This window comes from Acipenser ruthenus, chromosome 8, assembly GCF_902713425.1.
Source record: "Acipenser ruthenus chromosome 8, fAciRut3.2 maternal haplotype, whole genome shotgun sequence".
Taxonomy (NCBI): Eukaryota; Metazoa; Chordata; class Actinopteri; order Acipenseriformes; family Acipenseridae; genus Acipenser; species Acipenser ruthenus.
The window spans coordinates 32,346,155-32,464,980 of record NC_081196.1 but is presented as its reverse complement, the minus strand read 5'-3'; the positions used below and the strand labels follow the sequence as shown (position 1 = coordinate 32,464,980).

At 38.2% G+C, this 118,826-nt stretch overlaps 7 protein-coding genes and 1 long non-coding RNA gene across 11 annotated transcripts; 7 read left to right on the top strand and 1 right to left on the bottom strand.

Annotated features, from left to right (window-relative positions):
• The first annotated feature begins 7,002 nt into the window (after positions 1-7,002).
• On the top strand, positions 7,003-20,273 carry LOC117406741 (lectin-like). 2 transcript variants are annotated; one of them, XM_059028827.1, is made up of 10 exons: positions 7,003-7,134; positions 7,236-7,311; positions 14,480-14,661; positions 14,953-14,993; positions 15,232-15,342; positions 15,789-15,881; positions 16,315-16,367; positions 16,534-16,671; positions 17,260-17,371; positions 19,858-20,273. In XM_059028827.1, the coding sequence occupies exons 4-10, from the start codon at positions 14,957-14,959 to the stop codon at positions 19,923-19,925; spliced, it is 612 nt and encodes a 203-aa protein (XP_058884810.1). In that variant the 5' UTR covers positions 7,003-7,134; positions 7,236-7,311; positions 14,480-14,661; positions 14,953-14,956; the 3' UTR covers positions 19,926-20,273. The 2 variants fall into 2 exon arrangements, with proteins under 2 accessions (XP_058884810.1, XP_058884809.1); XM_059028826.1 differs by having other exon boundaries at positions 15,232-15,345.
• Positions 20,274-38,956: 18,683 nt separating this feature from the next.
• On the top strand, positions 38,957-51,374 carry plcxd1 (phosphatidylinositol-specific phospholipase C, X domain containing 1). The gene is made up of 7 exons (XM_034012537.3): positions 38,957-39,868; positions 41,346-41,479; positions 42,222-42,364; positions 45,664-45,792; positions 47,002-47,157; positions 48,718-48,898; positions 49,445-51,374. Exons 2-7 carry the CDS (start codon positions 41,356-41,358, stop codon positions 49,687-49,689), a joined length of 978 nt encoding a protein of 325 aa, XP_033868428.1. The 5' UTR covers positions 38,957-39,868; positions 41,346-41,355; the 3' UTR covers positions 49,690-51,374.
• A 4,525-nt stretch (positions 51,375-55,899) lies between these two features.
• Positions 55,900-65,432, top strand: si:dkey-66a8.7 (PI-PLC X domain-containing protein 1). 2 transcript variants are annotated; one of them, XM_034011042.3, is made up of 7 exons: positions 55,900-56,044; positions 59,954-60,076; positions 60,577-60,713; positions 61,131-61,259; positions 62,033-62,188; positions 64,154-64,334; positions 64,663-65,432. In XM_034011042.3, the coding sequence occupies exons 2-7, from the start codon at positions 59,965-59,967 to the stop codon at positions 64,914-64,916; spliced, it is 969 nt and encodes a 322-aa protein (XP_033866933.3). In that variant the 5' UTR covers positions 55,900-56,044; positions 59,954-59,964; the 3' UTR covers positions 64,917-65,432. The 2 variants fall into 2 exon arrangements, with proteins under 2 accessions (XP_033866933.3, XP_033866932.3); XM_034011041.3 differs by lacking the exon at positions 55,900-56,044 and adding an exon at positions 58,169-59,331.
• A 1,570-nt stretch (positions 65,433-67,002) lies between these two features.
• gtpbp6 (GTP binding protein 6 (putative)) lies at positions 67,003-74,214 on the bottom strand. Its single transcript, XM_034010567.3, has 10 exons — positions 73,473-74,214; positions 71,843-71,980; positions 71,621-71,691; positions 71,309-71,439; positions 70,923-70,993; positions 70,683-70,841; positions 69,993-70,201; positions 68,983-69,131; positions 68,357-68,509; positions 67,003-68,045 (listed from the first exon to the last, which is right to left on the bottom strand). Exons 1-10 carry the CDS (start codon positions 73,972-73,974, stop codon positions 67,922-67,924), a joined length of 1,707 nt encoding a protein of 568 aa, XP_033866458.3. The 5' UTR covers positions 73,975-74,214; the 3' UTR covers positions 67,003-67,921.
• Positions 74,215-74,222: 8 nt separating this feature from the next.
• Positions 74,223-84,495, top strand: LOC117406492 (uncharacterized). Of its 2 annotated transcripts, none has more exons than XM_059028824.1 (8): positions 74,223-74,505; positions 75,378-75,487; positions 75,771-75,831; positions 79,112-79,179; positions 79,585-79,687; positions 80,382-80,500; positions 80,993-81,138; positions 82,235-84,495. In XM_059028824.1, exons 1-8 carry the CDS (start codon positions 74,361-74,363, stop codon positions 82,338-82,340), a joined length of 858 nt encoding a protein of 285 aa, XP_058884807.1. In that variant the 5' UTR covers positions 74,223-74,360; the 3' UTR covers positions 82,341-84,495. The 2 variants fall into 2 exon arrangements, with proteins under 2 accessions (XP_058884807.1, XP_033866459.1); XM_034010568.3 differs by having other exon boundaries at positions 74,227-74,505; positions 75,378-75,496.
• Positions 84,496-86,045: 1,550 nt separating this feature from the next.
• On the top strand, positions 86,046-90,408 carry LOC131737757 (cohesin subunit SA-1-like). The gene is made up of 5 exons (XM_059028822.1): positions 86,046-86,102; positions 87,508-87,584; positions 87,674-87,745; positions 88,343-88,547; positions 89,124-90,408. Exons 2-5 carry the CDS (start codon positions 87,525-87,527, stop codon positions 89,357-89,359), a joined length of 573 nt encoding a protein of 190 aa, XP_058884805.1. The 5' UTR covers positions 86,046-86,102; positions 87,508-87,524; the 3' UTR covers positions 89,360-90,408.
• Positions 90,409-96,802: 6,394 nt separating this feature from the next.
• LOC131737759 (uncharacterized) lies at positions 96,803-98,848 on the top strand. Its single transcript, XR_009329358.1, has 3 exons — positions 96,803-96,900; positions 98,419-98,508; positions 98,612-98,848. It is a non-coding gene; the product is annotated as an uncharacterized LOC131737759 (long non-coding RNA).
• Positions 98,849-106,840: 7,992 nt separating this feature from the next.
• LOC131737758 (cohesin subunit SA-2-like) lies at positions 106,841-109,988 on the top strand. Its single transcript, XM_059028823.1, has 3 exons — positions 106,841-107,067; positions 108,905-109,006; positions 109,747-109,988. The coding sequence occupies exons 1-3, from the start codon at positions 106,969-106,971 to the stop codon at positions 109,900-109,902; spliced, it is 357 nt and encodes a 118-aa protein (XP_058884806.1). The 5' UTR covers positions 106,841-106,968; the 3' UTR covers positions 109,903-109,988.
• Positions 109,989-118,826: the final 8,838 nt, after the last annotated feature.

The window sequence follows — 118,826 nt, the reverse complement described above, 5'->3', positions numbered from 1 at the left end:
CCGGTCGGATTGTTCTTTCAGCTGTTGTGCTACCACGAGGGGGCGGGTAGCCGGAGGGGCCTAGCCTCCGGGTCTTCCTCCGGCAGCATTCTCTGCAGCTTCGGCTTGGGGACCGAACCTATGGGGAGTCCATCTACCCCTACCGCCGCTGGCGCTTCGCCAGGTTGGGGCAGCTGGGCCATCGTCTGGATGAGTGAAGTGTAGTGGGCGGCAAGCTCCTCCTGCCTCTTCACCTCCCGGGCTTCCTTCCTCCGCTCGGCATCCTCCCTCTGTTGGTCCAGCGTTGTCAATAGCGTCGCCAAGATAGTCGGATCTCTTCAAATCCCACTTCTGACACCAAATGTGACGGTGCGGTGGGTGTGGGGGTGAAACAGACGTCACAGAGTCACTTATACAGGTGCAAATACTCTACCATCAATGGCGTGTGATGTCCAAGGTGAAAAGTGCTGGCAGTAGTGCGGCAGCTCCTTGGCGTCAAGGATCACTCTGACCCCGGTCCTGATGATAAACAAATCAAAAACACGTAGAAAACAAACAACCAAACAAACACGCAGCTCAGCAACCCAGGTTTAGTATTACCTCAAAGGCCCTGCACTTACAAAATAACAGCCCTTATATACTAGGAGACTCCACCCCATGATCAGCGCGACTCGGCACACCTGCCAGTTGTCTAATGCAGCACAGCTGATCACAGTAATCTTGTCCCCTAATATGGTCATTCCGCCCTGCACCAAGATGTCCGACTTCCTTTTCCACCCCTCTCTCCAAGCCGGCCCGTCTCTGTACAGGCGTGCAAGTACCTCTGTTTAGCGCCCTCTTGGGTCGGGTGGGAGATTTGCAGCCCAGATCCTCACGCTCCCTGTCACTATATATATATATATATATATATATATATATATATATATATATATATATATATATATATATATATATATGGATGAAGGCTATATTTGCATCCTAAGCCATTCGAAAAAAAGGCATAATAGCACAGTAGTGGTGTCAAAATGTTATAATTCCTCTAGAGGAAAATTTACTTGAACTTTGACCCATTCAGCTCCTCAAGACCACTTTCAATTCAAACACAAAATTTCTCATTTTCAATCACTCAACAACACCCACAGTAGAGAAATGTTGATTTAATAAGCAACACAATGAGAATACGTTAATAAAAAAAAAAAATATATATGTAAAGCTGGTACATTCGTATCTCAGAGAAACTGGAGAGGAACAGGTAATTTAAGACATTCCTGTCAATGACTTTCAAAAATTAAATCACTCGACAACACCCAGAATTTGTGTTTTTAGACACTTTTAACAAATCTGTCTCTGTAAAGATCTGACAGCGACAGAGTTGAAAAAAAAAACACATTTTCCTTCAAAATACGTTATTGTTTGCAGTTCATTATCTACCAGTTTAATCTACCAGTTTAATTCACTGTTCCTGAATTATCATGACTTAATGTAAGTTATTATTGTTCATTAAATTCACTTGCAATTTGAACCTTAACACCCATTTAATGTCTTTTTTATTACAGATACTAATACTAATTGTGTGAGTTTATAAACAACTTGACCTAATGGTCCCGTAGTTTATGACGTCACATAAACCCTAGATGGAATTATTTGCCTTTAACTCACTGAAGACCATCAATTTTATATATATATATATATATATATATATATATATATATATATAAAACAGAAAAAAAACAAGCTAGCTGATGAAGGACCTATTGTCTGAAACATACTGATAATTGATTTTCTATTAATTATTCACATTTGTATGTACCTGTAGCAAAGCGGCTTGCCATATGCAGGTGTAGTTGGTGCAGTGCTCAGGAATAACACAGAAGACAGTGAAAGTTCAATAAAACAGCTCCTTTATTTGGCTGGGTTGCATGTCAACAACACTTAAATAATAAGCACAGGCTCTACACAGCCATGTGTATCGCTCCGTGCAAAACAAAGGTTTTAGTCCCAGAATAACGACTTTATAATTATACCCAACACAGACACGATCACTTCTCCAGACAGTGAGTGCTTGAGTGCAGGTGGGGTGAAAGACAACTGTTCATGAAATAGGGGTGCAGTGCAGTCAGGGTTTTGGTGCTGGCTAGTAGCGACAGTTCGCGGTTTGTGTTAGCCATCTAACAGTGACAAAAGACAAACAGTTAGCACAAGCAAATAAACAAAACACGAAACACTCACGATAATTAATTACGTCAGTTTTCTAAACGGGTCCATCAGAAACCACATCAAGGGAACAGATTACATCGCCACATCCCCACATCCCCATTATACCCTTAGTCACGCCTCCTGCGATAGCTAGTTCAGTCACGTCTCCTCCAATCCATGACTGACATATAGCGTACCGCTTTAGACGAAGACTTCGGGCATTTTGTCTCCGCCCCCTTCCTGGATGGCTAGCTTCCGACTGACCCTGGAATGAACTGCCAGACAAACCAGTACGAGGCACTCTGTTCTTGTTATACAGCGCTCTCTCAGATCGGGAGGGAGATTGTTGACTAGGATTCATTCGCTCTCTGTCACAGTACCTATATTACATTTTTCTTCTTTATTTTGATTCTTTTGGCACACAGCAGTTGTCCTTTTTAAAAAATAAATACATACATAAATAAATAAATAAATAAATAAATAACTTTGTTGAATATGATCTCTCCACCAGATGTCACAGTACGAGAGAGACCTTACCGGATCCCAGAAAGTCAACGGAGTGGCGTTCGCAAAGAGGTATGGGACATGCTCGAGCTTGGGGTGATTGAACCTTCGAGGAGTGAGTGGTGCAGTCCTATTGTAATAATGGCCAAGAAAGACGGCACCAATCGCTTCTATGTAGATTTCCGGAAGGTAAACGCTATTGCCAAGTTCGATGCGTACCCTATGCCTTGGTCAACAAACTGGGAAAGGCGAAGTTTATCTCAACTCTGGACCTAACAAAGGAATACTGGCAGATCCCCTTAACCCACAGTTCCAGAGAGAAAAATGCATTTTCAACACCAGAAGGGTTGTTTCACTTTAAAACCATGCCGTTTGGGCTTCATGGTGTGCCCGCTGCCTTTCAGAGACTGATGGACCAGGTTTTATGCCCACATCATGACCTTGTGGCATTCTCTGAAGATGTCTTCTCACCCCTATCCTTACCTGCATAATACAGTTCATTACCTAAAAGCTGAAGGTAGAAATATAATTTAAATAGCGAGATATTTGCATGACAGATAGCAGTACCACCGCAAGGCCACCGTTATCTGCAAACATTGCATATATACATTACATAGACTATTTACATTATTATTATTATTTTATTGTATATGTTTTTATAAATATTTCATAAATATCTGCAGATCCTGATATTTTTACATTAAGCAAAAATGTCTTATTGAGACTTGCTAGTTAACTGAGTATAGTGTAAGATATGAGCTTGAAAATAATTTAAATATAAAGGAGGGTGTTACCTTAAAAGGCCATGTTGAAAATATACTCTCTATAGGTGTAGCCTGTAAATGGTATCACTTTAGCTTTAATAAATTTACATGATAAATTTCACATTCATTACAGCGATCGGGCTGTCTAATTTCATAATTCACCTTTCCTATAGCCGGAATCACTTCATATGGCCCCTGCCATTTAGCACATAATTTCGATTCTGATAAGGGAAGCAGCAGCATTACCTTGTCCCCTGGTCGAAAGGTTTGAATTAATGCTTTTTTATTGTAATGTTGCTGTTGCCGGTGCTGAGCCGATTTGAGGTTGTCCTGGGCCAACCGACCGACCAAATCCAGGCTCTCTCAGTAGGAGCACGTGCTTCACTACATTTTTGGACGAGCCTTTGTGCTCCTCCCACCGCTCTATCAACAGATCAAGGATGCCGCTAGGCTGTCGGCCGTACAAGAGATTGAAGGGGGAGAACTCTGTTGAGCTCTGTGGCACCTCTCTCACTGCGAAAAGGAGGTAGGGAAGAAGCGATGCCCAATGTTTTTGCTCTTGCGTTACAAAACATCTCAGCATCTGCTTCAAGGTCTGATTAAATCATTCCATCAAACCGTCCGTCTGTGGATGATAAACAGATGTCCTGATGGGACGTATTTTTATATTTTATATACCTGCTGTAATGTGTTAGACAAGAACTTGGTTTCATGATCAGTCAAAATCTCCTTGGGGATCCCTACTCTATCCATAATCTGCACTAACTCTGTGGCTATTGCAGCGGCACTAGTGGACCTCAATGGAACTACCTCTGGGTATTGTGTTGCATAATCTACCACTACTAATATATGCGTATACCCAGAGTCAGAAGGTAGCAAAGGTCCCACTATGTCCATTGCAATGCATTCAAAATAATCGGCAGTGGAACCAAAGGGGCGGGGCACACTCGACCCAGCGCTACTTGTTGGCAGTCTGGGCATGTGGGACATATCTCGACACATCAGTATGAAGACCTACCCAATAAAATCGAGCAAATATCCACTCCCTTGTCTTGTCAGCTCCGAGGTGCCCCGCATGCGCCAGCCTCATGACCTCAGTCCGACAAGAGAGGGGAACCAATAATTGTGTTACAGGCTGTCCTGTGCCCGTGGCAAGGTTTACCCTATACAGTAATTGCCCCTTGATACTGAAGTGTGGATATACTGGTGCCCCAGCGCCATCAACATCCTTACCTTCAATAGACCAGACCTGCCCCCAAGAGTGCACTAGTGTCGAGTCATTATGTTGGCTCCACACTATGTCCGCGCTTGAGTACCTCATGTCCGGTATATTGAGAGGGGCTGGAGTAACATCTGCCCTAGATGGCCCAGTAACCTCACCCTCTCGGTCACACTGCGTTCCGACTCCTTTTGACTTGCATTTGTTACCATCCTAGCGCTCTCCCACCAGACCCCAGCCTTGTCTCAGTGATGCTCCCTTCCATTTTGCTGTCCTTCTCTCTTCTCTCCCGGCGCTGGTATGGCAACGGGGCAGGGGCAGCATCTCTAACCCAGCTGGGGGCCAACCTTGGTCTCCATGAAGAGGAGGCAAGGGGGCCCATTGGGGTCGGCAGTCTCGGAGGTCTGGGTCCCGGGACTGATGGTGGTGGTGGTGGAGGAGAGAAAGATAGGGGGCAGCTGTTCCGAAGGTCAGGAACCGACAGTATCCTGGTCCGGGCGGAGACTAGGGAGTCCTCAAAATCCTCAGCCAGTTTCATGGAGGCTTCCAGGGTGTCGGGGTTGTGGCACCGTATCCAGACCTGGGTATCGCGCCGACCACATGGCAGAACTGCTCCACAACCACTGCTTCCCCCATTTGTAGGTTGGTTTTCTTCTCGGGGGGTCAGCCAGTGTACCATGTGGTCACACAACCGCTCCGCATCCACCCTGGGGTGTGTCTCCAGGGATCTTCGGTACTCCCTGAACTGTACCCGGTGGGTCTCTGCCGTAATGTTGAGGCGGCGGAGAATGGCCAGCTTGACCAGGTCGTAACTGGCGGCGTTGAGGTTGCTCATTGCCTGGTAGGCTGCCTGAGCCTCCCCGATCAGGCAGGGTCCCAGCTGGCTTGCCCAGAACTCCCGCGGCCATGCAACAGTGATAGCCAGCCACTCAAACGCAACCAGGTACGCCTCTGGGTCATACTCCGTCGTCATCTTCATCGCCCGAGCGTTCGGTGCCGACATTGCTGGTGTTCCTGTAGGGGCTGCTGCCGTGGAATGTGCCAGCCCTACTTTTTCAATGAGCGCAGTGTAGCATTCCTCCCTCTTTCTCTCCTCTGCATCCCGTCTGCTGTCCAGCGCCTCCAGCAGTTCCGCCAGTGTGTTGCGATCCATGTCCCGTGTCTGACACCATGTGTGGCAAAGTGGCTGATTGTGTACAGGTGCAGGAGTGTTGCAGTGCGCATTGACTAAACAGAGAATTTTAATCCACTTGGAAACAGGTTTTAATGATTATAATCCAGGTCTGGTGACCAAACAATAACTCCAGGCAATACACAACAATGTGTAATGCACTGGAAGTAAATCAACCGGTTACAGTCCCAAATAATAAATACACGTATCTTTCCCACAATGTACAAAACACGGTCACCAGTCCTGGGTGCATGCTGTAGTGCTCGTGGTGGGTGATACAGTTTATTTCGTGACAGTGGTGAAGTGTTGTTCCGGCTTTGTGCTGGCCCAAGGCGACAGCTCCGGAATCGTGTTAGCTGTCTGGTGATTCACAAACAAGACAATTACTAACAGACAGAACAGTGCTTCTAGGGTTAAAAACACAAACCAAGCGAAAGGTTTAATACCTAAAATGAAAAACAGGGGTAAATCACACACACACGCACACATTTTTGTTAAGAAGATGCTTATAGACTGGATATATACTGGATAGACTGGATATAATCACTTATAAAGGATACCTAAACCCAAATATTTTACTATTTATTTTTATATTTTGCAATACTGTTCTCTTTTGTCATTTTCTTCATTGATGTTTCAGAAAATCGTAACCCTAACCTTAACCCTAATCTTGCTTTTAAAGTTACATTTGAATAATTAAGCACTCAATAAGACTATTTACTTTAATTTGAATTATTGTCTGCTATTTTATTACATTGTTTTGTTAAGTACTCAAGCCATGCATTGTTCATAACTGAATGCTTCCTTGTTCCTTTTATAGTTTACACACCAGAAATGAAGTGAAATCAGGATAAAACTATTAGAAAACCTTTTTTTAAAAAATGTTGTTTAACGTTTCTATATTACAATAACGTAGCGTTTCACGCAGTAGACAGAACAGAACAACACGCTGCTTCCAAGTTTAAAGCTTTATTCCGCAACCTACAATGCCCGCTGCTCTAACTACTTGCTCTGGACCGACAACAATGAGCGTGCAACGCCCCTTTTTATAACGTAGCCCCGCCCCTTTATGCTAATCGGGTGTCAGAGCGAACAGCTATCCAATTGGTTCCCAGCCGTACACTAGGACCAATGGGCACACACAACCAACAGCCAATGACAGGGGCAACGCTGAGGCAAGGCGTGTGAGGTGACCGCCTAGGGCCCCTACATTTAGGGGGCCCCACACTCAACCAGACTGCCGTGAGATTTAATGTGCTGCGAGATTTAGTTTGTTTGTTACGTGCTCGAAAAACGCTCAGGTGTGCAAATTTGGTTTACCTCATATAGCGCCAACAACATTAAAATCTGGCGCCAGTAGACATGTTTAATTTTTTTTATTTTTTTTATTTTAATTCCTTAGCAACCGTAGAGGATGATAGTTTCTCATTGGATCTGGACAACTCACATGACCCACCCACATTCATCCACATACAAAGGTTTGTGTCGTGTGGGAAAGTGGTAAAAAACATGTTTTGACTTAACAGGTAACAAACAATACATTGTAAAATAATGTTTTGAGTTTGCAAGCCTCTTCATTTTGCAGTGAAAGTTCAGCTTTGCTAGTTTATAAACACATGTTGATTAAAAACATACTCATGCTTTGGTTAGATGCATATAATCACGGATTTATGTTAAAACCAAATCAGTTGTTGCAGCTAATGTAAAGCTAATGCATTAATACAATTCAATGAATTCATGAACTATTATTTCGTTAATATGTCGAATGTTTGGGCTACTCAGATCTGCTGTCTTAGGCTTCTTAGTCATATAGCAATTTTGATGTTAAGCGATTATATAAAGCACGATTGTTTCTAATACCATTCATTATTTTGAATTTTACCTAGTAAAATACGCTATTTCCGAATGGAATAATAATATAATAGTGATGACAATTAAATCTACCACATCTAAAATACCCTCTTTTTAAGTACATGTTTGTTAACGAAATATTTTTTCTTCTATGTTTGAAGTAGACTGGAATTCTGAGTGCTTTAAAGTTGTGAATTATATAAAAGTCTAACAAATGAATGGAAACAACTATTCATTAACATTTTAATATTATTTACCATAACTTAACAATAGTGTAAGCTCAGTAGTTGGTTATAACTGTTGTTGGTTAAATACTTCCCACTAATGGGTTTCATCAGTAATTATTGTTGGGTATGTCACTTCCCGGGTTTGGAGAAAGAAAAGGGGTGAGACGCCATTTTTGACTAAAAGGTTAAGGTTTTGCAAGTGTTAACACGTCCTTTGTTTAGCCTACAGTATTGGCTCTGTTTAAGCTGTAATGTTCAAAAAACCCAGGATAATATAATTGTGCCTTTGACCCAACCACCTGCCTCCGAGTCTTACGTATTTTACGAGGGGAGAGATAAAGAGAACAAACAAACAGAAGAGACGAGAGTGGGAGAGTAGGACAATCATGTTAGCAGCACGTAAATAAAACATATTATACTAGTAACAGCGGTGCTTTTGGCTGCAACAAGGGACAATTATCTACACATTCTCGTTACTTGTAAGTACAGTTTTCCCACATATTCTGTACATTCTACTGCAAGTTAAGAGCATAATAAAACTGTAATGGCTGACGAAGACCAGCTAGATGGGGCTGCCGCTCAACAGCCAGCGGGGGCCGGCACAGTACAGCTGGGAATGCCGTTTCGTTTGGAGCTTCCACCGCCCTTCACGGGAGACGGCGCTGAATCATTCAGCTCTTGGATTATGCGTTTTGAAGTAGCTTTAAATGTTTCTGCGTCTAGCCTTGATAAAGCAAAGCTTTTACCGGTATGATTGTCAGGTCCTGCGTTTTCTTACTGGCAGAGCCTCACCCCTGCCATAAAGAATGATTATGTACAAATAAAAAATAGCCTGAGTGCCGTTTTCGGATGAATACAGTACTTGGCAACATTCCAAACCTATCTGAATGCTCGTCCTCGGAAACCAAACGAACCGCTAGAGGTTTATGCCGCAGAAATTGGAAGTTTGGTGGATGAGGCCTTTCCTACATACGGTCCTGAAGCAAAGAAATTTGAGGTTTTTAGGAGATTTGTGGCGGGTTTGGATTCTGCACTTCAGCTTAAAGTTCATGAGCATGGAGCTACTACAGTACATGCAGCCTTAAAAGTTGCTGCACAATGTGAGCGTGCTCAACTAGCCATGAATATTAATTACAGCTCCTAATTCATTCATGCCATTGTCTGCAGCAGCCTCCCAGTGGCAGCACCCTACACAAGCCCCAACTCACATTTCTGAATTATCAGCTGCCATTTCAGAAATAAAATCAGAGTTGCGGGACATTAAACAATTTCTTGCAAAGAGCACTGAAGATAAAATTGATCAACTCTCCCAGCAGTTTGCCCAGCTTCAGCGTGATGTTAATGTGATTGCGCAACACCCACCTCATGTGCAGCACAGCTCAGACAGCCATGCCTACAGCAGGGGGCGCAGTCCTACACGTTATGACCACCCACCTCCTAGACAATCGTAAGCAATGTATTTGCTTACGATTGTAAGTCGCCCTGGATAAGGGCGTCTGCTAAGAAATAAATAATAATAATAATAATAATAATAATAATAATAATAATAATAATAATAGACATCATGGTTACTATTCACCATCGCCTCGCCACTCACTCTCACATGAACACAGGACACATCTTGCCCGTCGCTCCTATAGTCCACATGCTGTTGACAGAGATCGTTGCCACTGTCCCTCGCACAGGGCTGAGTCAGCACACAGATCACATTCCCCACATTCATCTTATTTGCCTCACCAAAGTCCCCTCGTCCACGTATATGGCATGAATCCCTCTCACGCAGAGTGCGCTTCAATACCCCCAAAAGAGACCAGGCGTTTGATGACAGGGAACATCAGGGAAACTAGTAGTAGCTGACATTGTGGACCAAATGCCAGCTCAGCTAATCCAACAGGTCCATACACCCTCCTCTGAGTTGCAAGTGGATGCAGTCCCAAAGTCTTTCATTCACTTGATTTTAGAAGGAACAGAGGTCAATGCTCTTGTTGATACAGGATCATGAATTTCACTCATTTCAGAAAAATGTCATCAGTCCATTCCATCACTACAATCACAATCCTTAGTGAAATCCTTTGTTTTTGCTTCCTCTGTCACAGGACACTTTCTGGACATGCTGGGCTCTCTTAATGTGCAGCTGCGTGTTGGAAACCAAACTTTATACCATGTGTTTCATGTTGTGCGTACTGCAAGTCACCCTGTCATCCTAGGCTGGGACTTCCTTTCACAGCACCATGTTACCATTGACCTGCCACATGGACACTTAACATTCTATGGCAACAATTTGCCTCTTTTACTGACACACCATCTCACCCCACTGCAGAGCAATGCTGTTATTTTCTCTTCTGTAACTGTGCCACCATTGTCTGAGATGACTGTGACAGCCAGCCTGAGTGGCCTTGTGAACAGTGAGTATGTGGGCCTCCTTGAACCATGCCAGAGTGATAATTAAGGATTAGCTGTGGCCAGAACGCTAACCACAGCACATAACAGCGTAGCAGTAGTACGTGTTGTAAATCCATCAACCCAGCCTGTGCATCTATCCGCCGGACATAATCTTGGACAGTTCCATTCCATAACTGGCCGCCCGCACGAAGAATTTCAAATTGTGACTGCCATCACAGCCTCCATGCAGCAGCAGGCTAAACCTTTGGTGAATGTTGACAGTTCCTTCTTGACCTCCCAACAAAAGTCTCAACTTGAGAGTCTCCTGCTCAAATTCTCTGACATCTTTAGTACTCATTTACATGACTATGGTCAGACAGACTTGACTGAACACAACATCAGGACGGGTGACACCACTCCAATCAAGTTACGTCCATACCGCATATCACCTGCAAAACAAGCTGTAATGCAGAGTGAAATAGCAAAACTGCTTGAACAGGGCGTTACTGAAGCATCTCACAGCCCGTGGTCTTCCCCCGTGGTCCTCGTCCGGAAAAAGGACGGTACATATCGGTTCTGCGTAGATTACAGGAGATTGAACGCGATTACCATCAAAGACTCGCATCCCCTGCCACGTGTTGACGATACCCTGGACAGACTCGCGGGTGAGCGTATTTTCAGTACCATAGATCTTACGTCAGGCTACTGGCAAATTCCCCTCAATCCATCAGACAAGGAGAAAATAGCCTTCTCCACAGGGTCTGGATTGTACCATTTTCATATGATGCTAATGGCAATTTGTAATGCACCTCCAAGCTTCCAGCGCCTGATGGAGTTGGTAAGGGTGTGCAGTCTGACCCAGCTAACACAGAGAAGTTACAGACATGGCCAACACCACAATCTCCTACACAGGTCAGAGCTTTCTTAGGTCTCTGCTCTTATTATAAATGTTTCATCAAAGACTTTGCCCATCTTGCTGAGCCGCTCCACCACCTCGCCCACAAGAACGTGCCTTTTGTTTGGACTGATGACTGTGAAGACGCTTTCCAGACTCTCAAAAAGGTACTCTCCACACCTCCTGTCATGGCATTTCCCAATTTGGAGGTTCCCTTCTTGTTATACAGTGATGCTTCACAGCATGCTATAGGGTCAGTCCTTGCACAAAAATTGGATTCAAAGGTACATGTGATTTCCTATGCTAGCCATGTGCTTACAGCTTCAGAGAGGAAGTGGTCCACCTTTGACAGAACTGTTTGCTATTGTTTGGTCAGTGCGACACTTCCGTCACTATCTTGCGTGTCATGCATTTACTATTGTCACGGATCACAAACCCTTAGTGTGTCTGAAAAAGATGCCCCTCAACAATGACCCGAGTGGAAGACGGGCTTGGTGGTCTGTTGAACTGGATGTCTATGACTGGTGTATCATTCACAGGTAGGGTTCCAAGCACCTCAGTGCAGATGCCATGTCTCGACGCCCGGAAGACACTTTTCCAACAGTCGATTCACAGCTGGTTGCTCCACCCCTCACTAACGACAGAGCAACACAAACAACTCTCTCACCTGCATCAAGCGTGACCCAAGCACCGGTCACAAGAGCGGTCGCCAGCACTGAACTGCTGCAGTCAATGTCCCCATTATGCCTTTCAAGTCAATCCGGCACACAAATCAGTGAGCCTGTGCACCTTCCAGTACTTAACCTGGTGAACATTCAGTCAAACGCCTGGGACCTCCCTAATCAACAACGTTCTGACCCTGATCTAAAAATTGTTTTTCAGTGGATGGAGCATGGGAGGAAACCCCCATTTTGGAGACTTCGCCATCTTTCACCCTTCCTCAGGAAAATGTGGATTCAGTTTGGTCGCCTCACAATAAAGGATAATATGTTGTGTCGGCAGATTCGCCACTCTCCCACTAAGAGTGAGTTGTTCCAAGTGGTGATCCCAAAATCTTTAATTCCTCAGGTGTTGCAGTACATTCATGGCCACCCCATCTCTGGACATTATGCTTTCCTCAAAACACTGGATAGAGCCACACGTCTCTTTTATTGGCCCTATATGTCAGCTGACATTTCAAACCACTGCCAACAGTGTCCAGCCTGTCAGTCACGGAGGTCTCCTGTACCTCGATACCAAGCCCCCTTGGTGCCTATTACTCCAATGAGGCCATTCCAAATAATTGCTGCTGATTTAACAGAACTTCCAACATCCATGAAAGGAAACCGCTATGTATTAGTTGTTATGGATCTCTACACCAAGTTTGTTAATCTCTACCCATTACGAGATCAAACTGCTGGATCCGTAGCTCGCTGTATTTTCAGACACTACATACCTCAGCATGGGGTGCCTGAAGATTTACATTCGGATCAGGGCAGACAGTGAATCCGACTTGATCAAGGACCTCTGCAGATTCTTGGCAATCCTCAAGCTCCGCACTTCATCATACCACCCTCAGTGTGACGGAGCTGTGGAACGCTACAATCGCACCCTGAAAACTGAACTGGCTAAGTCCTTATTTGGCAGAGGTCTGAAGTGGGATGAACATCTTCATCAAGTTGAAATTGCCTTCAATACCACAATTCATATTAGCACCGGCTTTACCCCCTTCTGCTTGGCACATGGTTGTGAAGCACGGCTACCCCTTCATGTTCTTTTCCAGGACCCCCAGCCCGTGAGTTCATCTACCCATGGGACACCAGCAGCATATGCAGCTTCCCTCAAACGCCGGTTACAGCAAGCTTTTCAGGAGGTTGCCAGATCCAGTGACCGTGCGACATCTCAGCAAAAGCACTATTATGACAGATGCCTTAAGTACACTCCTTACCACGTGAGGGACTTCGTGCTTGTGGATGACCCAGCTCATCGTCGTCATAAGCTCGCTCCACGGTGTATCGGCCCCTATAAAGTGCTTCATCCTATTTCTGTGTCACAGGAGCACCCGCTAGTGATCTTTGAAATTCAAGAGCTTTCCAACCCTCAGGCTAAGACAAGAATTCTTCACTACAACCGCCTGAAACCTTACGTCACGCCTACTACACCTCCGTCAACCCGGGATCCTGGGCCTCAGTCCTCAGTGGCCACACCACCTCCATTGACTGCTTTAGCTGGTTTCTTACCTCCTCCTCTGCTATATCCGCCACTTCAGCTGCCACAACAGGGACAACGTGTCTCGCCACATCGGCCTCCCAGCCCTATGGGGAACCTTGGACACCAGCAGGAACGCCCTGCTCCTTTACCTGTGGAGCAACCGCAACCTCGTCAGTCCACCTCACAGCAGGGTCCATCGGGTGCCCCACCTGCTCCACTGAGTGCACCAACGCCACTTGCCTCAACATTTAAGAGACTTTCAGTTGGACTGATTTAGTTATTTTTTTTTCTTTTATTGCTGAGTAGTTTATTACACATGCAACAGGGAAAAAGTTATCACTGATGGTTAGGTTTTTTTTGTTTTTTTTTAGTGATAGAAATGAGGACATTTCTTCAGGGGATGGGGGAGTAATATGTAAGCTCAGTAGTTGGTTATAACTGTTGTTGGTTAAATACTGCCCACTAGTGGGTTTCATCAGTAATTATTGTTGGGTATGTCACTTCCCGGGTTCGTAGAAAGAAAAGGGGAAATGCCATTTTTGACTAAAAGGTTAAGGTTTTGCAAGTGTTAACGCGTCCTTTGTTTAGCCTACAGTATTGGCTCTGTTTAAGCTGTAATGTTCAAAAAACTCAGGAGAATATAATTGTGCCTTTGACCCAACCACCTGCCTCCGAGTCTTATGTATTTTACGAGGGGGAGAGATAAAGAGAACAGACAAACAGAAGAGACGAGAGAGGGAGAGTAGGACAACCACGTAAGCAGCACGTAAATAAAACATATTATATTAGTATATGTAGGTGCATACTGTAGCATTTATTTAATGCTCTGGACCCTGCACTTAATCATCACCGCATAGGGCCCCGCACAGTCTAAGGCTGGCCCTCAGGACTGTGGTTAATTCACCTCACCATGCCACAGCAAAACCTACTTGAGAGATGCCAGGTGACCAGTTATAACTATTTTGTAGATATCACACCATTTTATGACTGATACCTTTATTTGTCCAGCTACACAATGTGCAACAATTTGTCATTTATTTTGCATATTATCATTTTTTTTTTATTGTAGTCCTATTGATCTGTTCATTTATTTTCTTCCAGGGACCATATAATCATCAGTAATAATCAGCACCTGGATGCCACCTGTCCACTGAAGAGATAAGAGTTTATGAGCCTTCCCAGATGTGCAGTGGACAGGTTACTGTTCCACAGCTCTATAAAAGCACTCCGAAATGATGCACACTTAATACACCACGAGCTTCTGAAGGCAGATCTGTAATCAGGTATGGTCTTTTTTATTTTTTAAAATCTTATTTTTAACACTTTTATTATTTTTATAAGAATACATTTTCTTTGATTTGTATTTTAACTAGTGTTTATTCTGCTTCACCCAGTTAATTCATTCTCTTACAGTAAAACATGATGTTTAGTTAGTTCCATAAATCGTAACAATCTCATATATTCATTACAAAATAATTTAAGCATATGAAGAAAATGTATCAATCAGCGCAGTATCGACAGTATGTATGCTCGTAATTCTTAATGCCTAGTCCTGTGGATGCTCTTTGTTTCAGAAGGATGAAGATAACTGTCCTACTGATGCTGGCTGTGGCAGGTAAGGTTTCTTGGTGTATACACCACCCTTATACTGACTGGAGGGTAGTGTGGGTGGATTGGACTCTATTGTACATTGACAGATATATTAGTGGAAACGTTTGTCAACTTGGCTTAGATACTTGTGCTTTTATGATTAGCATCTTACTGTGTCTTTTGAAACAGCACCAAATAACAAAACAGAATATCTGTGATATAGATAATTGATAATTGATAATGATGATGATGATGTTGTTCAGGTTTTACTGCCACACCAGTGTTAGCTCAGATCCAAATGGAGAAGGATGCTGGACTCGATGTAAGTGCTCTGGATACTGCTTTAGGGGACTTGGAGGACTCTGATTCCACAAGTGGTGAGACTTATTTAATGATTTAATATCCACTCCTAATGCGGGTGTTGACTCCATGTGTGTTTACAGAAATGAATAACAAAGGTGCACATCAGCCTACAGCAGGGATACTTACTGTACATTAAGTAAGAAACATGAGTCATTGCCTACCTTAAGAAGAGTGTCCAAGGGTTCAGTCTCTAATGTCCACAAACATTAAGTTGTCATGTAGGAGGCTTTACATTGGGGTGCAAAATCGGTGTCCTCCCCTGAGACCCCCTGCCAGCCTGCAGCCCTGCTAATTAACCTCAAAGGGGGTGGCACACATGAGATCCCTGCTTCGGGATTATCAACTCCAAGTCAATCATATCAATACAACTACTATTACGACTACTGCTAGTACTATTACTGCTGCTGCTACTACTATTACTACTAACCATTTTGTTTTGGTGATACTGCATGATAAGACATCGCTGAGACTGATACTGAAGATCAGGATGGAATAGAGCTGGATATCACTGAAGATGCAGTGGATGAGGACAGATCCAACATGGCCAAAGGTGTGAAAAGAGGGGGAATAGGGAATGCTTACAAAATGTATTTACTTTAAAAACACAGCTGCTAACTGATGGCACTATCAGATACTAATACATGGGCAACTTCTAATATTTTGAAATAGTGAAACAAATCATGTTTGTTCAGCGTAGAGAGTTTACCCTTTTTCTCTAATTGGAAAGATTCTGGCTTCTGATAAAGATTTAATTCCAAGCAAATATTAAACTAGTACCAAATGTGTTTTTACAACACTTAGTAATAAATAAACAAATAATAATAAAGTCTGTCGATTTCTTTGGTTTGTTCAGCTCAGAGATTGTCCTTGTGTGGTATTGTGGCATTACAGTATGGGCAGCATCAGGTGGGTGCCTGATACTGTATTTGGGCAAATGTTAAGTCCCTCTGGAAACCCTGAGCATGTCCTGTCTCTTTCTACAGATTCAATCAAGTATAGCTTCTTCTCCATGAAAAAAACTTTCCGGGATGCTGAGGTAAGTTGAGATCATTTTAGCCAGAGGCAAATTCATTAAATAAACAGAATGAATGTAGATCCATCGAGTTTAGTGTCTTTGAGAGTCCAAATGTATGCATATCTCATTACATATACATTTCCACATATATCTAGATAATACAGGTATAAATCTATTTTCTCCCAAGCTTTACTGCATGAATAGATTCAACCGTGGACACCTTGCTGCAGTGACCAGTGCCTCCATAAATAGCCAGCTTGCTGCCCTGGTGTGCCGTCCAAATGGTCAATGCCCTCGTACCTTTGTGGGTGGGGTAAGAGTCAAGGTAAGCCTTTTTCAATTTATTTTATTCATCTGTCGGTCTATGTATCATGAGCTCCTGTAACCTCATTTCAAACCCTTGTTAGAATTAAACTGCAGCATTTACAAACTAAACAAGCAAAGACAAGTAGGGAATGAAATCTGCAACTGGGTAGCACTTTGTTCTGAAATATACGGGGCACTATGGTATTGTTCAGAAATAGGAAATATTAAGAGAAACTTAAAAAATTTAATGAAAAACATTTTGACAAAGTATTTATCAATGACTTCATTAAATGAAATTAGCTGCATAAAAGATGCAAACCCTTCAAGATCTGTTGGAATTTGTCTTGGCTTCACAGCCTGATTGGCTTCTGATAAATGTGTCGGAAAAAGAGAGCCAGGGTGAGTTTTTGGGTGACCAGGCCTCTATTTAATTAAAAACAAAATCACGTTAGCATCAGTTATCTTTATACACCACTTAGTTTGATAACTAAGTCTTTCAATTTCTTCTGCAACATTCAGTTTGTCTTTCTAAGGGCTTTTCCCAGTGTGGCATGTGTGTGGACTGTTTTTCTGTATGGGTCTCAGACTGTTACTCTGTCTCTTGTAGGGTACTCACTTTAAGTGGATGGACGGATCAGTGTGGAAATACACAAACTGGAAACCGATGGAGCCTAATAATATGTTTTTAAATGAAAACTGCATAGAGATATTCCGCAATGGTGAGCCCTGGAAGATGTTTTAAACTGTCAATGAATGCAGCTTTGATACACAGAGGTGGAACAAGGCACTTGGAAACACCTAAAAGAAACGTTATTTTGTGTTAAAACAGCAAATAACTACAATAAGTACAGTCAAAACCGCTTAATGTCACATTGAAGGGACTAAGCAAAAAAAACGGTGTCAGTAAGTGGAGTTGACATTATCAGAAGTTAGCTAATAACTTAGTAAAAATAAATGCATTATGCTTTCGTAATAGAAGAAAACCCCAAACAGCTTTAATAATACTTTCTTTCAGTTTACAGTGTGAAAAACTCCAGGAACTACCACATGTGCCACATAGGCCTACTGTACATTTAATTTTATTTTTATTTAGTTACAATATACTTTATTAAACCAAACTCATGAAATGTTGTTGATATATAAATGCGTCGGCATATTGCTATAAACGAGAACATGTTTAAACATGCATAAAAGTTGTAGTTATTTTATCACTGCACTGTTCAATGCATTTAATACATTTAAAAAACAAAATAAAAAACACTGACGTGTCAGTAGGCCTACTTACAAACAGCATGGACAATCCAAAACACTCTAACCTTTATATCGCCATACAGTATTTAAATTAAACAAACAAAAAAGCACACTTTTAACAGTATGTCCTTGAAGTTACAGAAACAAACTGGTTCTGGTGGCGAAAGCTCAGAGTTGAAACAGTTATTTGAACAGTTGTCATACAGAATCCTATGTCATGCCCAGCAAATCCACTGAAAGAACTTTTTTTTTTTTTTTTTAAACAAACTCACAGCATCTTACTTCCTAAAGAAATCTGTGATTTTGGCTTGTCGACTTTTTAGAAAAGAAGTATCCATAACAAAGTCTTTAACAAATGACAAGCAGTTGAAAACATTGTCAGGTATATTTGATTCTGATTCCAGATACTCAGTAATGTACTGAAGGCTTGTATTGCATCACCAATACTCGGTGGATCTAAAGGTTGTTGTGCTGCGTTGTCGTCTTCATCGTCCAGTTCAGGCTCCATATCCTTGTCTGTCACTACTGACATATCTAAGATTTCAGTGACAGTTGGCATTGCTGCTACCTCCACGTCATCATCAAAGTGAGTGTAGTCATCAAAAGTCAGAGAGGCACCTCCAGTTACACGTGCCCATTGTTCAGGTGCTACTGGGAGATCAGGATTTTTCTCGCTTATCTCAGAATCCTCCGAAATGTTCTCATCTTCCCCATGAATGCACAAACAGGTTGTCCACACTGCAACGGTGATCTGATCCTTTGCTCGTTTACCTCCATGGCACTGCTCATTTCCAAAGCAAAATGTCTTGTCAGGAAGCGCTCTGTAAAACAGGCTCGTCTCATCCAGGTTATACACATTGTCTGCAGAATATCCATCAAGCAGTAATGGCAACTTTATCTTAAATTCGGAAACAGTATTTTCAGAAACTGATGCAGACTCACCAGCTGCCACTTTGAACTTGATGCCGTGTCTCTTTTTAAAGTGTTCTAAAAAACCCCTCGAACAGGAGAAGTCCGAGAGGAAGTTCTTTGGCAAAATCTTCAGCCTTTTCAGCAAGCAGCCCACTAATAGGTATGTTTCGACCATGTACAAATTTCAACAGCGTGTCTACTAAATCCTCATACTTCCCTGTACGCATTCTTTTAGTATTGGAGGCCACGTGAGAATTATGACAGGCACTTAAAATTGCATCCTTTTTTTTAACTATCTTTGAAATTGTTGATGGATGCATGGAAAACTTTTCAGACAGAGTTGTTTTTTCCTCCTTTTTTGGATAGAGCAATTATTTCAGCTAAAGTTACATCTGATCATTTACGAGCCTTTTCCATTTTCATTCGAGATTAGTAACGTTTTGTATCCATATGCTTACTGAGGCCTTAACTGTTACAAACAGTTACGGAATGTAGCTGTATTGATCACGTGACCGCAAGACTAAGGTAGCCCGAATGTGCCAAAATTGGTTGGTCATAGATTGGTGTTTGTTTCCATTGACTTACATTATATTCGGGCCGGGACATTTCAATTTGATGATAATAAGCGGAGTGTGACATTAACAGAAGTGACATTAAGTGGATTTGACTGTATTGTTATTTTTAAAGCAAGTAGCCTTCTCATCTAATTACTAATTTAGTAACCATCCCAAACATTTCTGTATGAAACAGTGCAGGTCACTTCTCTGATTTTAAGCAGTGGTGCATTTGTACAGAAACTAGTTCTGCCTGCTGTTATTTGAAGATAATTTGCACAATAAAAATGCTTTTTTTTATTGATTAGCTGGTACTGCAGTTATTGTTTATAACCTGTTATGTAAGTTGATACCTCACGGTTGCCCTGATCTCAGCTATTGTCAGAAAAAGAGCCAGACTACTCTATCTGAATCTGTGAAGACATTAGCATGTCCTACTACTGCAGTGATGAACAAAATTAATCTATCTAATTTTTGTTTTCTTGCAGGTGATAGCCGATGGAGTGATGTCTTTTGTTATGTTAAAAGGTCCTTCATCTGTTCATATAGGGCATGATGTTAGACTAAGGAAGCTGGTCCATTTTGTTTGTTTTTTTTGCTTCATTTTCCTGAACACACCAATGCTACTTTCATCAATGGCCTTAAATCAAGATGATGGAGAGACTGATTCGATGATGTTTCTCTGGCTTGTTATCTTAGTTGTCTTGATTTGGTACAAGTTACCCCACGTACCGGCCCCATTCACAAGCTTTAAATGAAGTTCAATTAACATTTGATTTAAGTTTTTTGATTATTCATTCTTTAATTATTTGCAGCAATCACATATGTGTATGTGGACTCAATTATGTACCGCTATTAAACATCTTATCTAATGTCTTTCTCTATTTAATAAAGCTAAATTGATGCAACATCACAAACATTTTGTAAGAGTTGTTTATCTTATGGTTTTTTCAACAAACAGAAAAGGACATTTTTTTTTTTTTTCAAAATTGCTAACTACTATTTTAAAGACTGACGATATATGTATTTCATTATCATTACAATCATTTATTTTGAAAGAAGAAACACTGAAGTTACAATACTAGAAAAAAACAACTGGTCGAATGAATTCAGGGTGCTTAACTATTTTTAAGATTTTTAGATTGGGTTTTGTGACATTAACAGGTATTTGGAAAAATAAATGATGCTAATGACACACTGGAGTATTTGTGAATTTCCCTCAATGTATCGTAACCCAAGAGATGATGTTTTAATTAATTAAAATTCCTATACTGTACCAGCATAGCCTCTATGACCCTGAGTGTATGAGACATTGCAAAATCACCAATGTAATCAATTCAATATTGATTTTCTATAAGCACAATAACAATAAGTAGGTGTTATTAATTGTTACTTTAACTTTACCATTGCTCTAGCTCAGGGGTGCACAACCTTATTTAAGTGAGGGCCAGATCACAAAAAAGACAACTGGCCAAAGGCCAAAATGCAAGTTGTAAAATGCAATATATATATATATATATATATATATATATATATATATATATATATATATATATATATATATATATATATATATATATATATATATTATTAGATATAATTATTTAACACCAGTTTTAAGCTATGATAATTTTTCACAATGAATATTCACTCTGGGGTGCAGTCCAATTAATCATCAGTGGGAGATGTTGCAGTTCTTCTCAGTTGCCAGCTGAGGGATATTGGGCTCCAGTGAAGCGGTGGCTACTCTAAGCACTGCATGCAGGTTATCATCTGTCAGCCTTGTTCTGAGGTGTGACTTGTTTAGCTTTATAAGGGAAAACACCTGTTCACAGATATAAGTGCTTCCAAACAAAGACAGCAATTTCCAAACATCTCTGCTAAGATTAGAAAACTGATTGTGGTCCAGTGATGGGTACAATTCTAGGAGAGGCAGGTCCCTGTGTTTGCTCTTCAGCGCAGTGGAACACTGCAGTTCAATAACTTCAAGCTGGAGATCGTCAGGTACACTTTTTGCATCAACAGAGAAGGGACCCGCGAAGAGTTTAAAACAGGCTTGCTCCTGAATTGCTCAAATCTGCTGGCAAACACCCCATGTAGTTCTCTCAGGACACTTGCATGGCGTTTCCAGTTGTATGTCTCTTCACGTGGAAAGGCTTGTTGACATGTTTCAAAGTGTTGAGCTGCCCTTTCTCGAGCTGGTTTGTTAACAGCTTTAATTTCATTTCAAACGCACACATTGCCTCAAACAAATCACAAATGAGATGCTGACTTCCTTGTAACTTTAGATTTAAATCATTTAAATGTCCTGTGATATCAGTCAAAAAAGCGAGATCAGCAATCCAGTCGCTTCCTTCTCTTGCAGAAAATGTTTTATTTCTTTTCGCAGTGAAAAGAACCTCTTTAGGACGTTGCCCCGGCTAAACCATCTCACTTCAGTGTGATAAATCAGGTCACCATAAGTGGCGCTGATATTCTCCAAAAAAGAGAATATCAATTCACGGTGATTCAAAGATTGCAAACAAATAAAGTTAACTGTATTCTGAGGATGGAAGGTGCCCACTTGAAAAACCCCAGAGATGTACCCTACTTAGCTCAATCCAGACGGTTGTCATGCTGATGCGCTGGGGAGGCCGCACTTTGGTTGATCCCCGGAGCCAGCATCGCAGCCGTTGTGTGTGCTGATGCGCCAGGGAGGCAAAATAAGCTGATCCCTGGAGCCAGCATTACACTTCAGCCATTAACACCAGACAGAAGGATATCTACATCATCATATGGAAGGAAACGTAAATGGATGGAGACGCATATGGATCACATTAGTTTACTGTAAAGCTACGTCTTAGTTGGTGCTTATCTTGGCGAGAGCCGAGTTCAAATCAGCATGAAGTTTTAACATCTACTCTCGTGTAATGGAAATCATGGTATTTTGCACACAAGGCCTCCTTTTGTATTATACAGTGATACTGCTTCAGCAGCGCAGCTCGATCCCTGATGTGCTTTTTTTAAACATCCTATAAAACCATTAGTCTTGTCAACCATAGCCGGAGTACTGTTGGTTGTCCCCCCCACCAATTTATCCCAATGCAAATTTAATTCTTCTACAGCTTTCTTAAAAGCATTAAAGATATCAGATCCAGTGGTTCTGCCATTCAGAGAAAATAGAGATGCCAGCTCCTGGTGTACTTCAAATGTTTCTGTCACTCCATGAACGAAAATTAAAAGTTGGGCTGTATCAGTGGCATCGTTGTTTTCGTCTATTTTATTACAAATTCCCCATCGTTAAAGGTACGTGATGATTTTGCAATTTGCTGTGCAACATTGAAACTTGCTATTGTAGCAGCTTCAGATTCCTTCTTTTTCCGTTCAAAAACACCTTGCTGCCCCAGTAGTTGTGTTTTGAGAGACTCCAATTTTTTTGTTTGTGCTTCTCCCAGCAATTCTTTATATTTGGGATGTTTTGTCTCATAATGGCGCCGTATATTGTATTCTTTGGCAACTGTGACGCATTCAAGGCAAATGAGGCACGTATGGACACCGGGTTTGGATTTTCTGTGTTCAAGATCAATTATTCTTTTTTTTATTTGTACATGGCTTTGACAGAGACATGTTTTCAGATGTTACGGAGGCAGCCTACCATAATTTTGTGAGCAACAACCATAAACGTGAATCGTTGTCTTCCGTTTAGCATCTAGCTGGCGCCTGTTTCCGAACCTTACGTCATGCTTTCCAAGGTCTACTGTACTGTATTACTATTGGCTAACATGACAGAATCCCACCCAAATGGGCTGGGCTTGTGTATATTCCAAGAAATTCTAAACTTTAATCACCGCTGTCTGTCAAGTTATACTGTAATTATATTGGCTAACATGATACAAGGCATTTTGAGGCATCTACCACTCACACTCACTGTTAGTAGACTGTTTGTGAGTCACGTGTGGTTTCTCTCTTTCGAACGCTACTTGTTTTTAGTGTGTGGTGGCTGACGTAGAACTTATGATTTATTTTTTTTTTGACAGTGTGTATTTTCTTAAAAGCGCGGGCCGTTTTTCATTTATAATATAAAAGCGACGGTGGCGATTTGGGGGGATACAGATCTGCAGCTGGGCTCTGTAGTACACCACGGTGGTGGTGTGGGGGGAGAAGAGGAGAGAGGCGAGAGTGTGCTGCGGTCAATTGGACTGGGATCCAGAGATCCCGGCAGAGAGGCTTAGACTGTGGAGTTAGGACCAAGAGCTTATCTGCTGTGGCGGCGCTGTCTCAGGGGCCGACCTGAAAGGGTGGGGCAGGAAAGCAGAAGAGCGTCTGGAACGGCTGGTTGTGGCTTGGTTGCCTTGATAGGGAGTAAGGCAATCTCTGTGTAATACTACCTTGTTTCCGCGAGGTGGCAGCAGTACTCTATACACGACTTCTCCAAGGCGCTCCAGCACATTGCAGGGACTTGTCCAGGGGCTATCTAGCTTTAGGCAGCACTTCGGCTCATAGACCCAGGGAAACTCACCTGCAGCAAAATTCCCTCATTCCCGTACGTCATAGTTTCTTTTCTGCTTCAGGCCAGCAGTCTGGTTGACGGTATAAATAGGGGACGTAGTGATGTGATCTGGTCCTTATAATGGTTACGCTATAACCGAAAGGACATGAGCTTTGTTGTTAGAGGTCCGGGAATGTTTTGTTTGTTTTGTATGTCTGTCTAAATCGCTGTTCATTGTTATTTGTTCACGTAGACTAGACGGCTAACACGATCCGGAGCTGTCACCCACGGCCAGCACTAAAACCCGGAAAACATTTCACCACTTGTTCACCATTTGTAGCACGTATTGTATTGTACTTCACCACATGCAATACGAGTACTCACTTTGGACCTGTGATCCTGTGTGTGTCTAATTGTGTGTGTTAGTACTGTGCTTATTATTTGCGGGACTGCAACCCTTTTTCATTACGGTGCAATACACATGAACTGAACACAATATTCTAGATGCAGTCCTACTAATGCATTGTAAAGTTATATCTTTACTTCCCTTGATTTAAATTCAACACTTTTCACTATATATCCGAGCATTTTGTTGGCCTTTTTTATATAGCTTCCCCACATTGCCTAGATGAAGACATTTCTGTGTCAACATAAACTTCTATATCTTTTTCATAGATTCCTTCTTCAATTTCAGTATCTCCCATATGGTATTTATAATTGACATTTTTATTGCCTGCATGCAGTACCTTACACTTTTCTCTATTAAATGTCATTTGCCATGTGTCTGCTCAGTTCTGAATGCTGTCTAGATCATTTTGAATGACCTTTGCTGCTGCAACAGTGTTTGCCACTCCTCCTGTTTTTGTGTCGCCTGCAAATTTTACAAGTTTGCTTACTATATCAGAATCTAAATCATTAATGTAGATTAGGAATAGCAGAGGACCTAATACTGATCCCTGTGGTACACCACTGGTTACCTCGCTCCATTTTGAGGTTTCTCCTCTAATCAGAACTTTCTGTTTTCTACATGTTAACCACTCCCTAATCCATGTGCATGCATTTCCTTGAATCCCTACTGCGTTCAGTTTGAGAATTAATCTTTTGTGCGGGACTTTGTCAAAAGCTTTCTGGAAATCTAAATAAACCATGTCATATGCTTTGCAATTATCCATTGTCGATGTTGCATCCTCAAAAAAATCAAGCAGGTTAGCTAGACACAATCTCCCTTTCCTAAAGCCATGCTGACTGTCTCCCAGGATATTGTTACCATATAGGTAATTTTCCATTTTGGATCTCATTATAGTTTCCATAGGTTTACATATAATAGGTCAGGCTTATTGGTCTGTGGTTACCTGGCTCGGTTTTGTCTCCCTTTTTGTGGATCGGTATTACGTTTGCAATTCTCCAGTCTGTCGGTACAACCCCTGTCTCAAGAGACAGTTGCATGACCTTAGTTAGCGGTTTGTAAATAACTTCTTTCATTTCTTTGAGTACTACTGGGAGGATCTCATCCGGCCCAGGGGATTTGTTTATTTTAAGAGCTCCTAGTCCCTTTAACACTTCTGCCTCTGTTATGCTAAAGTTTAAATTTAAAACTGGATAGGAACAGGTTGACCTGTGGGGCATTTTGTTTGTATCCTCCTTTGTAAAAACTTGTGAAAAGTAATCATTTAATATATTTGCTATTTGTGATGTTGCCATTTGTATCTCTTAGACATTTTATTTCCTCCTTGAATGTTCTTTTGCTGTTATAATATTGGAAACACTTTTTAGGAATTGGTTTTAGCCCTCTTGGCAATGTTCATTTCTATCTCTCTCTTGGCCTTTCTAATTTCCTTTTTGACTTGCGCTTGCAGTTTCAAGTACTTTTTCTGTGTACTTTGTTCTTGATCCCTTTTAAATGTTCTGTAAAGTGTCTTTTTTCTCTGAATATTTTTTTTTTAAATTGATCGATTAAACCATTTTGGCCATCTGTCTACTTTTGGGATGTATTTGTTTTGCGCCTCGAGTACTACATTTTTTAAAAATAGCCATCTCTGTGAATGTTTTCTCTATTTTACTACAATCTACAATCTACTCTCATTGTTTCATAGTTGGCTTTTTTAAAACTGTAAACCTTAGCTTTAGTCGTTACTTTTTGGGATTTAAAAAGCACTTCAAATGAGACCATGTGATCTGAGTTTGCCATTGGTTCTCTGACCTCTGTTTTAGTTATTCTGCTTTCGTTATTTGAAAAGACTAAATCACTCGTTCTTTCAGCACGCTGACTCTTGTGCTGGCCAGGATTCTGATTGGGTAAAGTAGAGCCGCATGCGCAGTGTCTGCTTGCTTTGATGAAGACATAGAATGTTGATGCCCAACCAGAGACCTGTTTGATTTTTTAATCGACAAACACACGTTTAGCTGCGAAGGATGCATTAGTAGTTTAGAAGATTAACAGGATTTCACATTTTTAACATTTGATCCTAGAATTGTTTCATGAATTGTGTTTTATTTATGGATAAAGGTTGTGACTAAAATTAAAATTCCTGATTTGAGATTTAAATTAAGCATTTGAGCCTGAAGGAGTAGGTTTAATCGTGTAGTAATGTCTGCTTTGTGCATTTACATGCCCGATCCGAAGACGAGAAGGCTCCTGAGGGCTCAAATGCTAAAAAATACATTTTTCTAATAGTTTTATCCTGATTTTATGAAGAACTAGTTTTTGTTGCAAAGCGTTTACCTCAGTATTCCATGAGTAATGCAGTTTTCTCAAAAAACATCTGTGGTCTGTTCAGGCTCTTTGGTTTAATCCAAGCAGTGGACCCTGGCTACTTCCAGTTGCGGCGAATAATAATTTAATATAGTAGCGTATTTAATTAAAATATTCTACTTACATACAGCTGTTCGTACCCTGTTTTGTGAAGTGTTTGTTATCAATAACTTTTTTATGTCAGTTTGCATCCATTTGTTTTACAACTTGTGAATGAAACCTTAGAGTAGTTGCTATAGCCGCTGATTAACACTATTTTCGATTGAGTTTAAAACAAACAACAAAAAACAACTTCATTTGCTATTCCAAATTTAAATAGATACAGTAAGGACAGCTAGGAAGTAGACACTGACAGACTGCGTTCAGAGTGTGTGTACAATAAGAACGGAGATTGTCTTCCATCAAGCAGGAAAAGGTAAATAATATCAGAAGCGAATACATACTGGAGGTCTGCAGGACGCTTTTTGTTTTTGTTTTTCAGGTGGATTTCCATGGGTAGAAGGGCGGTTACTTTTTACTTCTGATACTTGAGTACTTTTAAGATATGATATTTTTGTACTTTTAGTTTTACTCAAGTAGTTTTCTTTGACTTTTAGTTAATTACATTTTTTTCCAAGTAACAGTACTTTTACTCAAGTAACACGTTTGAATACTTTTTCCACACCTGCTTCCAAGCCTAATTTCATGGAAGTTTCCAGTTTGGATTGACATAGCTACTTTTGAAGTGGTTGAGGATGAGCTAACTACTGCCCCTGGTGTTCACCTATTGGAATAGCTTCCATATTTGGTTTATACGGTGTGCTCGGTAACCTAATTGTTCATCTACGTTTATTTACTTTTGTGCTACCAAGCGCATAACTCTTTGCTTTACTGTGAATTGTATACTGTTTAACATGCATTGACAATAATGGTAAAAGAAGTTCAGGCAGGACAAATTCAGATTAATAAAACAACCCAGACAACTTAAACTAGTCAGTGATGCCCCTGCAATGTATTAGAATTTCATTTAATAACAAACTTACAGAGTGCAGTTAAATACCTCTTCAAGTCATATTTCTTGAAATGACAGACCTACTCACTTTTATGTCTGAGTGATCAGCAGTAATATTCACTGCAAGATGTCTTGTTTAGACTTTGTAGTTTTCAATGTTTATTGTTTAAAATACCATTTGCCTTTGAACGTTCCGACTGAAATATATATTTTAAAAATAACTTGTTTAATAAAGATGGTCTCAATCAGACTTTTCACTTCTAGAATGATCTGGCTTGCTGACTGACTGAGCAGTTGACTAACAGGTTCATTGCTCTGTATTGCTCTATACTAACTTGCTCTAGTTTAAACAGTGCATTTTTAATGAAAAGGCATTATTAATAAAAGGTGATTTGTCATCAGATAATAAACAAAGGTTATAGGAACTAGACAACCATTTTGTGGGATTTTCTGTCATAGCTCATAACATGTTCAAATGCTTATTTCCGTAAAATATTTAATTAAACTTTTGAAAGTGTGTTGTGTAGAGTACAATGGAAATATACTGAAATGTGCCATTTTGTTGAATATGTAATGAACGTATTCTGCAAGCAAATCCTATTTTCCATTATTATTGCTTTTACAGCACCAGGAAACAGTGATGAGCAAGATAATTGGTACAAGGACAAGAATGACCGTGTAATTTTGTCCAATGAAGAACACTCACTCACAAAATTGATGTAACACACACACACACACACACACACCTGAAGAAGATAAAACACTGGATTGAGGACTCGGATCATGAAAATTATCATCTACCCTCAACCTCCAGTTCCCAAACAGGAAAAAAAACCCAAAAGAAGACAACATGCAACTGCAGAACTACAGGAAGAACCAGCCACAAAGAAGAATACAGTCTGGATATACTGATAACAAGATAACAAAATAACAAGACTTTTGCAATGTTTTCAAAGTGTTTTCTTACAATTTTCAAAGACACAGTAAACACATTAAAATAAAATAAATCAAACAAGCAATGGTGTAGCATAAAGTAGTTTGTAAGGAAAGCCAAACTGAGCCATTGCCATGCACTGAAAAAGAGGAGAATTAAGTAAGGCTTCGAAAATGTAAGAGTACAAAAAAATCTGTAAAGAGTAAAATATTAAAAAGATGGAAGTAATGTAATGAAAAAAATAAATGACAAATGAATGTGGCTTGTTTGTGTGATTTATTTGTACACATTTTTATGCAAACATATTTTCAATTAATCACTGCCTGATTTGTGTGGCTTGCATGGCTGGCTGATCTCCATAAACCTCATTATCTGGGTCCTCCAAAGCTGGTATTTGTCGTCTGTTCCTTCTCAGAACCTGTGGTACATATCTATTTATTGCTATATTGTGCAACATAGCACACACCGGAATTATTTTGCAACATTTTTCTGGTGCGTATTGTAGGCTTCTGTTGTCTGTGTAGACAACCAAAGCGGTTCTTAAGCATTCCAAAGGTATGTTCTATTTTGATTCGTGTTTTTCTGTGTGCGTTGTTATATGTTTCCTCAGCTCTTGTTGTGGGGCTGGTCACTGGAGTCAGAAGCCACTTGCAACAGATGACACAACCCTTTGCAGAATGTTTTTACGTAAGTAATTTAAATATGCTAATAAATGCACTTACCACATGGAAAGCAATCTTTGATTTCTCCACTCTCAGACAATCTCCAAATTGTGACAAGATCCGGGGAAATTAGCAAATACATTTGTGATTCGGCAACGGGCATCACAGACAAACTGGACATTTAAGGAATGGAATTTTTTTCTGTTTCTATAAACAACTTCAGTCTCTGCAGGAGGTCGTATTGCTACATGTGTACAATCAATTATCTGATGCATACCTGCACCTTGAAAAAACAACAGTTTATGTTGTTGCTGCTCAGCCACTGATCGTGGGAAAACTTTATATGCTGGAGCTCATCAGGGCTTCAGTTACATCAGCAATTATTTTGCACACTGAAGACTGGGATACTCCCTGACTTGCAGCATTGGACATCTGTGCTAGTCCATAGCCATAAAAATATAAGGCCAAAGTCACTTTGGTCAAAACTGGAATTTTATGTTTCCTGTTGGCGGAAGCTTCCAAATCTGCCTGAAGTAAAGAACATAAATGGTTTGCTTATCAAATCTATAGTGCCTTAAAAGTAACATTCAGTGCCATTCAGGAAAGTGACCCTAGGAAGAAATATTCATTCAGCAGGGTATGGTCTGCTCCTCTGTTCTCTTCACCTCTGCAACAAAAGCAACAGGTCCATCTTGGTTTTCTCCCATCAAATATCCCAGTTTCAGCAGGTTTATATGCTCTGTGTAAATTTACACCATTAAGTTAAAAGGTGTATATTTACACATTGTAATTACATGGAAATTGACTTTAACAAGATTGAAAAATCACTTGGTAAGTTTGAAAAAAGTAAATATACTCAAGAACGTAAATTTACTTATTATTTATTTCTTAGCAGACACCCTTATCCAGGGCGACATACAGTTGTTACAAGATATCACATTATTTTTACATACAATTACCCATTTATACAGTTGGGTTTTTATTGGAGCAATTTAGGTAAAATACCTTGCTTAAGGGTACAGCAACAGTGTCCCCCACCTGGGATTGAACCCACGACCCTCCGGTCAAGAGTCCAGAGCCCTAACCACTACTCCACACTGCTGCCCTCCACACTGCTGCTCACTTAGGGTAAGTAGGCAGTTAGTAACTCAAAAAAATGAACGTAAAGTATAACTACTTACCTGGAAAAAATGGTAAATTTACTCAAAAATGCCCTTACTCGTGAGGAAACAGCTTTACTAACGTAGTCCCTATAACTCACGCACAGGGTTAAATCATGCACACACACTTTTTTAAGTACATGTTTATAGACTGTATATAATCACTTATAAAGGATAGCTAAGCCCACATTTTTTTATCATTTATTTATTTATTTTTATATTTTGAACAGTGTTCTCTCTTGTCATCAGTAAGCCTATTTACTTTAATTTGCATGTTATCATGCCTCCTTTTATTGTCTGCTATTTTATTACATTGTTTTGCAGGGACTCAAGCCATGCATTGTTCATAACCGAATGCTTCATTGTTCCGTTAATAGTTTACACACCAGACCCTTCCCCACAGTACACAGCTGCCGCTCCTTTTCAAAACATACATTAAAATATATTTTCATAGGACATCCAGTGGCTTACCTAGTAAAGGCACTGAAGTGTGGGATGAGTCATGCGATCGGGATCTTTCAGGTTGCAATGCTGGACAGGCTAGAGAAGGACTGGTTGATTGACCTCACCATGCCACAGCAAACCCTACTTGAGAGATGCCAGGCGACCAGTTAAAACTTTGCCTATTTTGTAGATATCACATCATTCTGTGACTGATATCTTTATTTGTCCAGATACAATGTGCAATAAGTTGTAATTTATTTAGCATATTATAATTTTTTATTGTAGGCCTATTGATCTGTTAATTTATTTTCTTCCAGGGTCCATATAATCATCAGTAATAATCAGCACCTGGATGCCACCTGTCCACTGAAGAGATAAGAGTTTATGAGCCTTCCCAGATGTGCAGTGGACAGGTTACTGTTCCACAGCTCTATAAAAGCGCTCCGAAATAATGCACACTTAATACACCACAAGCTTCTGAAGGCAGATCTGTAATCAGGTATGGTCTTTTTTTTATTTTTCAAAATCTTATTTTCAACACTTTTATTATTTTTATAAGAATACATTTTCTTTGATTTGTATTTTAACTAGTGTTTATTCTGCTTCACCCAGTTAATTCATGCTCTTAAAGTAAAACATGATGTTTAGTTAGTTCCATAAATCTTAACAATCACATACATTTGTTACAAAATAATTTAAGCATATGAAGAAAATGTATCAATCAGCGGAGTTTCGACAGTATGTATTCTCGTAATTCTTAATGCCTAGTCCTGTGGATGCTCTTTGTTTCAGAATGATGAAGATAACTGTCCTACTGATGCTGGCTGTGGCAGGTAAGGTTTCTTGGTGTATACACCACCCTTATACTGACTGGAGGGTAGTGCGGGTGGATTGGACTCTATTGTACATTGACAGAAATATTAGTGGAAACGTTGGTCTACTTGGCTTAGATACTTGTGCTTTTATGATTAGCATCTTATTGTGTCTTTTGAAACAGCACCAAATAACAAAACAGAATATCTGTGATATAGATCATTGATAATTGATAATGGTGATGATGATGTTGTTCAGGTTTTACTGCCACACCAGTGTTAGCTCAGATCCAAATGGAGAAGGATGCTGGACTTGATGTAAGTGCTCTGGATACTGCTTTAGGGGACTTGGAGGACTCTAATTCCACAAGTGGTGAGACTTATTTAATGATTTAATATCCACTCCTAATGCAGGTGCTGACTCCATGTGTGTTTACAGAAATGAATAACAAAGGTTCACATGAACCTACAGCAGGGATACTTACTGTACATTAAGTAAGAAACATGAGTCATTGCCTGCCTAAAGAAGAGTGTCCAAGAGTTCAGTCTCTAATGTCCACAAACAGTAAGTTGTCATGTAGGAGGCTTTACATTGGAGTGCAAAATCATTGTCCTCCCCTGAGACCCCCTGCCAGCCCGCAGCCCTGCTAATGAACCTCAAAGGGGGCGGCACACATGAGATCCCTGCTTCGGGATTATCAACTCCAAGTCAATCATATCACTACAACTACTATTACGACTACTGCTAGTACTATTACTGCTGCTGCTACTACTATTACTACTAACCATTTTGTTTTGGTGATACTGTATGATAAGACATCGCTGAGACTGATACTGAAGATCAGGATGGAATAGAGCTGGATATCACTGAAGATGCAGTGGATGAGGACAGATCCAACATGGCCAAAGGTGTGAAAAGAGGGGGAATAGGGAATGCTTACAAAATGTGCACTTACTTTACAAACACAACTGATGGCACTATCAGATACTAATACACAGGCAACTTCTAATATTTTTAAATAGAGAACCAAACCATGTTTGTTCAGTGTAGAGTGTTTTCCCTTTTTTGTCTAATCGAAAAGATTCTGGCTACTGATAAAATGTAATTCCAAGCAAATATTAATCTAGTTGTGTTTTTACAACACTTAGTAAGTCTGTCGATTTCTTTTCGTTTGTTCAGCTCAGAGATTGTCCTTGTGTGGTATTGTGGCATTACAGTATGGGCAGCATCAGGTGGGTGCCTGATACTGTATTTGGGCAAATGTTAAGTCCCTCTGGAAACCCTGAGCATGTCTTGTCTCTTTCTACAGCTTCAATCAAGTATCACTTCTTCCCCATGAAAAAAACATTCCAGGATGCTGAGGTAAGTTGAGATCATTTTAGCCAGAGGAGAGATTGTTTTAGAAAAAGGCAAATTCATTAAATAAACAGATCACATGTGGATCCATTTTTGTGAGTTTAGTCTCTTTGAGAGTCCAAATGTATGCATATCTCATTACATATATAATACAGGTACAAATCTATTTTTCCCAAGATTTACTGCCAGAATAGATTCAAGAATGGACACCTTGCTGCACTGACCAGTGCCTCCATTAATAATCAGCTTGCTACCCTGGTGTGTCGTCAATATGGACAATGCACTCGTACCTTTGTAGGTGGGCAAAGACTCAAGGTCAGCCTTTTTTAATTTATTTTTTTCATCTTTCTGCCTATGTATCATGAACTCCTGTAACCTCCTTGCAGAACCTTGTCCTACTCTTAATTAAACTGCAACATTAATAAACTAAACAAGCAGAGATAAGTAGTGAATTAAATATGCAACAGGGTAGTTCTCTGTCCCGCAATATATATGGGGCACTGCGGTATTGTTCAGAAATAAGAAATAATAAGAGATACTTAATAAATTCATTGACAAACATTTTGACGAAGTATTTATCAATTTCTTCATTACATTAAATGAGTTGCATAAAAAGACACAAACCCTTCAAGATATGTTGGAATCTGTCCTGGTTTTACAGCCTGATTGGCTTCTGTAAATGAGCAGAAAAAAGAGTCAGGGTGAGTTTTTGGGTGACCAGGCCTCTTTATAATTAAAAGCCAAATCACGTTAGCATCAATTATCATAATACACTGTAGCAGAGCAGTGAGGGGGTTGAAATCCTCCCTGCCAAACACATGTGCAAACATGTGTTAACTGTTTGTTTAATTGTTTTGTTAATTTGTTTAATTGTTAATTTAATTGTTTTGGCAGTTGGCGATTATTGTAAATCAGCACCAACCTATACTTTTGTGAGGGATAAAAACCCCACAGATCATTCATTTGTTCATTCAGGGCTGCTGCTGAAGGAAGAAGCCCAGTTGTAGAGAGGATACAGCTGTAGTTCAGGGCGAGTAGGGCCTAAGTTTGTGTGAGGACTGTTGTGTGTTTTACAGCGCTGGACTGCAAGGTTTACTGGTGTTACTGTTTTGACAGGGAAACAGCTTAGCTGTCCTGTATGTAGTAAGGTTCCTGTGTGTATTAGCTAGCGCTCCAGTGTGAGCTAGGCTTTTGTTTGGTTTTTGTATGGTTTATTTTTTATTGAATAAAAGTATGCATGAAAGCCCTTAACTGTCTATATGTGAGAGAAAGGGAAGTCTTTCAATTTCTTCTGTAACATTTAGTTTGTCTTTCTAAGGCTTTTTCCAGTGTGGCATTGTTACACTGTCAGTGGACTGTTTTTCTGTATGGTGTCAGACTGTTCCTGTGTCTCTTGTAGGGTACTCGCTTTAAGTGGACAGATGGATCCGCGTGGAAATACACAAACTGGAGACCGAAGGAGCCAAATAATACTTTATTTCTTGAAAACTGCATTGAAATATTCTACAAAGGTGAGTCCTGGAAGATGTTTTAAACTGTCAATGAATGCATCTAAAACAGTGTTTCCTTTGTGATGGAACAGAAAATAACTCCAAGTACTGTTCTTCTTAAAGCTAGTAGCCTTCTCATCTATTTACTAACTTAGTAATACCCCCCAAATTCTTTTTACAAAACTGTAAATTTCTGTATAAAACAATGCAGGTCATTTCTCTGTTTTTAAGCAGTGGTACACTTGTAGAAGACAAGCCTGCTGTTATTTGGAGTTAACAGGCACAATAAAAATTCAAACCTTTTTTTTTTCATTGATTATCTAATGTTGTTGTTTATAACCTGTTATGATACCTCATGATTGCCGTGATCTCAACTACTGTCAAAAAAAGAGCCAGACTACTCTATCTGAATCTGTGAAGACATTAGCATGTCCTACTACTGCAGTGATGAACAAAATTTAATCTAATTTTTTACAATTGTTTTCTTGCAGGTGATAGTCGATGGAATGATGTCTATTGTTATTTTAAAAAGTCCTTCATCTGTTCATATAGGGCATGATGTTAGACTAAGGAAGCTTGTCCTTTTTTGTTTCTATTTTCTTCATTTTCCTAAACACACCAATGCTCCTTCTGTTCAATGGCCTTAAATCAAGATGATGGAGAGGCTGATTCAGTGATGTTTCTCTGGTTTGTTATCTTAGTTGTCTTGATTTGGTGTAAGTTACCCCACTTACAGGCCCCATTCACAAAGCTTAATTAAAGAGCAAGTAGCAGGGTTCTGCAAAATATAGCGTCCCACGTCCCCAGGTGTTGCTACAACTATTTAAATAACGTACCTGTCATTTATTTTAATGAACATACTTTGAATTTATAAGTGTAAAAAAAAAAGTTGTCAGGATGTTAACAATGAAAAGAGAAGTTACAAGAACGTTATTTTAAATAGTTGTATCAACACGTGGGGATGTATAACGCTATATTTTTCAGAACCCTGCTACTTACTCTAAGTTAAATTAACATTTGATTTCAGTTTTTTGATTTATTCATTCTTTTAATGATTTTTAGCAACCATATGTGTAATGTGAATTCAATTATGTACCACTATTAAACATTTTACCAAATGTATTTCTCTATGAAATAAAGCTATATTAATGCAACATCATAAGAATTGTGTAAGAGTCGTTTATCATGATTTTATGATTGAGGGCCTTCATTTTTTAACAAAAGGAAAATGCATGTGTTTATATGTTGCGTGTGCTGTATTAATGTTGGTGTATATGTATTGGTGCACAGGATATAATGTGGGGTTATGTAGCACAAGTGTTATAAAATGTATGTTTGTATTTAGACACGAGGATAGCACAATCACTTCACAGTAAAAGGAGTATTTGTATGGAAGTGCACAAAGCAGTTAATGTGCAGATGTACCGAGATTCCAATTGAATGATTGATTAGCAATGCAATCTTGGTACAGCTGCATAAAAGGGTTATTGAGTCTAAGGGGGCGATTACTTTTTCACATGGGGGCATTGGGTGTTGCATAACTTTCTTTAATAATTAAATGAAATATGTATCAAGTTATTTGTTCACTCAGGGTCCCTTTTATCTAATATTAGGTTTTGGTTGAAGATCTGATAACATTCAGTGTCAAAAATATGCAGAAAATCAGACGCGGCAAATACTTTTTCACGGCACTGTGTATTTTTTATATATATATATACTGTGTGTGTGTCTATATATATATATATATATATATACACACATTTTATATTGTGACCGAGTGGTTTGTGGGATGTATGGTATAGTGTGTAACAATGCATATGTAAGTAACAGAATGAAAACAATCCTGTTTCCACAATAACTAACTGTCTGTGTAGTGGGGTAAAATGGCTGCCGACAAAGACTACATTTCCCAGAAGGCCATAGTCAAAATGGCTGAAATTAATATGTGCCTCAAATCCAGTTCAGAGGAGAGACTATCAGGGAGAAGGTTGTAGAGCGAGATATGTGTTTCTGAAATATTTCTGTACGTATTCAAGAAGAACTGTTACTGTGTGGAATAGTTGTGCTGTTGGTAAAATTACCAATTGTTTTCTGTACAGGGGAACTGCTTGGCTGTCCTGTCCTAGATAGGGACTGGTGTTTAGTTAGCACTCCTTGTTTTTGTACTGTACTTTTATTTGTTTTGCCAACCACTGTACATTAATAAACATACGCTACAGCGTTTCACTGCAACTCCTGTGTTTTTTGCGTATTTCCTACTGTGGGTTGCCTTTAACACAATTTGAGCTAACAGAACTGTGTGAGATGACTATAGCATACACACAATGTATTAACCTACTAATATTAATGATGTGCTCCTTGTCGATATGCTGAGATAGCTTTGCTTGGGTGCTGGTTTTTAATTTAAAAATGTGCACAAAAGCACTGAACTGCAGTCTTCCGCCTATGTGTCCACTATTTCTGGGGATAGTGCCCCTAGTGACAAAGATGGAAACTACAGAAAAAATGGAGAGTGACTGGTGCCACTGCAGGTTCCCTGCAACCTTAGATGTTGGGATGCTGTCGGACTTTTGTAGCCTGCCCCTTAATAAGCAGGCCAAGATGAGGCAACAGTGCCCTAATAACAACTTTGTAGGCCTGAGAGGTCTGGTTCTCCCAGCACCCTGAACTACCCCCAGAGCACACTGTGACTTGTGGGGAACAGGGTCACCAGTGGAGATACTGCCCTGATATCCCATTGCTGCCATCTCTAGAGCCAGAAGAGGAGTCATCACTGCTGACTAGAGCCAGAACGGGAGAAGCTGTTACCATCTCCAGAGGTGGAGGGGCAGCCGTTGCCATCTCTACAGCCAGAAGGGGAGATTAAATAAATATGGGGCTAGGGAAACAAATAATCCTTCTCATGGTGCTATCATACTGATTATAAAAGGAAACATAGTGGACACAACCATGCTCCAGCAGCAAGAGTTTACAGCATGCTGATTTAAGTTAGCTGCCTGTTAATGTGTGTGTGTGTGTGTGTGTGTGTGTGTGTGTGTGTGCACGTGCAACGGTATACTGTTCATAGGCAACTGTTAAAGGGGAACATGAATGCTTGTGGACACATCTATAAATGATCAATCTACTTCCAGAATCTGATGGTCAAGATACTACTACTAATAACTAATGATCTTTATATATCTTTCGTGCATGCAATTAATGTTCTCCTTTTACTTTTACACTGTGGCCACTAGCTATTTTAATTCACCTTGCTGAACTTACCAGTGCCTCCATAAATCACCAGCTTGCTGCTTGTGCCTTCACTATGGTTGGCACACCCGTACCTGCAGAGGTGGAGAAAGACTCAAGGTCAGCTTTTTTAAATTAATTTCTCATATGTCAATCTATGTATCATAAACTCTTAGTTGTAACACCCTTGCAAAACTTTGCCTTACTTTACAAACAGAAAACTATGTATCCTTCTTAGTTGAAAAATACAACTCCTACAATAACCAGTATATACGTAGTCAGACCCAACTAGACATGCATACTGAACAGCCTAAACAAGTAGAGAAAAGTAGGTGGGAAAATTGGAACTAGGTACCTGTCTGTGCTAACATGCTATACATGGTTTGGAGTAACCTTTCTAGTCATTTCATGCTCCTAATTAAATTAAAAGCATAACAAGACACACATCGTTAAAGATCTCTTATGTGTCCTGCTTTCACAGCCTCTTATTTAAAGGCAGAAAGACGATAATTTCGGCTTCTGATAAATGAGCAGGGAATAGTTGTTCAGGAGCCAGGATGGGTTTTCTGGTCTCTTATTACAAGCTAAGATTAAGTTAAGCACTCATTTTTATTTATACACCACGGACATGTGATATCCCCTTTAGGTCTAACCTCAGACTCCCTTACCTAAGGTAACATTAGATAGTCCAAAAATAGTGCTGATCAAGGTTTGTGAAACCAAACGTGTGTAATAGGGTCGCATTCATTTTTAAATGACTAAATAAATCATGGAAAATCTATTTACATTTGATATCTATATGCATTTACTGAAATTGTTTCAGCATGTGAAATGTAATTTTTAGAGAGAAAGGAGATCATTGTTTTTCTGGGTCATAAACTAGGGGCTCACTCTTGCTGCCAGTATAGTTGAGTGGTAAAAGGTTAAAAATACAGAGAGGCAGAGCAAACTGTACAATCAGGGAGGTCTGGTTTGTGATCAGTGCAACTGAAGAATGTACTAAGGGGCTATCCAAGAATCCCGTTTTAAAGTGTAAAAACTGCGTCTGATTTGTGGGTAAACCAAATGCTGTTGATGTGGTGTCATTATTATTATTATTATTATTATTATTATTATTATTATTATTGTTATTATTATTATTATTATTATTAGTTGCGCTATAGCTGAGAACTGTTTGTATCCGTTTTGAACAGAAGGTGGTGCTATTGTATAGCAAATCATGCAGTCAGAAATAACATTGTTGCCCTGCAGGATTTTCTGGCTGGAGAAAGAAAACCTCAAACTGATTCACTGTAACATCTACTGATGTACATGCGAGATATGTTTTAATTGACAGCAGCTGCAAAGAGATTCTAACATTACATTAGCAGGGGCATGGCATCACCAACACAGGTGAGCAGACACTTCAAAGATGATACAAAACACGGGGTAACTGATGACGGCGTCTGCAACTAAAGTAACGTAACTAAAAACGCACAGAAATGCTTGAACAAGGACATGACAACAAATACAGTAGAAACGCTATCCGCATTTACTGTAGAATGTATGAGCTCGATGGAATTCATAATGGCATCATACACGCAGTATTTTAAATATAATTATATGTAAATGCATATGTTGACTTTTTTTCTCAAATACAGTAGTTATTTATTGCGCCAAAATGGGATCCTGCAGGCTTGCCCATGGATTCATATTGCAGTCACGCGAAGAACTGCCTTGCTCGCAGATGATTGGCTACAAGTAATAGTGCAGTCCAATTTGTCTGAGTTTATGGTAATTTTGTGGTGGTCCTGCAGGTGTAGTTTAATAATAAATAATAATAGTTTAACAATAAAACAACGTAATGCTGCACATGAGTACCAATACATTTTGTTTATACTGTATCCTTATAGCAAGGTGGAAACGGCACGTTTCAAGTTAGGTCTCCTGTTTCACTTTTGTCTCCATGGAGGTGACGCTCCCGACCTAACACAAAGAAAAGACCAGGCGTTTCCAATTCATGACATACAATAATATAACTTGCCAGCTGCCAGCAACACCGGCATACATTGCACCTAGTTACAAATACGTTTGATTTCAAGAACGGGTGTGTCACACACTTCATGTCCAATTAGAACCAGTAAAACAGGTTATTAACGCCATCAATTGGGAAATCCAGGAAGCAACTAGACTGCTGGAGTGGTGACGTCACTTAAACATATGTAAGTATATTTTGAAAACAATTTACAATTAGAGCGCATTGTTACAGGTAAAGATCACACAACGGTATAACAAACTCAGAAGATTTAATACAAGATTCATACTTGTACAGGTGTTGATTGCCTTTTATAAAAGTAGTCTAGACTCGTCACAAAGCAATACTGTATGTGAATATGAACACATTTCACGCCACTGTCACCTAGAGATAAATGTTACGTACAAACTTTTTCATTGGTAAAAATAGGTTGTTTTATCACGTGTGTCTTCAATCTACAATTATGTATTTTAGTCAGTATTGAATGTGTGCCTAATCGGTTCAGTCCTCTTCGTGTAAAACAATGTTAAACAGGAAATGGGTTTAAATTTATATAGAATATATTTACCAACGTGGTTATTTGTGTTTATACTTTAAATACTGTATAGATGAGAACAAAGCCTATTCATTATTACCGGCGATTCTTTACATCTGCAGTTCACTGTATTGTAATGTGGAGGTAAAAAACGAATCAGGACATGGGTATTCAGTAAAACAGGAGGGTCTTTATTTGCAGTACACACAACGAACATGTTCAGACCATTGTCAGTGCATCACCAACCAGAGGCACTGCTTAAATAGTCCCACGGGCATACACAGATGAAACATTGTAAATGCTGTATCACCTCCCTGCCTCTGACCGGTGGACCCCTCAGTCTCTTGTCAACCTTTCCTGCACTGGTGAGGAGAGGTCACCGCTGGTGCAAGGTTGCATCCAATAGTTTAAGTAGGGCGAGCTCTTTTGCAAAGTCCCCGTGCATTGCCTTCACTAAGTCCTGTGTGCCAGCAATTACTAGTGCCAAACTGTCTTGAGCAGGTGTCTGTAAGTTGCATGATCTGATATCCGGCTTGCAGAGCATGGTCCGACACGCATAAAAAGTCCCAAACAATCCGGCTACAGACACAAGGTTCTGCCCACGCTTGTTGTTACAATATTATTCTAACTTAATCTTCTAGGAACTGTACTTTGATACAAAATAAACCAAATTGACAGTTCAGTTTGTTTACATTCCCCAGATATAGTTTTAGGAGGGACAAGCTTCCAGCCTCCTTGAACTTGTCACTGAGTTAAATAAGTATGCGCTTGCTATTGCTTGCAACAGTTGGAGTTAATAAAGGACATTTAAAACTCTGTTATGGCTCTATTTTAATAGTTGTTTTTCCTTTTGAAACAAATGAATCATCAATAATTTGTTTAATCTTGACTATGGAAACACCTGCCAGAAAAGCCCCTACTATTATCTCACCATTAAAGTCTGTCAGGTCTGCTGCCTTGCACATTGTGACTGAAATTGCAACAAGGAGATACAGCTTATATACAACACATGTTAATTATTTGAACAATAATCAATAAGATAATTTAACAGTTTTCATATTGGTACATATATGTTCATTTAAAACAGTGACACAATCGAATATTTGTGCATATTTGTTCCTGGTTATAGTTAAGAAAAGATGAGTTCAGTGTCGTCAGAGTCTGCCAGTGGTGGATTACTGAAAAGTTTGCAGACAGACAGATGGATGTCACAATTACCCGACCAACTGCTGGATGTGCCCCTGTACAATCTTGCTATTCCAGGTACCATTATAATTCTTGTCAATTAATTTTTTTGAACATGTTCTTTAATGTATGTTACTACAGAATAAATATCTGCTTCTTAGCATTTTTAATTTGCAGCAACTTGCACTGTAGTATTTTCATGTGAAACATATCCAGTGTTGACACAGACTGTTATCCAGTAAAAGTAACATGGAAAGCACGTTCTTCCTACGCCTTTTTAATTAAGATTTGTGTTTAATAAGGCTTATTCAAATTATTTAAATATGATTATGTAATGCTGTTACCAAGCATATTTTATTAACACATGGAATAAGAACACCTAAAGAAACACAGCTCAACCACAGCTAAACCACATACCGGTATCTATCAACTAACTGGTTCACCCTAATTCCACCCCCCCCCCCCCCCCCGCCCCGCACCCCCCCATTAAAAGTCCCTTTATTTGTACTCCATACAATTTTCACTGCTTCTCTTATGAATGTGCAGGTACTGTAGGTAAGTGAGCAGTTCCTCACAATCATTTTACATTTTATAGCCTTCTGTGCACTCAATTTCATCAGAAAGAATGCTGCGTTTATATTCCATTTTGCAGTCAAGTTCAGCAATGTTTTAGCACTCCTAAAACATTGACTTGATGGTTTTATTTGTAACGCTAGTAACATCTAATTAACTTAAGGTCACTTAAATGTACTCATGTTGTTTATTTCTAGTGCAACAGATGTGTTTTAAACTAATGCCTGTTGCTATTTTTTTTATCAAGGAAGCCACAACAGCATAACATATTGCCTGGATAAGAACAACAGATCCCCAGTTGATCATACTCAGCCAGATTTCTTAAAGAAATTGGATAAATACATGAAACCCATCATCCGACCATTTGTATACAAATGGTCCATAACACAGGTATGAAAATTTAATTATTTTTTTAAAGAACTGGTGTAGCACTCCTATACTGTGTCCAAAGAGAACATTTGTGTTTTGTTTTTGGCAAACATCAAATACAAATTTTAAAAGTGCACTTCACAATAATTTCTAATTATTTTAGTTAATTCAAAACCACACATTACTGCTGTGTGTGTGTGTGTAAATCAGGAAGGAAATATTCCAAGAATGTTATTGAGTTTAAAAGCTGTTGTAACAAAATCACTTGTTTTTACTTCCAAAACAGCAACAACGTTTCAAAACAGGGATTATTCATTTTTGTTCCCACAGTTTCAAGGTAATAATTATAGTAAAAAGAGGTCAAGGGAATGTCAGCTTTTCAATTTGCGGCAATTCACGAAGAGATAATCTATAGTGTTTTGTGCTTGTAAAGTACTAGTTAGATTAGGGTGTTTTTGTTTCCTAGATAAGTGGGATAATTAAAATAGGGTTTGTTTTTCTGCCTGTGAAAAAACACTATAGATGGTCTGTAACAGGGGTGTACTGTTACTGTGTGGGTATCCGCTGAGAGACACACAGAGGGTTTGTGATTGGACACCAGTGCAGCGTTTCAGGTTTTATTGAAAATCCCAGGCAGTTGCAGTGATTGGTGTCCACCACTAGGGTGCCAGCAATGGTACACCTGGTGCGGAAGGATATATACAAACAGTGTACATATTTACAAAAAGGCAAAACAAAACACTGTACAAAAGCAACCAAAAAACAAAAGGTGGCCAAGCTCGGGCCATGCTCTAGTCTACTCCCATTAAATAAAAGGGAGATCCCACTTCAGGAACCGTCTCCCTGCACAAACTAAATAAACTTTGGTGGTATTAAAATCCCCTAAATTAATTCTTGCCATGAATCAGGATCCCGGTTAACACACGTGGTCCTTGGTCTTGGTCCACTTTCCCTGGATAGCCACACAGCCATGCGTCTCCACACTGGTACACAAAGAACAGACCCAAACAAAAGAACAAAAGGATTGGCTTTCCAGACTTTTTAAAGGCAGGTTAATTGATTATCATTTTTTGTAATTGACACCTGGCCACCTGCTGCACATTCCTTTCAATTAGACAGGGAGGGAAGTTTAGCCTCCCAGCCCTGCCATATCCAAAATTTAAACATTTTCATTTTTAAATCAAACTAACCATATTTATAACGAAACAAAAACATATTTACCGTTGCAGGGCCTATTTAAACAAGCATATACATGTACATCTGCAACCATTTAGATCAACTGAACAGAACCCTGCTGTCTTTCAGTTGACCCCAGCTTCAAATGACACATTGCATTACTTTCTTGAATGTTCTATCCAGATCTTTGTTCGTGCGACTGATTCTCCTCTTATACGTTAGACTAATGGCTTGTTTCCATCAGCCACTGGGATTGAGATGACTTGATCTGCGGCTATAGCAGACTGCCAGTGCCACCGCTTCCATCAGTAGGATAGAGTTCAATCTGCTTCAGAACATTTACAGCAAAGGCCTCAGTCTCTATTCATACTAAACCATCAGATTCACAACTAAAACCAAGCTGATGTTGGAACTGATTTCAGAGTCGCTTTGTTTGACCCGAGTGGCACCCACTTTGACTTGCTGACATTGGGGAGGCAGACAGCAAACTGGGTGGGTGCGCTTCACACAGATGTGCAAATCATTCATTACCAGAAATCATGTTGGAAGTGGAGCGTGTGGGGGGTTATGACTGGAGCAGCTGCGACTACTGTTACTGCACATTGCAATACAAAAACACAACTAAATTGCTGCTAATACTACAGTTTTTAAAGCAGAAGTCGCCAATAGTTTTTAAATGTGTGTTTATTGTAAGAGCTTTATTTCCAAATATTAACCACAAAGATAAATACACCACGTGAACAGAAAATATAAAACTAAACTACAATTTGTCTTAGTATCAGGGCTGTGACAGTTCCCTTGTGACACAAAAAAACATCCCTGGCCTGTATTGGTATTAAGGACCCTCAACATAACTGGTAGAAAAACACAGCATTGCCAGCAATAGGAAACCAAAGGATTTGGAACGTATAACGCATAGTGGTCCTGAAATGGTCATATTAAACTGTACTATTTGGTTCATACCGTTGTGATACAAGCAGCACTGCAGGTGATGGTTCTTACCATTATGTCTGTGTGCTACCAACTACCCTTTGTTTAGAAACAGTGCATTGCCATTGTAACTTACTTTACGTTCTTATGAAATTCTTCTGTAGGACATAACCCTTCTAATACATACAAGTTTTCTTTGTTTTTTTTTATTGAAGAACTTAAGTTGTTTGAGTTTTGTACTGTCATACCCCACTGTAGACAAGCTGACTTCCAGCAATAATTTGCCAGGGAACTACAGAAAACTCGAAGAAAAAGCTCTTTTTAAAAAGAGTTGATCACACAACTGGAAGAGGTTAGTTATACCTACCTTACTAACCTGGTAGTGAGAAGCAAAAGCGAGAGAGCTCAGTGCAGTGACTATCTATTACCTCGCTGAGGCGGGATTGAGGCCGTCACTCCACAGAGAGGCCTATCGGCAGCTTTGATATAAAATGCTCCGTGAATACCTGACCTGTGGCAGGTATATCCCAAAAGTATGGTTGTTGGTCATCTTCAAATTAAAAGGGAACACAATACCAATCTCAAAATACCTTTCTTTTAGGCACCCCTACCCCTACCCCTACCCCTACCCCTACCCCTACCCCTACCCCTACCCCTACCCCTACCCCTACCCCTACCCGCCTTCACACAGACCTGTTCACCTCCTTCTGAACACCCAACCCCAGGTGAACAGAGTTTATATACCTGTTCTTGACCAGTTAACCATTGGCACCTGTTCTAATAATTACCTGGCTAATTACGCATTTCCTTAATCAGGTAATCCTGAGCCAAACCCATACCCTAACGCCCTCTAGTGGTTAGTCCAATAGTACTGCAATAAGGCCACTTTAATAGGGAAACAGCTCTGGTCATTCTCAGACTTGTATCTACTGTCGCACACTTTGTTACAATACATATAAAGTGATAATTCTATCAAGTTTGGTATTTACTTGGATTATGTTTTGAAACAAATTCTCAAATTATAAGGAAAGTTAATAACCTTTTATATTTAAAAAATGAGAGAAAGAAATGTACATTTTACAAAACTAGAACCAAACTAGTATCTAATGTATCTGAAGTGCTTTAAATTGTCTGATTAAGCCCCTAAAGGCAAGTAGCATAATGTTTCAACATAATACATTTCTCATTGTTCTGCTTTGGTTTCTGCTGTTCAGGAATCCACTGTGAAGGAGCAGCTAGATGAGGGAGTGCGATACTGTGACTTAAGGATTGCTCACAAACCCAGTGATGACTCCTGTGACCTGTATTTTTACCATGGCGTGTATACTACTATTACTGTTGAGGTAAGGGAGATTCCAGCGACAAATATCAGCAGGTTCCATTACAAAAGTTTATTGCGATGGCTATTCTTGACTTAACATGCTTTTATCAAGCTAATGTTTTGCCATTATTTTTGAATGGAAGGCAAGATCATGTACATACATTTACAAAAACATCGCCTTATTTTCAATATATAGTTTGTTTGCTTTATTTGTATCGGTAAATGGAAGCTTAAAAGTAAACCTGAGAAGTATTTTTTTTTCAATGAAGTTTTTAAATATTGGCCTACAAATAGGTATTGGCATGCATACATTTATAGGTTTATAGGAGATTTTTTTTTTATTGTGTCTGTCCCTATCTTGTTTTCTGTTGAAGAGGCAATGCTTTGTTTTTCTTCTGGTTTTCAATTTTTTTTAAACTGCAATTGGCAAAGATCCTTCTCTGAGTGGATAAAAACCTCACTAAGGTTTTTTTTTTATTTTTTTTATTTGATTTAGCCTCTCCTTTTTTTTTTTTTTTTTTTTTTTGGGCTCCCGAAAGGTGCATCCATTAAAGGCGCTCTGCGTGGAGTGCAGGATGCGCCCTGTAGCCTGGAGGTCTCCGGTTCAAGTCCAGGCTATTCCACTGCCGACCGTGGAAGGGAGTTCCCAGGGGGTGGCGCACAATTGGCTGAGTGCCACCCGGAGGGGTGGAGGGGTGGAGGGGTGGGGGGGTGGGGGGGAGGAGGGCTTAGGTCAGCCAGGGTGTCCACGGCTCACCGCACACACTATCGACCCCTGTGTACTGGCCAGGGACCTGCGGGCTTGCCTGTAAGCTGCCCAGATCTGCATTGTCCTCCGACACTGTAGCTCTGGGTTGGCTGCATGGCAGGCCTGCAGAGTGAAAAAGAAGATGACGGCACACACTTCAGAGGACAGCGTGTGTTCGTCTTCGCCACTCCCGAGTCAGTGCAGGGGTGGTAGTGGTGAGCTGAGCCTAAAATATAATTGGATATTTCAAATTGGGAGAAAAATGGGCTAAAATCAATTGGCGACTACTACTTTTTTATTATTTTTTTTATTTTTTTATACCAATTGTTCTTAAATTTAAGATTAAGTTTTATCCATAACCCATAATGTTCATGACAAGTTGCAGTCTACACCAGCAAGTGAAGGTATAATGAGTTATGATCCATTTTATGCAAATGATAGTTATTGGCTGTCTAACACATTATTTGTTTGGCTTAAACGCAGGTTGTACTAAAAGAGATCAGAGAGTGGCTGGAGGCACATCCCAAAGAAGTTGTTATCTTGTCATTCAGCCACTTTCTTGGATTAAATCAAGAGCTCCATCAACATCTGATTCATTCAATACAGAACACATTTGGTCCAAAACTATGTCCAAAATATGTAAGTATGACCTTTGAATGTCGATTGGATGTGCCTCAAATCGACCAATTTTCTTCAGGACCACTATGGCTACAATTAACAATTATGCCTTGTTTCCACTACCTTAGGTAGACCTCAGACAGTAAAGTTTTGTATCTCATACCCAACAGGGCCAAACTGCTGTGCGGAAGTACGTCATCAAAAGGCGTGTGCTAAAGAGACAAACTGTTTTGAACAATAGCGGTTGTTTTCCACCGCTTTTCTCATTGCGTGACGAAACCTCGTTACTAACAGCCACAAATGTTTGAACTTCGCTTGCTTGCATTTATTCACAGTCCAACGTGACATTTTACTGCTGCACGATGACCTTTACTACTGCACTACTACTTCCTCAGTCAGTGATACCTGATAAAATTACACTGGAACACAGATAGCCATCTTTAACTACACCTCACCCAGACCGCCCAGCTCAGCTATACCTGGGATGAGGCAGTGGAATTATATCTGTAGTGACAAAACTGTTCAACTGTACAACTAATAAATACTACAAGAGGACACATGAAGTTCAACCAACTAAAACTGTTACAGGAGACGTATGAAGTTTATTACTGGGAAAAAATAAAATAAAAATTGGGGGCTTCTATAGTAACAGTTACAGCAATTAAGTTATTATGGATAATTTATTTAATAAAAGAGAAAGACCCATTTTAGGACCCCTTTGTAAAAAAGATGATGCACCCTGTGACAGTCTGGAATCTGAGCTGCAAATCTCCCAACCAGAAAGGGCGCTGTGTAAGGTTGGTAGTATGCATTCCCAAAGATGGGGCAACTCAATGGTAGGTAGGAACTGGAAGTCAGACATTTTGGAGGAAGTGCGTAGCTGCGAGTTTGCTAAACAAATCCATTTTGATCAGCCTGGCGCCATGGTCTATCCAATCGCTCCTTGCCCCAGTTTCCACCTACCATCGAGTCGACCCGTCAATGGGAAAGCATACCACCAACCTTACACAGCACCCTTTCTAGTCAGGAGGGAGATTTGCAGCTCAGATTCCTTCTCTCTCTGTCACAATTCTCGCCCCTCAGTGAAGCCGAAAGAACATTTGGCTAACGCTACGTCCCCTAATGCTTCCTCTTAATCATATCAAAGGCCCCCTGACATTCCCCTGTCCACTTCACTAATTTTGGTGCAGTCTTCTTAGTGAGATCACCCAGGGGGTTAACTACAGTGGAGAACTCAGGGATAAAGCAGTGGGAATAGCCTGCTAACCCCAGTAGTGATCTCACCTGAGTCTTGGTTTTCGGAATAGTCGTTTCCACCAAAGCGTGGACTTCAGAGACAACCGGCTATACCCGACCATTATCCATGATGTAGCCAAGATATTAGGTCTCTTGCTTGCCAAATGCACACTTGCCCAGATTAGCCATCAGCCTTGCCTCTCTCAGACTATAGGATGGCCAAAAGTCTATCAATATGATCCCAATCTCCTCCCCATTGAGATAGATTCTATCTGACATAGCATGATAAGGGCATTCCTTAGCACAAGTTTTTTCGTGACCTAGTTTTGGTCCTTTTCATTTCAGGAGACTGTAACACTGAGGAATCTCTGGCGCTTAGGATACCAAGTGATAATATCTTATGAAAATGACATCATGAATTTCTACGATGACCTTTGGCCACACATCTCCTACTGGTGGGCTAACAAATGCAAAGCAGAGGCCCTTATTCAGGAGATTGAGAGGAGAAAGCAGCATGGCCGTCCAGGTAAGGACATTCAGAATTGCACTCATTATTACTGTGGCGGGTTGCCCCGCCCCTGTGTGTATTTTGTGTTTTTGTTGTATGTGGGATGTTTATGTGTATGTGTGTAGTGGTGCACAAAGTGTGGGTTGGTGATTTTAAAATGTATATTTGTATTTAGGCAAAGGTACTGTACAATCACTTCAGGTGAAGATTAAAATGGGTATTTTGTATGGGGGCATGGGGAGTGCACAATTAGCTCACTTGCATTACTGTTCTGTTTTCTTTAAACTTTATTATTAAACCGTGCAACAGCGCATTCATATCCCTGCACTGTTGTCTGTATTTTCCTGGCCTGACGCCATCACATGAGCCAGCCTGTTCACAATTACCCATATAAAACAGAAATTTCTCACATACCTAAAACCTTTCCTCACATGTATGTGTTTATGGTCAAATTCAAAGTGTTATCTTGTGTTTGAATCACCCTGCATATTCTATGAGATATTTGGAAAAGTTAGAGATTTGTATACATTTTACTTTTCTATTTTTTTCATTTTGTTTTTCCAGCTGGATTTTTTGTTGCAGGCATAAACCTGACAGAAGATGCTAAGTACATTGTTTCTCATCCAACTGAGTCTTTGAATGGCTTGGTCATGTCTACTTACCCGGTGCTGTTGGAGTGGGTTCAGAAACAGACACCAGGGCCCAGCCCCGGTGCCATCAACATCATTGCAGGAGACTTTGTAAAAGAAGGACAGCTGGTCCCTGCTGTAATTTCACTGAATGAAGAACTTCTTAACTGGACTTCTTGATAGGGTGGGAGCACTTTTTAGACTAGTAAGAAGTAAAACATAGGAACTAATATTTACTGAACTGCTGTTATAAACCCAGTTTTTCGTTTATTGGTAATTAGAATATTTATCCCAAGAAGCACAATCCCTCCATGTATTGAGAGATCATCTTGTTTCAGTTTATTTGTGATTACAAAACAAATATAATTGCTGCACAGGACTGTGGATTCAGGAGCCAACACTAATTAGATCTTTTCATAAAGCAAATCACAGCATTTGCTCACATTATCTTATTGAGAACTTCTATTAAATTGATTTTTTTTTTTTTAAGATTACTGACTAACAACACTTAAAATGAGGAAGGAGGGGGTGGGGGAACATTGATGTATTCACAATATTGTATTACTAAAAAAAGCTTATTTTTTTCCAGCTTGAAAATGTTTAATTTGTACAAGCAGGAAAAACAAAGATGGGGTTATATTTTAACAAAATGGGCTAATTTTCCACATACAGTATTTTACATTTTTATTTTAGTTAATAGTTAATATCGGTCACTACAAAACAATACCACTATTGTTTATGAGACTTTAGTGATCAGACTTTCTCTGTGGTGGTGTCTGTAGAACTGGAGCTTTCCAATTTCTCAGGATATGCTCAGTGATAGTGAATACAATCTTTTTAATGTTTTGTGAATGAAACACAATGTGACAGATAGTTATGTTATCCACAGCCTGTATGACCATATAGCAGAACCTCAAAGTTACAAACCCCACACTGACTGATCAACCAGACTGGAAACATGCTAACTGTTGGAGACATCAAGATCAGATGCCAGGAATGTTACCAGTTAAACCACTCTTGGCTCATTCTTTATTATTCCTAATGGTTTAGATGTTATTAATAAAGTACAAATACATTAAATCATTAGCCCACGTTATATGAGTGTTTGACTTTTCTCGAGACATCTGTTTATCATGAAATAAATATGGACATGGTGCCTTTTTGTTTATACATGAAAAGCCTCTCATTCCCTTTGGAACGCCTACTTTTCCCCGAACGCTATGCAAATGAAGGTGAGGTGGAGGGGGGGGGGGGTCAGATTTAAATTAGACATGCTGACGGCCCACTTAGATTCTCATGATGTTAACCTTGAAATCCCCCAAAATACTGTTTACATGAGCAGAGAACAGTTTGTCGAGAAAGATTCCACGTGTCATCGTGTTTGACGTAAATGGTTATTAAAGATCTGATTTGCTGATGGATAGTGCCTGCTTTTTTATTATTAGTTTTAGTGTTTTTAGTATATTTTTATTAATAATAAACTGGGCCAAATCCGAGTGGTGGTTGAACAGGTGTTTGGGCTATTGAAAGGGAGGTGGCGGATACTACTGAAGTGTACTGAAGTGAAATTATTACTGCCTGCTGTATCCTGCACAGTCTGTGCCATGACCGTAAAGAGGTGTTCAGGCAAGCAGAGGAACAGCTACCTCAGCCTCCAGCAAGAATTGCACAACAGTGATACGAAGAGGGTCCTGCTATTAGAGATGCTTTGCTATCTTTATTTTTTGTAACCTGATGGTGTACTTTTATTTTGTATCACATTTTTGTTTCATTAGCTTATTTTGTATCTCTTTATACCAAATATAGCATCCTCATTTGCACTGTACTTGTACAACTGCTTCTGCTAAATAAAGAATTGGAATATTGAGTATTGTTGATTCCCAAGAAGTCACAAAAATTCCACACCACATTTTATTTTGGGAGTGGGTTGTTCGTGTTGTGCATTGTATCAAGTTGCCTCATCATATCCTCTTCTCTTATGGATATTAACACCTGAGCCTCTTCATCGCTCCAACGGACGTAAGTGGAGGATGGGCACGAGTTTTGATCAGTTATACACATTTAAGCATAGTACTTAGTAGTACTTTACAGTAAAGTCGTTATAGTCGACAGTTGTTTGGAAAGCTATTTGCAAATGTGTTCTGAAGTACTGTACAGTAGCTGTAACCACCTGAATTCACAAACCACAATGCAGTTTATCAAACATGTTGTAGTTTTAAACAGAAAATTGGTAAATACAATCTGTATGATACTTTACAAACACATTTAGATCCATGTATGATTAGCATTATGCAAAGTTCTAGCGAAGACAGAGAAAAAAGTGGGTTTATCTGCAACATCAATCTAATAAAGGAAATACTGCAAACAAAACGTTAGGTTACTTACTGTAACCCTAGTTCCCTGAAAGAGAAGACAACCACCAATGAACATTATTATTATTATTATTATTATTTATTTCTTAGCAGACGCCCTTATCCAGGGCAACTTACAATCGTAAGCAAATACATTTCAAGTGTTACAGTACAAGTAATACAATAAGAGCAAGAAATACAATAACTTTTGTTCAAGTGTGACAAACCACAATTCAATAATACAGCAGATAATAGTGATAGTTACATCAGGATATGATTAAATAGTGATAGTTACATCAGGATATGATTAAATACAAAATACTACAGGTTAAACACTTGGCAGATTACAGTATTCTGAAGTACAGGATTAAATGCAGTAAAATAGGGGGCAGATAAGAGCAAAATAAAGCACAATTAAATGAAGGGTGATAGTGTCCCAGGATACAAACAGAGGAGTTCTACAGGTGCTGTTTGAAGAGGTGAGTCTTAAGGAGGCGCCGGAATGTGGTCAGGGACTGGGCAGTCCTGATATCTGTAGGAAGGTCATTCCACCACTGCGGAGCAAGGGTGGAGAAGGAGCGGGCTCTGGAGGCAGGGGAGCGTAGAGGAGGTAGAGCCAGTCTTCTAGTGCAGGCGGAGCGGAGAGGTCGAGTGGGGGTGTAGGGAAAGATGAGGGTCTGGAGGTAGCTGGGTGCAGTCTGGTCAAGGCATCTGTAGGCTAGTACAAGAGTCTTGAACTGGATGCGAGCGGTGATCGGGAGCCAGTGGAGCGAGCGGAGTAGTGGAGTAGCGTGGGCGAAGCGAGGCAGAGAGAACACCAGGCGGGCAGCAGAGTTCTGGATGAGCTGGAGCGGACGGGTGGCGGACGCAGGGAGGCCAGCCAGGAGGGAGTTACAGTAGTCTAGGCAGGAGAGTACCAGGGCCTGGCCTGCCCATTGGGTAGGTATCGCTGAGCTCTCTATACCAGAGCTGCCGATAGGCCCCTTCCTGGGATGATGCACTCGGTCCTGCCCACTGAGGGAATAAAACTGTCACCCTGAGGAAGCCATTTTTCTTTTTCCATCGAACCCGTGAGGGCGACCAATGCAACCTTGCGGTTGGTGGTCGTCTTCTCTTTCAGGGAACCAGGGTTAAGGTAAGTAACCTAACGTTCCCCTTTCAATTCGAAGACGATCACCAACGAACATTATGTATTGGATAATGTCTACCAGAGCCATCGCGAAGGAGAAGGAACGGCAGCATATGAGGGATGCACAAGCACTGTCTAACCAAGGGGTTAGCAGTGTGAACTTACCCCCTCAAGGACCCTCGTGCCTAATGAAGGCAGGGCAGGGTCTACCTCATTAAGGGGGCAGAACCTGGAGAAGGTATGTGGCGTAGCCCAGCTAGCCACAGTACAAATATCAGACATCGAGGCCCCTCTGAAGAGGACCCAAGATGTAGCCAACCCTCTAGTGGAGTGTGTGGCTACCCTACCAGGTGGGGGCAAGCCAGCACCATCATACGCAGTCAAGACTGTGTCCACAATCCAATGTGACAGACGCTGCTTAGCGAGGGGCTATCCTAGGGTCCGTGTCCCGAGACAGACAAAAAGATTGACGCAGAGCTCTTGTCCTATGCACGTAGCATCTCAATACCCGCACTGGGCAGAGAAAATTCAATCTCTCATCCTCCGTTGAAGCCAACAGAGGTGGATGGAAGGACTCCAATTCCACACACTGATTAACATGGAAGGTTGTGATCACCTTGGGGAGGAAAGCAGGGTTGGTCCGCAGAGACACCCTGTTGCCATCCTTCCAAATACGCATGCAGGAGCTGTGTACAGACAGCACCTGCAGCTCACTGACCCGCTTAGCGGAGGTGATAGCCACGAGGAAAGCTGAAGGTACTTCAACTCTATGGAGTGTATGGGCTCAAACGGGGCCTTCGTTAGAGCCTCCAGTAGAATATTAAGGCTCCATTCGGGGAGAACGACCCTCCTGGGAGGGCGTAATTGCCGAGCACCTTTAAGAAATGGGGTAGCCAAGAAATGCGCGCCCGGAGACACTGAATCTATGGGGGCATGGCATGCAGAGATAGCCGCTAAAATACACCAAAATGGAAGGTGACCTACTAGCATCAAGCAGTTCTTGCAGAAATAGTAAGATGATTGGCACAAGGCAAGATATTGAGTTATGGCTTCCAGCCAGACACCAAGCATGGAAATACCTCCACTTATAGGTGTACAAAGACCTAGTGGAGTCTGCCCTAGCAATCTGCAACGTACCCACAACCTAAGTGGTGGAGGGAGTACCACAGGGGGCAATGCGTCGTCTCTACCGAGGCAGAGACCGACCTGCGCCTTCCCAAACCATTCCCAAATGCGCTCCACTATCTGAGGGTGGAGTCGCCACTCTGACGGATGCGAACCCTTCTTGGAGAGGAGGTCAGCTGCCCAGTTCACCACTCCATGAATGTGTGTCACCCGTAGGGACAGCAAGTTCCCCTGAGCCCATATTAATAGCCTGAAGGCCACTTCCTTCTAAAGAACCAGGCCTGGAGAGGGTCTGTCATGTGTTCGTGATACCTCCAAAGGGAGGAGATCCCAAGTGGAACTGAAGAGCGTAACCATTTTGCACGGTGGCGAGCACCCAGGAGTCCGAGGTGCAAGCGTGCGAGGACCACAACTGTTGTGCCGAAAAGGGGGTCTGAGGCCACCAGCCTTCAGTGGCCCTGCTTGGGCCACTGATTTCACATTAATATCTTTTCAGCAGGATTTTCAAATTTTATTACTAAGAAAACCTTAATTTCTGGAAAATGAACTTTCTGTGGCTTATCAACTTTTTCCAGGACATCCCTCAATTGACCACTGCATCAAACAACTTGACTTATTTAAATAAAATAGAGGATAAAAATACTGCAAATAAACTCTCTTTAATGATATTACAGTCTAGAAATACACTGTAAGTAAATGATAAAATAGACATGCAAATAGACATGCAAACATACTGCTGACACTAATACAGCATTTCTACATTGACATGTTAGAACCTTCAAACTGAAAAAACTTAGAACAAACTAATATAAAAATAATATTTGTTTTCCAATGTACAAGTAGGGTCATACATGGGTATTTCTGATGAGCCTGATTCATATGTACAGAATAATGAAAATTAAACAAATCATTACTTATTAAAAACATTTATTTTTTATTTTGTATATATATATATATATATATATATATATATATATATATATATATATATATATATATATATATATATATTCTGTTTTCTTAGATGTAGGTACAGTAGGTTGCTGCTGGTGACCCATAGATTTGCTCTTCAAAAGGTTTACTGCATCTCAGTTGTGGGATTTTTATCTGTTTAAATAAATGTGAATTGATTAATAAACTTTCCCTACTTGTCTCACATGAGGATTTATTTCACCCAGTTCATCTAAGTTTAAAAGCAGCGATTCTTATGGTTGCAAAACTTGAATAACCCATGTAACCCTCTGAATATGCATAATAATCCCATTATACATGCTATTAATCATCATTTATTTTTCTGGACTCTTGAATATTTGGCATATTTAAAGTTCACCAACATATTTTACCTTTGGGCTGTCTTTGAGCAAGGTGGAATTATTGTAATGAAGCCAATATAAAAATAGTCACTAGGGGTGGACACATTCTATTCTTTACCAACAGTCAAGACCATTTACATATGTTGTCATCTTTGAAATAACAAACTATAATTAACTCCTGTGGCCCTAGGTCTGAACCTGGGGATATGGTAGTGTTGTCACATCCAAAATACAAAAACACTTTTTCACCTGACTCCTGTTGTATTCAGCCAACAAAGTTGGAAGTGTATAATGTTACTATTAGGCAGCAAGCACTTCATTTACTGTCATTCTGTGATTGCTGCAGTTTTCTATGTAGATGTAGGTGTAGCTGCACACATGTTGTATAACATTAAAGTCAGGGTTTTGTCTGTCTCAGTGGGAGGCATACTGCACTGACATGGCAAACCTAAAATTAGGTGAAACTGTCTGTTTCTGCAGTTGGAGATAGGGAGGAGCCAGGACAAGTTCCTTTCTTTTAAACAAAGTGGAGGTGAAGAGACTACAGAGCAGCGGGGAGGTGAAGAGACTACAGAGCAGCGGGGAGGTGAAGAGACTACAGAGCAACTGGAGCCACAGTAAGTTATCTGTGTGTGTGTGTATATGTAAGCAATAACACATACAATTATTGCATGCCTTGGGAGGCAAAGCCAAGTGCCTTGAACCATCCAAGAAGTGCGTTAATTTTATAACTGCTGAACAATCAAAGCGCATAGTTTGCCCATGATATTTTTTTACCACAGAAATATAATTCTAAGTTTTTTTCAGACGGTGCCTAAATTATCGCAAGCGTGACCATGGTTAAGAGTTCGCCAGGGTTGTGTGGAAAAACAATAACACCATGAACACACTTAGTGGTGTTCAGCAGGATTTTATTTTCTGTGTTTGGGTTGTTTTTTCGGTATTTCTGTTAATGTTAATATAACGGGCTATATTATGAAAGAGTGATTTAAGCCAGCCAGAATAAAAACAACTGTCAGCACCGTTTTTAGGTTCCCTATACCACGGACATAAAGTTGGTTGCCGATTGCCAATTGTTTTTCGTTTACAGGCATTTCAGTGTACAAGGAGTGACGAATCGATTTCAGCCATGCCGATTAATTTTTTATTTCAGTGGTTGCTGCTGCCGATTGCCTTTTCATTTCAAGATGAATACATTTAAGATTTGCGATTGCTTATTCGGAGACTTCAGTTAACATGAAGAGAAAATAGATCAGACCCGTTTAAGTAGTTTTAGCCACTGCTAACTGTAACTGAAACATTCAAATGTATCCTCTAGTGTCGACATATTGCTGTAAAATCTGCACTGAAAATTTGATTGAACGTTGGAAACTCCCTTTCTTCCCTTTGCCTCAGGCCAGATATGTCTCTTATTTGTAACTTTGCAACATTGTTATTTTCTCATCTCTTACAAAACAGTTGAATGTGCAGGGATATATTATCCAATTTGATCACATTTTTCCCCCATCACGTTGAAGTCTTACTGTACATTGTCAGATTTGAGCTGGCCATGCTAAAATAAATTTTAGAAACAATAAATAATTATTTCTTTCTAAAAGGCGTCTCCTTTTTTTGTGGTTTTTGTTATCTGCACTAAACAGGGTGAGACTATTTAACTGTTTATTTTTTATGGAAGCCTAGTGTGTGCACATTCATTTGTATGACATGTACCTGTACCTTTATACTTATAGAGTTAAAGGCACACATCTAACAACAGTAAAATAAATAAATAAATAAATTCTCAAATTCTGGACACATAATTGGAACTTGCCATTAGACAAAAATTTACACTTCAGTTTCCAATCATTTTATGTCACATGTCTGGACTATGAGAACAACATGTGATCCATGTGATCTGTTAAAGGGGAAGCTGTCACCTCTATTTGTACATTGTTCATTTGTAAATGTTTGGAAATTAGCCAGCAATATAATCTAGATGTATTAAATGTCAATCACGGCTGAATGGAAGCTTGTGAATGCCTCTGACATTGCAGTTATGACTGGGGTGTCTTTGTGATTCTTTATGCACAGTCAATTATTTGTGACAGAGCTAGTAGACTGGGATTTCAACAGTAAAAATGTTCAGCTGAACATTGCAAACCTCTTGTTAAAGAATATCACCAAAAAAACAAAACCAACAGCTAAAATTAAAAAATAAACAATTCAGCCAAATGTTCAAGGAATTGGAAAATGCAGCAATTTGGTAATGACAAATGTCTCCTATTGAAAACAGAGATTGTATAAATGACATAAAGATTGTATCCAAAAGTAGTCAATAAACATCAAAATGGCGTCTCTGTGAATTAGCGGGATGCAAAGGAGATTCATTAAGTTCTTGCTGATGTTTTCGGTTTTCAGGTTACATATTGAGTTGTGTTACGTATTGATTTGTATTGTTCCTTCATGTGGTACAAATTGTTTGTGTTATTGGTTGTGTGAGTACATTGTCATGTATTTAAACGTTATAATAAAGCAATATAAAAAATCTCTGCCTAATTGTTCTTGTGGTGGGGTGTGTGAGTAATGACAGAGTCCTGGGTTTAGGTGCAACCCACTGGTTTAATGGTGGCAACACATATGTATTTACAGTACGAGTGCACAGCAAGTACATACAAAAACCACACAGCGTCTCTGCCTCCACGGCAGCTGTGGCTCTCCATCCCGTAGCAGTTCCTAATCCTCCTGGGAAAGCAATTGTCGACACTGAGACGATCGTGGTCTGCTCCTGCTCCAAACTCCCCTGACTGAACCACCAGACTCAGCTACACAGTTCCCTTGTATGTACCAAGCCCCGCCCTGTTAATCAGCTACTCTATACACCTGTATAGCCTCCTTCGCCAAGATAGCTACTGCACCCGGACGCTATAAATCATGTATTCACCATTTTGTTACGGTCACGTCTGTCAGTCCTGAGGTGGCTAAAACTTTTTAAAGCTGATTTTCATGTAATTCTACTATGTATAGTGTGATTGGTCACGTTTCTGGGGAGGCTAAAACTTTTTAAAGCTGATTTTGGGGTGGCTAAAACTAAAGCTGATTTTCATGTAATTTACCTATGTATAATGTGATCACTTTCCTGGGATGGCTAAAACATGTTGAGGTGGCTAAAGCTAAGTAAAGGTGATTTCATGCAGGGTTTCTGTGTATAATATGAATAGTAACGTTCATGGGATGGCTAAAAGTTTTTTGAGGTTGCTAAAACTACTTAAACGGTCTGATCAATTTTCTCTTCCTGTTAACTGAAACATCTGAAAATGCAAACCTAAATCTTAAATCTATTCGTCTCTTCTTGCACACTATGTGTAAATGAAAAGGCAACCGGCAGCAGCGACCACGGAAATGAAAAGGGAATCGGCAAATCTGAAATCGATTTGTCACTCCTTGTACACGGAAATGCTTGTAAACGAAAAAGCAATTGGCAATAGGCAAGGCATGCAACAACTTTTAAGACTGAGATAAAACGTGGTGTAGGCTACTAATAACAGATCAATAAACCAAATGCCACAGATCCATTCACAATTTTACACCGCTTCGATGAAATATCGTTTCAACGCTTCCTGCTTTTCTGTTAGTACTTACTACTTGCAATTGTGGCTTTGGACTTCCGTTTTTGATCATTTCAGTTTTTGTTGCTCTAAACAGATTAGTCAACTTTTCACTAAGTTTAACATCAAGGCTGAAAAAAAGAGTGGACTTACTTGGGACTTGGACTGAACCTTTACATCAACTTCGACCTTCAGTTAACACAAATTTGTGTCTGGTAAATGCTGTATCAAAATATTACAACACCTACAACTAAAGATAATACTTACAGATGTAACCGACGTTGTTCCTGTATTTCAGTCTAGGGTACAGTTTACAAAGCGTAAGTTTTGTTTTGCCTTATTTTATTTGTAATTCAAAATTCGACACATAATAAATACAATGATTTGGTTACAGAATGGAAAAATTATATTTTTCTAAATCTATTGTGGAATTGTGCTACAGTAAATGTGTTTGTTCAAAACGGTTGTTTGTTGAATGTGTTTACAATGGGATCTTCTTTGTGCAAAAGTAGCTGAGAGGCAAATATTAAACTGTGCTAGTATGAAGCCAATTTCAGCCTCCTAGCTTGAAATAAACAGTTTTACACTGCCTTCCTAAAACTAAACAGAACTGTAGCGTACTGTTTTTTGCACTCACTAGTGCAGCATGTCTAGTTTTGTCCCAGTTTTGACCCAAGTTTTCTCATAAGAAAAATCAGAGGGTTGAGTTCAAAATGACATTCTCTCCTTGTAGGAAACAAACAGGTTGTTTTTCTAATCAATTGTAGCTGTATAAATACTAGGCTAAATAAAACCAGCCCAATCTTGGTTATATTCCTAATCTACACGCTATGCAAACAGGAATAAAAAAAATAAAATAAATGTCAGGTGATTTACATTGGTGTAAATGACCTCTTGGGTATTACTAGTTTTATCTCCGATCACACCTAATTCCCTTTGCAGGATTCGAAAGTATGAGTGCAGCAGATGAGAGACCTATTCTAGGTGACCAGAACAATAAAGATTGGATGGCACAGCTGTCTGAACAACTTTGGGACATTCCTCTCTACAACCTTGCAATTCCAGGTACTAGGCCTATACATGTTATTAGTCAGGGACCCATGTCAAGATTTTTTTTGCCCCAGAGAGGAATAAAGTTGTGCCTCTGTCAGCCTGATGGAGGGACTCATGAAGTTCAAAATAAGGGTGTGAGTGGCAGGGCTGAGTAATGATGACCCTTTTTATAGAAGCAGGTACTTCGTACATTTTTCTAAAATTCTGCTCTTTTAATAGAATGAGTAGGGCAATATAAACTAATGGTCTGAATTAGCTGTGTTGCTTAGCCAATATAAGGAACGGATTGAAAATGATTATGGTGACCACATTTAGAAAGTACCTACTTCTTTAAAAAGGGTTATAGCACAGCCCTGCCACTGACACCCTGCCTCATTCTGAACCCCCAGGAGTCCCTATATCAGACTGACACAGGTACAATTTTATTCCTGTTTGGGCCCTGGACTATGTTCTTAATGTGCAGCCTACCATCCTCTTTAGTACTGTAAGTGGCCCTGTAAATGTATTTTCAGGTAGTCATGATACCATGAGCTTCTGTTTGGATATGAACTCTCCCATTGATGAATCAATGTCTGGAATCTTGAAGGTTGTGGACAGAATCATTCCCTGTATCACCCGACCAATTATTTTTAAATGGTCTAGAACACAGGTAGAGACATGGATCATTTATTTCTTTTTCACAGGAAATCATGCAGTCTCTGTCTGTAATTTGCAATGCATTACACTTTTATTTATTAACGTTTTTTTGTGCGTACTAATTGTGTGCACAAAAACTGCTCAATTAAATACCAGCACCCATCATTATTATGCCGATGGCATATCAGTGGGCTATGCTGAAATGCATAGCAATAAAACCACTGACATCAACACAGCTGGAGAAGAAAGTAGCTTAAGACAACCCTGAAGCTACAGTACTTCCTAGGTAGCAGCAGTGCAGGAACCTTTTTTTTCCTGGATGTTCCATGAAGCAATTTCACATTAATCCAGACTCCAATCAGAATACAGTGCTTTTGGTTTTTAATATGTTCTTTATGCTGCATTCAATTCCATATTTCTGATCGTATAGGAGGATAGCATTGTGGCACAGCTTGAAGCAGGGATTCGATACTTTGACCTGAGGATTGCCCGCAAAAAAAACGATACATCTAACAATCTGTACTTTGTCCATGGCGTTTACACGTTTGTGACGGTGCAGGTGAGTGAACACAGGCTTACCTGTTACAGTGGCGTGCTAGTAAAACTGGAATAGTAACTGGTTATTGTGATCACACCTAGTTTTCTTTATTTGTTTCAGTAATTAAGGTGACCTATAAGCAGTAATGTAAAATACAGATTAGTTTAATAAATGTCCATAGAAAGCAAAACCAATTGTGACCTATAAGCAGTAATGTAAAATACAGGTTAGTTTAATAAATGTCCATAGAAAGAAAACCAATGTTAAACACATCATACATTATACAGTAAATGGTTACAAGCTTCACACCAACGGCTTCCTTCAAACTTATTGCTCATTTGATTGGGCGGACTTGATTTATTGTCCATCCCCCTGTTATTATGGAAACGGATAGTTCTTGAGTTAGGTGGCACATGTAAACTGGGTCACTTTTGAAACTACCAGAACACAACCTACTGACCAAAATGTACTGTGTCTGGAATATTGATAATGAATTTGGAAATGTTACAACCGCGTCCTGACCCCTTTACCAACATGCAAAAGTGCATTATATTCCATCAACTTGAATGGCAACAGCAGCTTAAAACATTTAGGAAAGTAGTGACAGAAGACGAGTGGCTTTTTTAATGATTAATTATGATTAGGAACAGTTAATTATTAACTTTTAAATTAAGAAGACATGTCTTCCCCTTGACAAAGTTTAAAGCTATGTCAGTAATATCATTCAATCCTGTTACATTTAAGACTAAACATCACTAAATAAATACTCACCAAGCTTTTCATTCCTCATTTAGAAGGCACTGGAAGACTTTGCTCAGTGGCTGGAAACATACCCAAAAGAGGCAGTCATTTTGTCATGTAGCCATTTTGAAGGGCTGACTGAAGATCTCCATAATCATCTCATTTGGTCACTGAAAAACATTTTTGGTTCTAAGCTCTGTCCGAATACGGTAAGTGATACAACAGAATCGCAGTGAGATTCACTAGCTCAGTGTTTACTTGTTAAACCAAAATATCTACTTTTAAAATACTACGGTTTTAGATCGAGCTGCTGGTTTCACACACAATACACGGCTTCCCGGATGGCAGAGGTAGAAGCCGTCGCAGCTTCTCTCCCTCTAGTGGTGGAGACGGGAGCAGCAGGCAGTCTCCCTCTGGCGGTGGTGCTGTGGGCTCCTGCAGTGGTGTGGGGCACTCTGCCCGCAGTCACGCTAGCCCGCACATCTCCGTCATCCTCTCCTCTCCTCCTGCCGCTGTGCGTCCCTGACATCCCACCACTCTATCTCTCACCTTCCTCCTCCGTTGGTTCCAGGCATTCAGCATGGCAACCAGCATATTGTCACCCATTTTCTTTCTCTATTTTTGTTCTCTTCTTAAATAAACCTGCAGTTTCTGGTCTGCATCTCGAGGGGTGCTATCCTGCTTCTGACACCAATTGTGACAGGTAGTGTGTAAACCTTTTTGTTTTGTGACTGGTAAACAGCTTAGCTGTCCAGTTTGTTAGTTTAAGGACGGTACAAAGTTTAGTTAGTACTCCATGTGTGAGTTAGGTTTTGTTTTGTTTTGTTTTGTTTTATTTTCATTTCTGTAAATGTATGAAGTGCATGTAAGTGCTTAAACCTGCAGTTCTTGTGCCTGGGTTTGTATTTTAAAGTGCGAAAACAAGCCTCAGTCGTAAGGCTCTTGTTACGTTATATATATAGATAGATAGATAGATAGATAGATAGATAGATAGATAGATATGTTAAGAAGAAAACATTTTAAAAAATAAAAATAATGTACACAAAAAGTTTAAATGATTAAAAAATAATATATTTCAGGATGTTTCGGGCAATATATATATTATATATATATATATATATATATATATATATATATATATATATATATATATACACACACAAAACCTTCACCAACATGAATTCTTGCCATCACTAGTAATCTCTAACCCCTTAATTAATCATTTAAACATTTATTCAATTGCCAGCTCCAGCCACATTCCCATGTGTGTTTGTAGGGAGGATTTGAATTCCCTCCCTGCCACCCAATACTCCCCACACCACACACACCAATGCTCTGGCAGGGCTTTCACCCTGCCGTGCTGCCACATACCTACCCTAATATTAATACATGCTACATTTAAATAATAATAATAATACAAAAATAATACAAATAAACACATGTAGGAGTGTACCCTGTCACAAGCGCTTTATACAGAAATTTCAATTTGAGTTAATGTGGAAAGACAAGCGTCTAAAGATGATAAGTTTGACTACACGTGAATGCCAAAAATTAAATATTTACAATGGCAGTTGTGTCACTTTTAATGGAACTACCATAAGGTATTTTTTACAGAAATTAACTTGTCTTTTGCCATATTCTTATTTTTTTCCCATATGTATTGAATCATATACATATTTGTGCAATTCTGCTCATTTTAAGGCCATTCTTCCTACTTTGTATCAGTTTTTTTTTGTGAGAGCCATCCTTAAACAATACTTATCACTTCTTACAATGCTGAACAACACACTGAACACTGAAGTTGTTTAAAGATGACGCTCACATTTGTCTGTTTTTAAATATTTGTACATTAGACTAAAATGTTGAGTCACCAGAATGGCATGTTGTTAACTGAGTTCCATTTCCTGATTAAGCATTTTTAAACAATTGGAGAAAAAACCCTGATGCACCTTATTATACATTAGCAACACTAAATCATCAATATTACACGAGGGGCAAGCCCTACATATATGATGGATGTATCCAAATACACAGGTTCATCAAAAAAAATCAGTGGCTTAGTATGATATTGTTGACACCCAATGTAACAAACCAAAAATGTTGAGTTCAGCCCATATTATCAGAAATAAAGCTGAGCAACTTGGGAGAAATGTTTTACTTGATCTAACTTTCAGGAGATAGTGACACTGAGGAACCTGTGGAAGTTGGGTTATCAGGTCATTGTTTCATATGATGATCCTGCTGCTGAAAAACATGAGGATCTGTGGTCAGGAATCCCCTATTGGTGGGCAAACAGAGTGGATCCAGAGATGCTGGTGGAGTATTTAGAAAACAAGAAACAAAGAGGACGGCCAGGTGGGTCACTGGCTATAGAACATTAATATTATTAACATTAAATTAAATTGAAAATGCTTGCGGTATAGAATATGGATAACACCACACCACACCTTTCTGATGACAGGATTTGTATTTTCAACATCTCAGAAACCATTTAATACACACACTTAATATTTAACAGACTTGGGAATAGGTTTAACATAATTCTGACCTAATATGGCTTCCATGTGACTTATTTTATAATTTATTGAGCCATGGTAGCATTTTTTTATATTTATATTTCTTCTTATCCATAAGTAACTAGCATTTGCTTTTGTTACTGAAATATATCATTTTGTTGTTTCAGGAGGATTTTTTGTAGCTGGGCTAAACCTTACAGCAGAAACAGACTACATTATTTCTCATCTGTCAGAATCACTGAAGAAACTGACATTGCAAAGCTATCCCTATCTGATGCACTGGGTACAGAAACAGTCCCCTGGACCTGGCAAGCAATGCCTGAACATTATTGCGGGGGATTTCATAAGATCAGAACATTTTGTCTCAGACATCATTGCTCTCAACAAGAAGCTCCTAAGGACAGACACTGGGATACATTAACACCTTCTATCCATAACTCCATACTTGAAGTAGCTGTGATCAGTTTTTTATTTTATTTTTTATTCTAATGGTGCTGCCAGCTTTTCAAGGATGTGATGATGTATAACTGTTGAAATATTACCTGGACTTTCTAGTATCTGACAGTTTATTGAATACGGAACTTTTTTTGTCCTACTCTAAACACATTGATCTCATTTTGGGCACGCAAGTCTTTGTTTGACAGACACAAGTATTAATATAGGGCAGCAGTGTGGAGTAGTGGTTAGGGCTCTGGACTCCAGACCGGAGGGTCAAGGGTTCAATCCCCAGTGGGGAACACTGCTGTTGTACCCTTGAGCAAGGTACTTTACCTAAAATTGCTCCAGTTAAAAAATAAAATAAAAAAAAACAACTGTATAAATGGGTAATTGTATGTAAAAAAATAATGTGATATCTTGTAACAATTATAAGTCGCCCTGGATAAGGGCGTCTGCTAAGAAATAAAGAATAAATAAAGAATAAAGATCTTGAACGGTAGATGCTATCATGTAAACACGTTATTCTGAATCAGTTTTGCTGTATTCCAGGTAAAACAAAATCAAATTAATGTAATTAATAAAAACAAGAAAACTACAGGACAATGCCAAGGGCCTCATCTTAAAATCTTTATAGAGAAAACTTTTACTTATAAAATCTAAGTCAGGGGTCTCCAACCCTGGTCCTGGAGAGCTACAGAGCCTTCTGGTTTTCATTTCAACCAATCAGTACGTTTACATGTCAAAGCGTTTTCCGAAAACTAATGTTTTCGGAAAACTGAATCAGAAAACTGATTTTCTTAAAACATCACTATTCTGTGTTTACATGATTAACGATAGCAAATCTATTTAGAATTCAACTGCATACATGGATTTAAGTTTTCGGAAAACACAGGCTATTTTCGCATGCAAAGTACTGTAGTAGCCCAAGTACGATTTGAAGACCGGACATTTCTGCGATACAACGGAGACCAATCCAATATAGTGCTTTATCGAAGTGTCAGGTCTTAAATTCAAAGATTACTATCCTATACCTCTATTCAGATTCCCCACAATGTGCAATCAGCCTTTCCAACAGCTCATCCTGTTCTATATTACCAGTTTCTTTTGCAGACATTATTTTAAATGCTGCTTCAGTATGGGCTATTAACAAATACATACAGATGTTTTACTTTATCCCTAACTAGACAAATGGATGCATGCAGACTGACTACAGATTATTATTATTTTGTTTTCTAAAACCACGTGCAGGAATGAAGGTCAAAGTTTGCACGTGTGCAGTACGCAATCGGAATAAGTTTTCCAAAAAGTATGTTTACATGATGTACATTTTGTTAGTTTTCGGAATTTAATCAGAAATTTCTAGGTGCTGTTTTCCGAAAACTGACTTTCGGAATATTCCGATACATTTTCCGAAAACTGTTTACATGACTTTTGATATCGGAATTAGTTTTCCGAAAAATATCAGAATTCTTATGCTCATGTAAACACACTGATTCTCTCAGTTACTTAATTGAACCAGTTATTGGCTTAATTAGTCAAGATTAGCAGGTGTTCCAGATCTTTAGCCACTGATGATGTAAAGACACCTAGAACACCTGCAGAACTGGGGCTCTCCAGGATCAGGGTTGGAGACCCCTGCTCTCAGCTGTGTAGATGCTTCAAGCAAACTAACATATCAATTACAGAATTAGATTTTGTATCAACGTTGTAGGATATTCCAATTCAATTGAAAGCGCTGTTTCTTTATTTTGTGATGTAGATTCTCTGCAGGAATACTTCCATTCTAGTAGCAGAAAAATACGCTGAAGCACCTAACATTAAGCTTTTGTGTACTGTAAATACAAATGGGAAGAATCATTTACTTTTCATAAAAAAATAAATACAATTCCAAATGTTTCATGGAAATGACATAACAGAATGTTGTAGTTTGTAGTAAAATATAACTCTATTCTATCCTACCCATTAAATTTAGTATTTTACTTGTGATATACGAAACACATATACCTCTGTACATTTCGACTGACAGCATGCTACATTTTAGTATCCTAAAAAGTAGAATAAAAAACAAATTATTATTGCTGGCCTTTACTCTGGGCAAACACAATTCAATGATCAATGCAGTTTTAATGGTAAATGTACCAATTAATTGATAACATTTTATGGTACAATATTAAAAAAAAAATCCAACTGTATTTGTATATTAGCAGAAGTGTGTTTTATTTGTTGTGAATGGAATCTTAGCTGGGTTACATAGTCAAGTATATTGTACACATATAGTACTGCATCATATGAACACAAAATGTTCACATCCAATTTTACCACTTCCCTTTTCTTCCAAACACCGTGGCAGGCAATGTTTAGTCCCAGCATTGGTAATTTTAGAATAACCACTACTCATAAAATATTTGATAATACCCCTTTCTAATCTGTCTCTTAAATGATTACCACCAATCCATCTATCGGGTTTGTTGTAAAGATAATTAATTATTATTGTTATTATCAGAAGACTACTTGAAGGATATTGAGATGTTGAATCCACATGTACCTACGCTCTTAAGGAACATGTTTACAGCAGTAATTTGGAAAAAAATGCAATGCAATTATTTGATAAAGCACTGTGCAAAATATAGACTATTATATGAAAACTGTTTCAATCATTAAAAATAAATGTTATGGTAATACTGGGCTTTAATCTGTAAATGCAATACACACACCTCCCACATTGATTGTTTGTACATGCTTTTATGTGTGATTCATACACCATCCTTTTTTGTGATGCTTGAAACTTCTTTAGCTTTAGGTGATAAAAGTATACTCAAGCGATATTGAGTTGTACTTATGGATGTGCGTAACATGCAGTGAATAATATTGCTTTTTCAGCACCACATGTTTGTAGAGGGTCAGAGATCATCAAGCTTGTTGTATGGCAATCTAGATTCCAGAGAGGGTTATTTCCAGACAATTCAGTTTCTTCAGTGCAACAGTCTGTTAAACATGGAAGAGCTTCCTGTATCGTCCATATGCAGAATTGCTAATAATGACATTGACGTTAGCTGAACCTTCTTCTGGCAAAACATTTACCTCCTGCACAGTGGCCTCTTTGTACAACCAGCTATGGATACAAAAGGGTAATTGTTAGATTAGACTACAAGAAAACTAATTACCTGATGTAAGTGTATGACATTCATGCAATGTTTGAGCAAAAAGAGACACCCACCCAAAAAGTGATATCATCCAGTGCTGTTTATAGTGTGCAATCCAGTTTATGAAAATACACATAATGAAAAGTACTCTGCAAATAACTTGGTTGTTACAATGAGAATAAGTACAACTTAAATCTTTCAACTTTCTGCCTTATTTGTTTTACCACAGAACTGGTTTAGCTTAAAACAAGAGCATGTCCAGTATAAGAAACAAGGTTACCTCAGTTGGGATCCAGTCAGATTCACTTTAATAGTCATAATTTGCTTCCCAGTAATTTTCAGAACTACTGCTTCAATGATGCTTCTTAAATTCTGAAGACCTTTTCCCTGAAGAGCAGAGATTGCCACAGTGTTTGGTTCAGTAGTCTGATAGCTAAGACAAATATAAAGAAACATTCATAATCATTACAAAAAAGTATTATTTTTTTAATAGATCATTGACGATCTTGGATATTTTCTTAGCAACAGAAAAATTGTGTTGATGCCGATAATATTTCACTATGGATATGGTAAATCTGACACAATCAGACTTACAGGGTGGGATACAATATTAGATGAGTCTGCAAGGACATGCGACTTCAGTTAAATGATTACCACCTCTAATTCTGTTCTGTTCTCAGAATGACACACTGCAGCATCAGTTTAAGACCTTGTTAAAACCATCAGTAATTTGTGTATACTAAATCTGTCCTCAATCAAAGTATGTAAGACCAGCTGTTTAGCCTACAGAAACTGAAACGGTCTTCAAGCTCCTGTAGATAAAAAAGTTTGGATTCAATATGGAGTATCTAACAAATGAAATAAAAGCTAGTAGTATCCCAGCCCCTAACTTGGTTCCTAACTTACCCATCAATCAGATCAATCTTATTATGAACTTCAATGACTGAATCTAGCAGATGGGTTGGAAGCTGAAGTTTCTTGAGGACATTTAAAACATTCACTTTTTGGTTCAGGGTCTCAGGATGACTGATGTCTCGGACATGAATGATCAAGTCCTGTAAGAAATTATGTGAATTCTAGGTTAAGACAGTACATTTTGCAGTACGGTATTTAATTTTAGCACACTGTAAGAGATACGTGACAAGGTACAACTTACTGTATGCAACTTAATCCCACAATGAAATCTGGGACTGCAATATTTTTTGCTGACAGGAAGTAAGCTACAGTTTTCTGTACAGCTGCACAAATTGTCATTGTTGTATAAAATTCAAGCCTTCGGCTGCGTCATGAAAATGTTGTTAGCGATATTATTTTTGTTTTCACAATTAGCTGAGCACTCATGATCAATGTTGTGTTGTCATTTACATAATGTGAAGATTGTTTCAGATGATATAACTTGCATTGTGATATATTAACACTGAAAAGATTTACTAGGTACAGTTAAGGTGTCTCTGATGTTTCAACAGCAACCATCTGTCTCTGTGTTCCGTCAGCAGGTCCCATACCCTTTTACATCCTTATAGACCTTTGAGGTACCTTAGGGTGATACAGTACAGATGTTTTTACTTCCAATTCTAAATTCTAACTGCAATATTTTTTTTTTTAAACCTAAATCGCTAACCAAATAAAAATGGATCCTTTTTGCATTGTCTACTCAATAAATTCTGGCCACATTTTACACAAGATTTCAGCTTGTATGCTACTCTCCTTCGTGCAACACTTTGTGCAAGTATTGCTCACTTTAGATGGAACAAGTAGGAACTTGCCAGTAACTATTTGTATGATGCTATATCCAAGCCAAATTTGTGGTTGTGAACAAAAAACTGCATAGCGAATGTTGGGCTTGAAAAGACAAGACTGAAATATTTTCCTACAGGGCATTAGCCATCTGCTACTGCGTGATTAACATTACTTACAGAATGTGCCACATCCTCTAGGGTAGCTGAGAAGGAGTCAATGAGTTGATGAGGAAGCTGGGAGAGGAATCCAATGGTGTCAACAAAGAGGACTGGCATGTGACTTGGCAGCAGGCCAGCATGGACAGTGACATCCAGAGTGGCAAAGAGCTGATCTCGAGGCTGTAGTCCTGCGTCACCTGTCAGAGACTTTATAAGGGTTGTCTTTCCTGGTGGAAAAAGTATGTAGCACTAGACAAGCAGCAAATCAAACATTCTTGTATCAAAAACAACAGAGATGTAAACATTAATTAGATAGTAGTTTGAGCCATTCTAGGTTTTATCATTTGAATTTGACACATTTTAAATCATACACTGTGCCTTACAGTAAAACCTGTACTGGATCAAACTACTATGTCATTTGTTTCTACCATAGTTTGGTATTGTGTTAACATTTTCTTACCTCATCAACATAACTTTCTTGCAAAAATCTTCTGTAAATTGTTTCCCTTTGAATTAAGTGAAGCCCATTTATCACTGTAGATTCACTCACAACGGGAGCACACTGAAACCACTTAAGAGCTCTATGTGCAACAAAGGGGCTTTTGTGTTTTAAGTAGGGTTCTAATTCCTGTTGCCTAGGGTATGAATCTATAGAAGAATGAAAGAGGCCTTGCACAAAAAGGGGATTTTTGGTTTAAAACTCCTCACCACAGTTGGTGTAGCCCATAACTGAGATGACAGGGAACTCTCTCTGCTTGCGCTGGGATCGAAGCAGGTGTCGCTTCTTTTTCAGCTTCTCCAGGGCAGCTCTGATCTTCAGTTCCCGCTCTTTTAACAATCGCTGCTGGACCTCCATAAACGTCTCACCTGATTAAAACAGTGCCTGGGTTATTTAAATAAATACCTGCTTTATCTGGGTCTTAGAAAAATGTAGGAAAGTTGTGTTACCTGAGCCCATGATGTACCGGGATCCCCCGCCTTGTTGGTCTAAGTTAGCCAACTCATTTCTCAACTGTGACCTGTGAGCAGAGACAAAATACTGTAACTGTAGCACTTTTAGACAGAAGCTGGAGGAGAAGCAAAATAATTTTTATAATGTTCCTTTTTGCTTTTGTCCACCAGATAGCATAGTGCATTGTGCAAAAACTTGATTAAAGAGGTTATAAGGAAAGTCATTTCAGTCATATTATTTTTTCGCAATCATAAGGACATATTTACTTTAGCAAGTGTAAATAAGCAAATAACTAAATAAACAAATAATACTGTATCAAATATATAATGTGATTAATTAAAATGATAGATTAAGCTAAACGACACTTTAAAAGTATTTTTACCTGAGCAGTGGAATCTCTGCCAGAGCAATCTGAAGTTTGGCCTCTTTGGTTCGAGCATTGCAGCGGAAGATATGAAGGACAACTGTGTATCTGTCAAACACCTTCACTCCCCAGGCTTCTTTCAGTTCTTTCTAATGTATCACAAACCAAATTCTAGTTGTTTAGTTGTCAGTATTCATGATTTATTTTAATATAGACATTTTTAATCTGGACTGCATTTGATCACACACGCACACACACCAGCCTTTCAACAAAATCAACTGTATTCAGTTTAAAGGCCCTCAAATGTTTGCATGCCTTTTACAATTTTACCTCTGTTAATGGAGATACTCTTTCTACGTTCATGAAGACAGCAGTAATCTGAGGCAAACTTCTGATCTTCTCTGAAATTAAATGACCAAACATCATTATTATCTATTTAAAATGTATATATTTTGGTCAATTTAAACCCTTCAAAATTCAAAACCTGATACATAGGTCTAAAAAGGTACATGATTAACTTATTTTAATACATTTTAGCATTGACTTTCTCACCTGTCAAAGTCTGGAAGTTCCCCTTTCCAAATATTCGCTTATTATCAGGAGTTTTTGTTGAAAGAATGAGCTTCTCCACAACTGTCCAATTCTGCAGAGTGTTTATAAGCCCAACAGCTTCAGCCATCTGTAGTTCCGCTAAAAAAAAAAAAAAAAAAAAAAACTACCAGCATTCAAGATCTATTTTTTCTCTTTAGCTTGGGCAACAGGCATCGCTATGGATCTCACAGGTACGTATACATGCGGTTCATTTTCTGAACAAAAGTAATAAAAAATAGTTTCAGTAATAAAATACTCAATATAACCCAATGTGATGTAATACTGGTTGGAGAACAGCTCCCTGACACTTGTTATTGGGGGTGCTGGCAAGGTGGGACCAGGCAAATGTAGTAAAGAATTGGCTCCTGGTGCCTATAACTGGTCATACACAGGAGTGAAATTCTGCTGTTACTCTGTACCGGGACTTAATTTATCTGCTTTTCATCCAACACGCATGCATTCCGTTCACTCTTAAGACAATCCACTAGCGCAACGTTTCTCAAATGCGGCCACCAGCTGGATTTTGTGAGGCCACAGCAGCCCCCAGTAACTGCTCTATACAGCTTTCATTTAGTGCAGTCCATGCTGGTTGCATTTGATTCCTCATGCTGGTTCTGTTTCTGATGGCCAGCATCAGCATAATCACTGCATGTTGATTAGCTGAGCTTTCATTCTGATCAGATTTATTTTTGGCTTGCGTCCCAAATCTCTGCCCATTCCACTTTGTGTCCGTGTTCACTGGTTGATCAACGAGAGAAGACTTTAGCAGTAAGACGTGATAACAGCGTTATGGAGCAATTATTATTTTCTTTAGTGCAGCGGAGAAGCTATCTGAATATTCAAATCACCATTGCGGCACATGAATTTGAAGGCAAAAATCCACATCAATGTCTGCCATAAATTATATAGTTGATAAATATTAGAAATAATTATCACAACACGTTTTGCCTTGCACCGATTTAACCTTGTCAGAACTTGCACGAAAATTTAAAAAATGGCAAGTGATGTGTGGGACAGGGATTAACATTCAAAAAACAGGATCAACAAAGAGGCGCTCCACATTTGGTCAGAGTCAGAATTGGTATACAGATGTAGGTGTGCTTCACGTTTTTAAAACATTGGCCCAACTTGCAAGGTACCTGTTAAGTATAGTGATCAACGTTTTGTTTTCTTGTGATCCTAGTATTTTCTGTTACGAGGACTATAATAAACGAAACCAAAACGGTGGTGTTTTTTCTTTGGTACAATGCACCCTTTTCTAAAAATGTTTTAAGTTTATTTAAGTTAAATTTCAATTTACACTAAAAAAAGGCATAAGTAGACCACAGTAATGATGCGCATATCATTACCTGCACTTGTTTGTTGACAATGTCAGCCCTGGTCCCACATATAAGAGAAATCTACTGACTCTTGGAGGAGCTCACAAATTACCCATACTATTATTATGAACCACACTGATGGTTTGAATTTCCCTTCTGTGCTTATTATAGAATACCCTGCAGGTACCTTATAAAATATTATATTTTGAGAATAATAGAATGAAAAACGATGTATATAGTGTGCATCTATATTACCCTCTCCTCAAATTTACCTGTAGTAAGGTGCTGTTTTTTTGCTCCCCATTTGACATCAGGGTGGACTATAAAGACTTGGTGACCTCCTTCACTCACTTCAAGGGGCATTCCCTGCTGGAACAGCTCCTCTACCTCTGTATCTTCTATTGCATCATCTCCCTCTTCTCCATCGTCTTCTTCACTTTCAGACAGCTTTGACGGGTAGAAACTACCCTTTTTGTTTTTTAATTTACAGCAACTGGTGGAAAAATACTGAGCGCTATGACTACAGTTTAACCTCAAGTGTAATGTTTTTAAACATCTTCTCGCTGACACAGAAAAACATGATGCTGGTCCAACTGTCAAATTAAAATATCGACTCGTTTGGTAACAAGGCACCGAATAGTTGTGTACTGCATATGTACAATATAAAGCATTTCGAGTCCTAGTTGTGCAGCTTCTTGGAATGCACGAATGTTTCTGCTTTCCAATAACGACGACACTAAAAACATGTCTCCTTAACTTTATTATCAGATCCATGACGATTCACGGTTAACAAGTTGACATTTCTACGAAGCAAGTAAAAAAAAAAAGTACGGCAATTCTAAAACAAAGACATCTCATTTAGCTGATTAATATTGTTAATCTTAATTAATTTTCGATGATTCATTTAATTTTTTAAACTATTACATTCTGCATTTACGTACATGTACCGCCCTATCCCTAGCACGACTCCTAACAGGAGTAACACCAAAATAATCACGTACTGAACCAAACTCCGCTTACAAAAATGGCCACCACCAAATGCTCGCTATCGTAAATCATATATAATGCAAATGTTTACTTCGTTTGGAAAATAAAAAAAGGTATAACATTGTTGTTATTTGGGTAAACACGTTAAGTCCAACACACGTACGGAGCTGATAATGTCATTGTCTCGGTGCAACAGTCAAACCCCTCCGTATCATAGTACAATGAATGAACTGGCTGGGTGTAGTGTATTGAGCATGGCAGCTGTGAGTAAAACAGAACCGCTATGTCAACCCTGTTTTTATCAAGCACAATTCAAAGGTAAGCGCTGCATTTATGAATTCATTAACATCACTTTCTATATCGTGCAAAATGTGTAACTGCTTAAAATATTATAAGATTCAAATATAATAAGAAAAATAGATGTGGAGGTAAAATATGAGATTGCCTAGAGATTGTTCTTGTGGTGCATAAAGGCTGCTCCTGTTAAATATATTATAAACAACAATTTACAAACACGTGCATATCATTTTAGTAAATAACGTGGTGATTTGGTCTTATTTTTACCATTTTAAAGGAATAAAGAAAGATAATGTTCCATTAAAACCAGTAGATGGCGCAGAGCATCAGTCTGTCCTTATTTACCTGTTCCGATTTTCACCTGGGATGTGTCAGGCACTTTTTTTCTAGAGACTGTTACAGCACTGTGTCAGTGTGTGGCATTCATACATTGGCCTGTTTTGTGCCACACTGTATTATCTTATTATATTTGTATCTGTATATAAAATAGTATGGATTTTTTTTTGTTACTGAATTGTAAAGCGCTTCGTGATGGTGGTCCACTGAAAGGCGCTATATAAAATAAATATTGATTGATTGATCTTGTGTAATACTGTAGAGTACCCTTGCGTTTCACTGTGTACAGGGCTTGGACAAAACAGTGTAATACTTACTATTACACTGTCAAAGGTCTGCAGGATCACCATGGACATTTGGTATAGATGCACCTGCCAACTGAGTGCCTGCTGTCAACTCTCTATCGAAGTCTGTCAGATCTGTCTAAAAACGTACTTGCAACAGATGCAGCTTTTATATGTTACAGGGATGCTATTTTCATGACTAGAATACCATGAGTTCTGACTCCAGTGTAAAAACAGTGTTTTGCATGCATATGTTATATTTTGTTTTTCCAGTGGAAGTCAACATTAAGAAACCCTTGCAGCCCATTCACCTGAGCAGTGAGCAGGTTGCTCTGGAGGTGCTGTCTCTGTGCTGCCAGCTTGATCTCCTCATTAGAGCTCAGGTACACCAGGTGAGGCAGGCACATGGCACCTTGTGGTTTGTATTCAGTAGTTTGGCTTCATCTGATACTAAAAAGAAGGTACCACTGGTTGGGTTTATTGCATATTTATAAACATATTTTAGGTACAGACCCCATTAATATACCAAAAAGATAACAATGAAGGCATAGACTATCGTGAAGGTAAAACAAAAAAAAAACTGTGTATGCATTATGAAAGAGTGGATTTCCTTTCTCATTCAGTGTTTATGTTGAATTCTGAGTGCTTTCCCTATGCTTTTAACAGTTCCAGGAACAACTCAGGCATGACATTAGTCCTATTGAGTCAGAGGCTTTCCACAGGCAAGGTGAGTTTAGCTTTATAAATCTATTTGCACGATTTGTCTGACTCTTTTTCTATACCTAGTTGAGGCTCCATGCGGTTTCCTTAAAGTGAATATGGACAGGAATAAAATCTTATTGTTTTGTACACGTTTACCTTTTCTCAGATGTAATGTTTAGTCTCTTATTTGCCGTTGGAACATTAAAATCATTATATATCTCCCTTGCACCCAAACACCACAGTTTTCTTTACTAAACTTTGCAGTAAACTGCAGTTTTTCATCTGACGTAATTTCCGGGTGCACCAAAAAAGGACCCCTGATGAGTTCTGTCCAGACATGCAGAGCTCTGCAAGAGCACATCCAGTTTGACAAGCACTGATTACGATTGTAGAAAAAATTGTTTCAAGTTTTATTTGAAATAGCACTTTGATATAATAATGTTTTCAATATATATATTGTGTAGTTTTGTGTAATTGTTATGGAGATTATTGGTTAGACATGCAAGTATATTTTAATATAATTTTATTAGATTGAAGATTGTAGTACATTTATTTTTAAACTACATGTGGTCTATGATTTTATGTAGCCAACACCTTATGCTAAAAAATATTTATCCTATGTCTAAGTTGTTTATTGTGTTTTTATTTTCTTTTTAAATTACTATTTTCAGTTTACAAAATCATATGCACTCACACAAATCATGGACTATAGAGATAATCGCATAATAGTTTTCAAGACGTTTCGCATTGGTTTAGTTTAGTTTTGGTTCGGCTTTCACCCACTCCCTACTGTAAATTATAATGTACAGCTGATGTCCTAAATTAATACTTGTGGCAACTTACTTACTAATGGGTCCTCATAATCACGAAAACTAACGTGAGAGTGCGTGTATTTGTTTAAATATTTGTATAAATTTATCGGATTATAGCTAAATCCATTTGAACGACGGTGAAGCTAGTGTGTATGATAACGTTTGGCAAATATATAGACACTGTACTACTGTAGAAGCATATGCACAATAGTAAAAACATGTTATTTTCTTGATACCAGTATTTATGAAAAAGTTTGTAATTCTATACAATAATTGCATTTGTGTCCTCCAACTACGAGATTGATATTAATTTTAAATTAAACAACATGGCATTAAATTAAAACTACGTACTACGTTGAAACTAGCAACAAGTAAAATACATTTAGTGGTAGTCCCCAGTCCACATCACAAAACCGTAGCCTGGCACATTTGGCAGAGGACCAAAACTGAATGGAGGGGGGGTTGGTTCAGGTCAGGATTTAGCTGTGAGGTACCATTAGCCCTCACCTTTCATCGGCACATAAACAAAAAAAGAAACCTAAGGAATTCTTAAAGCCACTGAGTACACTTTTTGTGTTCTGAAAGTGTTTCATTTCAATTGAGGGAGTTGTTTGTCTTACCATATATCCCTATTTAGGGTGACTGTGTACACATATACATAATAAATATGTTACAAACAATTGTTAAAACTCATTTTAAAATGTATATTTTTGGTGGGTGTGCAATAGTCTACAATTGTTAAAATAGTTGTAGCTAACAAAATAATTCCATAAATCTTAAGCATTGTTCACTTCCATTAGCTACAAAGGTCTCAAGTGTAATATTTTATAGAAACACATGATATAGCAAGCATGTATTTTCATTTTAAAACAGACACCTGGTACTACACTATGTTCTCAGTTTGCTTGCCTTGTCTCCCAAGAAGTTACTGCTTTACTTCCATGGTCATTTCACTACAGCAGTCTTCTGCGTCAAGACATGTTACTGGCTGCAAGCATGTCTGTCATTATGGGAAGCAGCTGATTAGTTATTGGCGGGAAAGAAGCCAGTTAAGGGGTTGGGACAATTTAACACTCCAGGTGAATTGACCCAGGAAGTGGATCAAAGGATCTAAGGTCAGGAAAAGTGGCTATGGCAAGATATATACCTGAGATGGAGTTTTGTAGAAGGGAAAGATTATCTGATCACCTATTTATACTTACTGCTGAAGCACTGGCATTGTTAGGTGTGGTACATAAAGTGATGGAAATAAAACCAGACAGAGCAGTCCTGTTTACCGATTCCTTGAGTTCACTGAATGCTATTGAGACAAGGAGTGGAGTCAGGAAAGATATTATATATGATATTTTAATAGCATTATATGAATGTGCAATCAGAGACATATATATTATATTAGCATGGGTACCAAGCCACTCGGGGTGCTAGGTAATGAACAGGTGGATTTGATGACAAAAAATGGGTTATTGAGAAAGGAAGTGGACATGGTACTCCCTATGTGCCAGACAGAAATAAATGCAATAAGAAAAAAAAATGGAATTATGGCAAAATCAATGGGAACACAATCATAAGGGAAAGTTTTATTATGATATACAGCCAAAGGTCAGGTTAGCGGATGAAACATCTAGAGGGGAATTGAATAGGGCGGAAGAAACTATAATGAACAGATTGGACATACAGCATTGAGTCAGCATCTGTTTAGAATAGGGAAACATGTAGATGGATTATGTGGAGAATGTCAAAGGTTAGAAACTGTACACCATTATATATTAGAATGTAACAAATTCAAACAACAAAGAGAGGTATTAATAAATCAGTTGATGGCATTCGAGGTGGATAATTTATCAATACACAGTAGATTGAAAGAGGGGAATGGAAAACAAAAAGGGAAATACAAACATATTACAATACATAATGACTACTGGAAAATGGGGATGTATCTAGATGAAGATATTGTAGAAGGGCACTAGAAGGCGCTCATCATCTGTTATTAGATAGCATGCGCCAACTTCCTCTAATCAGATGATGACGACCCAGGAAGTGCAAGTCAGTCTAAAAGCATTTTTATTATTTATTTCTTAGCAGACGCCCTTATCCAGGGCGACTTACAATTGTTACAAGATATCACATTATTTTTACATACAATTACCCATTTATACAGTTGGGTTTTTACTGGAGCAATCTAGGTAAAGTACCTTGCTCAGGGGTACAGCAGCAGTGTCCCCCACTGGGGATTGAACCCACGACCCTCCAGTCAAGAGTCCAGAGCCCTAACCACTACTCCACACTGCTGCCCTAAAAGCATGGCTTGCAAACAGAGATTAACCTAGAGCAGTATCAGATATCATGTATTAAAATGAAAATCTGTGTTTGCTAACACCTGTGTTTCTCACAGATGTACTGTACATGTTAGAGAAAATGTATGTAACTATTTTGTTAGCTACAATTACTTTAAGAGTGTACATATGGTGTTTGCCTCACTATACTGTTATCCAGGTACAGATATTGTAGAAAGGATGAACCAATGTCTGGAGCATCTACCAGAACCTTTACCACAGCTAGAGGTAACATGCATCTTTTTAAATGTATATTAAAAACTTAAATTTTAAACAGTAATGAAGTATAAAAGAATGAATGCAGTATCTGTTTAAAGATTTATACCTTGACGATGTGGTCACACTTTAGTGTAATGCCTGGTTAATAATCTACAGTATACTGTACTTATGTTATCGAGAGATAACAGTTTATTACAATATATTTTTAAGGATCCACTAATAGTGTAAAGCTACTACTTTTTAATGACACGTTAATGCATAAAGTTATACAGCACAAGTTCAGTGTATCAGGCCATGTGGTTTTCATATGCTTAAGGTTCCCACAAAAAAACATCACAAGTTAACTAAACCCTGCTTCTTTAGTCTGCCGTGTCACAATACAATCTTCAACTCTGTTGTTTTCCTTTGCCTAAGGATTACCTGGATGTAGTGGGTCTGTCAGCCATGTTTCCACGAGTTGAAATCTTCATTATTCACGGAAGGCCTGTAGACATGCTGGAGAGGCCATCAATGGATGGTAAGTGGTGAGCAGTTTTGCATTCAGTGTTTTTCTTGTATGAAAATGCAATTGCTTTTTTTTGCATTTGATTCCTTATATAATACAGTAGAAATATAAAAATGGAAAAGCCATTTGAAATCTTATTATTTTACAGTTTAATACCTCAGTGGTTTCTGACGTGTTCAGAACTGTACCTTACCAAAGGAGTCAGAAACCAATTTAGGGGGCATGTTACAATAAAATGAAATAAAAATAAACAAAATCGAATGTTGCCTGGAATAAAATGTGACGTTTGTTGTGATTACATATAGTTTGTTTAAGTTGAAATTAAATTGCTTGATTTTAGGAATAGCTAGTTATTGAGTACTAATTGTGATTTCTAGATAGATGTATCTAATATTTTCAAAGATCCAATAAATACAAAATATTACAGGTAAAATGAAATCAGAGAAGGACTACAGACATGCCTTTTCCATTGCTTGTATGCACTTACAGTGTTTTACCATGGTTAATTCTGTTTTTTTTTACAATGTATTAATAAGTTCCTAGTGATTTGCGATTTTTGCGTGTGCAGTACCTTTTAATATGCTTTTATTGTGCTATACAACACATTGCTATGCTTTAAATACAATAACTAAAGGGGTGTAACTATTGTAGAAATTGTTTAAGAATAAAATAAATAAATAGATATCTTTTGGGGGGTTTATTACAGATTACTTTCCGCACATTGGGAAACTGAACCAGTTGCTTGTCTTGAGCCAACAGTTAGAAGATGATGTGCAGCATCTGGGTAGCCACAAATATATAGCCTACCAGCTGTCAGTGTTATATGTAAGTGTACTTAAAGCTTTGCACCGACTGTGTTTATCTGTACCTCAGTCCACATTTTCCATTTTTTGAGTTTGCCATTACTAGGTTCTAACTGCTATTGAGCTATAATATTTTTTTATATGATGCTCAGCAGTTATTTTAACACTCAAAAGTATATTGTAACATTTACAGTTGTATTACTTTTACAAGCAAATGAAAGTTGCATGTAGGCTTTGGTCCTTTATAGATTGTACAATGTATGTCAACAATTGAATTTGCTTAACAAATGAATCAGTCACGTTAGAGGCAGTCCATTATATAAAACTGTATGCTACACCTAAAGTTTTCCAAACAATGTTAAATAGTGAAATGTTTCTTTATACAAATTGAGAAAAGCACATTTGTAGCGATATTCTGATTTTATTTGTAATCGATATTTTGGATGCAATTTTCTGACACCCATCCTTTCCAATTTTTTTTAACTAGATTTAATGAATATATTTTTTTCCACAGCAAGTTATCAGTTCATTTAAAGGTGTCCTGCCTTTATCCGTTCTAAAAAGAGACATTGAGGCAAACTTCAAGGCACTTAAAACATCGCTGGTCAAAGAAGATGCGTCCAAGCAGGAGCCGCAGTTACCTGCACATTATGTCAGCTGGTAGGAGACATTCTTCATTCTGATTCTGAGCTATGGCTTATGCAGTGGGTCTGATTTGATATACAGGGCAAATATAACTTATTATTCACAAAGTACTCAAAAATAATGCCTGTCCACCATCATATAAACATTTAGCCACTTATCATTTAAAAAAAAAAAAAAAAAAGATTAATTTATTTAACCAGGATTGAATCCTTGAGATATACATCTCATTAACAAGGGGGTCCTGGCAGGAGAAGGTGGCAAGAAATAACATTATGAAATAAATGGAAAAAAAGAAACAAATCATTCAAACAGGACAAATAACTTAAAATAATCATAAAACAGTAATACAAAATAAGAGCATAAAAAATCATATGTACATGATCTTGATCATACTCAGTATTTACAGCTCTGGTCAGATTTAAGATACATATTTAAAAAAGTATTATGAAGAGGCTATTTTTATGTTCAAAGTCAATGAATTCCAAAGATGAGATGCTTGATATATAAAAGGACCATTGGCCCATATTATATCTCAATTTAGGGAATTTAAAAGTAGGCACATCATTTGATCTTATTGTATATGTAGAGTTAGATGTCTCTAACAGAGAAGTAAGTTAACTTGGAGCATTTCAAGTGTACACTTATAAACTAAACACAACAAATGACAGAGCCGCCTTAAAGTTCCATAGAGAGTACAGTGGTGCTGGTTGAAATCTGCATTTAGTAAAACTCTTGCAGCAGTATAGATGGGAACCAACTTTGCACTCATTTATACTGAATCAGCATAGTCTATTAAAGGTTATATTGTTTGGGTTACCAATCGAAAATGATCTTTTTGAGAAAAACACTGCCTGGGTCTGTTGAAAACCAAGTTTAACTCTGCATTTGAGTACCAGATGTTCAATATGGTATTCAAAATGTAGCACTGATATTTTCAGAAAAAATAATAACACTTGTTGATATAAGAAAACTACAAAGTAATATCATTTAAGGGGACTATTTTAATGATCGTAATTGCTGCTCATCTCTTTATTAATCCAGTTGCAGGGTTCATGGTTCATACATATTTGGATGTCTGTATTAATTTTTTTTTCCTCCTCTTTTCTCACAGGATACTCAATGTGACTCGTAGTGTTATAGCATCAGTGACTGCACTCCCAGATGAGCTGATTGAAGACCTCACACCAGCAATGTCCTTTGTTAGGAATTTAACTTGAAAGCTGTCAGCAGTGCCAATTCAGGTGCTGCAGATTTGTGCAATTTCCACACTTTTGGTAAAAAAAAAAAAAAAAAAAAAGTGCTACAGTGATTTCAATAAGGGGTTCTCATAGGACGGAATCCGGGTGTAGCAACTGTTTTATGTAATGTGTATTTCTTCATCAAATGTTTATTTATTAATGATATTTATAATAAGTTTAAAAATGATACCAAGTCTAAATCCAAGTAAGGTTTTACATTAGATCGTACTGGCAATTAAGATTTGTCACAGATCACGTAGAATATCTTTGAAAGTACAATCCTTGATGAGAAATATATATATAGGATTAGATAACCAATTTTAAAATCAGCCTATGGGGTCTATTTGAATGATCTAATACTGGCATACTAAAAATGATTAACCTCATTTTGGTGTTTTTTTTTTTTTTATTGTACAGTGTGTAGTAATGTAAATAACCCCAGGAGGAAACACTCACCTGTATTAATATATAGTTGAATAACAGCACTGACAACTGAGAAGTGTAAAAACTAGAACAAAATACTTTAAAATCACACTTGTAATTCATGAATGAATGGATTAAAAGTTATGTAATCATCCAAAAGCTTTCTGAACTTTCACCCAATGCCAGCATATGTAGATAGAGTTGGATTTCTTTGCAGAGCAGTTAAATCAATTGTATACTTTTATTTATTGAATATATTTAGTTAAATATGTATTTGTTTGACTATAATGCCCCATTTCCATCTGCCCCATTATACAGGGCCGTAAAAGTAGATCTGATCTTGTTCCACTAATTCTGAAATTGGATCTGATCTTGTTCCATTATAATCTGGAAACTGAATGTTAAACAAAAGTCAAAGGTCTGCTACATGTAGAAATAAAGGCAGATATTGGCCCTGTGTTGTATGTGACTTGTAACTGTTTTCTTAAATTCTGCGTACTCAGCATTAGGCTGAATCGATTAGATTTTTTTCTGCTATTAATCAAAATAAACAAGACTGACTTTCAAATCGCTCTCAGTTTATAGTTGAAAACAGGATTGTTCAGAGAAGCACCTTTATCATTTATATCATTCACAAAAGTAATTTGGTTAAAACCCCTGCTGTCGTTTGACTCCCACTAAAGGCAGAGATTACATTTTTCTGAGAAAAAGGCAAATCGCACACAGTGAAAATGAATATTCACTGTATATTGTCTGCATTGTAAGAACTGTCTTTTTATTACAATGGTGAAATTACACTTGTATTACATATGTGTTATTCAGTTTTCTGGGGACCCCCTGGGCAACCACTGCACCGCCCAGGGGTCCTTGATCCTCTGATCCACTGTAAGAGATAAAGGTTTAGTTTGACATTATTTAAAGTTAAATATGAAAAATATATGTATTATCTGGTTGTGTGATTTCTAAAAAAAAATTATTTTACTAATATTGTAATTCTGGTATATATTTTGCTCAAAAAAGACTGTTGCACCACTGTTGCTTGGAGCTCCACAGTTGTAGGTAGCTATTGTTTTTAAGATGGTACAGTACTTTAGTACTGTGTGCTAGCAATTGTTTTCACAGCCATGTGTAGCAATGCCTGTAGTATAATGTTTGGAGTTTTCTTTGCTATTGTTTCATGGGCAAACACAGCACTAAATAATGGCTATCCTTTCCTTTCATTGTCTTTTTTTCTATACAACATTACAGAAACTCAGTCAACTTTTCTCAGTAAGTGCATTAGATTGAGTGAGTCCACTGTCATTGGTATTGTATTAAAATGTTGATCAGTGTCTATACTGATGTAAAATGTTTTACCTCTAGTGTGACCACCTGTTTAATTTCTAAGGCTCTTGTTTAGTGACAACAACATTCCATCAACATTGTTAGCTCAGTAAAAGCAGGCTTTTCTTTTGGGTAACATTCAGATAAAGTATTAGCTAAATCTGTAGTTTTCATCAAAGTTATTTTTTTGTTTAATGTAGCATATTTTGACAAATGCTATTGAATTTTAGAAATCATGTTAATATGTGTTGTGTTCCGTTATATTTTTTGGAAGCTACTTAATGTATTTTGAGTTTTTACATTTACATTTAAAACACAATTATCATTGTTAATAAGATGCTGGCTCATCATTCTTTTCCTTTAACAAATAAAGTCAGACAGCATTTTTTGTATTGTGTGTGACACTTTTTTTTAAATGAACTTTGAAATCTTCATGTGGCCCATAGTCTTGACTGTTTAACATGAATTTAGTATGACTCCATTTACAAAGACCAGTAATAATTGTGGTAATATCATTGAGTCTGGTCCTGAATGTAGAGTCACAGTTTTTTTTTTTTATATCACTTTATTATATTATAAAGCTGGTTTCACAGACTCCGATTAGAACTAATTTTGGACCAATTTTGGTAACATTGGGTTGTCCAAAATGTAATCTGTGAAACCAGTCAATAATAAAGGAGTTTTTTATAAAGTCATTTACCACTTTTAACGCTAGATTCATGTGTTGGTGAAGGAACCAGATCATTGGCAACTAGATAGGACCGTGGCTCTCTGGCCAAAAGACATGATGAGGGCAGAGTGCGGACACCAACACTAACTGGTGGTTGCTTTCTATATACTGTAAAGCAGGATTTTTGCGGCAACTTAATTTCGCTAATGGCCTTCAATGTCAATTTTTGCTGCAATAAATGTTTGCGCTTCTTTTTATTTTAACGTACGGCACATGTATGAATAATATATTTCACAGAACATTCATTTTGCAGATTTTTAATAAACGTGAAAGTAAGGAAGGCCAGTAGAAGATAAAATAAAGAGTAGGAGGAATCCACAAGCAAGTCCTCCAGACAATAACAGCAAAGCAATGGGCTGAATGAACACTGTATACAGTAGTACCAAGAAGACTGCTAGGAAGGGGGCTATCGAGGGTCTGCCGTGGACACACAATCATCCTAGTGGACTGTAAGTGTTACAACAATAACTTAATAATATGGGAAGGAGTGTGCCATCATTGACTTCACATTAAAAACATCAGGGAACCCATGGAGCATACAAAATAGCCCTAATGTGGTGCATTTTATGCTTTATTGAACCTTTCAAAATCCACAACAGTACATTATATGAAATGTTATGCATGTATATGTGTACAACATTGAAAACAATTCGTCATACAAACAAATGTGTGATGCATTGCAAATATCACCATAATAAAAACACAAAATCGTCTTGAGAATAAAATACTGTAAAGTGAATACAGGTCTAATAATAACAATTTAAAAGTTCATGCCACTGAAGGCATTGGGTTTTCTAACAGCTCTCTGGTCTTTCCATACCGTACACTACAGCAGTAGTACTGTTTAAGCAGTATGGTTTTTTGACAGTAACTTATTGATACAGAACAAAGCAGCCAGGTACCGCATGTTTATTTAGCGGTACAATACCAGTACTAGTACTTCAGAGACACCACATCGAAATAGTTTTAATGGAATTTTGTGATACATCCCAGATCGCCAAGGTCAATTAAACCAGAATTAGAATCATATACTATGTAATGTAAGTGTACGGCGTCGGGTCGTGAAATCATTTGATTACTTACATTTTATTACAGCTCCGCTTTCCTTCCACAGTACGAATTGTTTTTATGCGCGAATACCACCGGATGGCGCAGTGAAGTCACTTATAGTAAGTAATTTTGGAGCTGGAGTCTGGAAATCATACTGTTTGTGCAATGATTACATCCAGTATTTAATCACCTTCCTTTTGCAGAACGGTTTCGAGGTAAGTGACATCTTCATAGTCAATTATAATGAAATAAAAAATATCGCACATAGCTCAGCCTCTACATCAAAACGAAACTAAGCATTTTGAATTGCTTTAGAAATGATGGTCAAGTACGGTATCGATATATGAAAAAACAAAACAAAACAATAATCTCTGTATCAGTGTTTCACATTATACCGGGCCCCTATTTACATTTTGCTAAGGGGAAATGTGTTCGCTGACCTGTTAAAACGATTGCATTTGTTTTGCGTTCAAGTTCTCAACCACAGCAAAACCACGTTTGTTTTGGAATAGTAAGTGAGGGAGGGGATGGGATAAAAAATAATTCTGTTGTAGACAACTTGACCAGAAAGCTGATGGAAAGCTTCTGTCTAGACCAATCCTGGGCTGTAAATGTGAATTGACAACACAGTAGCGACCAATCACAGGCGCTGGTGGTAGGCTGGTCAGGAAGGAGTCTTAATTGTTACATTTGGTTGTTGCAATTATGTTTTTTCCTTCTCTTTCAATAGTTAATGGTTTTCTAGAATGGTGTTTGGTCGACTGTATCAGGAGGTTGATGAAGTATTTCCGCCGTGAAGAAAAGTCTTAAACTATTTATTTATTTATTTATTTACTTATTTATTTATAAAATAGGACTGACGGAATTCTTAGAAAAATGTAACTGTTTGGTTGTTATTATTATTTGTTTATTTAGCAGACGCCTTTATCCAAGGCGACTTACAGAGACTAGGATGTGTGAACCATGCATCAGCTGCAGAGTCACTTACAGTTACGTCTCACCCGAAAGACGGAGCACAAGGAGGTTAAGTGACTTGCTCAGGGTCACACAGTGAGTCAGTGGCTGAGGTGGGATTTGAACCAGGGACCTCTCGGTCACAACCCCTTTTCTTTAACCACTGGACCACACAGCCTCCTTAGATAGAAGCCTACCAACAGGACAGAGATACAGTACTTCTGGACCTCATCAGCAGCAGCATCCAGTGCTCAGGATGCAAAGACAATCATACACTACACCGAATGCCCTTTTAGTCCCCACTGAAGTTTAATAAAGCAGATATTAAGGAAACGTCATTACTATCTTATGAACAATACAGTAACCATTCCCTATGGACATTTCATAGATGGTTATTTATTAAATTTGATTCCTTGTATCCTGGCTTGATCATACACAGATAAAGGACTTAATTACTATAACAAAGTTTAATAGAATGAGCCATTTAAAGAAGATGAATAACTAATAACCAACTCCTCTTATTCACAGCGGCTCTCAATAGACAATGATGTGTCCTTATCATGTTCAGTAACAGTAGTAAAGCAGGAACGTGGAGTCTCCAGGTAGTGTGGTTCAAATTGAAACAGGGCTTCGATATTAATCTTAATACCACTCTCCTCTGTGCAGGAGTGGTTACTGCTGATATGATTCAAAGCCAGCACAACACTGGACTCAAGAAGAAAATGATAGAGGAGTTTGATGAGGTACTGCACTGTTATTCTGAATGCATCTTCTCCACCGTATTGTAATTTGCTTCGGTCAGCTGACAGTTTGTGCATTGGATGTTTTTCAGGACACTGGCCTGCAGTACAAGAAATTCATGGCCTTTCCATGGATCCTTACAGTTACATGGCCTCTGGATATGGTAATTTAATTAAACATTTTTTTTTTTAATGATCTTTTATCCCCTTTTTCTCTGCAGTGTTAATGTTCAAGCTCTCTTCGAGAGCCCAAGATGTACTGTGGAGCATTCAGGCGTTTACTAACTATCCTCCAGTTCTCTAGGGAATTACTTGTTTGTTCCAACTTTGCCCTGAATTACTTAATTGGACCAATTATTACCAATTATAATTTAGAGCACAGTTGGAACAAAAACCAATAGGGACACCAGCCCTCCAGGACCGGAATTGCCCACACCTGGTCTAAACCATGCCAACAGTGATGTCACCTATGGTGACGACATCACTTACAAGTATGCTTCAGGTGGATTACCCCTCCTTATTAATGTTTTTTTTTTCCTTTTTTTAATTTAGTATTCATGAAAGATGAGGGACAATGGCAATCAGAAAAGGTGCTGTTAGGCTCTATGAGAGCTTCCCCTCTTTGCTCTGTGAGCGCACCTTAAACTAAAATATTATTTTATCTGTTTATTGCCCCTTGATGTATATTCTAAATAATCATGTATTCAGAGGGAATAAGGTATTGTCTTTAAGGTATGCATTTCTTTGCTTTGGGGTTTTAGGATTGTGGGGTTTACCCACTCACCATGCCAGGGCCCTACTGGAAGAAGTTCAGGTGCAACTTCTGTGAGTTCATCGTGGTGCTGATTCAACAGAGTCAGAACAGTTTCAGCTATGACAGCTACCTGATGGACATGGTCATCTCACTGCTCACCGAGCTGTCAGACTCCAGGATCAGAGCATTCAGGCACACCTGTACTTTGTCAGGTAAGGAGGCAGCATTTGGATACAGTGATTCAACTTGGTATGCGTGTGAAGTATCTTGGTTATCTTAACTAATATTTTGTCTTCTTGTTTAGATTCACTTTGTATAATTTTCATCATATTCTTGTGTTCTTTTAAAAGCACCCATGTGACTTCAAAACTTCTCTCTAAATTCAGTTGGAACACCCTAGTGGATGTAATAAATCCAACAGTAAGATAACCACGTGGAACAAATATGTTATTCCCTGGGGGCAGAGTGCTGCAGGGGGACCTTCTGAGGCCACAGTGGTGCTATAAACCTGTTTGAAAAAGTAAACTGGATGTGTTGACTGAAACAGGAAATTGTGAATGCAGTTGTCTTGACAACAATAAGAGGCTTACCTGGAGATATCTTAACTGTAAATCTGAAAATGGCTATATAAATATGTTCAGCCATTTTCTATATTTGTATGTGTAAATGTGGTGATAGTTTAGAAATGACAGAGTTAACATACCTGTATGTCATTCAAAGCATACTGTATAAAGGTGTCCCCTTGTTATATTACATTGTAATTTACCTGCAATTTTCTTGTGCTTCAGCTCTGAAACTCTTGACCGCCTTGGTGAGTGTAGCTGTGAACCTTGGTGTTAATAAAGGCAACACTCAAAGACTGTACGAAGAGGAGAGAAACAAGATGACTTCTAAGAGAGCATGTCACAGGCAGGAACAACTTGAGAAGAAAATAAGAGGTAAAGGATGGGATAGAGACAGAATTACCTGTATACATCTTCTAAGAGAGCATGTCACAGGCAGGAACAACTTGAGAAGAAAATAAGAGGTAAAGGATGGGATAGAGACAGAATTACCTGTATACATCTTCCCTTCCTGGAACACCTTCCTCAGTGCACTTTAGAGATCATTAGCTGGTCTGCTGTCGCAAAATTGAGGTAAACTAAAACTTTCTGGTTGATGGTGGCTAATTTATTACATTATCCACAGCATGCAGTATTTTTCCTATCTATAACTATATGTATTTACTTTTATAATGTATCAATACACTATAAAGTATGAATATAATCCTCAATCTTTCTTATTCCACACTTGATCTTTCTTTGGTTTTTATCAGAACGCATAACTTGCCTGGTAGTCAAGTTTGTTTACAGTTAGTTTCTGCTGCTTTTCATTTCTACCTCCTGGGAACACTTTCGCTGCTTGTTTTCTCTGATGCCATCACATTATTTTCTTTTTATTGTAATCCAGACTTCAACAGGGAAAGTAGTTAATCTCATGGTGAAGGATCTCAACGTGGCTTCTGATCATCTCAGTCATTAGGTTGGTAGGGTAACAAGCAGGAAATACATTATCTCAGTATCTGAGGGCAGGCTGGAAATTTGACTTTTTTCTGGGAAATATTTCCAGAGTAAACTTGTTTGTTCTACTGTTGTTTGTACACATTGGTGGCACTGTTTAATTAACCTAGGAAGAATAGGTGGCACAAGTAGTGAACAGGTTCCCAGGAGAAATTGAAATTGCTGTCTGCCCATTGCTTACAGATAGTATGCTTTAACATCACAAATCTATGTTTGCTGTGAATGTATTTTTTTATGTAGGAAAAGAGTGAAATAATTTTTTTATTTGTTAATTTTAAAACAGTAATTCATTATTAACTTGTGTTTAGCTGCAAGACAAACAGCATGAAATAGAAAATATGATGAATGTTATCTTCAAAGGCGTGTTTCTGATGAGATACTAGTAAGATAGTGTTTTAGTATTATTTTTGTTACCAAATAGAAATCAAAAGGACAGCTGAAAGCAATAACAAGGTTTTATGAAGAAAGACACACTAAATCAAATGGTCATCTTACATTGAGTGTAATTACTGGCATACAGGTACTGGATAAGTTGTTCAGTGAAAATGTATATATTGGCTGTTCAAAATAAATGGAAGACATTTTGTTGAAGACATTTCAATGCATTTTTTGATGCAATGGTTACACATTTATTTTCATTAATATTTGCTAAATCACATTTTTATTTAGTTAAATAAAGCCAACAGTGCCTTTGGTGTGGACAAAATTTGAACAGCATTCTCAAATACCAGGGATAATAATACTTCAAGTGAAATTTAATTTTAATAATGTATAAAAACAGAGAGTACACAAGGGTAACCAATTACATCGTTTTCAAAACAAATAAATAAAAGTGGACAATGATATCTATCTTAATATATTGTATTAGTTTACTAGTCTGCAATTTTGAGTGGAGTTATGATTCAAAGAACTGTTTACACATCTGCAGTGTTAACTGCTGTGCTGTTAGGTGTGATTGGACTGCGTCAATGTGCTGTCAATGTGAAATGTCTGATCTTGTTTTTGGGTTATTTCAGTGATTATTATTATTATTATGCAAGAAGGAGCTCTATTGTTGTGACACAATGGAATTCTTATGTTGGCAGAGTATATATTCTTACAGTCAGAAATACAATAAAGAGACTCCTGGGCAGCTGTTAGATGGGGTTTCTTAACATTGGAAGACAAAGGTACCTGTAACTAGATGAACCACAGTTACGTTTCATGTTTTTAGACAGTCATCCAAGCGCAGAGCTCTGATAATGTTTTCATGCACAATTTCAACACGTTCTGAGCAATAAGAGAACTTTGAGGCATTAATCCAAAGCACACATGATGTACTGTAGGTGGATTTAGGGAACCCCATAGAATGCTACAGTACAAATTGTAGATAATATTTTGTTTTTGTAAATTGAGAAGAAATCTAAATCATGGCATTGTGTGTTTACAAAGGATTATGCTCAAAGATCTAATAACACCAACTGGTCACTGTAGGTATTTTCTGTGTTTTCGTGGATCATTTTGTTATAAAAGTCTGTGAATGTGCATGTGTCGTGCCCACACCATGCTGAAGAAGGTTGTTATGCAGTTAATTGATTTGTATCTGCTTTACAGCAGACATTAGAGTTCCCATGTCATTATCTACAGATTTACAGTAATGTTTCACTTTGTTCTTGCTAAATTCCTACTAAGGAAATCTTTTTTATATTGTCTTTAAATCCCACATCCTCGTGAATGAGGACAGGGCAACACTGAAAATTAGATTTAAGTGAATCTATCCAGTATAATTATACTTGGATATATGAATATAGATCATTATCTTTTTCTTCTAGCAAACGGTAGTCTAAAGTGTGTGTTGGGATTACAGGGGCTTTACAGCAACACACTTTTTATTTCAAAACTGGAACTTTTTACAAGCTGCTTTAAGGTAATAATTAGTTTATTTGTTCTCTACGAATTGAATTTGTATCATTTATATTTCTCAAATATACAGTGTTAAACCTGCCAGTATTATAGAAGCATCTCGAACAATAAAATGCAAAATGTCTCATTGGTTAAAAATCAAGCAAGATTTATATTATACTGCAAGTTGGCCTATTACCACTGGGTTAATGAATGGTCAGCATAGAATATTATAATGTAGAGCACCTCTAGGTTCACCTTAGGCCCTAAAACAACTCCAGCCGGTCATTAACTGACAGCCACGGAAAGAGCCCCATGCATTGTATTGCTTAAATAATAGTATGCCTGAAGCAGTGAATATATTGGAACACTAGCATAAATATGTATCAACCAGAGCATATATTTGAATAAGTCATGTAGTTAAAGCTAGTGACAGCAGTACTATGCTTTTCAGAAAGTTTTTTATTTTTTTTTAATACTTCCATCCAAAGTTCATACAACATTTTCACGGGATTGTTTTCTGATCTATCAGGACAGAATTATGTCTATGATATTGGACAAGGACCATGAAGTAGCAGCGCAATCAATGAAATTGCTGATGCTCATATCACAGTAAGTTAGCTAACCTGAGATGAATATTAATAGTATATGTGCCCCTTTCTGATCAAATGTACTCCTGTTTCCTTGCCCTTAATGTTCTAATGTTGCCTCACTGTTGCAACTCACTAACCGATTAGGAGAACTGAAGAGCAATAGGATCCCTCCGTTCCTCCAGTCAAGCCAGTGCCTTCTTTTAACTCATCAAACCTAGGTAATGGATGTACACTAACAAGCCTGCAGACCTTTAAGTTTACTGCAGTAATTTTGCAGCTTTTCCTTGGTTATACTATGCATTTGCCATAGTTTAGCATGTTTTTTTTCATATGCATCACCATACATCACTGGCATTTCCAATGTTTACCTATACTATAACATGCATTCAGTGTGCTTCATTACACTTTACTGTGCTTTTACTGTGGTGAACTCATAAGGGGGACCCTGGAGACAAGGGCCCAGCCTAGGAAGTCTCATCCTGGACTTGTGAGATGCCTTTCCAGTAGGGGTCTATGAAGCACAATGAGGTGAACATTCCTCAGCTCATTTTTCTCCTATAAGCCAATGCAGAATGCTGTGTGGCCCTGTGGCAGGGCTAAGACCCTGTACGTGTAAATAGTATTTTTTTTAATACATTTTGTGCTAGATATGGCAGGGCTGTGGATTAAAACCCCCTTTCTACCTCCCGTTTGTGGGAGCAGCATTCAACCACTCTTGGTCAATTTTATTTTATTAGCTTTGTGTTGCAACTTTTTTATTTGGCCTTTTTAAAATTGTTATTTCCTTTACACTTCAGTTTGTGTATGTGCCCGTACTCTACTATCGTTAGTAGTGTCGCGTGGTTGTAAATATTATAAATAAACCCTGCGTGCCAGCTTGGTGTGGCTACCACCAAGTTACATGTCTCTCGCAATCTCATCTCTCACAGCGGATTTAAACCATGCGTCTATGATTTAACCTGCACTACAGTACACGCAGTGGTGCTTTTACTAGGTGAGCCATTGAGGATGTCGCATGGTTGAGCTTTCGATTCAGTATAGAAATGACTAAATTAAAGGGTGGCTAAATCCTGTACAGCAGTGGCAGTAAAGGTTTACAGTTGGTCTCTCTTTTTTCCATATTTTTCAAACATTTATTTGCTGTGAGTATGAAGTGAGCACTGATGTTCCTTTTATGTTTTGGGCTTCATTTTTTTATTACATGAGCTGAAGATTAAAGACAGCAGGGTCTCCTAGTGGCTTTTAGGCTGCAGTCCTTTGAACATCACCCACATAGAGCTACTGCAGAATTATGGTGAACAAGAATGAAACTAATTATCAGTGTCTGTATTTACAGGAGTTCAGTCATAATGTCACAGTATTATGTCCGGCATACACGGGCATCTTTCTAAAGGCATGACAGCCTTTGATAAATACAGTTATGTCCCAGGTCCGAACTCGAAAGACACTTAAAGTATTTAATCAATCACCAAGACATTACAGTCAATGTTCCTACCTCTTATTAGAACTGGCAATATTATCACTGGCCCCCTGATTATTCTGAAGATCTTTTTATTCTTCAGTGATAAAGTACCAGAGAGCTGTGATTTTAACTTTCTAAAACTACAATATTATATTTGAAAAAAAACAATCAAAGAACAAAATGGTCTTCAGCACTGGGGGTCAGTGATCACTTTATTAATCACCGCTGCTGTACCCTTGAGCAAGGTACTTTACCTAGATTGCTCCAGTAAAAACCCAACTGTATAAATGGGTAATTGTATGTAAAAAATAATGTGATATCTTGTAAGTCACCCTGGATAAGGGCGTCTGCTGAGAAATAAATAATAGAAAGGCAATTTAGCGTGCAATTGCCAAGGTAGAACAAACATTTCTCAGGGACCTAAAACAGAAATAAATCATGCTTGCAGATCTACTGAAGATGGCTGCCCTGCACGATACCACATGAGAGCTGGGCAAACGAAAGCATTTCCAAATACAACCCTGAATCCAACACAAATTTGGACTTGTGACCGAGCTGTTGTCGCAGTGACGTGTGGGTAGTGATGTCATGGACCAGGAAGTAAACAAAGGCAATAAACGGATGGAATGGCGGTGGTGAAGCTGAACGCTACGGCGCTCAGCGTATTTATTATATGAATGAACAAAAGATTTAAACAAACAACAAAAAAAGGCACAAGGGCCAAACAAATAAACAATCAAGTATCGTGGTGATGTAAACCAGCACGCTTAGTAGTTATTTTTAAGTTTAGTTTGCTCTCTCCTCGCTCTCTCTGCTCTCACTCCTAATACACTCTCCTTGAGGGTAGAGAGTTGCAGGTTTATATACAGTGACCATCTCCCGATTAGCAACAATTAATCAATGAATTAACTCGGGAGATGGTCACCGTCTGCACGAGTTTAATAAGGATACGTGACTGTCAGCTAACTACATAAATCACTAGCTGATCAGTCACGCATCCTCACTGGGTTTTTAAAAATACAAAAACAATAACAAATACACGGCGCTTTTATCCGCGCCGCAAACAATAATACAAAAAACAGTGCACAAATATATATAGGGACGGGACACTCCAACACAGGACTCCATCCAAATTTGAACATTTATTTGTATCAAAAAAGTGCAATTTTGGTTTTAAAAAATTACGGTACTTACAACGGTTGGAGGTTATTAATGATACTTTTAGATTCTGTGATAACTACTATGAATCTGTTTTTTCCTTTCTTTAGGAATTGTGAGGATGTTTTGTCACTTGAAGACTGTAAAACCATGTACCAGTTTGTATATTCTTCACACAGGCCATTGGCTACAACTGCAGGAGAGTTCCTGTATAAAAAGTAGGTTTATTCTTTTAAGATAAAGAAACACACATCATCATTACTAGAAGTGCACTAACATTACCATGTGTAGAAACAGTTTGTTATGTGCATAGTAGTTAATGTAATTCTAATGCTATTTGTCTGCAATGGTGCCCTTTTCATGAAATTGGCAAACAATGATGGGCCATTTTTTGCCTATTACATAAAATAATTGGCTAAAGTGACCAAGTCCAGAGACCAACAATGCTTAGCTCCCCTGTGCATTGTTAATCTTATGATTTACGAAAGCGTATTGGTAAATGCAGATATATCATTAAAGAATGTATTTATTCATGCATACACATTTTCCATTAACTTTGACATCGATATCGAACAATATATGTATCTCTGCAAGCAAATGTTCCATTAACAAAAAACATTAATGTCAAACAATATATTTATTTCTGCATACACATTTTCCATTAACAAAATAATCATTAATGAGCTTACAGTAATGCACAGTTGAGCAATTCAATATTGCGATCTACTTATGTAGAACAACCAACATTCTGGTAAATTTGCATATACAACAATTCACAATGGTGTTGAAGAATTTTGAACTCGTAGTAGTTTGATAAAAAATAACATTCTGTTAAATGCAAATTAAATCATTTAGGACCTTTGTTTTTCAACAGAAAATCACACTTTGGTTATGACACAAAACGCAACAAATACAGGCAGTGAATAGATATATTTACTTGCTATTGCAGCATGGTAGACTCAGCCTTAGTAGTATGCCAGGTGTATTAGTCGGTTAGATATGTAGTAAAATGCTTATAACCACTAATGGAGTTACTCCCAAAGCCTTACAATGTGCAAAAGTGAGACATTTGGTCATTAGACAAAGATTTACCGGTAAATGTCAGAAATGAAGAGTTATCATATTTATTTCAGACATTTACTATTTTGCTTGGTAAATGTCAACATTTACCAGTAAATCTTAAGATTTGCCAATATTCTGACTTTTACCATAACACATATACTTGTGCTTCTTAATTCAATAAAGAATTGCCATGTACTGTGTGAACAAGTAACATTTTGCCTAATAAATATCAGAGTAATACAATATTAAAATGCCAACCAGACAGGTTCAAATAGTGAACTATAAACATGATACAATATAATTTGTACTAAACGTCTGCCATTGCAATAGTTGAGGGAGAAATCTCCCCTGGTTGTTGTGAGTAGTGTTCTGAGAGTAAAGTTCTGTCAGTTGTTGCTCGTGTGGATTGCTGTGTTGTGGTGCTTGAAAGCTCCCGTGACACGAGATTTATGCAGGTTTGCTCTTTTCCTTCACAGTCTGCTTAGCCATCACTCCAACAATATAATGCTTAGAATAAAAATGTGGTGTTTTTCATACTTTTTTTTTACAGATACACATTTAGTGAAACTTCCTGTAAAACATATAGCATCAGCAAGCCTAGCTACCAGTACATTCATAGTGCCTGCTTTCCCCCTGTAGTAGTGTATGCCAGCTAGTAGAATTGTTTCATTCAGACAGAATTCGTACACAAGCACTATCTAGTGAGAACAGGTGTGGGTTAGCTGTCAAATTGTTTATTCCCTCAGGTCTGAATGACTCTCAGGAATCCATTCTGATTGAGATCCTGCTGGCCTCGGTGCAGCAGGCTGCAGATGGACACCCACCTGCCAGGAGAGGGACTGGAAAAAAGGTCTGACAAAGCAGAATAGCAACGCTTATATTAAAAATGATATTAACATTCTTGTGACAGTGATAAGTTTTGACATAAAGTATCCTACAGTTACACAATCAACTACAACAATCGATACCTTTTCAAATAGTTCAAATGTAGGATATTAATAGAATAAAATTAGATCCAGTATACTAAACACAAGAAGGAAGTGAAGAATGAAATGAAAGGTGAATAATATGTTTTTTATAAAGTACACAGAACATTACAATAAAAAGAGATGTACAGGAAAGCAGTGGCGTGCCGTCAGGACCTTCAAGGTATTCTCGTCTGACCAGACAGTGCCAAGTAAACCGTCAGTCAAATGACATTACGTTGCCTCACTCACTTGCGTACAGTGTGCTTGCTTATACTATGAAACATACTACTCTAATTATTATTTGTTCATTTGTCTGACGCCTTTATCCAAGACGACTACTAGAGTTTTTTTAAGAGTCTAGGGGTTTCGTGAAGGGGATGTGATCAGCCAATAAGAGATCTGCATTTCACCTGCATAAGTCTAAAACAACGACCAGACGCTAGAAAAAAAAAAACAGTTAAGAGTATTCTCCACTTCAATTGAAGGTCTTGAGTGAGTTTAACCAATAGATGAGTCGAAGAATGTCCTTTTTTTTATTTATTTTTTTTAGACAGGCAACCAATCAGGAGTGAGCAGAGGCGGCCCATAAATCTCCCAGGGTATTCTCTGCCTCACTTGAAGGCCCTGCTTTAACAACCAATCTGAAAGTCAAAGCTCTGATAGCTGACCAATCATTAGTGAGCAACCCCAAAACATGAATATTCATTGGTTAGCACTGCAGTTAGGAGGATAGCTGGATTTCACATGATATTGCTTATAAATATACATTGATAAATACAAATACCTTTACAACATCTAATTAATTCGAATTTTATTTTACACTAAAATAAAAAAAAATGTGCGAAAACGGAGACATCATAGTCGATTTGGTTACGAATCCTTTTTCAAGGAGAACTTTCTCTAAAAAATTGGAGATTGTTAAAAAAGGGGGATATACACCACAGATCCCCGAGCTGACACAGGAAGGTAAAGGATATACTTGGCACTTTCAGAATTCAAATTATGAAAGGTATCTGTGGCTTACAGGTAGCTGCCACTTAAAAAAAAGGAGGGGGGTGGGGGGTTGCAACAACTCTGCTACCCCAGTCCATTTCGTCAGGGCACGCCACTGCTGGAAAGATAAAGCATTATTTAACACGGCATTACATTCTAAACGTGCTGTTGTTTAGAAGATGACATCGTCTCCCAGCAACCTCAAAACAGACATTGAAAAAATATTTTAAAAGAAACCATAGAATGTGGTCTACAAGACAAACAAATTAGGTTTTACTTACATGATAACAGCCTCCACTACTAATGTTGATAAAATAACAGTTCATATCTCATAATTAGGTATTTGTGCTTGAAAAAATAATCATTAGTTACTTAATTCTTAATACTTTTTTTTTGTTTTTAACCAGGTCTTTCCTGCTAAAGAAAGGAAAGTTCAGGTGGATGACTGTGACAAAATCATTGAACATTTCATTGTGCTTCCAGAACTCCTGGCCAAGGTACCTATTTGCTTTTAATACATATTAGAAAGCAGTACAGTAGAACCTTGTGTTTTAATTTTTTTTTTTTGTTTAAATTGCATTCTTCTCTTCCATTATTCAGCAGATGCACACAAGGTGACTAGGAGGCTGTGTGGTCCAGTGGTTAAAGAAAGGGGCTTGTAACCAGGAGGTCCCCGGTTCAAATCCCACCTCAGTCACTGACTCATTGTGTGACCCTGAGCAAGTCACTTACCCTCCTTGTGCTCTGTCTGCTAAATAAACAAATAATAATAATAAGAGTCTTCTACAGATACCTCAGTATTTCAGCATGGATGTCTACAGCACCGGCAGCCATATAGAACGGGTAAACGTCTAAGAAACCTATTGATACAGTCCAGCTGAGTAGTAATTGAAAATCACTTTGTTCAGTTAAGCACTTTTACACACACTAAAGGCATCTATATGACTTCCTGTTTGTTTTGAAGCACTTGGATGTGTTGCTGAAGCAGATGAAGGATGTTATAGAAAAGCACACAGAACCAGAGGTTCTGGAAGCCTGCTCCAGAACATACCAGACCCTCTGGAGCGAGGAGATGGCTTTACACAACCAAGTTAATGTCTCCAGGAGTCAGCTTATCAACCAATGGGTGGACAAATTCAATCAACTACTTAAAGACTTCCTGCAGGAGGTGGGTGTTTCAGCCTTAGTAGCATGCCAGGTGTATTAGTCGGTTAGATATGTAGTAAAATACTACTAATGGTAAGTTGTTTACCACCAAGTTGAATTCTGCTTCTTATCTTGGAGCAAATGTAATAAATGTTCTCAGCCTGGTAACATAATAATATGTTTGACTGAGGTACTATTTACATGTCTTCAAATAGAATTTGAGAACATGTATTTACAGCATCCTGGAAAAAAAGTGTTGGGCCACTACCCAACCCCACACATTTAGCATTTTGTGGGGCCCCTATACTGCTGGGGAAGACCTTCTGCGAGAATTCAGAGTGTTTTGAGTTTAACTGTTTGCATTCTTCACGCTGTGCACATGTTTATATCCGTGCTTCCCTCCTGCTGGAAGAGATTCTCATACATCAGCCTGTTCTGGCAGTAAAATGTTTTCCCTTTGTCATTTTAGATCACATTCCACATGTCTGTTTTAGAGCACTGGTTAGCTCACTGGTCACCCTATCATGCTTCGTTCAAAGTCACATAGCTCTCTTATTTGAGATATGGCTTCAAACTAGACTGCATTAGCTGTAACCTTTTATACCTGTTACTGTCAGGAATTTGAAAATAAGCAAATAATGACTGAGGTAATATTGTCCTTATTGGGGGTAGTCCAGCATGTTATCATTTTTTTTTGACTTTCTAGGCAAGCAAAAATAAATTGGATTAAAAAAAACAAAAACAACATGTTTTGTTTTAGGGAGAAAGTGTCTCTGCCAGTGAGGAAGAAGTCTACTACTGTAGATTAGATTACTGTAACTCCTAGGCACCCACCCAGCAGAAGGAAAACAACATTCATGAGATTACATAGACAGATTTGCTTTCATCTGGTGCGGTAAAGCTTTGCTATCATTTTTGTATCATATGTTCTGGAGCAATTTACAATTTTGAGTTATGTCAAATGAAATAATGTCCATTGTAAAGGTTGAAACAATATTGCCGCCTTTTGTATTTCTTAAGCCGGGTTTACACTGCACGATTTTTGCAATCGGGAGACGCAGCGCCACTCACACTTACCGATTGAGCTACGATTTCTCACTGTAGATCGGGGATTGCAAGCTACACACACTACACGAGATATCGTGTCGCGGACTGTGCCTATTTTCATTGCAGAATCGTAGACATCATTCGGGAGAATCATGGACTCGAGCGAGGAGGCGATCGCTGTTGTCTGTGCATTGTTTTGCACAGAAAAAAAGAAGAAAACGTGGAGAAGATCCATTTGGACGCACAAATACATTTGTGATTTCATCATGAGCATCCTGTGCTTTACAGTTGTTTTTGTTACGTTTTAGCACCTGATTATATCTTATAGGCATGGTCCTCTCATGCTGTGGTCAGACCACAAACACACACACGACAGGACCGTGGATATTGCTAATTTCATACTCTGCAAATTCCAGCATGAGAAATTATACTTCAGGGCCATAGACTGCATAAATGTTCAATATTGCGATACAAACAAACAAAAAAAAAAACAAACAAAAAACGTTTATAACAGTTATAACATTATAGCAATGTCAATATTTATTTCCTTGACGACTGTGCTCTGAACCAACTTGAGTCGAGGTGCATCCAAAATAATAAAATCTAATCTGTTCAAAAAGCGCAACACTCGCTTGTAGTACAAAATATATTAGATTAAAAGATTGGCCGTCAAGCGATCTTCATCAGAATACCAAATTCTGATGAATAATTTGAAGACTTTTAAACTAATAAATATTTGTACTACGAGCGAATGTCGCGCTTTTGAACAGACTAGAATACAACTTTAATAGTAGGCTACTACAAGTTTGTCATAGGTTTAAATATGCAACAGCGTAATCTACATTCTCTCTATTTCTCACACACAGACACGCACCCCTCCTCCTCGTATTTTGATTAAATTAGCAATACAAGCATACAGTAGGGGGTTGAAAGGGATATCGAATACGAGCGACTGTAGAAATTGATTGCCATGAGAGCAGGTACCTGAAGTTCGAAAGCAATTTCCCTCCATCTTTGTTCCTTCAGTGAGCGATCATGATAGGAAATGTCACTTATGTCAAAGAGACACGGGTGTTCCTGCCACATCTCCACCATCCTTTCCTCAATTTCGAGGCTCCACACCTTGCGGGGCACAAACTTTCTCTTCGTCGCCATTGTTGCTAGCTTGTCCTATTGGCTGCTGGCAGCATTCGGCAAGAAATCGGCCCGTAGCCCCTCAAACATTTCACGAACTGCTTTGTCGGGGACTAAAGTTTTCTGACATGTTAAAAATTTGTCGGGATGTCGTAAGAGCGTCGGGAGATTGCAGAAGCCAATAACGGGGCACACTTATCAACCATTTTGTCCCAGATTTTAAGAAATTAGTCGCCGACTCCTCAGCTAGTTGGCGATCAGCAAAAATCGTGCAGTGTAAGCCTGGCTTTAGTGCCCATGATCTGTCAAAATGGAATCTGCATGACAGTGTTTCAAGACTTCTTACAGCAGGGAGTGAACATGGAGGCATACCCCACCAGGTAAAACAGCTTTTTTTGTAGCTGAGAAGTTTTAAGCACCTCTGTGGCCTCAAAAGGTCTCTCACATATGTATTTTTTTTATGTTCAGCTGGTACAACCATTAACCTCCCCCTGCAGCACTATATAGATTAACGAATGTGACATTTCTGACATCAGTGAGTTAATGTTGTACCAGATTAACTTGGATATAAGAACCCTTTTGTGTCCTACATGGTCTTCTTTGTACACTGGAACCCAAAAATACACCAGATTATTATTACAGTGGCTGCCGGAGATGATGCCTAAGAAGAACTTGGTCACGGATGTGTTAAAAATACATTCCAGTATTTAGCTGGCTAAATAAAAACACAGTTTTTTGTTTTGTTTTGTTTGCTATTACCATTCAAGCATTACAGTGTAGTTGCCACAGTGTTCTGTGGCAGGTAACCACATGTCTTGAAGGTGTCTCTTCCAAGGTATGTACTGTACACATTAGTATCAATCTATTCTCAGCTAACATTCTTATTCTAGTTTTATCACATTTAGACTTGTGGCCTACACAATTATTCAAACCAGCAACTAACATTGAAGGATAACCTGAATGAACAGGCAGTTGGAATTTCATTTCAAATCTGTTCATAATGAAGTGATAGGACTGACACATTTATTGTAAACAACGTTAAGTGTACCCCATGTTAATGTTGTCACAATACGCAGTAGGTGTTTTGAAGGGCAATGACATATTTGACAGGAACTGTGCTTTCCTCCATGTTTTTTCTAGTTTTATACTGCTTATAAACGGGTTTATACCTTTAGGAAATTGTGCCTTTACACAAAAATAGGGCTAAGAGATTAATCATAGCCTTACCTGCTTATCATAGGAATCGACACAATGTTTTTTTTGGTTTGTTTTGTTTGTTTACAAAATAGACAAAGTACAGTAGGTCCGTGACAGGAGAACAAAATATTTCAGTCCCTTATCTCTTGTATTGGGAAGCTATAGTTTTAGCAAAGTAAACCAAAAAAAAATATATAGATTGCATTTTTTTATGCAAACTAAAGTCAACAAAGTCTGCTTTTTGATAAGTATAGCGCATAGTAGGCTAAACTATGGTAGAATGTAGTAAACGCAGACCAATGAATTATATATATATATATATATATATATATATATATATATATATATATATATATATATATATATATATATATAATATATATATATATAAATGTAAAATTTGACAAGATTGTGGCTAAAGTAAAGAGATGTTCTTCACTAGAATTGAATTTGATTAGAATAGTTAATGGCATGGTCATACAAGTAATGAATTTAATTTAATTTCATAAATGCAAACCATTCATATTCCATAGTTTTTATTAAATCTGAGCTTTGGGGGGAGCAGTCTCTTTCATGATATTTTTCATGTCTTCATTGACCTTTGACACACCTGAAATAAAATATTGATGGACATTATGAACACTTACAGAACAAAATAGTACATTTAATTGTTATGCACCAGAAATGAAGATTCCAGTTTGTGTCGATTGACTTTTTCATCAATAATTGACAACCTGGACAGTAATTTGAGTCTGCACCTATGAATATTTTACAATCTGCAATTCTAATGTTAGTGGCATTTGACTTTAATGGTAAGCTGTTTCTAAATTAAAAAACATTCAGCAGAAAATAAGGAAATGTATTAAAATGACCTAATGGATGAAATTTAAGAAATTTATTATACTGCTGGATCCTTTGTAAAATCACTGAAACACCATAAATCGTAGTTTTAATCTCATGCAGACTATTTAATGATCATGATGCTTATTTGTTAAATAAAAATCTAAATTGTAACCTTTGTCCACCTTTGTTACAGTCTTAATGTAAAACTGATGTTGAAGCTTTTGGTGCTGTGAACTAAATTGTATTTAAAAGGATGGATCATGTGTTCTAGTTCTCAACAGCAAACAGCTTCTCTGTATTTATTTATTTTTTTTGTAAATGAAAACCACAACCATAAATTAGGATGACAAACTGTTATTGTTACAAGATGTTTTTTGAGAGGTAAAAGTGTTTTTAATGGTTTTAAAAATGAGCTGTTTTGGTATTTCTTGAATATTGTTATCAGTATAAAGGCATTCCCATATTTAATATATATGTAGCTTTAACAGTGCAATTTATAATATTATTTTGCTGCTTATTAAGGAGAATGTCTGTAAGACTTTCAGTTATGCTGTGACAAGCCTGCCTGTCTGTAATTCTAATAGTGCCTTTGGAGAATGGTTGGTCAATATGGTCTTCTTTGCTACAAAGTGCGTAGAATTCTACACTTTTTAGTGAACAGGCACTGGAGAATTCTATTTCAGTGTAAAATGCAACTGGCTCATGAGACACTACAGCCTTTAATGTAATGTAAAACATTTTAAAAACAAACTGTGTACGTGTGGGATCTACCATTATCACACAATTCTATATATCTTTTTTTTTCTCAGGGGAATGTTTTGGCCCAGCGCAGCCAGCTGAGAAGCTTTTGTGAGATGTGCCAAAACTGCCTCACCCATGAACACCCAGCTGTAAAAGAACAGGTCAGTTTGGAGTTGCATGCGAGCAAGGAAGAAAGAATCTAGTATTTACATTTTACAGTCATATCATTAGTTTTTCAACAGCATAGCATTGGAGACAGAAACAACATTGTAATTAACAAAAAGAATCATTTGAAAATATCTAAAGAAAGATCAGCCGTCATGATTGTGGAATTGTGTGTTATTGTGCCCTTATTGTCAGGCAGTAATCCTGTTTTTCAAATCCTACATTGGCGTGCTTGAACTGTTACAGTGATACATTGTAGAAGATTTGGTTTGGGGCAGTGGTATCACTGAATAGTTGACTAGTCGACCTCAGAAACTGGCAGTCAACTAATTGCATGTCATGTAATTGTAATTGCGAAGTGGGTGGTTTCAGATGGCCAGAAGTGCAGTTGTGGTTACAGTTCATTAACTTATAAATGACATTTCAGAACATTTTAATATACATTTTTTTGAAATCCAAACAGTTTTAATATATGGTGCAAGACAGGAAAGGTTTTTGAAATGGTACGTTCAGAAATAGAGCCAATACATGAATTATTAATATTTTTTTGTACAGTGGTGACTAGTTGACACATTTGACCATTTTTGCCTCATCTATTGGAGTCCATCAAATTAGTAGTTGTTCTACCCCTAGTTTTGTCCATATTTTATATGTCGAATGTATTTAAATTCAATTTATTGAAACTAATTGAATGTAATAGTTCACCCATAGTTTGAAATTAATGCTGGTTGAGAATGAGCAAATAAACTTAAAAATGTAAAACCTATGTTGGTTTGTGGTGCTGGTACATTTGTTGTTTCACCGCACTGACTAAATATCTTGCTATCCCTGGATGGATCATCCACTCTTCGAATATATGCAAGTTATTGTTAATGGAATGTTAGATGTGGCAGTATTGTATTACTTGACAGTACTATATTACAGATTTAATGCCATCCATAATCAATCAACAAATAAAAATTATTATTATTATTTATTTCTTAGCTGACGCCCTTATCCAGGGCGACTTACAATTGTTACAAGATATCACATTATTTTTACATACAATTACCCATTTATACAGTTGGGTTTTTACTGGAGCAATCTAGGTAAAGTACCTTGCTCAAGGGTACAGCAGCAGTGTCCCCACCGGGATTTGAACCCACGACCCTCCGGTCAAGAGTCCAGAGCCCTAACCACTACTCCACACTGCTGCCCTTGTTCCTTCTCATAAAGAAAATAAAGTTGGTGCCCTTTTGAAGTTGTGATTCATGAGAGTTTGAATTGCTTTTAGGCTTTCACAGTCCTGTGTGACACACTGATTGCCTGTAGCTACTCCGCTTTGGTGAACAACATGATTTGGCTCCTCTTGTGTACACTCCAGAAGCAAAGCTGCAAAGAGCACTGCTCACATTCATCCAGGAGCAAGTCTTCACCGAGGTGGAGCAAGAGACCCAAAGCAAAGGTGAGCCCATGTTCTGCAGGAAGTGTAAGTTGTGTTGCGCTTGGAGCTCATTATTGTATTGTCAAGGCATTGGTGGATAATGTATTTGTTTTAATTGTCTAGTGGCAGCCCCACCATGCATGCAGTTTCTCACATGCACACATTCACACATCACACGTTGTACAGCAGTTGTCTGAAACGGCACAATCAGATGAACTGGATAAGTTGCATGAAGTACCCATCTAATCGTCAATTAGCATGCAGAATCACAGAAGTTATGGTCCTGGATGAAAATCCAAGCTTGCAGGCCAATGTTATAATATTCATGGCCAGCAGATGGCACTTGCTATACATAGTGCAACAATTATTAAAAAAATTCTGCACAGCTGTTTGGAAAGTAAATGTTGAAATCTGATTTATTGGATAAAACTGGCCTTGCAGCTGGGTGTGTGTGTGTGTTTTTTTTTTTTTACAATGTTTTTGCAGAATCAGCATTGAAATATGTAGTATCAAACAATATTACCTCAATAAAGATGTATTTTTTTAAACTGTATCATAGTGTACATGTTTCAAAATATAAGCATGTATAAGTAAAATATGTTAAGCACAGCACAGCTACCTTCTGGACTTAGAGCCTTCAGTCATCTTACACAAATCAGAAGCCACATATATTTTCTGTGCTAGACTATGTATTATTTAAGGTGCATTCAAGGTTTTGTAGATACAATTTTTTTACATTTCTATTTGTGTCCAGTTTGGGGCATTTTAGAAGCCTGTACCTCAAATATTATTCAAAATGATGTGTACATAGATTTTAAGACTATAGAGAATAGCACTAAACAAATGTACTGCTCAATTCCACTAATAATGGCCCTATTGGTGTTTTGTTGTGTGTTCTGAAACTGAAATGAAATCCATTATTGGCCTCCCAGTATGATAGAGTAACACAGCTGCAATGGCCAGATTACTTCATTTTCTGACTTTTGCAGCTCTACAGCAATAAGATAAACCTTTATTAATTTAGGAGATGTTATACCTTGGTGGTGTGGTGGCAGCAAGGGGAATATAACTGCTGGATCCTCAGTGGTTAAGGCTATTACCTTTATGAAAAAAAATATATATATTAGCTTGGGTTTACCTGCTGTTATTACTTTATCTCTGTGATATGAAGTTTAATAAACCATATTTGAGTGTAATAATAACATCTAATTAAATATATATAAATCAATATCCTTTTTTTCTGCCATGACAGCCAGTGAGAATGGAGATGAGGTCAATAAACTGGATGAACTGTAAGATGGTCGTACACAGTGTGGTAGAGATGACCACAGCTGCAGAGATCTTTAAACAGTACATGAAGGTAACTGTTGATTCACATGTCTTTTGTTATTTTTAAAGTATTTAAAACGGAGATGGAAGAGACTTATTTCACGTACTGTAAATTACTGAAAGGACATTTCTATATTGTTTAGTTTCTTTAAGAGCCAGTAGCTTCACATTTTAAGTTTAATAGATGTTATTTACATTGACCTACTTTCATAAAATTGTAAGGGAAATGTAAAAAAAAAAAAAAAAACATTTTAAGCTACTTGCTCTTTTAATGGCAATGTTTTTGTTTCTTCTATTTTTCAATCGATATAGTACCAGTGGTCCATGAGCAAATCCCAAGTGGTCCCTGAAAGAAACCCTACTGACAAATTGTATTTCCATTTACTACACACCCAAACTGTAAATCACTATACCAAGCACATCAACTCAACAAATAAGCTACATGTATCCTACTGTCATTGGGTCTTTCCATGTCAAAAGAACCAGACCCTCTAGCTTCTCAACCTTAGAATGTCCTTCAAATTGTAATACATCGTGCAGGAAGGTTTTTGATGGAAGCATCCAAAGTATCACATATTTGATCACAATATCTCTAACATACATATGTACTATGTAAGGGCAGCAGTGTGGAGTAGTGGTTAGGGCTCTGGACTCTTGACCGGAGGGTCGTGGGTTCAGTCCCCAGTGGGGGACACTGCTGCTGTACCCTTGAGCAAGGTACTTTATCTAGATTGCTCCAGGAAAAACCCAACTGTATAAATGGGTAATTGTATGTAGAAATAATGTGATATCTTGTAACAATTGTAAGTCGCCCTGAATAAGGGCGTCTGCTAAGAAATAAATAATAATAATAGTAAAAATACTGGTTCCAAATTTGAGGTTTGATTTATATTATATATTTGCAGTTAAGCTACATATGTGAGTTCCTGGAATATTGTAGCTTTATCTGTACAATCACTAGCAGAAGTGACTGGAGTCTTACAAGATTTACTGCTGGTTTCACAGTCATCATTTTCAATTAGAAATCAGTTCATTAAAGGATTATAGTTTTCCTTTCCACATATTTTCTTTGTTTAAAAATATCCACAGGGTATAAGATTCAAAAGAAAGACTAAATATGGCACACAAATATTTGCAGTGTTATACATACTAAGTGTAAACAAACATACTTATATCATATACAAAATAAAAGCACATTTAAAAACCCAACAACAATGAAAATTTGTGTAAGTTTAGATCCCTAAAACTAAACCATTTACTAATGAGCCCGTAGAGTTTGACATAGTTCAATCAAGGGTGCGGTCATTGAAAGTAAACCATCAGATCTCATCTAATCTGACACAGAGAAATTTAAAAACAACACTACCAATTCCACTCTACTCAGGAACAAAGTCAGTGAATGTTAGTGTACAGTATGTAGTATGTATCATAATATAAGATGTTTGCGGTAATGCATTGCCATAAAGAATCACAGGCAACTACTTCAATTCTTTCAGTAATACTAATAATAATGTTTTGTGGGAATTCAGTCTTCTGTAGACTGCATGCATGCAGGTATAGTGGAAAGGGGTATTGGAGGTATGCTCCAGGTTGTCTTAAAGGACATATAGTATGATATAGAAACAGGTCAACAGAGTAGAAAGGTGAAAATATCACAAATAACAAATCAAAAGCAAGCAAAATGAAAATAAAAAATATCTCAATATTAGAGCAACACAAGTACAAGAAACTATTACAATGGCATTTGTAGCTATGTCTTTTAAAAGAGCTAAGACAGTTGTCCAATTATGCAATTAGTAAAAAAAATTGTATTAAATTCTTGCAGGTCCTTTTAATAATAATTATTCATATTTCTTTCTTATCAACAGTACTATAATGATTTTGGAGACATTATTAAAGAGACACTTAGCAGGACCAGGCAGATGGACAGAATACAAAGTGCAAGGACACTTGTTCTTTGCTTACAGCCGGTATGTAGATGCCAAACCAGAACTGGTGGCACAAGACACATCGAACACTCCACTAAAGCACATCTGCTAACGCTCCCATTTTTCCAGCCAGATAAAGACACGTGCCAAATGTTCCAGGGCACCCAGCTACAAAGGGGCCTCACAGCCTGTCACCACTTCACTGGATCATTGAGATGTAACAGCTCTGGCTTACGAGGGAACATTCCATTATTATTATACATGTGACATTTAATAATGACTTTGTGGAGTTATTTCCACAGCATTAAAAGGAGAGCTGATACAGTGAAGTGGACTTTAATTTTAATATTTTTACAGCCTGTTCTCATCAATATCATTTGGAAAACAATACTGGTATCCAACGTACTCAAACTGAGTTTAAATCCTGGCAATAAAATAAAATGTACTGATTAAGCTGTCATTTTGAACTTTTAGCCATAGCTTCTGCTGAACATCAGTAACTTGTGTAATGTAATTTAATGTGGGAAGCACCAGCCAAATCGAGCACCTACTAAGCATTCTATGAGGTCGCTGAGATCTGCTGTCTTGTCTATTTTGACAGTCTGAGATGAGCTGACTAGGATAATGCAGCAATGATTCATTGGGCTCTATTCATAAAGCACCCCTTTGTTTTATAGGTTACCATTGTTAATGGTCATCCTTGGAAAATATAATTAAAATGTTGTTGTAAGTATTTAAGAATCATGTTTACTACTGTAGGTTCTCCCATCTTTCTTGTACAGCTTTTTCTCAGGTTAAAACAAGAGCAAGGCAGCAGCAGTTGTGGATCATCCATCCAGACCATCAGCACAATTAAGGAGCTTGCTAGACGTTTCTCCCTGACCTTCAGCTGGGATCAAATCAAATCTAGAGAATCCGTAGCCATGATGCACAAGTAGGTTCAGGGAATTCTGTTTTCCCTGTGACTATGGCTTGACGTTAAATCTTCCATTTATGTTTGCAGGGTCAAATGGATGTAAACGCAGGCAGGTACATACTAATACTTTCTGTTCAACCAATGCACTAAAAATGTTATCACAGAATATCAGTTATTTGTCTTCAGTTTTTTTAATCAGCTCATGAGACCTTTTGATAAATTAGCAATGTTAAGAAGAAATACCCAGGGTTTTGTAGCTTGCAGATTCAGCTGGCAGAGGCTGTGTGAACAGGCAACCACACACACTGCAAGCGAGCGTCTTCACCACTATGGAAATAAGCCAGGCTCCTCTGCATTTGTGGTTGTAGATTTTCAACCTCATCTCATTTCACCAACAGGGCACGTAATCTGCAACGGCAGTGCATCACACAACACTGCCTGTTACATTAATATAGAAGGCAGTGGTTTAGATTATGATAGCTACATGACCCCCTTGTCCACATGGTATCATTCTTTTTTCTGTTCATAGGGATGGCATTGAATTTGCTTTTAAGCGGTTTGTTCAAAATGGACAGAAGCAGCCTCCTCCCAACATTGCTTACCTTACCATTCTGAGGGAGTTCTCCAACAAGTTACTGAAACCCAATAAAAAAACTGTGTAGGTTAATGTTTTTTTTTTTTTTTTTTTATTGCTATGAGGGGGTAGGGGGATTTTATTCTAAAGTGTCATTTGCACATTCATTTCTGAAAATATAAAACTAAAGTTGTTACACAGTTCAGGAATTTTAAAGGTATCAATTTTTTAAAATTTATTTTTCAGTTTTATAACTGTTATATAACTCTGTTTATTTTTAACATGGTAACGTGAATACATTTTTGTACAGTAAAACCTTGCCACCATCCCAGGACAAAGGCCACAGAGTACATTTTGAAAAATTAAAGCAAAAGTTTTAGAACTTGTTGGGTTGTGTTGCCGTACTTGTAATAGCAACTGCTTTCCCATTCTTTTATGCAACATCTATGCTTCTGTTTGTAGAATGAAACGTAGCAGTCTTTCTAAACAATACAGAATGCCAGGCATTTGTAGTACATAATGAATGAACGGATTATTCTGTTCATTAAAGTATTATCCATTTACAAAAATAAGCTTAACTTTTTTTACTAACATACTATAGCAGTTCCTCAGTAGTAAAGGCCGCCTCACACCAGACGCGATGCGATATTTCATTGGACGACAGATACTTTCACAGTGACATGACCATATACACCAGAAGCGACACAGAGGCGATGAGAGAGATTGGAAAACTGCCAGATCCATAAAACTGTAAAAAATTGCTATTGACAATACTATGATCAAGACTGGTATATATTCAACATGATGTAGTAATTATGAGTGCCTTCTCTGACAGTATTTCAACATATGGTAATAAATCAGACATACCAGGCTTATCCAGTGCCTTTGAAATGGACTCCCATATATTACCTTTCAAATCTGTATCTTTATAATTAAGATTATATTTATGGTATTTTTCTACAGCAAGTATTATTTTTTCCTCCGTCATTTTGGATACTGCTTCACCCTGCTGGATCACATGCATTGAAGCTGTTCTCTGATTGGTCAATTCCCTAGATGTTGCATGACAAATTGCAGAAAATAGGATTCAATTCTATTTATTTCACATCGTTCCAGTGTCGCCCTGGTGTTGCCCCCATGTCGCCTGTGGTGTGATACTTATCAAAAGTATAGGTTCTATTCATTTTGTCCTGTCGCTGCACAGTGTCGCTTGTCGCATCACGTCTGGTGTGTAGCAGCCTTAAGACCACACCCCTATTAAGGACACATTTTGGTGGTCCCTTGACTAGCAGTAAAAGTTAGAATTAACTTTATTTACTGTAGATTTGACACAGGTGATGTTATGAAAAGTTACTCAGAAAGCATTCAAACTGAGAGTTTCCTATACAAGTATAGTTTTATGTCAAATAACATGTTTGCTATAAAATGTGCTTCTTTCAAAGCTGAACAACTGAAGCCTTCACAGGTGAATAGCAGTACACTCCAGGCAAGAGTCATGGAATTATTTCATCACATGTAGGTTACAGCCTCCCTTAAGTGTCTTATCCTGTTTTGTTCTCCCCAGGTATGGTTATCTGCAGAGATATACAGGCAGTCAGATGCTGACTTACAAGGAGGATGGCTGGATCTCATTGGTTTGCTACAGAGCATCCTTGCTGGCCAGTGGAGAGGAAGATGACTCCTATTCTCTGACAAGCACTGACACCTTCAAGGAGTCTTCACACACAAACCACGCCAGAGCAATGCCTTTAAAACGGAAACTGTCCAATGGTTTGTATCCCTTGGGGAGGTGGGTGGGGCGGGGTTGGGAAGAAGTTTCTGTTGTCTAGCTTCAACTGTGACCTGGTGTGGTAGGTTGGTTGGCACAATGGGATTCTATGGCTTTAAATTCACTGTTAGTATGAAATCCATATCTATATTATTAGGGTTGCTGTGGCTGATTTTTGTCTTGTCTTGTTCATTTATTCCACAGAATCCAGAGTTTCGACAGCAGGTATTTCACATGCTTTCATAATACCACAGAGTTACACATCTTGTGGTTAACTTAAAGCGGTTGTTAACTAGCACGTTATTTTCAGAAATCTTACTGTGTCTGTCCTGCACTTCGATTTGCTAATTAGGTCTTAAATATGCCATTTTTAAATAAAAATATGATATAGCAAACATGTATTTTCATATTAGAACATGACAAAAACAGAAACACAAGGTGAAAAGAAAGTTCTTTTTTTTTTTGCCTTGACTTTCAGGAAATCTGTTACACTTGGACACCCAGCAGGGTCAAGCTTCTAACTGGCTGCAAAGCATGTCAGTCATTAGGGGAAGCTGCTAGTGGGTTGCTGACAGGAAAGGCCCTGCAGGGCTGGGGATGATTTCACTCTCTAGTTCAGGGGTGTCAACTCCAGTCCTCGAGGGCCGCAGAGTCTTCTGGTTTTCATTCCAACTTAAACTCTCAATTAACATAATTGGTCTAATTATTTGTTGAATTTGACATATTTAATATTTTTCAAGGTCTTTTACAGTTGATGGTTTTAAAAATGCACTTGATTGAAGGTACACTACCTATGAAACATTTTGAGGCCTGAAGAGAAGTGTTTAATGTGTCCAGTTAATCAAGTAATTAGAGCAATTAAGTAATTGAGAGCTCAGGTGGAAAGAAAACCAGAAGACACTGCGGCCCTCCAGGAACTGAGTTTGACACCCCTGCTAGTACTCTAGTTCAAACAAACAATGTTTGCTAAAATACATGTTTGCTTCATTTTGAGACTTGTATAGTGAATGGATGTGGGAATTTACTGAATTTTGTTTGCTACAATCACTTTAAGGGATAAACATAGAGGGCCTCATTCTGATCACAGGGCAAGACACAAACGCTAAAGCAAAGGTCATTAGTGCCTAATTATAAGGCACAAGGTGGGCGCAATCAGACCAAAAATGTAGGGAGTGGCCTCATTATCATTTTCACCTAAGCAATTTTGCGATTTAAACAAACCTTTAAGCAGATCTTTTCAAAGAGCAAACACTGTTAGAGGGAGGTTACTGAACACAGAATAATAATGAGTTTGCACATTGCCTTCCATTTTTTTTGCGTTCATCAAAATTGGGCCCAGAGTATGAAAAGTGTAACACGGCTAGAAAACCACCCAGCAAACATCAGGATTACTGGGCAAAGATGAGAATAAGAAATTGCTTACTGCATCCAAACTTTAATTGCTGGTTCAGGGTCAAAAATTCCAGTGGTCATATTGCACATGTGAATATGGATCAGGGCAGATAAGCATGATCAATATCTTTTGATATCCCATGTGGCAGTGTCAGGGACTACACCATTAGTTTATGAATGTTTAAGTAGGAGTCAGGATTGCTGATTGACACAATTCTTAACACATCATGCACTGAGGAGGCTGACAGATGCTTTCCTGCTTGCTTTCGACACATTCATTTCCTCAAAAGATAGTATGTGTCAATTGATAGAATGGCTTCAAATTCCCCAATCTTTTCGTTGAGCGCTTGGTTTATCCAAGAAAGTGAATACATAATCAGTCAAGGGACAAACAACTTGCATCCCATTTCTATATGTTGAGGGTTAGTTTCCAGACACTTTTCACAAAATATCTTTTTGAGAAACCTGAGAAATCACTTTGTTTGCTTTGTTTATAAGAGGATCACAAACAATGGAAACCTGTAAAACATTATTTTATTAAAATAATATGGCACTGATCTTACCAAATATTATAGTTATAGTTAGGAAGTGTACATTACCTGAAACTGTGAAGATAAACTGGTTAAATTACTAAGAGATATTATGGAGATGAGTTATTAAAAAGTGTAAATCACACATTAGAAACACTGTGTAACAATTTTTTTTTTTTTTGGTTCCTGGGTAGTAAGTGTTATTTCCTAATTGCTTATGGCTCAAAAGTATAGAAAATGGCTATTATTCCCCACAAACTTTGCTTTTGTGACCAGGACAGTGATATTTTGAAATTTACCTATTTCCAATGAGAAAACGGGCGAAATTTGTGTCACAATACAAGTAAAGTAATACAAAAATGACTACAAAAGATTTAGAAGTGAGTAGTTTTTCGAGATTTACGATTATACTGTAAATCACTTTCACGAATCAGCCCCCAAATGTAGTCTCCCATCATGTTCTCGTTATACTGTCCTTGGTAGCGGCGTTCAAAGTCCAGTATATCCTGGTGGATGCGCTCGCCTTGCTCCTCCGAGTACGCTCCCATGTTCTCCTTGAATTTATCAAGATGAGCATCAAGGATATGGACTTTGAGGGACATCCTACAGCCCATTGTGCCGTAGTTCTTCACCAGAGTCTCAACCAGCTCCACATAGTTTTCGGCCTTGTGATTGCCCAGGAAGCCCCGAACCACTGCGACAAAGCTGTTCCAAGCCGCTTTCTTCTTACTAGTGAGCTTCTTGAGGAATTCATTGCATTCTTTATCTGTGGTCCGACGAAGACACCGGCTTTGACCTTTGCCTCAGACAGCTTAGGGAAGAAGTCTTGAAGGTACTTGAAGGCTGCCGACTCCTTATCTAGAGCTCTGACAAATTGTTTCATAAGGCCCAATTTGATGTGCAGTGGTGGCATCAGCACCTTCCGGGGGTCCCAGCCGTACTCATCATACTTCAAGGCGTCCAGCAAGGTCTTGATGCTGTTGTAATCCTCTTTGAGGTGCACCGAGTGAGCCAGGGGAAGAGACGGGTACTTGTTACCATTATGGACCAGCACGGCTTTGAGGCTCCTGGATGAGCTGTCAATGAAGGACAGTATAACGAGAACATGATGGGAGACTACATTTGGGGGCTGATTCGTGAAAGTGATTTACAGTATAATCGTAAATCTCGAAAAACTACTCACTTCTAAATCTTTTGTAGTCATTTTTGTATTACTTAAGTATAAATACATGTAAATTTGGATTCATATGTTGTTTTTTTCTGACTTTATGTGAACGAAAAGACACAAATCTGCCTGTTTTCTCATTGGAAATAGGTACATTTCAAAATATCACTCCTGGTCACAAAAGCAAAGTTTGTGGGGAATAATAGCCATTTTCTATACTTTTGAGGCATAAGCAATTAGGAAATAACACTTACTACCCAGGAACAAAAATTGTGTTACATAGTGAAATCAACCAATCATAGTGACGTTTTTGCCAAAATTCCAGTACATCCTATTCTGTGTACGTGCTGGTGTCATCCCGTGCATAGAACACCAAAAAAAAAAGGAAAGATATATGTATCATTCTATTAACTTTACTCTTCCGCTAAATGTTGATGAACTTGACACTATTTATCCAAAGAAATTATTACCAAATTATTATGCACATTTCTTTACTGCCCTTTTGTTTTTAATAAATAGTCTCAATATGACACAGCACCTGTAAGCCTACATGCATTATTGAGGGACTGTGGTGTTTGATTTTTGGATTGAACCATTTAATTTAAAAGTTTTACAAATTGTAGTTTTTAAAGCTATTTTGTCTGATTTATAATAAGTTAATATGTCATGTGTTGGGTATCTTTTATTGTATAAGTGATGTCATTTTGCAGTTTTAGCAGCTTCTCTTCACGGTCCTGTCCCCCAAATTGCATGTGATGACATCTCTTATACAGTAAGAGACACATTACACACAGTGTGTTACAGTAACTTATGAAAGACTTCAAAACAGTGTCTTATTCAAAAAATAATGAGATGCCATATAATGTTTTTTAGTCTGTTGTCAAACTTACAAAACTCTTCAAAAGAAATGAAATATTACTGAGAATATCTTAAGCAACCTACAATGCAGTATTGAAATGGAAAGATTACTTCTGTGAACTTCCTGTACCTAGAACAGCAGCATTTTATTTGTTAAGAAACAGCTTCAGAGAAATCTGAGGGGTAAAGTAAATGGTAGATCCGAGAAAAAAGTGTTTATTTGTATGTATTACACCAATATTAGTACACAGAAATAAGCAATCAGAAAATCCCCATTCTTTTCACTTTACATTTACTTTACATTTTTGGATCTTGTAGGTTTCAAATCACTTTCTTATAAAAGTAATATTATTGTCTGACATGCAGTGTCTAACCAGTCCAGTTCATAGCTTATATTAATGCAATGCATTTGATTGCTTTAAGATTACCAGTTCATTACAAATTAAGAAAGTCATTTGCATCTGGATTTTGTGCTCAATTTTAAAAGAACAGAAAAAAGCCCCAAAACATTTAAAGAATATTTTTGCATGAAGATTTTAATTTTGCATACATTTTCAACATACCTGTTGAAAATATAGGGTTTCATAGAATTGTATAAAGGATCTATCACCGTCACTGTACAATAAGTTTGTATTTTTCCATTACGTTTTCCTTTATAATTATAGGTATAACGTTTCTTTTTAAATTCTGGTTTGACAGAATTGAGTAATAACTCTTTGCTGGCGAGCAGTGACACAAATGGAATAACTCCTGATATGAAACTCACACCACAGTTCATCTCAACTGCGATCAAAGGAGGAAAGTGGCTCAAGTCTTCTCAGTGGTAAGCAATAGTGAATAAATATGAAGCTGTAGATTTAAAGTTATAATTCAATTGTACTCCAAAAACATATTAAAACGTAGATAATATTGTGAAACACTATGTTGTTATTAGTTGCAATGATTTTTTCATTGAAATTTAATTTGTTATATTCTCTATGGCTGTGCTATGGCTTTATATTTGCAACAGTGTTGTTCCAATTACAGCATTGGTAGTTAATAAAATGCAAGCAGGTGTGGTGTCAGCAGAGATCTTGGTATTATCCCAGAAAGAGTTCCATATAGGGACGTTTTTGTTTTTTTCCAGAACTACCAATCCAAGGAAACGCCACACTGCAGACAGATACTCATGCTCATCAAAGACAGTGCTTCTGCATATGTCTCTTCTCAGTGTTGTTTTTTCATTACCTCCTGAGAAGCTACATAACACTGCAGTTCAGTGTATATTGCACAAGTCTTGTAACGTGATGAACATTGCATGATTTTATGAAAGTGATGCAGCTGTTTATCACTGTGGTCTAAAAAAGAAAGGATGCCTGTTTGCAGTTTGTGTGTTTCCCATAAAATATGTATTATTTGAAAGCTGACTGTAAAGAACACTAGGTAAACAATTGGGATAAATAGGGAACAGGGACAGAAATAACTTTTCATTGTTTTATTTAATACAGTAATAATACTTTGTAGAAATGTGTTCAGAAATTAAAATTGTAAATCATGTACTTTGCAATCTATATAGCATGTACTTTGCAATTTGTTCAAATGCTTTGCAGATTTTAAGACATTTTGCTTGGCAGATTGCTCTGTGGACTAGTCGGTACAATTGAACAGCCCAGTAAATTGCAGTCAATTGACCATACATCCTAGACAGATATAGATATAGGACAAGATACAATGTTGCAAGACCAGCCAGATGCCATGAATGAAGATGTGGATATTGATACATTCGATATGGAACCTGCATAAGCTTTAAAGAGTTATTGAGTTAGTAAAAAAAAGATATTGCAGCTCCATACATATAGATACACATATTAATGTGTTAGTCTGGCTCTGGGGGTATGGCTTGTACACCACCCATCTGTTTATCAAATAGCCTGGGGACCTAAGCATACAGTACATAAAATAAGGTCACAGAGGAATGAATCAGCTTAATCAACAGTTAACCAACAGAATAAAAAAAACCTCCACAGTATTCTATTAAGCTAAATATATATGCAGTACTTTAGAAATAATTTTAAAGTTCCAACAGTTTTCTGCACTTTTTAAATGACAGATATTTTAGTTTAATGTTTTCTTACTGTTAGTTAGGAGTTCTGTGATAGTCAGAAGGGTCTCTGGACTGGTGTTTTCAGGCTCCACTTTTTAGATCCTCTTTTAATTGCCCTGGATGATTTATACTTATTATAGTATTGGCTGATGAAGCCCCAGTCTCTTGGAAGTACTACTAAAGTAACCAAGATTGTAAAATGAGGCAAATATGTACTGTAATGATTTTATTATTATTTTGTTTTGGAAACTGTTTAAGCCAACAATCTTTCGAGCTGTCCAGGGTTTTGAATCTACTACAGTTTTTCAGGGGCAGCCTTTATCTAAACCAGCCTCCCGACTGTTTCCTTGCCAAGCTGTTGTCCTCTACAACACAGATTGACTTTCTGTCAACAATATCTGCAAAGCATTTTAAATCTGGTATTTGAATCCCAGAGAGAAGCGATCAGAATTTTCTGCCATTCCATTGAAGGCATTATCTCTCCCCCCCCCCCCTTAATGTAGACCACCAGAAGCCCTGCCATCGCAGTACAAGCTGCTACTCACTGTGGCTCCCTTGCAGCTGTTTAGGATATGA

Bases quoted from the DNA above. Each gene is read 5' to 3' on its own strand.
- LOC117406741 (XM_059028826.1), top strand. From the start codon at position 14,957: ATGAAGATAACTGTCCTACTGATGCTGGCTGTGGCAG. The intron at 14,994-15,231 runs GTAAGGTTTCTT...GATGTTGTTCAG, and splicing joins ACTGATGCTGGCTGTGGCAG to GTTTTACTGCCACACCAGTG. The intron at 15,882-16,314 runs GTGTGAAAAGAG...CTCTTTCTACAG, and splicing joins CAGATCCAACATGGCCAAAG to ATTCAATCAAGTATAGCTTC.
- plcxd1 (XM_034012537.3), top strand. From the start codon at position 41,356: ATGAGTTCAGTGTCGTCAGAGTCTGCCAGTGGTGGATTACTGAAAAGT. The intron at 42,365-45,663 runs GTATGAAAATTT...TCTGCTGTTCAG, and splicing joins ACAAATGGTCCATAACACAG to GAATCCACTGTGAAGGAGCA. The intron at 48,899-49,444 runs GTAAGGACATTC...TTGTTTTTCCAG, and splicing joins AAAGCAGCATGGCCGTCCAG to CTGGATTTTTTGTTGCAGGC.
- si:dkey-66a8.7 (XM_034011042.3), top strand. From the start codon at position 59,965: ATGAGTGCAGCAGATGAGAGACCTATTCTAGGTGACCAGAACAATAAA. The intron at 62,189-64,153 runs GTAAGTGATACA...TCTAACTTTCAG, and splicing joins CTAAGCTCTGTCCGAATACG to GAGATAGTGACACTGAGGAA. The intron at 64,335-64,662 runs GTGGGTCACTGG...TTGTTGTTTCAG, and splicing joins GAAACAAAGAGGACGGCCAG to GAGGATTTTTTGTAGCTGGG.
- gtpbp6 (XM_034010567.3), bottom strand. From the start codon at position 73,974: ATGGATCTGATAATAAAGTTAAGGAGACATGTTTTTAGTGTCGTCGTT. The intron at 71,692-71,842 runs GTGAGAAAGTCA...ATTTAATTTCAG, and splicing joins GAACTTCCAGACTTTGACAG to AGAAGATCAGAAGTTTGCCT. The intron at 70,202-70,682 runs GTGAGGAGTTTT...TTTTTCCACCAG, and splicing joins TATGGGCTACACCAACTGTG to GAAAGACAACCCTTATAAAG.
- LOC117406492 (XM_034010568.3), top strand. From the start codon at position 74,361: ATGTCATTGTCTCGGTGCAACAGTCAAACCCCTCCGTATCATAGTACA. The intron at 74,506-75,377 runs GTAAGCGCTGCA...TTGTTTTTCCAG, and splicing joins TTATCAAGCACAATTCAAAG to TGGAAGTCAACATTAAGAAA. The intron at 79,688-80,381 runs GTAAGTGGTGAG...GGTTTATTACAG, and splicing joins GGAGAGGCCATCAATGGATG to ATTACTTTCCGCACATTGGG.
- LOC131737757 (XM_059028822.1), top strand. From the start codon at position 87,525: ATGATTCAAAGCCAGCACAACACTGGACTCAAGAAGAAAATGATAGAG. The intron at 87,585-87,673 runs GTACTGCACTGT...GATGTTTTTCAG, and splicing joins TGATAGAGGAGTTTGATGAG to GACACTGGCCTGCAGTACAA. The intron at 88,548-89,123 runs GTAAGGAGGCAG...CTTGTGCTTCAG, and splicing joins GCACACCTGTACTTTGTCAG to CTCTGAAACTCTTGACCGCC.
- LOC131737758 (XM_059028823.1), top strand. From the start codon at position 106,969: ATGGAGATGAGGTCAATAAACTGGATGAACTGTAAGATGGTCGTACAC. The intron at 107,068-108,904 runs GTAACTGTTGAT...TCTTATCAACAG, and splicing joins TCTTTAAACAGTACATGAAG to TACTATAATGATTTTGGAGA. The intron at 109,007-109,746 runs GTATGTAGATGC...TTTCTTGTACAG, and splicing joins TTGTTCTTTGCTTACAGCCG to CTTTTTCTCAGGTTAAAACA.